The sequence below is a fragment of the Vipera ursinii genome (genome assembly GCF_947247035.1).
Source record: "Vipera ursinii genome assembly, chromosome: 12".
In the NCBI taxonomy this organism is placed as follows: Eukaryota; Metazoa; Chordata; class Lepidosauria; order Squamata; family Viperidae; genus Vipera; species Vipera ursinii.
In genome coordinates this window covers 19,958,618-20,102,796 of record NC_139525.1, presented here as the reverse complement: position 1 = coordinate 20,102,796, position 144,179 = coordinate 19,958,618, and the positions used below count along the sequence as shown (strand labels likewise).

The following is a 144,179-nucleotide window of genomic DNA, read 5'->3' as shown; positions in this document are numbered from 1 at the left end:
GTTCTCAGTTCAAAGGTTCTCCCCCTGGTCAGCCTCCCAGCAGCCTCCCCTGGTCAGCCTCCCAGCAGTCTGAATACACATCCTCTCTTCTCCTCCTTGGAGAAATGGCAGAATCCAGGGGAAGGTATAAGATTTTAAAAACATACAGATAATTTTATGAATGGGATATAAATGGATTCTGACACAAGGTTGCCTAGCCCTGTCCTAGACTATCCACATCTCTACAGGTTCAAGGATTTTTTTTTGAAAAAAATCTGATTAATTACTGTGAGAAACAATTATCCTGGCAATTGGCAAGCTAAAACAGCAGTGGAAATTTCTCAGGGATGCTTCAAAAGTGCTTCTAGTATTGTGCAGTATAAGATTTGATACAGGGTGGAGATTTACTATATGCTGTATATAGTTTCATCTTATACAGTTTCACAAAGGTGAAAAGTCCTGACATCAGTAATTGGTTCAATTTACAGTAGTGTAAATTTACTCAGTGTGGAATTTTGATTGCCTTTCCTGGACAGCCTTCACTATAGAGAGTTGCATTTGACCATCTGACAATTGCTAGATACCATTTTTGTTTGTTTTGAAAGTTTTTATTTCTAAATTTCCAATACAACTACAACCAAACAAAGTTATAACTAGTAGCCAACACGGGTTTGTTAAAAACAAATCATGCCAAACCAATCTTATTTCATTCTTTGATAAAGCGAAATGCTGTGGACATAGTATACTTAGATTTCAGTAAGGCATTTGACATAGTAAATGACAAGCTGCTGTTTAGTAAGCTAGAAAAAGGTGGGATAGACAACATCGCCACCAGATGGATCTGTAGATGGCTGACAAACCATACTCAATGAGTAATCATCAATGGTACTACATCCACATGGAGAGAAGTAAGCAATGGGGTACCACAAGACTCCGTCTTAGGACCAGGACTCTTCAGTATCTTCATTAATGTCTTAGATGAGGGAACAGAAGAGGAACTCATCAAATTTGCAGATGACACTAAAGTGGCAGGAATAGCCAACACCCCAGAAGACAAACTCAGAATCCAAAAAGATCATGACAAACTTGAACAATGGGCCGTATCCAATAAAATGAATTTTAGTGTGGAGAAAAGCAAAGTTAAAAATCAAAGGTATAAGTACAGATTAGGTGAGCCCTGGCTCAAAAACAGTAACTGTGAGAGGGACATTGGAGTCCTAGTGGACAATCACTTGACTATGAGCCAGCAGTGTGCAGCAGCAGCCAAAAAAACTAATACAATCCTGGGCTGTATAAACAGAGGCATAGAGTCAAGATCACGTGAAGTACTGCTTTATAAAACCCTAGTAAGACCACACCTGGAATACTGCTTCCAGTTTTGGTCACCAAACTACAAAAAAGATCTTGAGACTTTGGAAAAAATTCAGAGAAGAGCTGCTAAGATGATCGAAGGCCTGGAGACTAAAACATATGAAGAACAGCTGCAGGCATTGGTTTGGCTAGTCTAAAGAAAAGAAGAAATAAGGGTGACATTAGCATTCCAGTATTTGAGGGGCTGTTACAAAGAAGAGGGGGTTAAATTATTCTCTAAAGCACCAGAAGGCAGGAGAAGAAACAATGGTTGGAAACTGGTCAAAGAGAGAAGCAACATGGAATTAAGGAGATACTTCCTAACAGTGAGCACAATTAACCAGTGGAACTTTCCTTCCAAAATCATGGGTGTTCCATCACTGGAGGTTTTTAGGAAGAGGCTGGACAGTGGCTGGTCCTCCAAGTCCTATTCTATTCTATTCTATTCTATTCTATTCTATTCTATTCTATTCTATTCTATTCTATTCTATTCTATTCTATTCTATTCTATTCTATTCTATTCTATTCATGTTTGACATGAGTAGCAGTAAAGGGGAAATTCTTTCAAATACACTTTGTGAATGTGCACAATAAAATGCATGTGCGGAGAAATAATCCACTGTGAAAACCAGAGCAACAGGCTTCATAGTCAGGAACAGACCCTAATCACAGCTGCATCTCTCTAACTTCACATCCATGGAATTCTGCGTTTGTCTTCTCCAAGAGATCACTTCAAATGGGGATTGGCCTCCAGTCTAGAAGAGCCAATGCTTGGTGACCTTAGTGGGAGGGAAATCTCCAGGGCACCACGGTGCCAGAGTGCAAAGATGGGTCCTGTGATCCAGCCCATTGGGCTTGACTTTGTTTTCGCTGGCTCAGTTGGGGTGAGTTCTGCTTCTCCTCTGCTTCATGGAACAGCCACCGGGGGGGGAGGGAGGAAGGGGACCTCCAAGTAAGAGCATATCCCAGCCCATTCAGAGGGAATAAATGTAGCCCCTGACTGATGAGCTTGGAATAGGATGCTACTTTGGGACTTCACAAACTTCCCCCCCCATCAATTTTATTAAGCCAAAAAGAAACTTTCTTGGAAGCAACCGACATACAGCTCTCCCCCTCCCTCCCTCCCTCTCTCTTGCAGAAGTGAGCACCACAGATCACTGATTTTTCATCCCAATTCAGGTTTGTTGCTTGAGGCTACAGTTTCTGAGCACAGAACCCCTTTCAGGAGCTGGCCTGGCACAACAGCCTAAACATGGCTAAATGGAGCTGTGTTTCACATGGTTAAGTCATTAGGATGATCCAGTGATTCTTTCCATGTATAATCTGAACTAAGCTATCATATTAAGCCACCATATGCTTGAATTTGTTGGGCACAGCAAGTTATGTAACTCAGAAATGGGGTTTGGTTGGTTTACTTTCCTTTCAGTGTGGAAAGTAAGGGCCTCCCTTCTTTTAACAGGGTCAGGATAATATTTGCAGGGCGTGTCATGTGCTTTGGCTACTGTTTCTTTTGCTTCTCCACTTCCAATTCTCTCCTGATGTCTGAGACCTCCGTGGGCACCTGGACAGTCAGGCCATCCATCCATTTCTTCACACACACCTGGCAACCAAGACGAGATCTGAAAAGCAGATGCAAACATCTAGATTTTGGCATCACTTTCTTAGCCAGGTTTACCCACTGCATGAGTAGGGCAGAAGGCAGGACCTCTGCCATTCCTTGTGAGCCCAGTCCTTAGATGCAGTCAAAATGCCACTTGAGGCTAAGGACACAGTGGGAGCTGAGAATGACAACCAAAATCGAAATCCAAAAGATTCTATAAAGGGATACGGTTAAGACGCTGGGCTCATTGGCTGGAAAGTCAGCAGTCCAGGTTCAAGACCCAAGCGCCACACAATGAAGTGAGTTCCCATCCTTGCCCCAGCTCTTGCCCACCTAGTAGTTTGAAAGCATGCAAATGTGAGTAGATAAATAGGCACCACCTTGGTGGGAAGATAAGAACGCTCTGGGACATCAGGCTGGCCACATGACTGTGGAAATGTCTTCGGACAATGCTGGCTCCATGGCCTTGAAATGGAGATGAGCTGCACCCCCTATAGTTGGCAATGACTGGGGGGGGATTTTAAAATCTGCAGGCACTCCATTTCCTTTACCTTTACCCTATAAAGGGATGCCCAAGGCAAATTGGTCCAGGAAACGAGCATTTCTCTTCTCTACATAATTATGCTGCCACTTATGCGAAGCTGGGCAGGATCTTCAATGACGCCTTCTCAAATGTTTTTCTGACTGTGGCAAACTGACTGACATCTACAGAACATGCTCCACAGAAAGGAGTCCTTGGAGTCAGGTAGATGAGCAGCTTGCATTCTTCTCTTAATTTAAAAATGACCAGAGTGCAGAGTGGGAAGCAGCTGAATGCCCCCCCCCATTCCCCCCCTGCACTCAGAGCAGGGAAGGGGCAGCCGGGATGCTTACGTGTCAGTCAGTCCGTAGGCCAAGTCCAGCATGTCCAGCTCATCATCACTGATCTCACCCAGTTGTTGAAATGCTGCTTTCTCAAAGATTAGATGGCAAGTGGAGCAGGCCAGGGTGCCTTCACACGCCCCTGCGGGAGAAAAGAGGCTGCCATTGGCAGAAGCCATGCAAGGCTCGCTTTGTGGCTGTACAGAGGTGCCTGCATGCTATAAACTCAGGAGATCAACCAAAAATTAAAGCATCAGCTTCCCACCCTCAATTTTACAAAGCACCAATGAAAGCAAATGGTGTTGTGTTGCAAAAACCAGTCACAAAATGGCCCCATCACCACAGCAGCTGATGAGAAGCGTCCTTTGACCGGAAGAAGAAGGAGCTAGTGATAGTGGCCAATATTTGTAGCTCAGGCATAGGATGACGGTGGAGGTTTGTTTTCTGAGCTTGTGGGTTGGTTTCTGAAGGTTTCATTACCAGGCTAGGTAACATCTACAGCGGAAGAAGGAGCTGCTCAGATATTTCAACCCCCAGAGCTGAAAGGTTTGTGACCCCCAGAGGCTTGGACTTTGTAGGACCCAGTTTGCTGCCATCTCCTGGTTAATCTTCTTTACTGCAATGTGATACTCTCTCGTTTGTGGAGTTCCTCAGGGGTCGGTCCTCTCTCCCCTCCTGTTCAACATCTATATGAAGCCGCTGAACAACTTTTTCTTTCCACCCCGAACCAACCCAGTGATGCCCTCAACGTGATGTCCCGTTGCCTGGAGGCGGTCTGGGTTTGGATGGGGAGAAACAGGCTTCGTCTCAACCCTGCCAAACTGAGTGGCTGTATGTACCGGCATCTCGGGTTAACCAGTTTGTTCCATCATTAAGGATGGGGGGTGAGGTGTTGATAGGGCTCACAACTTGGGTGTCCTCCTGGACTCACGGCTCAGCTTTGAAGATCATATAGGAGCCGTGACCAGGGGGGCTTTTGCCCAGGTTCGCCTGGTGTGCCTATCTGGACCGAGATGCCCTACGCACAGTCATCCATGTGCAGTAGTCCCGGTTAGACTACTGCAACGCTCTCTACATGGGTCTGCCCTTGAGGACCACTCGGAGGCTTCAACTGGTGCAGAATGCAGCCGTGCGAGTTGTGATGGGAGTTCCCCGATACTCCCATGTAACACCTCTTCTCCACGAGCTGCATTGGCTTCCGGTTGCCTTCCAAGTGAGATTCAAGGTGCTGGTGATGACCTATAAAGCCCTAAATGGCTTGGGTTCGGATTATCTGAGGGAACACCTGCTGCCGGCATCAACTTCCCATCGTCCTGTGCGCTCCCACAGGGAGGGCCTTCTTAGGGTACCACCGGTGAAGGATTGACGGCGGGTGACTCCCAGAGAGAGGGCCTTCTCTGTGGGCACGCCTGACCTCTGGAACCAACTTCCGATGGAACTTAGGACTGCCTCTGACCTCCGCTCATTCCACTGGGACCTGAAAACTTGGCTCTTTGAGCTCTTCGGGCCTAGAATGAGGGGTTTTAATTGGGTTTTAATGTTTTAATTTTTTTAAATTTTGGGCTCTAAATTCAATTAATTGTTTTAATTAACTGTTTTAAATCTTCTAATTTTTGTATGGTATGATTTTAACTGCCCTGTAAACCACCCTGAGTCCTACAGGAATAGGGCGGTATATAAATCAAAATAATAAATAAATAATAAATAAATACTCTCCCTCCCACTCCCTCCTTCTGTCCTTCCTACCTTCCTTTTTGCATTCTAGCAGGAAAAGAAAAAGATGCTCAGTACAACTTTAATTTTTTTTTTCATTTCTTTCACTGTAATTTCTTTGTTTAATTGTTGTGAGCTGCTCACAATTGTTGAGAATCAAGCAGTATACAAATTTAATCATTAATAATATCTGTAAGCAAAACCAAATGATGCAAACTTTCAAGAGAGCCAGTTTGGTCTGGTGGTTAAGACACCAGATTAGAAATGGAGACAGTGAGTTCTAGTTCCACCTTGGGCATGAAAGCCGTCTGGGTGACTCTGGGGCAATCTCTCTCTCTCAGCAGAACTTATCTCACAAAGTTTTTGTAGGGAAAATAGGAGAAGGAAGGAGTATTTGGGATGTTCACAACCTTGAATTATTAAGAAAAATAATAAAGGCAGAATACAAATAAATAAATATATCTAGGCTTAGGAAGAAAATGCAGAATGTTCAAACTGTGAGTGTTAACTGTATCCAGTGCTCTTAGTTCGCCTTGCTGGTGTGTCCCAGAAAAATGAGATGAGGTACAGATCTCAGGATGTGTTTTGTTGCCTAGACCATTCTGTAAAACAATCTTGCCAACTCCTAAAATAACAGATTATTGGTAACCAATAAAGTCTGAAGAGAGAAAGGCAGGATCTCACCACTAACCAAAGCCACTGATGTTAATATTTTGATTTATCACAACCTCCAGCAGACTCTCCCCTTCTTTGGCGTTGACTGAGTATTTCTCTCCATCCCGGTCAATAAAATGTAGCCTCACTTTGTCCATAGAGCTGCATGGAGAAAGAAGAAGCACAACATCTGTTCAGAGAGAGCTCAGATTGCTCCCAAGTGCCAAGTGACAATCAAAGAAGCTGCAGGTAAAAACTGCCATTCACATTGGTCAAAAGTCAAAAGCATTCCTAATCTTTTGTGTTGGCTGCTTGGAACCAAGCTAAAAATGTGGAGGTGGTCAGTTAGCTCTGGGCCCAGAGCCATTGAGGTGCCTTTACGCTCAGCATTGTGCAGCCACAAGGAAGGTCTCCACCACTGGAGGTTTTCAAGAAAAGACTCCTGCTTGAGCAGGGGGTTGGACTAGAAGACCTCCAAGGTCTCTTCCAACCTATTATTCTATGTTCTATGTCTCCAGCTTTCCTGATCACAAAACATGGAACAACATTCTAACTTGGGCCATCAAAAGCAATGGAGCACTTTTCCATGTCCCACACCCCTATTCTTAGAATTTTCATGGCAAGAACAGTTTGTGCCCTCTGAAGGGCAAAAAACAAAGACCCAGGACCCCAAAATTCATCTTTGAATTATACATTGGACTTTGGGCATGTCCACTAGGGAATTGGGCAGATCAGATTTCTAGTGAATTACATTACACAATGTCAACTATGATATACTATGAGAAATTCACGATGGTGACGCGGCCCACATGAGCAAAAGCTGCTTCTCTGTTTCTGCAAAAACATCTCTGTGAGGAATTCAGCGGGAGTCCCTCAGAACTTGGTATTTGTCCTCTGCTATTTCAGCTCTTCATCCATCTCTAAACTTCTGATGGCCTCTTGGATATTTCTGCTTGGAAATTTTAGTATCACCACGTATGACTCATCTCGTTTTGTCTCTCTCGGCTACAACATTTTCTGGTTTATCCTATTCATTGCTATCATTGCCGTTCAGCCTCCTGAAGAGCAAATGACCTTTACTTTTCCCTTTCCAATGCTCATTGCTCTCTGTGTCTTCAGCTCTTCTGTGACTTCTTGTGACCATTTCCACAATAGTTGCATATGAATTGAATCAGAGAACTTGTCAGGAGTGGATGTGGATGTTTTTACTTATGTTTGCTCCTAGAAAATATCTATAGGAGGATGAATCTTTGTTGATTAGCCCAATCAATTTCTGTTTTTCCCCTGGAGGAAATGGAATGGTGGGAAAAGTAATGTGTTTTTGAAAATGTACATAATGTCCAAAGGGGGTGAATTTTTCTTCATTTTCATGGCAAGAATGTTCTGTGTGTTCAGAAGAGCATCATGATCAGAAGCTGATTCTTGTCAACTTGCATTCTTGGAATGACTGTAACCACACAACATTGCATGGATGTTAGAACATTCCAAGAAGTGCTGGAAGAAGTTGCCTCTGGGGAACGCTCTGCATGGTTGTCAACATATATGATATTTTGCTTGTGAAAAAGGAGAAATTGGGCTGATCCATAATTGGCAGACCAACCGCACTCAGTGTGTAGCCCTCAATGGAACTACATCTACATGGAGAGAACCATGCAGTGGGTACCTCAAGGTTCTGTGCCTTCAACATTTTCATAAATGATCTAGATGAGGGAATAAAAGGTTAGTTCATCAAATCTGTGGATGATACCAAGCTGGGGGGAATTGGTAATACTTTGGAAGACTGATTTAAGATTCAGAAGGATCTTGACAGATTTGAAAATTGGGCCCCATCTAACAAAATACAATTCAGTGTGGATAAAAGTAAGGCCCTGTAAAAGTAAGGCAAGAAACACCAAATGCACAGGTACAGAACAGTTGGGACTTGGTTCAACAGTAGTAACTGTGAAAAGGCTCTAGGTGTCCTAGTGGAAATGATAGTGAGATCACACTTAGAATACTACATCCAATTCTGCTCACCATGATGCAGAAATGGTGTGCAGAGAAGAGCAACAAAGATAACAATGGGTCTGAAGGCAAAACCCTATGATGAACAGTTGTGGGAAGTAAGTAAGCCTAGCCTAACAAAGAGAAAGATTAGGGGGGCATGATAACTGTCTTCTAGTACTGGATGGGCTATCACAGAGAGTATATCAAAGAATATCATGTATCTGGTCTGCAAATAAAAGGGATTATATTTGCATAGGTCCATAATCTTCTGTATGACACCTTTCTTGTCATCACTCATCAGATTTAGATTTCCTTATCTAAGCTTCCTTAAATCCTGAGTTTTTTCTTGATGGATACTAGAACTTGTAAAACTTCCCATACCAAACCAAGCCTCTGACCACACCCCAGTACCTGTCTGGTTTATATCTTGAGACATTCTAACATTCTCTCCATCATCCAAGTCATCATCATTGCCTTGACATTTCTTCCAACAGCTTTTCTCCAACTTGACTTTCCGTAGGCCTCCATTAGTTTATTTCAACTAAACTTCTATCTGTGGCTCCCTCTCATAAGGCAAAGAAGGACATTTTGTGAACCATCTCATTCCCCTCTAAAGCTTTCTCCTAAGCCTCTGAAAACCCTGGGTTCTCCTGCAGTTTCCCATTAAGTCTCTTGCCTCTGTCTTGATTTTTCCTGTTCGCTCAATAGTCTCCTCATTGGGAGGAGAGAAGCTAAGTGCATTCATTGCATAGATTTTGACCACTGGACATTCTCAAGACTTGGGTTTGCTATATTGTCTGGAAGAATGTCCATATCAAGAAATCATTCTCCCTTTGTGGTTTTTCCATTTCTTTATGTCAAAGACCATGGATCACTTTCCCCACAGCCCCAAAAGGCAAGCAGTGTTCAGTGGCTACTCCTTCTTTACTGCTGGCTGGTTTTGGGTACAAAAACAATTTCACTGAAACTCATTATTAAAGGAACTCAGAAAGTTGTTATCATCTATTCCATTCTTACATATAGTATGCTATAATATTAAATAGGAACACATTAAAGGATATTTCCTCTTGATGACGGGCCCAATTGTTGGGACCCACAGAGATGGTCAGGTATGGATTGGGGTCTCCAGTTTATTGTTAGGAAGAGACCCCTGATCTGTTTTTTAGCAAAAAAATTTTAAGGGGTTAAGGGGGAGGGCCAGGTCCAGGATTGATCGCGCAGGGGGGGAGCAGGGGTCGGTTGCCTCCGGAGCTCTGGAGCGGGTTGTGGGACTACCTATTCCCATGACATTAGGGAATGGCAGCAGGTGTAAGAACAGAGGGCCATATCAATATCCGGGAGGGCATCCCCGCTATTTACAAGCGGTGAGGCGCTCCGACCCTCTGCTTTCGCCCCGAGGTCCCGGGAGCGAGGATGTGCAGCCACCTGAGCTCCGGCTAGTGTACTTGAACGCCAGGTCCGTTGTTAATAAGGCTCCTCTTGTCCGGGAACTGGTTGAGGGTGAGCATGCGGACCTGGCTTGCATCACGGAGACTTGGCTGGGCCCAGAGGGTGGTATTCCTCTGGTTGATCTTTGCCCACCAGGTTTCCGGGTGCTACACCAGCCTCGGGCTCAGGGTAGGGGTGGGGGAGTGGTGGTAGATATGAGGGAGACCTTGTATCCGCGGGAGGCCACCGTTCCTCAGATAGTCGGGTGTGAGTCTCTCTTCCTGAGATGTGGTTTTGGGGCGCAGTTGGGCTTGCTGCTGGTGTACCTTTCGCCTAGTCATGCAGCAGCAGCCCTGCCTGAGCTTCTCGACATCCTCTCAGGGTTGGTGACCGAGTTCCCCAAACTCATAGTTTTGGGTGACTTCAATCTACCATCCCTGGGAGGTTCATCTGAGTTAGCTCGGGAGTTCATGGCTTCCATGACGGCCATGGACCTGACGCAAGTAATTCATGGACCGACTCATGAGGGAGGCCACACTCTTGACTTGGTTTTCTTATCTGGACGGTGGTTAGATGATCTTGGTGGGGGCTCCCCAATTGTTATGCCCCTGTCATGGACCGATCATCATCTCCTGCGGCTGGTCTTCCGTTTTGCCACTCCCCGCCGTGGGTGTGTGGAGCCAATTAGATGGTACCGCCCCAGGTGCTTAATTGACCCTGATAGGTTCCAGGCAGCGCTGGGACCCCCACCTGCCTCCGTTGCTCACAACTCGGCGAATGCCTTAGTGGAAGCCTGGGAAAGGGCAGCCACGGAGGCACTTGACCGAGTTGTACCCTTGCGGCCCCTGACTCGGCACAGATCCCAGCGAGCTCCATGGTTCTCCATGGAGCTCCGGGAGATGAAGCGTCGGAGACGGGGCCTAGAGAGCTGTTGGAGGTCCAGCCGATCCGAATCCGACCGATTGCGACTAAGAACCTATATGAGGTCTTATCTCGCAGCGATAAGGGCGGCGAGGTCTAACCACTTTGCTACCCTTATCACGTCCGCAGATAACCGCCCGGCTGCCCTGTTTAGGGTGACCCGCTCCCTCCTTAATCAGGAGGTGAGGGAGGAACCCTTGCAGGGTCGTGCCGAGGAGTTTAGTCAACATCTGTTGGACAAAATCGCTTGGATTCGGACCGGTCTGGACTCCGACTGGGCAGAGTCTGACGATCAGGACACGGGCGGTCTTGTCGATATTATCTGGGAGGAGTTTGATTCTGTGACTCCAGAGGAAGTGGACAGGATTATGGGGAGGTTGAGCTCCACCACATGTTTATTGGACCCGTGCCCTTCCTGGCTGGTTTATGCGGCTCGGGAGGGGACACGAGGCTGGTTCCAGGCGGTCATATCTGCCTCTTTGAGTGAGGGCAGTTTCCCTGCCATCTTGGAGGAGGCGGTGGTGAGACCTCTCCTCAAGAAGCCTGCCTTGGACCCAGCTGTGTTAAATAACTTTTGTCTGGTCTCCAACCTTCGCTTTCTTGCGAAGGTTGTTGAGAGTGTGGTGGCGCATCAGCTCCCTCTGGTCCTGGATGAAGCGGATTATCTAGACCCGTACCAATCGGGTTTCAGGCCCGGGCACAGCACGGAGATGGCATTGGTCGCTCTGGTGAATGATCTCTGGAGGGCCCGGAACAGGGGACATTCCTCTGTCCTAGTCCTATTAGACCTCTCAGCGGCGTTCGATACCATCGACCATGGTATCTTGCTGCGGCGTCTCAGGGGATTGGGAGTGGGAGGCACAGTCTTTCAGTGGTTCTCCTCCTATCTCCTGGGACGTTCGCAGTCGGTGTTGGCAGGGGGGCAGAGGTCGACCTCGAGGCCTCTCGCTTGTGGAGTCCCTCAGGGGTCGGTCCTCTCGCCTCTCCTGTTCAACATCTATATGAAACCGCTGGGTGAGATCATTCGTGGTTTCGGGGTGGGGTATCATCAGTATGCTGATGATACCCAACTTTTTCTTTCGACCCCAAACCACCCCAGTGATGCCCTCGATGTGATGTCCCGTTGCCTGGAAGCAGTTCGGGTCTGGATGGGGAGGAACAGATTTCAACTCAACCCCGACAAGACTGAGTGGCTGTGCGTACCGGCATCCCGGGATATTCAGAATATCCCATTTCTTTCTATGGGGGGTGAGCTATTACCCACCGTAGATAGGGCTCGCAACTTGGGAGTCCTCCTAGATTCACGGCTTACTTTGGAAGATCACATAGTGGCCGTGACTAGGGGGGCCTTCGCCCAGGTTCGCCTGGTGCGCCAGTTGCGGCCCTATCTAGACCGGGATGCCCTGCATACGGTCACTCATGCGCTCGTGACCTCTCGTTTGAACTACTGCAACGCTCTCTACATGGGGCTGCCCTTGAAGACCACTCGGAGGCTCCAACTGGTACAGAATGCAGCCGCGAGAGTTGTGTTGGGAGTCTCCCGATACTCCCATGTTACACCTCTGCTCCGCGAGCTGCATTGGCTCCCAGTTGTCTTCCGGGTGAGGTTCAAGGTGCTGGTATACCTTGGGGAGCACCTGCGGCCGGCATCAACTTCCCTCCGCCCAATACACTCCCACAGAGAGGGTCTCCTCAGGGTGCCACCGGTCAAAGAATGCCGACTGGTGGCCCCCAGGGGGAGGGCGTTCTCTGTGGGCACGCCGGATTTATGGAACCGTCTTCCGGTTGAGCTCCGGATGGCGCCCGACCTTCGCTCCTTCCGGTGCGATCTAAAGACGTATCTTTTTGAACAAGCTGGCCTGGCCTGATGGGAGGGGGTTGGGTTTTTATTACTTTTAAATGCGTTTTAATCTATCTAAGAGTTCTGGGCATTTGTTTAATCTTTTTTAATTTTTGTATTCTGTCTTTTTAACATGTATTGCCCTGTTCACCGCCCTGAGTCCTTCGGGAGAAGGGCGGTATACAAATAAAATTAATAATAATAATAATATTGTGATGGAATGATTTTAGACTCTTCTAGCCCCTGAAAAACATGGCTTTTTTGCCATAACTCTGTTGATGGGCCACGGTCGTCCCTCCCTTTGTCTGGGGTCCTGTTCTTTTGTGCTTAGGTCATCCCACTCCCAGGCCAGAGCATCTGGGCTCTTTCACGGGGGACTTCCTTTACACAGCCCCTTCCAACTGCATAGCAGAGCTTTCTGTATCTTGCACTTTCAGCCCAAGCGCTCAAGGGACAGAGAGGAAGCCCCAGTCTAAGCCAGGCCTGTTGTGGGAGATGCTCTGATTGCGATTATCAAAGGGATAATTGTTTCCTCTGCACCCATTTGCTCCTCTGTATCTCATCCAAACATGTCAGGCTATAAGTCTGTCCTTCCTCATGGAGCCACTGGCAAGATGGAGAATGTTTGGGAAGGCCGCTGCAAGCAACAGCTTCACATTTCTCATTTTGATGGCATTGCAGATGCTTCCAAGGTTTTTCTCAGTAGTCAAAAACAAATTTCCAAGACACACTTCTTCAAGGACTCTCATAACGAATTGCAAAAAATTAGGGATGGCAGCAAAGAAATAGAGTTTTCTATTTTTCTTTGTTGCCATTTAGTGGTCATTCAGATCTGTGCAGCCCAAATCTGCTTGTCCTGAACTTCCAAAATTCCCTGTCTTACCCCAGAGAGTCTCTGAAGAAGCAGATCCCAATGGAATTGGAGTGTACTGCCTTCTAGTCTTGATTTATCATTTCTGGCAGGAACAAAAAGTCTTCATTTAGGAGGGAGCAATGTTGACCTAAGCAAGAGCTGAAATTGCCACACCATCTCTGCTTATGAAGAAGATCTTTGTGACTCAAATAATGATCATTAGAATGCAGAAAGCCCTTAGGGATAGGTCTGTAGAAAACACTCAGATGCATGGAGAAAATATTATACAAAAGCTTCTCTTGAGCCCAAAAATGCATATTCATTACATGCAGAAAGTGGCAACAGGGTTGAGCAAAGCCCTATTAATATGCTCCAGCTTGGAAGTCGGCATCCTGAGCTCAGAGGGCTACAAGCTGCAATCAAATCTATTCTGGGAAGCCTACAGGCATCTCCATCAGGCCTGCTTGGTCAGTTCTTTCCCATCATCTTTTTGCAGAGGATTTAATGCACAGATGCCATTCTCCAGGATTGTAACAAACTCTTTTGATGCCCAGGACTGGCATTTTTTAAAAAAGGTAAAGGAGTCCTTGCAGATTTTATTCTGCTAGTCATTACCGATTCTAGGGGATGCTGCTCATGTCCATTTCAAAGCCATAGAGCCAGCGCTGTCCAAAGACATTTCCACTGTCATGTGGCTAGCGTGATGTCCTGGAGTGTATGTTCCCACTGAAGTGGTACCTATTTATCTACTTGCATTTGCATGCTTTCTAGCTGCTAGGGTGAGAACAGGGAGCTCACCCCGTCATGTGGCACTTGGGTTGCCAACTTTCCTGCTGACAAGCCCAGTGTCTTAACCACTCAGCCACCATGCTACCCTATTAACATAGAAGATTTTTTTAAAAAAATCCTTGCAAGCATTGTAGAGTTTTCCCACTGATCATCCTGTGGAATGCCTGCAACTCCTAGAACACCAAGCCGTTCTGGGAGACAGAATTCTGGCCATCATAGTCTGAAAGCAGCTAGTCCAGAGGAGCTTGCTGGGGCAATCAAACTGCACGTGGAGTACAGACTTCTGTGTTCTTTTAAATTGTCATATGCTGACACCACATTCATTTTTCTTTAGTGCAGTTTGGCCTGTCAAAAATTATTCCAGCAGTTTCCCACCATTCAAATTTCCCTCAGTGCAACTGAATATTTGCCCAGTTCAATGTCCGGTTTGGCCATTTGGCCTGAGCTGCATCAGAGATACTTGGCTGCTGAGCAGGAACTCAGGAAGACAGCAAAGAAATGGCAACAACCATTTACCATCTGCAAATAATTTAGCTCTGAGAGATTAAAAAAAAAGACACCAATATTGACATCAGGGCAAAATGGCTCAGAGCCAAAGAAAGGCGAGCTGAGCTTCCACAGGAAACAGGGCTGGGGCGGGGAGCCTGAACTAGAAGCATCTTTGCTGGGATTGTGTTGCAGGGGCATCAGATGGAAAAGACAATCTCTTACCTTTTCCAAACTTTAACCTGCTATCCCACCTACCTGTTCTTTATTGTCAGAGGATTCTGTACAGGTGGGATGCTTAACCAGACACCTAAGACCAAAAGTGACCCCTCCCCAGGGTGTTCCCACCTCAAACTGGGAGAGAAGGATAAAAGCCTGAAATACATGGACAGTAATAAAGTTGCCTGTGTCTAATTACATTGATTTACACACCACAAACATATACATTTCCTAAGCCATGACTTCTTCTCCACGGTATATTTGAAATAATCCAAAGGGGCTGAGTAACACTACATACTAAGCCAAATACCTAATTATGACTTTCTGAAATTAAAAATCAGGGCATTATGCAGTTTGTTTGGTTTTGGGTTTAATGTGAAATGTGAAAAATTGTAGCTTCTGATTAAAACAATCCATGGCTTATTGCAATGGTGGTTCAGACTCAACGGTACTGCATATCAGCAGTCACAGGTAGGAAGATCAAGCTGGGCCCCACTTGGGAAGGCAAAGTGTTGCCTTGGGAAAATGGAGTGGAAGCTGTGGGTTAAAAGACCTTGATGTCAGCAGCAGTTCTGGTGGCACCTTGGAAGGCTTCCCTTCAAGGTTTGTTTTCAAGATAAGTTGCACAACCTTGGGGTGACTTCTGCCTTGACTTCTTCAGTTCCTCAGAAGCTACAGCCTTGGGAAGGACCGTCCCATGCTGTGAAAGGAGGCTCCTTCCTGGGCTGCTTACTCAAGTCCTCAAATGCTGTGTTACTTTGCTGCCCTTTCAGTCATAATGCAAGTCTGCAAGGTTTGTGAACTGACAAGCCAACAAAGTTTTAATCCCCCATCAGGGCTTGTGTGCCCTGAAGAAGTCCCAGGAGGGGCTTTTCTGGCCTCTGGATAAGCCAAGAGAGACACATTTATCAGTTGCCCGGTGCAGCTTTCTGCCCCTGGAGTTCTATCCTAGCTTCCTTCAGAAGGTCAAGGTGATGTGCGTAGCCCTCCCTCCCTCCTCCTCCTCCTCTTCCGCGGAGCAACCCTCACTCTGAGAGGGAGGAACTGGCTGAAAGCCATCCTGGGAAATTTTGGGGCCCAGGCCTCTCTTAAAGCGGGCCCTCCCTATTCCTAGCCCTATACTTTCAGGACTCCCCACCCTGGTTGTCCAAAATGTTCTGCCAGCAGTGAAGAAAGGACTTTGAACAGGCCATTGTTCTGAGGCTGATGGAGCTGGAAAGGTAAGCCTTGTACAAGGAGATGCAAAAGAAGGAAGAAAGTTCTGGGACACAAGAATGAGAGGCAAAGTTTGCATTTTAGATGGGGAGGAAATGCAGGTGTTGAGCCAAGCTAGCCAAGGGAATCTTATCTTCTACTGTAGGTTTGAAGGAATTAATCCTTACTTAGATTCAAATAGTAACAGCAATAGCACTAAGACTTATATACCGCTTCAGTGCTTTACAGCCCTAAGCGGTTTACAGAGCCAGCATTTTGCCCCCAACAATTTGGGTCCTCTTTTTACTGACCTCGGCTGAGTCAACCATGAGCCAGTCAAGATCGAACTCCTGGCTGTGAGCAGAGTCAGCCTGCAATCCTGCACATTCCAACTGCTGGGCCACCAGGGCTCCTGGTCAAATGCAATGCTCCTCTTCAACAGTTCCTTTAGGGGATAGCATCATGTTCACAAGAAGTGATAGTACTGCTTTATATTATGCTAGTGAGGCCTCATTTGGAATATTGCTTCCAGTTCTAGTCACAATACAAAAAAAGATGTTGAGACTTGAAAAAAGAATGCAAAGAGCAATAAAGATGATAAGGAATCTGGAGGCTAAATCGTATGAGGCACAGTTGAGGAAGCTGGGAATGGAGACTAGATTAGGGGGAACATGCAAAGAAGAGGGGACTAAGTTATTCTCCAAAGCACCTGAAGGCAGAACGAGAAACAATGGATGGAAACTAATCAAGGAGAGAACAAACCTAGAAATAAGGAGAAATTTCCTAACAGTGAGAATAATTAACCAGTGGAATGGCTTGCCTCCAGAAGTTATGGAGCTTCCACTCTCCATTTTGCAGAGCCTCAGAATCCCCCCCCAAAAAAAAGAGTAAGATGATCCTTACCCCTGGTCTGTGCTCTTCGGTTTCGTGCTGTCACTGAAGCATTTCCCCAACTCCAAGATGCCCATTGCCAGCCTGGGACTTCTCCCCCTCACAGCTGTGTGTCCAGAGGTACCAAGGCAGAGGAGCTTGGCGATGCACTGAGCCAGCATGTTGTGTTGTATTGCTGCTGAGCTTCAAGGTTTGCAGAGCAGACACCCCCGCAGCAGAAGAAATATAAGGCTGAGGCCAAGGGGGCTGAGCTGCCACAACCTCCGGGTGAGGAGGGTGGGAGGGAGCCCCATATGCCCAGCCCACCGGGGGGGGTTGCTGGGAAGGCGGAGGTAAGCCAACCTCAACCCCTGGGGCAGAATGGCTTTGGGTTATGAGCAACACCATCAGAGCAACAGGCCTATTTCCACCAAGAAATGTCATATAGAAAAAGGGAATGTGCTTTGTTTAATAGAACGGTTTATGATCCTTCCTTCCTTCCTCCCTCCCTCCCTCAGCTGGTCAGATGAGCATATGCAGAGCACATGCAGAAGGCATTCAATTACCAAGGACAATCCATACTAAAAATATGCAAGAAAGAATTTGCCTGTGGATGCTGAGAAAATGAAGAAAATATAACCGTATGGAAGACAATACTGGAAGGCTGTTGTTAGGGGCACTAGAAAACAAAGCAGCCATTTAAACTTGCCCAGTATGGCATTCTGGCTGATGTTTTAGGACTTGCCAGGAGTTACAGACTAGTGTTTCGTCATGTAACTCTGTCCCTAGATGCAAGGGTTTGAGATGGGAAGCATGGAAGGCTTCCTACTACAGGAGCTTCTGCATTCCCAAGCAGGCAAGCAGCAAATGCAGGACGGGCATCAAACATCTGGTGGGCTACTTGGACCACCTGGGTGGCTTGCCTGCACAAGGAGGGGAAGATTTGAGCAGGGAGGTGCATTGCCTCCCCAGCTGTGTTTGTCCAGCAATTCAGTATTTCTCTTTGTCTCCTGCAGTCCTTTCAAAGCATTTCTTGGAATGGTGGCTGTGACAGAAGGAGAAGAGCACTTTCCTAAGTTCTCAAGAACTCCTTGAACTCAGACAGAAAAGCAGTTTTCCTCAAGGCCACATCAATGCCATTTCTCCTATCCTTGAGTTGCCAGAAAAATATGTTAGCATAAATATGCTACTTCCACAGCCGAGCTTTCCCGGGCCTCAGCAACAAGGCCAAGGGGCGGTTCAGGAATGAGGGGTGGGTGAGCGTTGGGTAGGCAGTGCTGCCCTCAGGCCAGCTTCCTTAATTTCGTGATTCCCTCCCACACGGCACCCCCCACCCCATGCCTGGAGGGTCAATCACCACCTTGCTCCCTCAAGTGGGGTGGGCAGGATTGGCCTAAAGCAATTAACTCAGCAAAAAGGTCAATCCAAGCAGAGCACAATTACACATGCCAGAGTGCCCTGTGTCCATCCCATGCCCCTCCAAGTGCCCCTTTTACACCCCACTGCTGTCAGCTGCACATCACTTTCCAGAGGTCAGAAGTCCCCAACTGAACCTCTTGTGTCAATGACTGTAGGATGAAGCAAGGGGGAACTTTGTCATCTTGCATTTCAGCTTTAGGTAGAAGACAGATTCTTCTTCATCTTCATCTTTCTCCTCCTCCCATCAATCAATAAATCAATGAAAATGAAATTTAGTTGTTTATTACTTAGCAATGATTTATTACCTATTTATCTCTTTATTGCCTCTTGGGAGAATGAATGTCCTGTGTCAATTCTTTTTTTTAAAGCCCTCTGGTTGACAAGTCTACTCCATGCAAGTCAGCTTTTGTCCTGTCTTAGAGCCAGAGACAACGTCCAGGGATAAAACATGGGGTGGGAGGTGGAGTGACAACAGCAATTGAAATGGCCAGTGGAAGCCGAGGAGGTCCACCCTCTGACCAGGTCAGGGAACATATGCAGTTTTACAGCTGCACATGAGACCAAGTTTCCAAATTGAAGGCAACTGAAGACAGAATACAGAATAACAGAGTTGGAAGGGACCTTGGAGGTCTTCTAGTCCAACTCCCTGCTCAAGCAGGAAACTTTATACCATTCCAGACAAATGATTGTTCAATCCCTTCTTTAAAATCTCCAGCAATAGAGCACCCACAACTTCTGAAGGCAAGCTGTTCCACTGGTTAACCATTCCCACTGACAGGAAATTCCTCCTTAGTTCTAAGTTGGATCTCTCTTTAATGAGCTTCCACCAGTTGCTCCTTGTCTTATCCTCAGGTGCTTTGGAGAATAGGTCGACCTCCTTTTCTCTATGATAGCCACCTATTGTACACTTCTGCATTTGGGTTTTTTTGCCTAAGTGTAAAACCTTACTGTTCTTACCACTGAATTGCATTTTGTTGGCTTGGACCTGGTATTCACGTCTGTCAAGATCCTTCTGGAAGTTGAGCCTATCACTTAAAGTGTTAGCTATTCCTCCCAGCTTGGTGTCATCTGCAAATTTGATGAGTTCCCCTTCTATTCCCTCATCTAGATCATTCAGGATTCTGCAGGCAAGAATCCCTCAGAAGAAATGGAGTAGCCTTCATAGTCAATAAAAGAGTAGGAAAAGCAATACTGGGATACAATCCCCAAAATGACAGAATGATCTCAGTTCGAATCCAAGGCAAACCATTCAATATCACAGTAGTCCAAGTCTATGCCCCAACCACCGGTGCTGAAGAGGATGAAACTGAATGGTTCTATGAAGCTCTACAGCACCTTATAGAACTAACACCAAAAAATGACGTCCTTATCATCATGGGGGATTGGAATGCTAAAGTAGGAAGCCAAAAGATAACTGGAATAACAGGCAAGTTTGGCCTTGGACTACAAAATGAAGCACGGCACAGGCTGATAGAATTTTGTCAAGAGAATATGATGGCTGTTAAGGATTGTTGTGCAGAGGTCTCCTTGTGCTACCAAAGAGTTGCACAGACAAGGAAGGGTACTGAAAGCAGTAAAAGTCACACAGTAACCACAAGAGTACACTGAGTTGTAAAAGCAAAAGGTATTTTACTTTTGAGGTGGTGTAAGAACAAAAATGCACGGTCAAAAATAAACAGTCCAGGTCATACACAATAGCAACAGTCCAAGGAGTAATCCAAAATACAAAGTCTTCTTACCGGTCCAGAGGTCAATACACAGTTGTACAGGTTTAACACAGTAGTAAACCAATAGTACAGCAAAACAGTAATAGTAGAGAGAACAGTGAATTCAGAGAGATAGAAGCTATGTTCCTAGCTTCCTCTTATGGCCATGAGAACACTTACACACCCATTGGCCAATTAACATCTTAAAGTCACAACATCATGGTTAATATATTTTCAACCCAACATTGTAGGCTATCACCATATGCCTAACACTCTCTCCTTTGGGTAGAATAATATATAACCTCTTACAATCTTATGCACATTCTTTCACAATTAGCATTGTGTTTCACAGCACTTTGTACCTTCGTAAAATGGTCTGCGATGTTTACATCAGATGAACAATACTCTAGCTGTATTAATTTATCCTTAACACATTGTCTTACATTTAGATAACGAAGATCTGTACGTTTGGATCTTGTTCTGACTGCAGCATTGTTTGCCATCTTTATCGTAGCTTGATTGTCCTCATATACAATAAATGGATCCTTTACAGTTAAACCCATATCCAACAATAATTGTTTGTACACTAGCAGTTCTGTACATAACACTGATAGACATGAGAATTCAGTCTCCATTGTAGACAGCCTTATGTGCTTTTGCCTGATGGACTTCCATCCAATCAAAGAATCACCCAACATTATAGCCAACCCTGAAGTAGATTTATGAGTGCTTGTATCAGAGGCAAAACTCGCATCTGCATATGCAGTGAGGATTAACTCACAATTTGGTTCTAGATATAACGAGTAGTGAATAGTCTGCTTCAAATACCTCAATACTCGTTTAGCCGCTTGCCAGTGTCTAACAGTTGGTTCATTGTTGTACCTAGCCAATTGGTTTACACAGTAGGAATTGTCAGGTCTAGTCCAATTACTAAGATACATAAGGCTTCCTATCAAAGATAGGATAAGACATAGTCTTATCAAATACAGGACTCTCAACATTAGTGTCGTTAAAATCCATAGCCATCAGAGTTTTTGCTGGTTTATTGTATCTCTTTAATAACTGAGATATTTTACTGGCTTGTGAAACCTTAAAACCTCTATTTGTTTTCAAAATATCTAACCCCAAATAGTGGCTTATTTCCCCAAGGTTCCTAATAGTACATTTGTTTTGCAATCTTGAAATAATGTTTTGTGCTTCTAACTCAGTTTTCGTTATGATTGCAATATCATCTGTGAAAAATAGAAGAAAAGATAACACTCCATTGTGTTCTCTCCTAAACAAACATGGATCAGCATTACTGGCTATAAAACCTATTACACTCAACTCATTGACTATACATTTATTCCACTCATAACCAGATTGTTTTAATTCATAGAGGCTTTTCTTTAATTTCCAACAATCATGGTCTCTATTATTAGTCAATCCTGGTGGTATTCTTAAATAAATAGTATGTTGCAATGGAGCATGTAAATATGCAGTTTCCAAATCTACATGGTTAACCATATATTGGTTTTTATCCGCCCACACTAAAGCTGCTCTTAAAGTAGTTGCCCTCAGACTGGGTGAAAACACCTCATCATAATCCTCAGTAGTTTGGGCAAAACCTTGCGCAACCAAACGTTCCTTATGGGTTACAGTCCCATCTACACCCTTCTTTATCTTGTAAATCCATTTGCAACCTATTGCATGCTCACCAGGTGGCAGTTTTGCTTTTTCGTAGACCTTTAGATCCTGCAAAGACTTTAACTCCCTGTTCATTGCAGCTTTCCATGATTCCTGTTCATTTTCAGGATACATCTTGATCTCATCATAGTTAGAAGGCTCTAACTCAACTTGGCATATTATACTTGCTTCATAGCGATCAGGTGGACGTCTGATGCATGTTGAACGCCTAGGTAGTACAGGGCTTTGTACTGGTATTTCCTCTGTTTCCTCTTTTATCTCCCCTATCGCATCTTCATCTTTTGCAGATGCAGAAGATGTCTTATCATCTCTAGGTATTTTATCATGGGAGTCCTCAAACACTAGAGGATCAGTGTTAACAGTTTCTTGCTCTAACCCACAGGTCTGCAACCCGAGGCTCCAGAGCCGCATGCGGCTCTTTCAGCCGTCTCCTGTGGCTCCCAGTCCTCTGCCATGTGCAGTCCAAAAAAAAAAGTGGGACTAAAAAAGTTCAACCAATCAATTCAAATATGCAGGATAGGTGCATATCTCGCCTTGGCTCCACTCTTCAGTCAAACCCTGTTCTGCACATGCACGCAATCTACGCGCATGTGCACTCATTTTTTGCGGCTCCCAGTTTTTCCTTTCGTGAGGAAACCGGTTCCGAGTGGCTCTTTCACTGTTTCAGGTTGCTGACCTCTGCTCTAACCTATCCCAACCAACGTGCTCAAGGAATTTGGCACTTGCACTATTATATACATTGGTTGTGCCTTGTTCCCAGAAACGATAGGATCTATGATTAGCTTCATAACCTACAAAATATAATTGCCTAGCCCTATGTTGGCCTTTACTCCTGAGTTGTGCAGGAATGTGGACCCATGCTGGGGTGCCAAATGTGTGCAGATAATCAAGGTTTGGTTTTCTACCATGCCATAGCGTATATGGTATTTTACCAGTAGAAGTATTAACCACTATATTCAGAATATGGTTTGCACATTTTGCTGTCTCCCCCCACAGTCTATCTGTTAAGCCAGAATCTTTCAACATAGTTCTCATCATGGCTTGTAACATTTGCCCACATCTCTCATCAAATGCATTATGTTGAGGCCTATAAGGGGCTGAACGTTTATGCTCAATGCCAGCTGATTCTAGCATATCAACAAAGTATTTGTTTGTAAATTCAGTGCCATTATCAGTTATTATGCACTGAACTTTTCTCTTTGTTTTCCTCTCAACAAACTTAAGCCAGTTTGAAAATTGTTGGCAAGTGTCTGCCTTTGACTTAAGCAGATAACAAAAACCATATCGAGAGTAGTGGTCAAGGATACTCAAAATATAACATGAGCCAGGAGGTTTCATGGGTCCAATTAGATCTGCAAACACAACTTCCAGTTGTTTTGAAGCCATTTAACCTGTTTGCAGGAGTTGCTTTGCTCTTTTCCTGCTTACAAGCATTGCAATTCAAATACTTACTACATGGCTTCAGTTTAATTCCTTGTACTAACTCAACTGTTTTGCGTAGTGATTTAAAGTTCACATGCCCTAACCGTCTATGCAGTAAATGTATACACTCAACATGTGGCTTCTTGTTCTCACATATATAGTTAGCATTAACTGTACTAACCGGGTTACCAGTGAGAACAAATAAACCATTTTTAGAGTAGCAGTTACACAAGTTCCATTCCACTCAATAGTGCATTGCTCCCCTCTGAATGTTACCACAAACCCAACTTTAACCAATTCCCTTACAGATAACAGGTTGAATCTTAGTTTAGGTATATATAACATAAGTAACTGTTCATCAATGCATGGACAATAGGAATTACCTTCACCAGAGGCCTTCATCTTCCAAACATTGGCCAGTGAAACATGTTGACTGCTGTTATTCATATTAATAAACCTCTCTTTCACTTTAGTAATGCATTGTGAAGCCCCACTATCAACAACCCACAATTCATTATTTCTGGATGTTGGTTCACCAGAAACAGCCAAACCAACTCCCTTCTTAGCCTTCCCACTGCTATTCACATTCTGTTTTCTTCCCTTCCTACAGAATTTGGCTATATGCCCTCTAGCCCCACAAGAATAACATTTCTTGACGTTGTAAGCAGTGGTGAATTGCTGCTCCTCTAGTGGCTGTGACTCTCTCAGCTGGTCTCTGTCACGCCTTCTTCTGGACTCTTCCAGCAGTCTCCCAGTAATGTTAGTCAAAGTCAGTTCCTCTCTGGTCAGGACTTCCAAAGAAGAAACATACTCGTCATAACTTTCATCCAAAGATGACAGAATAATGTAGACCTGATGCAACTCTGAAAAAATCAGCTCCTTTTCATGAAGCTCTTGAAAAGTTGCCTTCATGTAGTTTAAATGGGTCAGCATATCTCCATTCTTCTGCAGACGAGCCCTAAACAGCTTGCGTGTAAGGTGTATATGTGCACCCACACTGTCACGAACATAAAGCCTTCACAAAATGCCCCAACACCTAGCAGCAGACTCCTCACCACGAATGTGGACAAGCTGCTGGTCACTCAGTGTTAGTCAAATAATGCAAAGTGCTTTTTCATTGTTACATTTAAAGTCGTCTATCTTCTTTGCATCCTCTTCGTCATCTGGATCCCAGGCAGTAGTATCAGGTGGGTTATTTATTTATTTATTTATTTTATTGGATTTGTATACCGCCCTATTCCCGTAAGACTCAGGGCGGTTTACAGGGCAGTTAAAACCATGAATACAAAAAATTAAAAACAATTAAAACAATTAAATTAAAATCAAGCCCCAAGAGTAAATCTAAAACCCAGTTAAATTAACAACCCCACAGTCTGGACCAAACAGATTGAAGAGCCAAATTTTCAGGTCCCGGCGAAATGAGCGAAGGTCGGGGGCAGTCCTAAGTTCCGTGGGTAGTTGGTTCCATAGGGCAGGTGCACCCACAGAGAACGCCCTTCCCCTGGGAATAACCCGCCGGCATTCATTAACTGGCGGTACCCTGAGAAGGTACCCTGTGGGGGCGCACAGGACGATGGGAAGATGATGCTGGGAGCAGGTGTTCCCTTAGATAGTCCGGACCCAAGCCATTTAGGACTTTATAGGTCATTACCAGCACCTTGAATCTCACCCAGAGGGCAACCAGAAGCCAATGTAGCTCACGGAGAAGAGGTATTACACGGGAGTATCGGGAAGCTCCCATCAAAACTCGCACGGCTGAATTCTGCACCAGTTGAAGCCTTCGGGTGGTCCTCAAGGCTGCCCATGTAGAGGGCATTGCAGTAGTCTAACCGGGAGGTCACGAGCGCATGAGTGACTGTACGTACAGCATCTCAGTCCAGATAGGGATGCAACTGGCGCACCAGGCGCATCTGGGCAAAAGCCCCCCTGGTCATGGCTCCTATATGATCTTCCAAACTGAGCCGTGAATCCAGGAGGACTCCCAAGTTGCGAGCCCTATCAACGGAGGGTAATACCTCATCCCGTATTGTTAATGATGGAGAAGGCTGGTCAGCCCGAGATGCCGGCATAAACAGCCACTCAGTCTTGTCAGGATTGAGACGAAGCCTGTTTCTCCCCATCCAAACCTGGACCGCCTCCAGGCAATGGGACATCACGGTGAGGGCATCACTGGGTTGGGTCGGGGTGGAAAGAAAAAGTTGGGTATCATCAGCGTACTGGTGATACCCCACCCCGAAACCACGAATGAGCTCACCCAGCGGCTTCATGTAGATGTTGAACAGGAGGGGAGAGAGGACCAACCCCTGAGGGACTCCACAAACGAGAGATCTCGGGGTGGGCCTCTGTCCTCCCGTCAACACCGACTGTGAGCGGCCCAGGAGGTAGGAGGAGAACCACTGTAAAACGGTGCCTCCCACTCCCAGCCCCCTGAGACACTGCAGTAAGATACCATGGTCGATGGTATCAAAAGCTGCTGAAAGGTCTAATAGGACTAGAACAGAGGAACAATCCCTGTCCCGAGCCGGCCAGAGATCATTCACCAGTGCAACCAATGCTGTCTCTGTGCTATGCCCAGGTCTGAAACCCGATTGGTACGGGTCGAGATAATCAGTTTCCTCCAGGAACAGAGGAAGCTGATGCACTACCACACTCTCAACAACCTTCGCCAAAAAGCGAAGGTTGGAGACAGGATGATAGTTATTCAAAATCGCCGAGTCCAGGGTGGGCTTCTTGAGGAGGGGCCTCACCACTGCGTCTTTCAAGGCAGAAGGGAAAACACCCTTGCTCAAAGAAGCAGTTATTACTGCCTGGAACCAGCCTCGTGTCTTCTCCCGGGCTGCATAAACCAGCCAGGAGGGGCACAGGTCCAATAAACATGTGGTAGAGCTCAGCCTCCTCATGATCCTGTCCACCTCTACAGTCCATAGTCCTTCGTTGCGCAAAAGCAAGCAGCATTTTGTGGACCAGGAAACATAGTTTGTCCCATCCAACCGGGTTATCCAGGAGATGCCTGACAACTGTTCTTGTGCCATTTTACACCAGATAGCTAACACAAACTCAGCTAGGATACTGTGTGTACTAACTCTCAGTACAGGCCTGGGCCTATAACCAGTGTTAAGGATTGTTGTGCAGAGGTCTCCTTGCGCTACCAAAGAGTTGCACAGACAAGGAAGGGTACTGAGAGCAGTAAGCGTCACACACAAGAGTACACTGATTGTAAAAGCAAAAAGTATTTTACTTTTGAGGTGGTGTAAGAACAAAAATGCACGGTCAAAAATAAACAGTCCAGGTCATACACAATAGCAACAGTCCAAGGAGTAATCCAAAATACAAAGTCTTCTTACCAGTCCGGAGGTCAATACACAGTTGTACACAGTAGTAAACCAATAGTACAGCAAAACAGTAATAGTAGAGAGAGCAGTGAATTCAGAGAGATAGAAGCTACGTTCCTTCCTCTTATGGCCATGAGAACCCATTTGCCAATTAACATCTTAAAGTCACAACATCATGGTTAATATATTTTCAACCCAACATTGTAGGCTATCACCATATGCCTAACAATGGCCATAGCAAACACTCTTTTCCAACCATCCAAGAGACGGCTCTTTCTCTCCTCATCTCCCTGTTCAGTGTTCAGCAAAATATACTGCACAAAAAAATAAAGGAAACACTTAAACAACACAATGTACTGTATTTAATAGTAGGATGTCTTATCTTGTGTTCCCTTTATTTTATTTTTTTTGAGCAGTATATATTGGACCTTTTCCAATTAAAAAAATCATAAACCCAGAATTAGGACTACCCAAAAATCTTAGGCAGATACACCCAATTTTTCACTGCAGTTTACTAAAAAGAGAACAACGGTCACCCCTACAAATAAAAACATCACCACCACCACCTCCCATCATGGTGGAAGGAGAACAACACTTTGAGGTGAAGGAAATCCTAGATTCCAGGAAACACCATGGAGCAATTCAATATGTAGCAGCTTGGAAACACCTTCCCTCCTCAGAAAAGTTGCTTAAGAGGTTTCATACAGAATATCCTAACAAACCGGGCTAACATTTATATTTTATTTCCTCTACAGATGGACCTATCTTTCTTTTAAAGAGAGCAGATTGTCAGAATCCATTTATATTCCATTCCTAAATCCCTATATGTGCAACCCTAAATCACACCCCTCACTGGATTCTGCCATTCTCAAGGAGGAGAAGAGAAGATGTTAATTGGCCATCCCTATCCATTACATAAGGGACATGGTGGCTCAGTGGGTTAGGACGCTGAGCTTGTCGATCAGAAGGTCGGCAGTTTGGCGGATCGAATCCCGAGTGCTGCGTAACAGAGTGAGCGCCTGTTACTCGTCCCGGCTTCTGCCAACCTAGCAGTTCGAAAGCACGTAAAAATGCAAGTAGAAAAATAGGGACCACTACGGTGGGAAGGTAACAGCGTTCCGTGCACCTTTGGCATCTAGTCATGCCGGCCACATGACCACGGAGACGTCCTCGGACAAGCGCTGGCTCTTTGGCTTTGAAACGGAGATGAGCACCGGCCCCTAGAGTCAGAAACGACTAGCACGCATGTGCGGGGGAACCTTTACCTTTACCTATCCATTACATGCAAGGTTGTTTATTCAGCCTGCCTGGAGGTCATCGTCAAAGACCAGGGGAAGAACGTTTGAACTGAGAAGAACAAAGAAAGTGGGGGAACAGATTCTGGTTTGTATCTCTGATTGGAATCTGAAGGGGAAAAAGTAAATGTCATAAAGGGATGGAAGATACCTTTTCCCATGGAAGGTTTTGACACCTGAACCTTAATTGATCCGGGACTGACCAAATGGACTGAGGGGAGGTGTTTTTACTCGGGGACACTTTAAAAGTATCAATCTGCAATACAGTTTCCAGATCCTGTCTAGATTATCCACTGACAATCATGTTTTAGTAAAAGTTCCTGCTTGGACAATCCTGTCTCCAAGAGTTCTTCTTTCCTAAGAAATGGATTGGGGTGAGTCCTGACAGAGCCTCCTGTTGCAGGTGAAGAAGGAAAGTGCAAAAGTTGGCTTGAAACTTAACATTAAGAAAACCAAGATCATGTCATCCGGCCCTCTCAATTCCTGGCAAATAGATGGGGGATAGAGAGCCTTGGTGGAGCAGTGGGCTAATGCCTCCTTAAGTAACACCAGCTGCCTGCAATTAGTGCAGGTTCGCATCCCACCAGGCTCAAGGTTGACTCAGCCTTCCATCCTTCCGAGGTAGGTAAAATGAGGACCCAGATTGTTGGGGGCAATAAGCTGACTTTGTAATAATGTCGCTTGGGGTGTGTGTGAAAGCCCTAATAAGCAGGCATATACATAGAATGAAGGCTACTGCTAAGCTTGTAAGCCGCCCTGAGTCTTCGGAGAAGGGCGGGATATAAATGGAATTAAAATAAAAAAAATGGAGGTAGTGACAGATTTTATTTTCCTGGGCTCCAAGATCACCACAGATGGGGACTACAGCCAAGAAATTAAAAGACGCTTGCTCCTGGGGAGGAAAGCCACAGCAAATCTACACAGCACATTAAAAAGTAGAGACATCACCCTGCCAACAAAAGGGCGTATAGTCAAAGCTATGGTCTTCTCAGTTGCAATGTATGGATGTGAAAGTTGGACCATAAGAAAGGCTGAGTGCCAAAGAATTGTGGTGTTGTGGCCCTGACCCCCGAGCCTGTCCTACCTGAGGAAGAGGACTCTGATGATGATGGGGAGGAACTGGCAAGGCCTCCCTCTCCGGGACCCTCCCCTCTGGCAAGGCCTCCGTCTCTATCTGAAGGCCGACAGGAGCAGCCTGTGATTAGCCAGGCTGGGAGTGAGCCAGAGCAGCTGCGGCAGATGGAGAATAGCGGAGATGAATCATGGCTAGATCCCCGAGAACGGCACAGAACCAAGCGTTTACAGCAGCGTAGGAAGAGGCTACATCTTGTAAGTTTTGGAAGGGCTGCACCAAAAAAGGAGCTAGAGCCCTGATTGGTTTGCATTGTATTTGAAATGCATTTGGGGCCCTGATTGGATCTCCATCACTTTTCAGCAGAATTTCAACTGTTCAGAGCTGCTGGGAAGTGCTACATCTTGTAAGTTTTGGAAGGGCTGCACCAAAAAAGGAGCTAGAGCCCTGATTGGTTTGCATTGTATTTGAAATGCATTTGGGGCCCTGATTGGATCTCCATCACTTTTCAGCAGAATTTCAACTGTTCAGAGCTGCTGGGAAGTGCTACATCTTGTAAGTTTTGGAAGGGCTGCACCAAAAAAGGAGCTAGAGCCCTGATTGGTTTGCATTGTATTTGAAATGCATTTGGGGCCCTGATTGTATCTCCATCGCTTTTCAGCAGAATTTCAACTGTTCAGAGCTGCTGGGAAGTGCTACATCCTGTACGTTTTGGAAGGGCTGCACCAAAAAAGTAGCATATAACTAAAGTAGCATATAACTATATAACTAAAAATAAAAAACAGCAGCGGTACATTCAGGGCAAGTGCATCTGAGATTCATTGTATCTCAGCATGTCTGGCTTAGTTCAGTGCAACACTTGTTTTGCAGCTGTCTTTCGCAGTACCCTTTTCAAACTTGGAAACTGTCCTATCTGTAAACAAATCACTAGTCTACAAGGACAGATTATTTGTCTAGGGTCTGTAATCTGTGCTCTTCAGGCAGAAATTAGGTGTCCAGTTCATCCCTTCTACCCTATTGAGCCTCCGTGCTATCAGCCCCCTCTACCACAAAGATCCTGCAGGAGAAGGGCAGTGTGGACAACCGTGGGATCTGGCAGGGTGAGATCTGTGAACCATAAACCCAAAGCTTTCGCTGTGTCCCTGCACAACAGATACAGTGCCCTTTCTGACCTTAATAGGGACATTATTATTATTATACCTGTGTTATTATCACAGGTAAAGGTATCTGTGATAATAACTCAAATAAGCAGGGGATTGTGGTCCAAGATGAAAAACTTGTTTTTGACAGGGAGAAGTGTGAATCTGGTATTACACACCAATCATGCAAGAACAGAAAGGCATCCAAAAAGAGAAGCCACCTTCTGGTTGGTGATTCAATTATAAGGGATGTAAATTTAGGAAAGGACACAGAGGTTTCAAAAGAGGTCAGGTGTCTTCCAGGTGCTACTGCCAGTAGGGACAAGAAGCGTATTTCTAAAATCATCAAGAATGCCAGCAAGGACTGTGATGTGCAGGCTATTGTACATCTTGGCACTAACAATCTGTCCCAAAAAGATGTACTCTCTGTGCAGAATGATTTCCAGAGCTTGGGGCAGGAACTTAGCAGAATAGGCTGTAGGCTTACTTTTTCAAAGGTTTTACCAGTGTATAAGGAGCAAAATGGAAAAGGCCAGCGTATAGCAGAATTTAATATGTGGCTAAAGGTGTGGTGTAAAGGAGAAGGCTTTGGTTATATTAGTCATGATGTCTGTAGCTGGTCCAATGAAAAAATGTATAAAAGAGATGGTGTGCATCCATCCAAGAAAGGGACTGAGTTACTTGGCAATAAAATCACAGCTTTTCTGGAGGAACATTTAAACTAAACAATGGGGACAGTGAGTTAATTGATACAGAACATCACTGTCCCCAGCAATCTAAGAAAATAGGGGAAGCCAGGCACCACACAAGTTATGCAGCAAGTAAACACAGGGTCAGTCATAAAGGACTCAAATGTCTATACACCAATGCACAGAGTATGAACAGTAAGCAGGGTGAACTAGAAATTCAGGTAAATGAGGGTGGATATGATATTGTTGCCATTACGGAAACATGGTGGGACGAAACCTACAAATGGAACACACAGCTAGAGGGATTTAAACTATTTAAAAGAAACAGACTAAACAAAAGAGGAGGTGGAGTTGCTCTGTATATAAGAAATAACTTTATCTCTACAGAAATAGAGCACAACAATGACGAAAACTGTAAACTTGAATGCATTTGGGTCAATATAAAAGGGGGGGGGGAAATGACATTGCCATAGGTGTATACTGTAGTATGCTATACTTGGCCGCCCAACCAAGCAGAGGAAATAGATGAACTTTTTGCTAGTCAGCTAACTAAGGTATGTAAGAAGCACATCACAACAGTAATGGGGGACTTTAATTACCCTGATATCAACTGGGAGACAAACTCTGCACCAAGTGGAAGATCAAACAGATTCCTGACAAACCTAGCAGACAACTTTGTCTCCCAAAAAGTAGAGAAGGGAACTAGGGGATTACCCATATTGGATTTAATTCTCACAAACAGAGATGAAATGATAGAAAATGTCGAAGCCACAGGAACTTTGGGGGGAAGTGATCATGCAATATTGGAATTCAACATTCTGGAGGCACAAGCAATAGAACACAGCCAAACTAGAGTCTTGGACTTTAAAAGAGCTAATTTCAATAAACTTAGAGAGACCATGGGAAGAATTCTAAAGAGAAAAAGAGAAAAACAACTCAAGAAGCTTGGGAAATTTTGAAATGTGAGATAATAAAGGCCCAGTCTAGTACAATACCAACAAAGAAGAAAATAACAGCTCTCAAAAGAAACCAGCATGGCTGCATAAAGACAGGGGCCCGGGACAGGGGCCATTCCTCTGTCCTAGTCTTATTAGACCTTTCGGCGGCTTTCGATACCATCGACCATGGTATCTTGCTGCGGCGCCTCAGGGGACTGGGAGTGGGAGGCACGGTTCTGCGGTGGTTCTCCTCCTTTCTCCAGGGTCACTCGCAGTCGGTGCTGGCAGGGGGACAGAGGTCGACCCTGAGGCCTCTCGTTTGCGGAGTCCCTCAGGGGTCGGTCCTCTCGCCTCTCCTGTTCAACATCTACATGAAACCGCTGGGTGAGATCAGTAACAGCTATAGCCAGGAAAATCAGTAGATATGAAGCTCAAATTGCAAATTATAGGCAGAACCTCCAATTTCAATCCAATCAGAAACATTTCTACCAATCCATCAATGGAGAAACTGCAATGAATCAGTCAGTACCTGACGAGGAAGAAACAGTGCAGTTCTGGAAGCAGATATGGGATAACCCAAAGAAACACAACAAGGATGCAGCTTGGTTAAAAGAGGTGGATGCAATTAAAACAGAAGTTGAAATGAAAGAACTAGTAATAATAACAAAAATGGTAGAAAAAAGAGCAAGGAAGATCAAAAATTGGTCAGCACCAGGTGAAGATGAACTGCATGGGTTTTGGTTGAAACATCTAACTGTTTCAACAGTTAGCAGTTCAACAATATACTACAAGGAGGAGAAATTGAAAAGTGGCTAACAACTGGGAAAACCTACCTAATAATGAAAAATCCTACCTAATAATGAAAAATCCAGCAAAAGGGGCAACACCAGGCAACTACAGGCCAATTACCTCCTTACCAACAACTTTCAAATTGCTAACTGGTGTGGTAGTTGATGCAGTACAACAGCATCTAGTTGAAAACAATCTCTTTCCACCCGAGCAGAAAGGAAACCACCCCAATAGCAGAGGAACAAAAGATCAACTCCTAATAGACAAAATGATCTTGGAAAACTGCAAGAAAAGGAAGACCAACCTGAAGGTGGCATGGATTGACTACAAAAAGGCATTTGACTCTCTGCCACATGACTGGATAATCAAGTGCCTAGAAATAACAGGAGTCAGTAGAAACATCAGAAAAATTGTGCAAAGATCGATGGCACAATGGAAGACACAGTTGCAGGTCAATGGTGAAAGACTGGGAGAGGTTAACATCAAGAGAGCAATATTTCAAGGAGATTCATTATCACCACTACTATTTGTTATTGCACTGTTTCCTCTGTCAACAATACTGAACTCAGGACATGGCTATCAAACATCAAAAACATCTGCCAGACTATCCCACCTCCTTTACATGGATGATCTGAAGCTGTATGGAAAAACATCATCTGAAATAGAATCGCTGCTGAACACTGTCTGTATATATAGCCAAGATATTGGAGTTTGGCTTGGACAAATATGCCACACTTTCTCTCAAAAGAGGAAAAATAGTGAAAACTGAAGGAATCAAGATGTCCCACAAAAATAACATTAAGAGTCTGGATGAGGAAGATTGCTACAAATACTTGAGTATCCTTCAAGCTGACAACATCAAGCACACTGAAGTCAAGAAAAAGATTAGAGGTGAATACATCAAGAGAGTGAAGAAGATCTTGATTTGATTTGATTTGATTTTTGATTTGGTTTTATTAAATTTATATGCCACCCTTCTCCCTGAGGACTCAGGGCAGCTCACAACAATAAAAATTAAAAAAAACATAGAGTAAAAAAATTAAAAGAGAATTAAACAATAAATGCAAAATTACGAGACAATTTAACCCAGTAAAAAGTCTAATTAAAAAACGTAGTCAGTCCAGACCCGCTTGTTGGAACAACCAGGTCTTCAGGTCACGGCGGAAAGACCGAAGGTCAGGGGCCATCCGCAGCTGTGGGGGCAGTTCATTCCAGAGGGTCACGCCCACAGAGAAGGCTCTCCTCCTGGGGGTCGCCAGCCATCATTGCTTAGCTGATGGCACCCTGAGGAGGCTGACTCTGTGGGAGCGAACCGGGCGATGGGAGGTTGACAATGGCAGCAGGTGGTCTCACAAGTACCCTGGGCCTAAGCCATGTAGGGCTTTAAAGGTTATTACCAGCACCTTGAATCGCACCTGGAGGGTAACCGGAAGCCAATGCAGCTTGCGCAGGAGTGGTGTAACATGGGAGTACTCAGATACTTCCATAAGCATCCGCGCGGCCGCATTTTGCACCAGTTGAAGCCTCTGGGTGCTCTTCAAGGGCAGCCCCATGTAAAGAGCATTGCAGTAATCCAGGCGAGAAGTGACGAGGGTGTGGGTAAACATGCATAGTCTCAGTCCAAAAAGGGGCGCAACTGGCGCACTAGGCAAACCTGTGCGAAGGCCCCCCTGGTCACGGCTGTTAGATGATCTTCCAAATTAAGCCATGAATCCAGGAGGACACCCAAGTTGCGAGCCCTTTCTGAAGGGGGCAATACCTCCCCCCCATCAAAAGAGATGGAACTTGTTGGACAATACGAGATGCCGGTATCCACAGCCACTCGGTCTTGGAGGTGTTGGATGAGCTGGCCCGCGTGGACATTCCCTCAGACCTGAATGGGCTGATCCATCTTTGTCTGCGGATCGATGCCCGGCTGCAGCAGCGAAAGAGTCGCTGTGCCACCCCACAGACCCCTGCCGCTCCTGTTGTGCGTGAGCCCCCAGTCCAGAGGGAGGAGCCAATGGAGCTGGGTGCCGCCAGGTCCCGTCTCTCGGTGACGGAAATGGACAGACGACGATCGGGGGGGTTGTGTTTTTACTGTGGGGACCCTGGACATTTGGCTGCTTCTTGCCCGAGGAAGCGTCAGCGGGCATCAGTGACCAAGCCTGCCCCGAGAAAGTCTTCTACTTTGCTGTTGGGAAACGGCCCGAGCCCGATCTAGACGGTGTGATAGATCGGGCGACCCACAACGACCACGCCGAGCGACGCCGTTCTGACGGTGCCTGTGAACCTCCACGGCATTTGATTTTGGAGGCACGTCTGATCCTTCCTGGCAAGCCAGAGGGGATTCCGGTCCATGCCTTAATTGACTCTGGGGCTACCACTAACTTTATGGACTCGGCCTTCGTGGCCAAATGGGCTGTTCCCCAGTGTCCGGTGGATCCGCCCATGCTTGTGGAGACCATCGATGGTCGAGTGCTCCTGTCCGGGCCTATTACGGCCGCCACGCAACCCGTGTGTATGGCCATCAGTTCTCATGTGGAGGCCATCCAGTTCTACATCACTTCGGAACTGCACTTCCCCGTGGTCTTGGGATTGGCGTGGCTCCGGGCGCATGATCCACAGATCTATTGGTCTCAGAACTTGGTCACCTTCCCAAGTTTGCAGTGCGTGGATCACACCCGCCATATCTGTGCCGGCCAGGTGGAGGGTTCCCCAGGGGTTTCCTTGCCTCCCGAACTGTCCGACTTTGCTGATGTGTTCAGCGAGTCAGAGGCGGACCAATTACCCCCGCACAGGCCCTATGACTGTTCCATTGATCTAGTCCCTGATGCGCCTCTCCCAGTGGGGCGTTTGTACTCCATGTCGGAGCCCGAGTTGGCTGCATTGCGGGACTTCCTGACCAAGAATTTGGCTCGTGGTTTCATCCGGCCCTCGTCCTCGCCAGTGTCTGCGCCCGTGCTCTTCGTCAAAAAGAAGTCGGGCGAGTTACGGCTTTGCTGTGACTACCGGAAACTCAACGCCATCACGGTGCGTAACCGCTACCCGTTGCCCCTCATCCCCGAGCTCTTGGACCAACTCCGGGAGGCTAAGATCTTCACGAAACTGGACCTGCGTGGAGCTTACAACCTCGTCAGGGTTCGGCCGGGTGATGAGTGGAAGACGGCGTTTGGTACTCGCTATGGACATTTCGAGTACACGGTGATGCCGTTTGGCCTGACCAACGCCCCCGCTGTGTTTCAGCATTTTATGAACGACATCTTTCGAGATCTGTTGGACCAGTTTGTCGTGATTTACCTGGACGACATCCTGATTTACTCCCCGTCGCGTGAAGCGCATCATCAGCATCTCCGTCAGGTCCTGCAGCGCCTCCGGAAACATCGGCTGTTTGCCAAGTTAGAGAAGTGCCAGTTCTACCAGGTGACCATCGATTTCTTGGGTCACCACATTTCTCCTGAGGGCATCGCCATGGAACCGAGTAAAGTTGAGTCGTTGCAGAGTTGGCAACCCCCGCGTCGCGTGAAGGATGTTCAGCGACTTCTTGGATTTGCCAACTACTATCGAACATTCATCCCTGGCTTTGCTGCCTTGACAGCCCCCCTTACCCGGCTCCTGCAGAAGAAGACTCGGTTCCAGTGGAACGCCCCCGAACAACAGGCGTTCCAAGCTTTGAAGGACGCCTTCATGAAGGAGCCCATCTTGAAGCATCCTGACCCGCAACGGCCGTTTGTCGTGGAGGCGGACGCCTCCGACATTGCCATTGGGGCCGTGTTACTCCAGGCAGCGACGCCCAACGGTACCCTTTTCCCTTGCGCGTATCACTCCCGGAAATTGAACCCCTCGGAGCGCAACTATACCATCTGGGAGAAGGAGCTGCTGGCCATCAAGGCGGCGTTCGAGGCTTGGAGGCATCATCTGGAGGGGGCGCGGCATCAAATCAAGGTCCGGACGGACCACAAGAATCTGGAAAGCCTGCAGACCGCTCGGAATTTGAACCAACGCCAGATCTGGTGGTCCCTCTTCTTTGCGAGGTTTGACTTCCGGGTGCGGTACATACCAAGCGGGCACAACCAGAGAGCGGATGCTCTGTCCAGGAAGCCCGAGTACACCCGAGCGGAAGACAAGCTTCCGCCCAGGACCGTGATCCCCGTCGAGTCTTTTGCTGCGGTGCGGGAGCCGGTGGATATACGGGCTCGGATCCGGGAGGCGCAGCAGCAGGAGGCGTGGGTGGCTCAGCGGAAGGAAGAGGTGGGGCCAGATTCGCCTTGGTCGGTCACGGATGGACTCCTGTATTATCGTGACCGGCTCTATGTTCCGGGAGGGCCACTCAGGGGACTCGTCCTCAGCCAGTGTCATGATAACCCGGCTGCGGGGCATTTTGGCCTGTTCAAGACTCTGAACCTGGTCTCCCGTACCTTCTGGTGGCCCCGAGTCCGACACGATGTCCAGTCTTATGTCACCTCCTGCGTCCCATGCAGGCAGGCCAAGTCAGCGACAGGGGCCCCGCCTGGTTTACTGCAGCCATTGCCAACGCCCAAGAGACCCTGGGGGGCTGTGTCCATGGACTTTCTGACGGATCTACCCCCATCCTCCGGCTTCACGACAGTGTTTGTGGTGGTGGACATGTTGACCAAGATGGCGCACTTCATCCCCTGTCGCGGCTTACCGTCAGCTCGCGCCACTAGTCGCATGTTCATCCAACAGGTGTTCCGGCTGCACGGCCTTCCCGATAGGGTCGTCTCCGATAGGGGGGCCCAGTTTACAGCCCGCTTCTGGCAGGAGTTGGACATTAAGGTTTGCCTCTCATCCGCGCATCATCCTCAGACCGACGGGGGTACCGAGAAGGTCATCGGCATCTTAGAGCAGTATCTGCGCTGCTACGTTAACCTGCAGCAGGACAATTGGGTGGACTATTTGGCCATAGCCGAGTTTGCCTTTAACAACTCGCAGCACACCTCCACGCAGATGACACCGTTCTTGGCCAACGTGGGTTATCACCCCAGGTTTTTCCCCCTTTCTCCCGTGGACTCACCGGAGCCGGCAGCGAACGAATTCATGGCGGAATTACAGGCGATCCATCGGTTGGTGCGACGGCAGCTGGAGAAGGCCAAGGCCGACTACAAGAGGTTCGCTGATCGGTCGAGAAGGGATACGCCTCCATTATCGGTGGGGGATCGGGTCTGGCTGTCCACCAGGAACCTACCATCCACTCGGCCGGCGAGGAAGCTGGACCACCATTACCTTGGACCGTTCCCAGTCGAGGCCGTCATCAACCCGGTCGCCTATCGTTTAACTCTGCCACGTTCCCTGCGCGTGCACCCCGTCTTCCATTGGTCCTTGTTGGTCCCCGAACAACCGGCTTGTCCACTTCGCCAAGCGGAACCTCCCCCATCAGGACCTCGTGATGGCGACAGCACCCCCGAGTACGAGGTCGCCAGCATCAGGGATTCCCGCTGGCTGAAAGGTCGCTTCCAGTACCTGATCGAGTGGAAAGGGTACGGGCCGGAGGACTTCACATGGGAAGACGCGACCGCCGTTCATGCCCCTGCGTTGGTGACTGCTTTTCACGAACAGTTCCCATCCCGACCGCATCCGGATCGGCAGACCCGGGGGAAGGGCCCTGCGGTGCGGGATAGTGTTGTGACTCAGGGCCAGCCTGTGGGTCCGACAGCCGGCTCCGATGTATCGGATGACTCAGATGAGGGGGAGGAGGGAGACGAACCGGCTGATGATGGTTTGGAGGCTTTGCAGAGCCCTCAGCCGGGGACCTCTTCTCAGCTGCGTGAGCCCGATAGTGCGGAGGATGATGACCCACAGCTGGCCCTGTTCAAGGACGCCCGACGCAGGAGGCAGTCGAGCAGGAACAAACAAAGAAAGGCTGTGGGACTCCTCGGGAGGAGGCACAGGGAGACCACGCCCTGAGCTCTCAATAAAAGGAGTGTTTGGGGAGGGGCTGGTTGCTGAAAGCAACTCTTCCGCTTGAGGAGTCAAGCTCTAGTGTTTTTGTTAATTGAGTAATAAATCTTGGCAGATGCCTTTTAGCCTTGGACGCTCTCCAGTCTCTTCTTTCTGAATAGGGGTTTGCCTTACTACAAGGCCAGAAGAGGGCTGGTTCAGAACAAGAACCACCGTAAAACACTGCCTCCCACTCCCAACCCCTCGAGCCGTTGCAGCAGGATACCATGGTCGATGGTATCAAAATCCGCTGAGAGGTCAAGTAGGACCAGGACAGAGGAACAGCCCCTGTCCCGGGCCCGCCAGAGATCATCCACCAATGCCGCTTCCGTGCTGTAGCCGGCTCTGAAACTGGACTGGTATGGGTCCAGATAGTTCGCTTCATCCAGGAATTGTGGGAGCTGATGCACCACAGCACTCTCAACAACCTTTGCTACAAAGCGAAGGTTGGAGACAGGACGGTAGTTATTCAACGAGGCTGGGTCCAGGGCAGGCTTCTTGAGGAGGGGCCTCACCACCGCCTCTTTTAAGGAGGAGGTGAAGACACCCTCCATCAAAGAAGCATTGACAACTGCCTGGAGCCAGCCCCTTGTCACCTCCCAGGTGGCCGAAACCAACCAGGAGGGACATAGGTCCAGTAAACAAGTTGTAGTGCTCAGTCTACGCATGAACCTGTTCACATCATCCAGAGTCACAGGGTCAAACTCACCCCAAATGGTATGATCAAGACCTGCCCTCTTAAAATCCAAACTCAATGGAGGAAATACCGTGAAGGCAATGAACACCTGGGCAATGAGATACACAGCTGGAATAGTGGACTGGACTCAAGCAGAACTACATGGCTAGTACATTAAAAGAAATAGCTGGGAAAGCAGATAATAACAAGACCTGGCAATGGCTAAGAGCAGAAAAGTTGAAGAAAGAGACCGAGGGACTAATTCTGGCTGCACAAGACCAAGCCTTAAGGACAAATGCATACAAAGTCGAAATTGAGAAGACAGCAACAGACACTAAGTGCCGCCTATATAAAGAAGCTGAAGAAACAGTGGACCACCTGGTAAGCTGCTGCAAGAAGATCACACAGACTGACTACAAGCAGTGGCATGGCAAAGTAGCAACAATGGTGCATTGGAAGATCTGCAAGAAATATCATTTGCCTGTAAGCAAGAACTGGTGGGATCATAAAATAGAGAAAGTCATAGAAAATGATAAAGTTAAACTGCTCTGGGACTTCAGAATTCAAACAGACAAGCACCTGCAACATAACACCCTGGATTTAACAACTGTCGATAAGAAAGACAAAAAAGTCTGGAGAGTGGACGTGGCAGTGCCTGGAGACAGCAGAATAGATGAGAAAGAACTGGAGAAGATAACAAAACACAAAGACCTACAAATAGAAATAGAAAGACTGTGGCAAAGGCAAGCAAGAGTAGTACCAATAGTAATAGGCGCCTTGGGTGCAATCCCAAAACAACTGGAGCACCACTTGAACACCCTTGGCATTGACAAATTCTCCATTAGTCAATTGCAAAAGGCAGCCTTACTAGTAACTGCTTCCATCCTGCGACGATATCTGTAATACCATCAAACATCCATATCTTCCTATCCCAGGTCCTTGGTAAGGACTTGATAGGTAGACAAAAATGCCAATTCCAGTCTGAACATCTGGCTGACTGTGCGATTGTTGTTATTATTATTATTATTATTATTATTATTATTATTATTATTATTATTATTATTATTATTATTATTATTATTATTATTATCTGAGTCTGAGGCACCTTTTTAGACATAAAACCCAATTGGAGGAGTTTGTGCCAATCATTAGGAGACTGAATTCTAGTCCCATGTTTCAGATGCAGAAACCAGTGGTATTCACACAATCTGCTTAGGCATGAACTAGGGTTAACAAACCATGATGGCAGAGCACACACACAGAGCTAAAGGCTTCCTGAGGTTATGAAGCAGCCAGCAGTGGCCAAAAACATCCTTAGGAAAAGACAGAAAAATGTCCTCACCAGTTGAATTGACGGAATTCCATCTGTCAGTCTGCAACGACCTTCTTGTGAGATACAAAGGTTAAGAGGGAATGCATTCTTTGTATAAAGAAAACTTAGCTACCTTGCCTGGGCTTGTCAGTGGAATTTATGGCTCGGACTTCCAACTTCACAAACTTACTCCTCCTTCAAGGATGGGAGAAGATGTTGCATGTTCTTTTGGACCAACCAAGCTCTTTGAGGTAATCTCCATTTCTTCACTTGGAAGAGAGAGTGGCAGGAGAGGTGAATTAAAAAAGAACAGGGGCTGGTGTGCACTGCCCCGTGCATATGTGTAATTGAGCCCCCCAGAAGATGCTGAATACATCATTTTAACAGGTGAACTTAAACACTGGAGATTCCTGGAAATGTGGCCATATTGCTTTCTACTTTGAATAATTGTTCTGTGTTCCATTTGATTTTTTATTACTGCCAGACATGATGCCAGACATGTCTGAGGAGCACTGAGACCCCCTTGTCTTGTCAAAAAGACAAGAAGTCAAAATGGATTGCCTTCTTGGCAAGATAGAAAAACGTGAGATTGACAGCATCATCACCAGATGGATTTGTAACTGACTGACCAACCACACTCAACATGTAGTCCTTAATGAAATTACATCTTACATGCAGGGAAGCATACAGTGAGGTACCCCAAGATTTTGCCTTTGTACTCAACATCTTCATAAATGATTTAGATGAGGGGATAGAGGGGGAACCCATCAAATTTGCAGACATCAAACTGGGGGGGAATAGCCAACACTTTAGAAAGAATAAGAGAATTGGAAGGGACTTTGGAGATCTTCTAGTCCAACCACCTGCTCAAGTAGGAAACCCTACAACATTCCAGACAAATGGTTGTCCAATCTCTTCTTAAAAACCTCCAGTGTTGAAGCACCCACAACTTCTGGAGGCAAGTCATTTCATTGATTAATTGTTCTGTCAGGAAATTTCTCTTTAGTTCCAGATTGGTTCTCTCCTTGATTATTTTCAATCCATCACTTCTTGTTCTGCCCTTAGGTACTTTGGAGAATAGGTTCTTTGTGGCAGCCCCTTAGATATCGGAACACTGCTATCATGTCACCCTTAGTCCTTCCTTTCATTAAACTAGACTTACCCAATTCCTGCAACTGTTTCCCCCTTGAGGATTCTCATCGATGGAATCCTTCCCAAGCTCTCTCTAAGTTTTTTGAAATCAGCTCTCCTAAACTCCAAGACTCTAGTTTGACTTTGTTCTATTTCTCTGCTTTCATAATGTTGAATTCCAATATGGTATGGTCATTTCCCACCCACCCCCACCTCAAGGTTCCTGTAACTTTAATGACTTATATCATTTCATCTCTGTTAGTGAAAATTAAGTCCAGTATAGCTGACCCTCTAGTTTCTTTCTATACCTTTTGGGATACAACCCAGGTGGCCAGAAAGGCCCGACAGAGACTCCACTTCCTCAGGGTCTTGCGGAAGAACAGGGTAGAACAACGGCTAATGACCTTCTTTTACCGGTATACTATAGAGAGCGTCCTCTCGCACTGTATAGTGGTTTGGTATGCTGGTGTCACAGCCACGGATAGGAAGATATTACAGAGGGTGGTGAGCACAGCACAAAACATCGCGGGCTGTCCCCTGACACCACTGGATGACATCTCCAGGGCTCACCTATTCTTAGGGACAACTCACACCCTGGTCGGTACCTCTTTACCAGGAGATACAGGAGTATAGCCAGTCATACCAACAGGCTGAAGAACAGCTTCTATCCATGGGCTGTCAGGCTCTTGAACAGGAAATAACTTTATGTGAGCCTTGGTGGAGCAGTGGGCTAATGCCTCCTTAAGTAACACCAGCTGCCTGCAATTAGTGCAGGTTCGCATCCCACCAGGCTCAAGGTTGACTCAGCCTTCCATCCTTCCGAGGTAGGTAAAATGAGGACCCAGATTGTTGGGGGCAATAAGCTGACTTTGTAATAATGCCGCTTGGGGGTGGGTGTGAAAGCCCTAATAAGCAGGCATATACATAAAATGAAGGCTACTGCTAAGTTTGTAAGCCACCCTGAGTCTTCGGAGAAGGGCGGGATATAAATGGAATTAAAAATAAAAAAAATGTATGATTGACTTGCAAGGCCGGTGTGTTGTGCAATTAGCTCACATGGTGTAACAAGAAGGTGGGTTTGTTGTCACTGTGAGTTGTGCGGGGGGGCACGAAGGGAGGCTCAGCCAATCTCATTATATACATGGTTGTACTTTGACAATAAAGGTTCATTCATACAAAGTTGTCTGCTAAGTTTGTCAAGAATCTGTTTGATCTTCCACTAGGTGCAGTTTGTTTCCCAGTTGATGTCAGGGTACTTAAAGTCTATTACTATTGTGGTGTGCTTCCTACATACCTTGGTTAAGTGATTAGTAAATAGTTCATCTATTTCCTCTGTTTGGTTGGGTGACCTGTAGTATAACCTATGACAATGTCCTTCTTTTTTTATATTGACCCAAATGCATTCAAGATGGTACTTGCCATTGTTTTGCTGTAGAAGATAGGCTCAAGATCCAAAAGGATCTTGACAGATTTGAACGATGGTCCCTATCCAACAAAATGCAGTTCACCATTGAGAGAAGTAAGGTCTTTCATTTGGGTAAGAAAAACCAAATAGGAAAAGTGGTACCTGGCTCAACAACAGCAACTGTGAATGAAATCTAGGAATCCTAGTGGATAACCACTTAAGTATAAGCAACAGCTGCCAAAAAAGCCAATGCAATCCTAGGCTGCATTAACAGAGATATAAAATCAAGATCACGTGAAGTAGTAGTACTATATACTGTTTTAGTAAGACCACACTTGGAACACTGCAACCAGTTTTGGTCACCATGATATAAAAAAGATGTTGAGACTCTAGAAAAAGTGCAAAGAAAAACAATAAAGATAATTAGGGGACTGGAGGCTAAAATGTACAATGAGCACTTGCAGGAACTGAGTATGTCTAGTCTAACCAAAGAAAGACTGGGTGTGACATGATAGCAGTCTTCTGATATTTAAGGGGCTGTCATGGAGAAGAGGGAGTCAATCTATTCTCCAAAGTACCTGAAGGCAGGACAAGAAGGAAGTGGAAACTAATCAAGGAGAGAGGCAACCTAGAACTAAGGAGAAATTTTCTGACAGTGGGAACAATTAATCAGTAGAACAGCTTCCCTCCAGAAGTTGTGGGTGCTCCAACACTGGAGGTTTTTAAGACACTGGATAGCTGTTTGTCCGGAATGGTATAGGGTCTCCTGCTTGGGCAAGGGGTTGAACTAGAAGACTTGCAAGGTCCCTTTCAATCCTATTATTGTTTATTCTATGTTTTGCAAAGTCACCCATTAATTTCCTGGCCAGGATTTGAAGGATTTGTTTCCCCAGCTGCCCTGAGCATTGATGAACTTCTGCCATGTTCTATCCTGTATTCATGTTGTCCATAAAACTGGTCAATCACATCAACCTGTAGAAATTGGTGGGACAGGAACCACTAAGCTGCTTATCTCACTGGAGAGCCTTGAGCAGAGAGATATGAGAGACAAATGTGGTGTGGAGCCTGTGCCAAGGACATTGGCAGGCCAGCTGGTGACCTCTCTCCATTCTGGAATGTGGGGACAGTGTAGCCAGTCAGGGATAACCATCAAGAGTGGCATGTTGGGATGTGTTCTTCAAGAGCTGAAGAAAATAATGGAGCATTGTTATGGAGGAGGGGGAATATGTCACATCCTGGACATGATCTGTTTCAACTTTTCCCCTCAGGATGCTGCCATAGGACATTGCAGGACAAGACAACTGGACAGTTTTTTCCTTTGTGCCATCACTCTGCTGAACATCTAATTCTCACAGTGCTGTCTAATGTTTATGCGTATTTATCCATGTAATATTATTTACTCTTATTCTTTACTGCCCCCCTCATTGGTATTACTATGATGATGATCATCATTCTGTTGCTTTGCACAGACTGAGAGCTTCTGCACCAGAGACAAATCCCGTGTCTGTCTAATTACACTCGGCCTAATAAAGTATTCAGTTCAATTCAATATCCAACAGAGCTGAATATTAATGTTATCAAAGACAAGGTGGTTGTTGTGTTTGACATTGGGACAACAGCAGCATGTGTGGGCCCTGGTCAAGTGTTTACTGCACCCCATCAAAGCAGCATTTCCTCTCCGTGTGGGCAGGGGGAGTAAGGAGACCCAGCAACGCAGATGGTGAGAGAGGGACAGAAGCCCCAGCTGCCATCTTGAGTCCAAAGAGATCTCTGCAGGGGCACAAAAACATTTCAGGATGTCACCAACAGGATGCAGGGGGGAGGGGGGGGAGATTTCAGCATTTTGCTCCAGCCTAGGCCTTTCCTATCTGAAATCTGGTAAAGAATTGAATCTAAAAAGGAAGCAAAAGATAAAATATCAGATTTAAGGGACCCATCCAGGCAGTTTTCCTGTCCCCCGTTTCTTCCAGCTTTTCAGTCTAGTGAGCAGAGGTAGAATACTTGCTGGCCCCCTATCCATGCCTGATTCATCAGACTACATCTTGTTCAGCTTCCCTGACCACAAAGTGCAGAAATGTTGATGGTTTTGGAATGAGCTTACACGGGAAAATGTATGTGATAAAGAGCAGGGTTTGTCAAAAGATTCTTGGGCACTTTTAACTGCATCATAAATTATGAGAACTGCTACGGCAGGTATTGGACTAGAAAATGTTGGGTACATTTTACATAGATTTTGTCAATATTCCCACTTAACTGGGACCCTGCCTGTAATGTAAGTCTGGCATCTGCCTTATAGAAGGTGAACCAGGAAAAGGAGATAAGTTGGTGTGTTTTGCTTAGGATAAAGAGCACTTAGTCTTCCAAATCTCCTTCAGTAGTATACAGCGCAATCCTTATCCAAGTCCAACACTTTTTGCCAGTTCTTCACCTACATGGGCTGGCTTGCTTGGAAATCTTGAATTCACTTTTCTGTTGATCTTCTACACGGGGGGTAACGCTTTTGTTTTTAAAGAAAAAGCATTGAAACACAAAAAAAACCCCACATGACTATCTTACGGAGCATGAAAGCATAGAAAAAGAAACAGACTGGTAGCATAAATGTGGAATTTTGCCTGAAGAATGTGTGCTCCATATGAGGGGAAGAGTCTGCAAAATGCATCGAGATAGTTCAATTTGATTTGTAAGACCTGTATAAAAAAATACCCACATCAAATTTTAGAGCGCCCTCTAGTGGCACCATTTCAAGAATTTCCTGTTCTTGAAAAACTGGCATGCTGGGCCTATGATCCTCTTTTCTCAACATTAAATGTACGAATTGTCCTTATTTTCCCTTACAGAATTTTTGCTAGCCTTTTTTCTACTTTCTAAAATAATAAATCTCTGTGTCTTTTCTCTGAATCTGAAGCATAACCTTATTTAATGCAGCCAGATTTTGTCTTTTTTGGAAACTTTTAGATGAGCCCTAAAGTTGCATCTGCCTTTTTTGCAGCCCATCATGTTCTTGGTTCATTCTGTCCACAGGCAACTATTACATGATTTTTCCCTCCAAGTGCAATTACTAAATCTGGTATGTCACATCCTACTGCAATGCATTTGGTTTCTATTTCATTTTGCATCTATTTTTCAAGCCATGGTTACTTGTAGCTCTGTTCTCCAGCCTATATAGACCATTCTAATTGTTTCTTTGCTTCTTCTCTCCTAGCTATTCCTCATTCAATTCATTTGCAGATTGGTTAAGCATCCTGCCACCTCTTCATCTGAATCATTACAAATATTGAAGAATAAAGGGCTCAAGGCTGATCCTGGTGCATCCACTTGAGACCCAAGTCCAGTTTAATGACAAACTCTGATGGACCCACTTGGAACTCTAAGTCCCCTGGTGGGAGGGCAAGCAATGCACAGCCCCACCCAAGGCCCTCTCCTTTAATTTCCAGGCCTGCAATTTTTACTGGCCATTTTGGAAGGCGAGGAAATACACTATAGAAAAAGAGAGGTGTGAGCTCAGAAACGGAAAAGAAACAAAATCGCTTCCAACTGGGAAAGAAAGTCCTCATGCAGGATAGAGGCCCACCACCATGCCTCTGGCACCTCTCCAAAGTTTTTGTGGCCCCTTCAACTACAACTTGCCTGGTTCTAATCAATGAAAACTATAGAGCCCGTTTGGTCTAGCGCTTAAGGTGCTGGCCTAGAAAGCAGGAGCTGTGAATTCTGCTCCCGCCTGAAAGTCAGTTAAGTGACTTTGGGCCAATCACCAGGAATCGGTGAGTTCTAGTCCCGCCTCAGGCATGAAAGCTGGCTGGATGACTTTGGGCCAATCACTCTCTCTCACCCCAACCCACCTCACAGGTTTGTGGTTGTGAGAAAAGTAGAAGGAACAAATATTAGGTATGTTCACTATCTAAGATGGGATAAAACCCAAATGGTCATATAATGCACAATTCACTTTCCTGAGGTTTACTATCTGGGATGCAACTCTGGCCAAGCTCAGGTGAAGGTGTGGTTATACCCCCAAGTCCATGGGAGCTCCAAGCCCCCACTTGAGGCTGGATATTGGGGTCACTCTTACCAGTCCCACCCAAATGGTAGGCATTCACTGCACAGCTGCCCCCTGCCCCCGCCCTGCCTGGGGAACAGGAGGAGCTGGGGCAATTTGCTTGTCTCCTGCTGATCTGCAAGGGAGCTGCTGGGAGCAGCTGGAGAACCGGGTGCCTTCCGTGTCCTGCCACATAATAGGGAGTGTTGGGGGGATGGGATCACGTGGCTGAGTGGAATCGTGTTAAGTTCAGATTCTGTCTGCGAAGTTCCCTCTGGCGTTTGGGCAACCCAAGGCTGCCCCGCCAGCAGATGCTGCTCAACACTTTCCTGGAGCAGATGCAGCAAAAGCTGCTGGAGAAGGTGCGTGCCAGGCACCTGCCCCCCCCTTTCTGGAAAAACCCCTCCAGTGTCACATCCAGTGGCTGCATGATGCCCTCTCTGGCAAGGGGCTGTTTGGGAAGACCCGGCTAAGAAAAGAAGAGGCCAGAGGAAGCCAGCAGCAGCTGCCTTGGTCGAAACTTTATTGGCACTGATGCAAAGAGAGAGGGGGGATCGAGTCAAACACCTCGGACAGCAGCAAGTGCCTCTGCTCCCCGCCACAGGCCGCCTTGCAGGCCCTCCCCTGAGAAGGCTGGTGCGTCGACATTACAAGTAAAAAGGAGAGTCAAAAAAGAAGACATAATTTACAGCAAAAATTCCATAACACAAATATAAAGCCAGACAAAAAAAAGATGATTAATGAGGCAAACTCCCTCCCCCAGAAGGATAGCACATATCCAAGTGTAGCAGTAAACAAATGGGGGAGCAGAGAGGGAGAAAAAAACCTCCATGTTTTCTAACCCAATAATTAAAAAAATTTCTAAAAATCTCATTGTAATACTGAATGCATCTTACATTAATTTCCGCAAAATATCACCTCTTTACAACACAGTATACATTTTCTATGAAGAAGGGAGAACAAAGTTATTTCCCCTCAACACTTCTGAGATTAATATTTTCTAATCATGCATAGCTAGAAAAGAGCATGAAATCAATACCATTGTCACTGGAGCACATAATACTGGTTAAGATCAGGGAAGAGCTGAACCAACTACCGAGGAGGCGAACTCATGGCCCCCAGCGGGCCACTGCCTACCCTGGAAGCACCCGGCATTGGCAGCCCCACCACATCTGGGTCCTGGGAGAAACCATCTGGGAGGCATTTTTGCAGGGCCAAAAAAAGGAAATCCAAGCAGGCCTCTGGCAAGCTTAGGCCGAGTTTACAGGAGGGCCCAGAGGAAGAGTCAGCACCACACGTTTTAATGGTGACTCAGAGAAACTCTTCGGAAATCATCCCAATGAGTAATTTTTAGGAAATGGTTCAGTTGGTGTATTTCAGGGGGAGTTAGGGGAGAAGATGATGATTGTCCACATCCTCTCATCCATCCCTTCCCAAAGGCACGTAGAATCGGAAGAAGGAAGGGGAGGAAGAGGAAGCGAGAAGGGCAATCTGCAGGGTCTTTCTCTGGAAAAGTTGGGCTGCTTACACTGTGATGCCTCTGGCTGCAAGCGGAGGTCTCCCAGCACAGCCTCGAGGCCCCGGACCTGAGGTGATGCTCTGGAACAGTTGTGCAGCAACTCCTTCTCACCAACCTTAGTGGAGTTGAGTTTGGCCAACCTTACACCCAGTACAATTTGCTTTTAGAGCTGTGGTGCTGTTTCAGAGTAATACTTTTGGGATAAATGCAAGCTGGGATTGTTGTGTGTGCATTCGTGTGTGTGTGTGTGTGTGTGTGGAAGGCAGAAAAAGGCCAAATGTGTAGCAAAAGACTTGAAGAGTGCTAAGCAAAGGGGGCTGGGGGGGGGCTTTCCTGCAGGGGAAGCCATTTATAATGAAGTTTGAGAAAGGAGACGGAATACCATGGACTCATCTCTGACCCTTCCACATCCACGGGAAGAATCCTAAGACAGGCACCCTGAGGTAACTCAAAAAGGAGGGACCTTTCAAAGGTTACTGGAAAACCGCCAAACAACCCAACCACTGAGATAGACCTGTAAGTCCAACCACCCATTTTTGTCTAGAGTCAAAGACCTGGAGGCCCTCTGAGTGATGGGATTTGGAAATGAGGAGAGGACACCCTTCCAAAGGAGCAGAACGGGCACCCTGTCAAAGCAAAACCTAACCTTTTTAACGGTAGAGTAGCCGGCAACATGGAGATTAACACACAAAATACATCTTTGTGGAAAGTATTTTTGGTTTTGCATTACAGGAACTAAGAAGACTTTCGTAAAATGTTACACAACTAGAGAGTGTCATTAAGGCACCATCATGCATGTCCGTGGGAGGCATGACCTAAAAGGCTGAGTGGTGCAGTTTTGCAGCCATGTCTCGCCATTTGAGATTTCCAGCTGACTCACAACCTCTCTGAAATGTTTTGACAAGGTTGGCAAAACTGTTCCATGGTCAACTGTTGTCTTTTGGGAAGACAACAGTTCTGTAGCAAGTCTACTCAAAAGATGGGAAGAAGGGAAGGAGCATCCAATTTTGTCCAACAGTCTCAGTAAGGAGCACTTGGAGAAACTTAAGGGATTGGCTTGGTCTGCTCAGCGTTTTGCTCTTTGGCGCCAAGAAGGGAGAAGGCAAGTTGGCCATTGCCCTTCGGTGCTTCCTTCCCTTCTCCACAATCTCCTCTTCCCAAGCAGAGCATCTACCTTGACAAGCGAAAACCGCCAGAGGGACTTCAGTTAGGTCAGAACAAAGCCGTGCCCCTCCAGACCCCAGCAAGTGAGGTTAGGAGAGGGAAGTGGTCCGTGGTTAGATATCGGCTCCACCGGCAGCTCAGTGGTGCCGGCAGCAGCTGCACTAATATATTTCTTATAAGCAATAAAAAGCATTATGATACTTAAGCTCATCACCCCTACTAAACAGAGGCAGGCCATTGGAAAACTCAATAAGGCACAACTGACTTTTGCTTTTTCTTCCTGTTTGGTCCTATTTTGAACATCAGCCCAGGAGGCTGATCTATTCACTCTCCTGTAGTGGATGGTTCCGGCATCGCACATTTGCATGGGGGAGGGGAGGATGGGAAGGGGGGGAGGTACAGCAGAGGCTGGAATGACTACATGGACTCAAATTCATCAATCCGCTGCTTGGTGTTGCCCTGACGGATCTGGCGGAGTGTCTTGTACTTGTCACGGCCCTGCCGCATGTTCTCGGCATGAATCATGTCGTTCGCTGTCTTCTTGGTTTCATCCCGCGCATTGGCCAACTCAGAGGTGAGAGCCTGCAGGGCAAGAAGGGAGAAGGAGGAAACATCAGCCACCCAAGGCACCTGTGGCATCCGAGATCTTTCTTTCTGGCCAGTCTTACTGCCTAGACTGGGTGGGGCAATTCTGGCTGCTTCTTATGCTGTCCCAAGGCCATGTTGGTGAAATTCAGCAGCCAATAGAATGACAATAGCCATAGGTTTATATACATTCCACAGTGCTCTACAGCACTCTGAGCAGTTTACAGTTTACAGAGTCAACCTATGACCCCCAACAATCTGGGTCCTCATTCTACCAACCTTGATCAAGGCCTACTCTGAAAGTAAGCCCTAGCTTGAATTTTGGGGGTGGGCCTAATTATAAGCCCTACCCCAAAAGTAAGCCCTACTTAAGAGTCTGTGCAGCCAGCCGGCTGCCCATTCCATTTGGTTGCTACCATAGACACGAGGTGAGGAGGGGGGGAGCTGCCAGTACCACTGCAATGAGGCAAAGCTGGTGAGGGAGGGGGGATCTGTGGTACCCTGCCACAGCTTCCTATGCCACCCCACTGCTTCTATGGCCAGTTTCGGCCATTTGCGGCACAATGCGCCCATCAATGCTGCTGCCATGAGGCTTGGCAGATCCCCCCCTGCTTTCCAGCTCCCACACATTTCTCTGTGGCCGCAGAGCTGGAGAGCTTGCCCCACCACTGCCCAGATGCCCTCGCTTCCCCCAAGCATTTCTTTGCTTACCTGATTTCCAGCTCCATTTCCTCTGCCACTGTGTGCAGTCTCACAAACAAAAGAAGTTTGTGAGACTATGAAAAAAGGTCAATCAATCAATTCCAATTTCTCACAAAAAAAAAAGATCTCATGAAGTTGGAAATGATGATTGAACTTTTTTTTGGCCCACAAACTTCTTTTGTTTGTGGGACTGCAGATGGCAGAGAAGGAATGCGACAGGGCTGGAAATTAGGTAAGCAAAGAAATGCTTGGGGGAATTGAGGGCATCTGGGAGGTGGTGGGGCAAGCTCTCCAGCTCCGCAGCCGTAGAAAAATGCGACAGAGCTGGAAAGCAGGTACCAAGGCAAACACCCTAAGGGCACCAGGCACTGAAATGGGCCCATTGCCCTGCAGCAGCTTCCCAGGCACCCCAGAAGGAAGGCCAACATCTACTGGCACTTACTGTAAACATGGCAGCATTCCGGCTCTGGTGGGGAAGGGACAGCCAGCATGGGCACTGACGGCAGGATGCCTGCTCCCTTCCCGACCTCTAGCGCTCCACCTGCTGCTTTGGCCCTCGGCTGCCACCTCCTCAGTCATCTCTCAGACGGGCCAGGCCAGGCCAGTAAGGTGGCCACACAGCATCCTTGAGTCAAAAGCCCCCCACTCCATCTGGAGGAGCATCGGACTGGCCGCCGCCTCAGCACCCTTCCCACCGCCACCCAGCATAGTCACCCCGGGGCTGCAGAGGGTGGGCTGGCACAGGAAGGGCATGCAGGCCCCCTCTCCCGAACTGCCATACAGTACCTTTACCATACCATAGTTGGTCCACAATCACACTCCAAAGTTGGCCCATCGCCGCCGCGCTGTGTCTCCACCCCATGCACAGGCCCCGCCCTGCCCCTGTGTGCTCACTGCCTGCTGGTAATGTAAGACCTACCCCGAAAATAAGCCCTAGTACTCATTTCAGAGCCCCAAAGAAAATAAGACTTATTTTCAGGAAAACACGGTAGTCCATCAGCTTCACTGGGCAGAGTGAGGCCCATCTCACCTTCAAGTGCTTGTGAACCCGCACATTCTTCTCTGCCTCGGTGGTGCGCTGCTCCTCACTGCGGTCCTTGATCGAGGCGTGTGCCTGCAGCTCCGCACTGGCCTCTGCGGCATTCTCATCCTGCTCATCATCCTGCTCGTTCTCCGACTGCATGGGCTCCGGCACGTGCGGAGTGCTGGTAACGGACTTCAGCTCCTCTTTGGTCCTCTGCAAGTCCTCCTGAACCAACTGGGCCTGAAAGAGGGAGTGCAGCAGAAAGCAGCCTGAGGAACCTGCTTATGTCGAGGGAGCAGAAACTGGATCTGTGATGAGATCTAGCCTTTGGACTGAAGCAGCAGGAGAGAAACACCTCCGTGATGACAGAAACGTGACTTTTGTAGGAACTAAGACAAAAAGCAGCCCAAGGAGGAGTCTGGATGCAAAGCGTGTGGTTTTAAGGGCAGCAAAAATGTATCGGCTTCACATGTCCAGATATATTTTGGGCTTGCACAGCAATAATGGAAAACTCTTTTGCGTGGCAAGAAAACTTCAGAACAAGTTAAGACACACAAATAGAACTCTGTGCATAAATTCGCTTTGTTTACAAAACAAAGAAAGTCAATGGGAAAACAAAATGGGGCCTCCATGAAGATATCTGGAATTCTGTCATCAGTCAAAATGTCAAGGAATCCCAACTCCCCATTTAATACCCTTTCTAAGCTCCCCATGGAAAAGGCCTGAGGTCAAATGTTTTTCATTATTTACATTCTCATTCACCAAGAGCCAAATTTGTCTGCCTGATTTCAAGTTATTAGAAATTCTAAAAAATGGCTATGCGTAGAAATTACTAAGAATTTTTAAATCAAATTAAATTGGAACACAATATTCCTGGCAATTAGAAATAAAACAACACTGATATGTTGTTTGTCATCATCATCGTCCAGAAGGCAAAATGGATGATTGGGAGGGGCCACGGGGGTCCTAGCTTCTGCCTCGCCCAGAGCAGGAATCCAAATTCCAGCATCCCAGAATGACTTGAAGATGCCTGGTGAATGAGCACCCACTGCCTCTCCAGTCAGTCTTCTGCTGGGAGTCTTTCATCCATTTTATTTATTTATTTATTTATTTATTTGTTTTTATAAACCGCCCTTCTCCCGAGGGACTCGGGGCGGTGTACAGAATAAGGTAGGCATACAGAATGAACAATAGTGAAAAAAACAATAGTAAAATACAAACTGGGACCCCAATTAGAGCTATCAGGCCAGGCCGGACTGCTGGAACAGGTAAGTTTTTAAGTCGCGCCGGAAGGTGCGGAGGTCGGGGGCCATCCGGATTTCGGTTGGTAAGCTGTTCCAGAGGGCTGGCGCACCCACTGAGAATGCCCTCCCCCTGGGGGCCACCAGCCGACATTCCTTGAGCGGTGGCACCCTGAGGAGGCCCTCTCTGTGGGAGCGCACAGGACGGTGGGGTGCTGACATTGGCAGAAGGTGCTCCCGTAGGTAGTCCGGACCCATGCCATGTAGGGCTTTGTATGTCATTGTTAGCACCTTGAACTTCACACGGAAGGCAACTGGAAGCCAGTGCAGCGCACGGAGGAGAGGTGTGATATGGGAGTATCGGGAGGCTCCCAAGAGTGTCCGTGCCGCTGCACTTTGCACCAGTTGAAGCTTCCGAGTGGATCTCAAGGGCAGCCCCATGTAGAGAGCGTTACAGTAGTCTAGGCGAGAGGTCACAAGGGCATAGGTGACTGTACGTAAGGCATCCAGGTCCAGATAAGGCCGTAATTGGCGAACTAGTCGGACCCGGGAGAAGGCCCCCTTGGTCACAGCTCCTATGTGATCTTCCAGGGAGAGCTGCGAGTCTAGGAGGACACCCAGGTTGCGGGCCCTATCAACAGGGGGTAGTAACTTGTCCCCGATGTTAAGGGATGGGATGTTCTGAGTATCCTGGCTTGCCGGTACGTACAGCCATTCAGTCTTGTCCGGGTTCAGTTGAAGCCTGTTCCTCCCCATCCATTCCCGGACCGCTTTCAGGAAGCGGGACATCACGTCGAGGGCATCACTGATGTTGTTTGGAGTTGAGATGAAAAGCTGGGTGTCATCAGCATACTGATGGTACCCTACTCCAAAGCTGCGAATGATCTCGCCCAGCGGTTTCATGTAGATGTTGAACAGGAGAGGCGAGAGGACCGACCCCTGAGGGACTCCGCAAGCGAGAGGCCTCGGGGTCGACCTCTGTCCCCCTGCCAGCACCGACTGCGAGCGACCCTGGAGAAAGGAGGAGAACCAACGCAGAACCGTGCCTCCCACTCCCAGTCCCCTGAGGCGTCGCAGCAAGATACCATGGTCGATGGTATCGAAAGCCGCCGAGAGGTCTAATAAGACTAGGACAGAGGAATGGCCCCTGTCCCGGGCTCTCCAGAGATCATTTATCAGAGCGACCAATGCCGTCTCCGTGCTGTAGCCCGGCCTGAAGCCCGATTGGTACGGGTCTAGATAAACCGCTTCATCCAGGATCTGAGGGAGTTGGTGCGCCACCACTCTCTCAACAACCTTCACAAGGAAGCGAAGATTGGAGACTGGATGAAAGTTATTCAATGAGGATGGGTCCAAGGTGGGCTTCTTGAGGAGAGGTCTCACCACCGCCTCCTTCAAGGCGGTGGGGAAGTGACCCTCACTCAGAGAAGCGGAGATGACCGCCAGGAACCAGCCTCGTGTCCCCTCTCGAGCTGCATATGCCAGCCAGGAAGGGCACGGGTCCAGTAAGCATGTGGAGGAGCTCAACCTCCTCATAATCCTGTCCACTTCCTTAGGAGTCACAGGATCAAATTCCTCCCAGATGACGTTGACAAGACTGTCCATGCCTTGTTCTTCCAGCTCAGCCCAGTTGGAGTCCAGGCCGGTTCGGATCCGAGCAATTTTATCCAGCAGATATTGACCGAATTCCTCGGCTCGACCCTGCAAGGGTTCCTCCCTCACCTCTTGGTTCAGTAGGGAGCGAGGGAGTAGGGAGTAGGGAGCGAGTCACCCTGAACAAGGCAGCCGGGCGATTATCTGCGGACGCGATGAGGATTTTGCCACCCTTATCGCAGCGAGATAAGACCTGGTGAGGATTCTTAATCGCAATCGGTCGGATTCGGATCGACTGGATCTCCAATGGCTCTCTAGGCCCCGTCTCCGACGCTTCATCTCCCGGAGCTCCGCGGTGAACCATGGGGCTCGCTGGGATCTGCGCCGGGTCAGAGGCCGCAAGGGTACAACTCGGTCCAGAGCCTCCGTGGCTGCCTTTTCCCAGGCTTCCACTAAGGCATCCGCCGAGCTGTGAGCAGGGAGTGCATGTGCGTCCCCAAGCGCTGCCTGGAACCTATTAGGGTCCATTAGGCGCCTAGGGCGGTACCATCTGGTTGGCACCGCGCACCCACGGCGGGGGGTGGCAAAGGGGAAGTCTAGCCGCAGGAGGTGATGATCGGTCCATGACAGGGGCGTAACAGTCGTGGCACCCCCACCGATATCATCGCACCACCGTCCAGACAAGAACACCAAGTCTGGGGTGTGGCCTCTCTCATGAGTCGGTCCAGAAATTATTTGCGACAGGTCCATGGCCGCCATGGAAGCCATGAACTCCCGAGCCAGATCGGACGATCCTCCCAGGGACGGTAGGTTAAAGTCGCCCAAGACCATGAGTCTTGGGAATTCAACCACCAACCCTGAGAGGACATCGAGTAGCTCGGGCAGGGCTGCCGCTGCACGATTAGGTGGTAGGTATGCCAGCAGCAGGCCCAACTGCGCCCCCGGGCCGTATCTCAGTAGGAGAGACTTACACCCGACCATCTGAGGGACGGTGGTCTCTCGCGGGCTAAGGGATTCCCTGATGATAACTGCCACTCCCCCGCCCCTCCCACGGGTCCGAGGCTGGTGCAGCACCTGGAAACCTGGCGGGCAGAGGTCAACCAGAGGGACACCACCCTCTTGGCCCAGCCAGGTTTCCGTGATGCAAGCCAGGTCCGCGTGCTCGCTCTCCACTAGGTCACGAACAAGGTGTGCCTTGTTAGCTACGGACCTGGCATTCAGGTAGACCAGCCTTAGCATAGGAGGCTGCACACCTTCGCTCCCCGGTCCTCCGGGGAAGTACAGAGGGTCGGAGCGTCTCACCGCTTGTACAGAGCGGAGATGACACTCCCAGTGACGATACGGCCCTCTGTTTGTGCAACTTCTGCCGTTCCCCACCATCCTGGGAATAGGATGTTCGTCAGTACGCCATTGGTTATTGTCGGCGACTGGTCCTCGTTTCTCACCATCGCGAATGGTCGTAGGCCTGGCCTGCGTTATGGTACCCGGAAGGCCTGCCTTCCCCGAGCAGCCATACTCTTTTCCCGCCCCCCTCCCTAACCCGACAAAAAACTTAACAAGAAACTTAACCAGGGGCCTCTTGTTGGTCTTGTGATGGAGGCCCCTGACCCTGCCTGGCCATCTCTCAGAGGCCCAATGGTCAGGCCCGTCATCGAGGTTTGATGTATTGAAGGCAGGACGAACCCAGGAGAGGGGGGAACTCCTGAGGGCGAGTAGATCTATGCTAGAATATTGAAGACGCATAGGGAGCATTGGGGAGCATTGGGAAGGCGGTCCCCTGGGTGGAGCATTAGAAGGAGGGTCTAGTCGGGTAGGTGGGTATCTGGACCGTCACCCAGCCACTGCCACTTGGTTGGGTGAACCCCAGAAGCAGGCCACTCCCCATCCTCTCACGATGGGTTGTGATTCTGCTTCTGGGGGTGGTCCAGGACCCACTCTGGGTGAAGCATACCCCATAGAGCTCTCACCTCTATGGGGCTGCAGGTGTAGGACAGGCCACTCTGCCACCGTGGCTTGCACCCAGGCCCATCATGTCCTGTGGGGCGAGGGAGGGCAGGGGGTTCGGAGCTGGTGGAGGCCAGATGTTGATGGCCTCGGTGGTCTAGTCGCCGTCATCTCCAACGGTCAGCTGCATCCTGGCGTCTTTAGGGGTGTTGATCGGCACGGAGATACCGTCGGCACCTAGGGTGCGGGCCGGGGACGCCACGCCGCATCTAGTGGTGCTGCCGTCGAGGGGTTTTCGGTGAGTTGGTTGACCGGGGCCTGGAGAAGTTTAGCGCCGCTGTCAAAGGCCCCTCGGTGGTGGTCGATCGGGTCCGCATAGCCGGTCTGCGGCATCTCCTTGATCCCAGGAAGATGCCGCCGTTGTTCAGGAGCAGGCCAGGAGGTCGAAGCAGGGCAACGACTTCGGTCCTGCTCAGGGCGGTTGCTGCGGCTGTCTCTTCCGCCGCCTAGCTGATCCATTTGATCCGCGGGGTCTTTCCTGATCATCCCAGGTGCCGCTGTTGCCCAGGGAGGCATAATAGGGAGCCGAGGGTGGAAGCACCGGCCCCACTCCGGATGGCTGCAGCAGTTGCAGCGGCTCAGGGGCGGGTTAGAGGCGCCCCATCGCCACTGCCCCCGCCGGTGTTCGGGCCCGTGGGGAGATGACAGGCTAGGGCCCCGCCGGGTTCTCGCCGTCGCCGTTGCCGACGATGCCGCTGCCTCCGCTACCCAGCCGCCGCCGCTGTCATCCTCGCCGCTGGCGCCTCCGCCGCACAGCTGATCCGCGGAGACGCCGCTGCCGCCCGGGAGCCGATCAGGGGGCCGGGGCAGAGCAGAGCCTCCGGCCCCTCCTGGATGTGTGCCAAGGGCCAGGGGGCGGGCCTGGGGAAGCCCTGCCGCCACTGCCATCATGGCTGCCGGCTCCCCGAATAGGCGACCGAACTGGAGCTGGGGAGTCGTCGCCATCGCCGCTGTAGTCGCCGCTGTAGTCCTCGCCGCCGGCGCCTCCGCCACACAGCTGATCTGCGGAGACGCCGCTGCCGCCCGGGAGCCGATCAGGAGCCGATCAGGGGGCTGGGGCAGAGCAGAGCCTCCGGCCCCTCCTGGATGCCTGCCAAGGGCCAGGGGGCGGGCCTGGGGAAGCCCTGCCGCCACTGCCATCGTGGCTGCCGGCTCCCCAAATAGGCGACCGAACTGGAGCTGGGGAGTCGTCGCCATCGCCACTGTAGGCGCCTCCGCCGCACAGCTGATCCGCGGAGACGCCGCCCCTGCACGGCAGCATGAACAGCGGTAGAGGCAGGGCAGAGGCGCTGGCCCCCGTTTATAACGGTTGCCAACGGCCCAGGTGGCGAGGCGGAGATGTCCCGGCACCCCTGAAGCTGTTTCGGGAGGCAGCGGGCGGCACCATTGCCCAGCTCATCTGCCCGAATTTCTGGCCCCACCCCAGGGGTCCGCTGACATCCCTGGGGGGCTCCTGGGGGGACGCCTTACCGTTGGGGGCTACGGAGCTCTCCCCAGCGCGTCCGCCATCTTTGGAGCCGGGGGGGAAAAAAAAATGACAGGATTTTTTCAGGCTATTTTTCAGTGTCCAAAATAGGCAAGCCAAAATGTTTGTACAAACTGTATACAGCCACTTTTATTTTGCTTTGAGAGGCAATTTCTGACTACTCTATGTGTGTAAGCGAGTTAAGTTCCCTGAGACCCACAGGCCTCCATGGGCCTTTGAAACTTGCAGAGAGCCCTTGTGCTCCTCGCCCCAGAAGGACAAGTGAATCTCCTGCAAAATGAGCCAAAGCAGCACGCACGGAGAAGAAAGAGCAAAGTTTGGAGAACAAGGAGTCATGTCTGTATGTATTTATATGCACAAACTGCCAGCAACAGTGTAGATTGGCTGGACCCCCACCCCTGGGCTTTCCCACTTCTCTGGAACAAAAACGGGCATTCTTTGAAAATTATTCCAGTTCCCCAGCACCCTCTCTTCACCAATCCCAGCAGGCTTCTGGGCGGGCAAAGTGGGCAGAGGGGAGGAGAGCAATGGGGACTCACTTTCTGCTGCCACAGGATCGCCTCGCTCTCTTTCTTCTGTTGCGCAATTTCCAGCTGAGAGATCCGGGTGGTGAGCTCCAACATCTCGGTGGTCTGCAAGGGGAACACAGCGTCCCCAGTCAAAAGCCTGTAAGCTGAGAAAGATGGCAGGAGGAGCCCGGCAGCCTCAGGCCCAAGGCCACCTACTCCAGCCTCTGAGGTCACCAGCTGTGTCTGGAAGGACCCCAAGTCCTTTGGGGTGGCTTCTCGACCATCAGTGTCCAGGCCATGATTCCAGGACTTGTCAGAGCCCTCCATATTTGCAGGCATGGAGAGCCTAACTTTCCATGAATCTGTCCACTCCCATTTTAATATCATCCAGATTAGCTGCTAAATCACAGCTGCTGGCAGTGAGCTGTGAAGCAAAAGATGATTTTCTTCATTTTCTTTCCCTGCTCTTACTTCCAAAGCTCCTTCTGTGTTTTCTCAGCTGCAGAGATCTAGCCCCTGAATAGACCTGCCTTATAAGTGTACAAGAGGGCCAAAGTGGAGAGGAAGGGCAGGAATGGGAGAGACAGAGGGAAGGGGATCTTAGCATAGCACTGTCCAAAAACGTGGGGGTGGGAACTGGTTGGATTTGGGGAGTTCCCTTCCTCATGTTTCTGGAGGGGTCAGGCTGAAAAAGACTGTTGTTGCTTTAGCACTTCTTACAGAACAAGGCTTCTGAAGAATCCCTAAGAAAAGTGATCCTGGAAAGGTTCACAATCTGCACTATTCTCTGAGGCTGGAATTCTGCTTTGCCTGTGAAGAGAGGAAACACACTTCATTTCTTAATGGTGTTAATAGTGTGGCTTCACTCCCAAGGAAAGAGCACATCTGTCTGCAAGGCAGCCTGGACAAGAGTCTCACCCCCAGAGCCTCGAGAGGAAGGGGCCTGACAATCATTGAACAAAGTAGACTACTACCGCCTTCTTGGTAAGGTAGAAAAATGTGGGATAGACAGCATTGCCACCAGATGGATTTGTAACTGACCTGCCAACCACAGTCAACGTGTAGTCCTCAATGGAGCTACACTGACAGGGAGGGGAGTACGTAGTGGGGTACCCCAAGGTTCCATCTTAGGCCCAGGACTCTTCAATATCTTCATAAATGATTTAGATGAGGGCACAGAAGAGAAATTCATCACATTTGCAGATGATACCAAGCTAGGTGGCATAGCCAACACTTTAGAAGTTAGGCTGAAGATCCAGAAGCCCCTATCTAACAAAATGAAGATCCAGAAGCCCCTATCTAACAAAATGAAATTCAATGGTGAGAAAAGTAAGGTTTTACACTTAGGCAAGAAAAAACAAATGCACATATAGAATAGGTGGTACCTGGCTCAACAGCAGTAAGTGTGAGAGGGATCTGGGACTTCTGATGGACAATCACTTAAGTAGGAGCCTGCAGTGTGGTACAGCTGCCAAAAAAGCCAATGCAGTCCTGAGCTGCATTAACAAAAGGATAGCATCAAGATAACATGTATTATTATTGTTTTATACCACACTGGTGAGACCACTCTTGGAATACTGAATCCAGGTTTGGCCTCCACAATACAAAAAAGAAATTGAGACTCTAGAAACAATCCAGAAAAGAACAACAAAGATGATTATGGGATAGGAGGATAAATTATATGATGAATGCTTTTGGGAATTGGGAAGGATTAAGACATGAAAGCAGTCTTCCAATATTTGAGACTCTGTCACAGAGAAGAGAGATCAACTTATTCTCCAAAGCATCTGAGGGCAGGACAAGAAGAGTGGAAGATCATTAAGAGATCAAACTTAGAATTAAGGAGAAATTTCCTGTCAGTGGGAACAATTAATCAGTAGAACGGCTTGCCTCCAGAAGTTGGGGGTGCTCCATCGCTGGAGGTTTTCAAAAAGAGATGAGACAACCATTTATTCAGAATCATATAGTCTCCTGCCTGAGCAGAAGGATTGTCTAGGAAACCTCCAAGGTCCCTTCCAACTCTGTGATTCTGTTATTGTTTTTCTGTTAATCAGCCGCAGCCTTTGGCAGGAGATGAAGTCCAACTCGGGAAGCCTGAGCTGATCCAATGGGAAAAGGGGGCCTTTTGCACTTTTTGTGACTCGCAGCAGGGAGCTGCTTTTGGGGTGGGGGTGTTTTTGCATGCCCCACACCAGAAGTGCAACTTCTCTTGGGCATCTTTGGAAGGCATGTCGGGGACTTCCCTTTGAAAGTTGGTTGGGGACTTGGATGAAACCAAAATTAAATTCAGTGAAAAAATTAATGGCAATATAATTAATGTATGATGAAATGGACAGGAGGAATCCTTTTCCCTCTGCCTGATGCTAAGAGTTCTACTACAATGGCAACTTTTTGAGAGATGTTGGGAATGCTTTCCAGACTTCCAAGGACATTGCCGTCCTCCTCCCTGTCCTGCGAAGTACAGCAGCACCTCCCTTCGGCCACTTTGGCTGCAGAGTTGACCTTCCCATTGTCCACCAACAAATGCAGGTCCCTCTACCAGTGAGGCTTCTCTGGCCTTTGGGCAGCTCGGAAGCACTGCCAGGTGCCTGGGGCTGCCCAAGACAGCGGCTGAGCTTTCCCCAGGCAATCAACCTACCAGCTGTTCCTGGGTCTTCTTCTGATCATTGGAGGCTCTCAACAAAGCTTCCTTGGCTTCCTCGGCGTCCTGCCGCTCCCTGGCCAGCTTCTCAGCCTCCTCTTGAGCTCGCTTCCTTTCCTGCTCCAGCTCCAGCGCCCTGCGTGTTTGCTCCTCCAGCTCTGGAGAAAGAGGCTGAGAGCGTCAGCCCTTCTTCTCCCCGCTGCCTGAGAAGACAGCCCTCCTCTCCTGGGGCCCGTCCTGAGGCAAGCCCTCCTTCCCACCTTGCTGAGCTTTCTTAGTTTGCTCCTCAATTTGTCGAAGCTTGTCCATCAGCTCTTCTTTCTCACGTTCAATCTTTTCCTTTTCCTTCTCGGCCAGCTCCCTTTTCTTCTTCTCGTTCTCCAGCAAAGCCCTGAGTGGAAAGGAAACATACAGCAATTTCACTGCCTCTTTAATGTAAAAAATGGGCTGCGAAGCCTTAGCGAAGTCTTTAGAGCTTTCAGTGTACAATTTCTACTTAGTTGCAGGTACAGAATCAAAGTTGAAAATGGTCTTAGAGCTCATCTAGTCCAACCTCTTGCTCAGTACAGGATCCCCTAGCATACTTCTGACGGATAACCTCACGTCCACCAATTTCTGTCTGAAGACCTCTAGTGAGTTCTAAACAAACTGCAAAGGAAGACAGGGCAAACTTGTTTCATCCAAATCTTTTAATTCAACTGCCTAATCTGCATATCTCAAATTAATTTAATTTAATTTAATTTAATTTAATTTAATTTAATAATTTGATTTCTATACCGCCCTTCTCCCAAAGGACTCAGGGCAGTGAACAGGGCAATACACAATAAAAATAGAATACAAAAATTAAAAAACCATTAAACATTATGCCCTTAAAATTAATACATATTACAATTAAAACTATTTATAAAAACCCAACCCCATCCCGTCAGACCAGGCCAGCTTGTTTGAAAAAGAAAATTTTGAGATCGCGCCGGAAGGAGCGAAGGTCGGGGGCCGTCCGGAGCTCAACCGGTAAGCGGTTCCAGAGGTCTGGCGCGCCCACAGAGAACGCTCTCCCCCTGGGGGTCACCAATCGGCATTCTTTGATCGACGGCACCCTGAGGAGGCCCTCTCTGTGGGAGCACACTGGACGGAGGGAAGTTGACGCCGGCCACAGGTGTTGCCGTAGGTAATCCGGACCCATGCCATGAAGGGCTTTGTAAGTCATCACTAACACCTTGAACCTCACCCGGAGAGCAACCGGTAGCTAATGCAGCTCGCGGAGCAAAGGTGTAACATGGGAGTATCGGGAAACTCCCAAGACAACTCGCGCGGCTGCAGCTGCATTCTGCACCAGCTGGAGTCTCCGGGTGGACCTCAAGGGCAGCCCCATGTAGAGAGCATTACAGTAGTCTAGACGAGAGGTCACGAGCGCATGAGTGACTGTGCGCAAGGCATCCCGGTCTAGATAGGGCCGCAACTGGCGCACCAGGCGAACCTGGGCAAAGGCCCCCCTAGTCACAGCTCCAATATGCTCTTCCAAAGAGAGCTGTGAATCTAGAAGGACCCCCAAGTTGCGGGCCCTATCTACGGGAGGTAATAGCTCACCCCCCATGGCCAATGATGGAATAATCGGAATTTCCCGGGATGCCGGCACGAACAGCCACTCAGTCTTGTCAGGATTGAGTCGAAGCCTGGAAATATGGCCTGGAAAACTGATCTCTCCTTGGGATTGTACACTTTCAATTCAAAATCTACCATGTTTCCCTGGGTTGCCTCAACAGGTTTTCCACATTTTTAAAAGCTGAAGGAACCTGCTTAGAAGTCCAGGAGAACCCTTCCAGGCCATGGAGCGGCATCAGGGATTCTCCTGCTTTTGCTGAGTCCCTTTAAACAGTGGTCCCCAACCTCCAGGCCGCAGCCCATTACCGGTCTGTGGCCTGTTGGGAATCGGGCCACCAAAGCAGCGGGTGAATGTGCCAAGCTTCATTTGCACATGCACAGGATTTAGGTTGCAAGTGTGAAACCATTCCCCGCCACTGCCAAAACCACTGAAGCTGCCGCCGCCGCAAGTCCACAGAACCAAAACGGTTAGGGACCCCTGCCTTTAAGCTTCATTGGGAGCTCCCAAGAGTCCCTCAGTCTTCTGTGGGATCCTGCCACTACCAGGGTATCCTGTTGGAAGGAAGGAGCAAAGAGCAACTTTACTGTTTGACATCCCTAAGATGCCAAAATGTGCTTTTATGCAGAATTATTCTGGTATACAATAGAGTGCAGGCTGCCTTTACGCCAAGATTTTGTTCAAACACACCTCCAAGAGCCTTTGACTCTCCCCCCCTTATGAAATAAGAGTTCTTGAAATGCCCCTCCCCTATAAAAAACATCCTCCTCCACATCTGTCTTCCTTGTTATCATCCTTTGAACTCTGCATTCAAAGACTTAGCTACTGCTCCCCTTGCAGTATCTGCAAGACAAGGGCTAATTCCTCCACCCATGCCACAATTTGTCTATGTGTCACTTGGGAGTTTGGCTCTTCTGATCACATCTCAGTTGCAGGATTTTTCCATGAGAAGACTTGGCACCCCAACCCACCTGCTGTGAGAATCCCTGGCCATAGAGGCCCAGCCAGACCAGAGGGTAGCTTAAGGGCCCCTGTGCTCAGTCAACTCACCTCTCCATCTGCTTCTGATGCTTCTCCTCTCGGGCCTGGGCCTTCATCTGCTGCACCTCGATTGTGTCTGGCTTACGCCTGCGCATGTAGAGCTCATGGTTTCCCATGCACAGAGCCAGAATACGCTTGTTAATCCTTAGACGGGGGGCATAGAAGACAAAATCCTTTGCAAAGGAGAAGGGACAGGGTTAGCCTTGAATACAGCTTTCCTCGGCCCTCTTTTTTCTCCAGAAGTAACAATACAATTTGATTACACTGGCTGTAATTTTTAGGAAATTAAGTATATCTCCAAACAAGTATTTATTTTTGTAAGCATCTATATACTATTAAAATTCTTGTATCTGTTTCACCATAAGTCAACAATTTTTACAGCAAGGTAACAGGCATATACATAGAATGAAGGCTATTGCTAAGCACATTGATTTGTGCTTAGATTGTAAGCCGCCCTGAGTCTTCGGAGAAGGGCGGGATATAAATGGGAATAAAAAAAACAAAAAAACCCTCAAATGGGTAAACTTACAGAATGTATCCAAAATCCGAGACCCATGACTCCCATGGGGTTTGAAATTTACCATGGTCAGCTGCAGTGACATGATCATCATTTCCAACACTCCCTCCCAGTTTCCCACAAGCAAAGCCACTAGAGAAGCCAGTTGCAAGGCAGGTAAGTGGCTGCTGCCAGATTGGGGAGGGAGTGAATGGATATATGAGAGGCAAGCAATGGTCAAGGATGATACACAAGGATGCAGCACAGATCGGACAGGGTACGTGTGGGGTGGTGGTGGTTAGCTCGACACAAGAGCAAAAGGACTGGGGGATGTGCATGGGTGGGGGAGACTTATCTGAGCAACCTGCAACCTCCCTGCTTGCTTCCCCATTGACTTTCTCCCTGACAGCTTCCAACAAGAAAAGTCAATGGAGAAGCCGGCAGGAAATAGGAAATGGCTACTGCTCCCTCAGCTTTTTGCTCATCCACTGGGTCATTGTGTTCATCTGTTTAGGTAAGTAAATATCTTTGAAATGATGAACCAACTGAAACAATGACCCAGTGGGTGATAGGCTGTCAGTATACAGTAAGATCTTGATTTAATGGACCTCTGTTTAGAATTGAAAATGGAACCTGGATCTGGATTTAAGTCCATGTGATTATATGGGTTCCAGATAACCTTTGTGCATGTGTAAAATTGTGGGTTGTCTTTTTAATTACATCACTGACATCATCATATGATAATATTTTGTATCATATGTGTACATTCATGTAATTTCCACAATCCCACACACGTGCACATGATGTAAATGTACACAAATGACTCCTCAATTTATTAATCCTTCCAGAGGATCACCTTCCCCAAATGCCTGCAAAAATGTTTTCCTGGGCTGCATCCCTTCTAATAACCCACAAGACAGCTGGGCGAGCCCAAGGTGCATGCAAGTCTTGGGGCGTGGGACAGCTGGTTTTGGGTAGGTTGTGCCAATCCTGAAACAGGCACGTTTTGGTCAGCAACACACAAGGCCTGGAGGAAGGAGGGGGCGTTGTGAAGAGCAGGCGGGAGGGGGAAATGCCAGCAGTGGCCAAGGGAGCAACACACCAGTCTCACAGAATCACCCTGGAACCCCCAGGGAAGTGCTTCATGCACAAGAACAGCAGCAACCTGGAAGTGCTCAGGAGAATTTTTGGAACAAAACAAATATTGCATTCCATGCACATCCTTGTCCAGAAGCTTACTAAATCTGCTAGAAATGTAAATCTGCAAGAAACGGAGAAGTCTGTCTGTGCTCCTGTTGGAAGGATGCTACACTTTTGAACTTCTGGATGTCGCATAGAAAGCTAAAAAAATGTCCGATACAGCAATTTGTGATCAAACTCTGAGCACATCGGTAACTGAACTGAATTTAGTCAGCAAAGGACGGTCTCAAGGCAAACAGAATGTTACCCTAACCCTAACCCTGCTCTACAGAGCAGCACAGGAGCAAGCTTTTCCTGACAAAAATTAAAATTAGTTAAATGACATTATTGATCACCCAACTAAAGGGGGGGAGGCATATAAAACCAAGAAAAACGTCAAACAGCTAAATACATTGAATCACAGAGTCAAACCAGACTAAAATAATCCAGTAGATGGAAAAACAACAGCATTGTTTTTTGGGCCTTTGAGCAAATTATAAACATCAGCTCCAGGCCAGGACCCAAAGCCTTCCAGGACCACAGGTGCCCTCTTTATCTTGAGGTGGGGAGGTCTGGTCCAGAAAGCGAGGGCCGCAGCAGAGAAAGCTTGCTTCCTCAGTCCCAAAAAAGGACAATGTTGAGTGGAGGAGACCTGGCGCACACCCCCACACACACTGCTGGGACATCCCGAGTAGGCACCAAGAACAGAGGAAGAGAGATTTTCACCCATCCAGGACTTGGATGTGGAGGGTCTTTCAGCATGAGTCACTAGTTGCATCTGCACTGTATTTGCATAACACCAGAGACTGCTGGGAAGAGCTGCTCACTGTGAGGAGAAAGTCCAGTGGATCAAGGTAGCAACCCAGCCCCCTCAACTACAAAGCTCCTGTAGGAGAAGGGCAATGAGGACAGCTGTGGGAACGGGCAGGGTGAGCGCCTCAAGCAAAGTGCCCAGGCCTGCACAGCCCGATGACCTTTTCTCAGCTGCAGCTCAGCAGAGTCCAAAAGCTGCCCCTCCAAGCAGCAGGGAAGGGGCCAGGACAAAATTAGGTATCTTTCTAACTTTTAGCTATTTAACTGAAATTAAATATATTTAACACAAGTTGTTTCTATCCTCATTTCTGCAATCCTAGGGGAGCCCAGCCATTGAGTCAGCAGAATAGAGGCTGGGCGCTCAGGGTGATCTGTGGGGCACAGCCATTAATGAGGACTAAATAAACCCTGGCTTAGGATAATGTGTAAACATTATATGCCCTGCTGTGCCTCTGCCACCCAAAATCAAAAATGAAAAGGAACAAAATCACCAGTGATGGTTTTTGACCAGGCCATGTTAGCAGTTAACATCTCTCCTCCTATAACCAAAGATGGAACCTCTTGGACTAAACGAGATGCCGGTACGTAAAGCCACTCAGTCTTGGCCGGGTTGAGCCGGAGCCTGTTCTTTCCCATCCAAATCTGTACCGCTTCCAGGCAATGGGACATCACATCGAGGGCATCACTGGGTTGGTTCGGGGTGGAGATGAAAAGCTGGGTATCATCAGCATATTGATGATACCTCACCCCGAAGCCACGGATGATCTCTCCCAGCGGCTTCATATAGATGTTGAACAGGAGGGGAGAGAGGACCGACCCCTGGGGCACTCCACAACTAAGGGGCCTAGGGCTTGACCTCTGCCCCCCTGCCAACACCGTCTGCGAACGGCCCGAGAGGTAGGAGGAGAACCATCGCAGAACGGTGCCTCCCACTCCCAACCCCTCAAGACGACGCAGCAAGATACCGTGGTCGATGGTATCGAAAGCCGCTGAAAGATCTAATAGGACCAGGACAGAGGAATAACCCCTATCTCGGGCCCGCCAGAGATCATTCACCAGCGCGACCAATGCCGTCTCCGTGCTATACCCGGGCCTGAAACCCGATTGGTACGGATCCAGATACTCAGTTTCCTCCAGAACCAAAGGGAGCTGCCGTGCCACCACGCTCTCAACGACCTTCGCAAGAAAGCGAAGGTTGGAGACAGGACGGAAGTTATTTAAAATAGCTGGGTCCAATGCAGGTTTCTTAAGGAGGGGCCTTACCACTGCCTCTTTCAAGGCGGCAGGGAAGTACCCTTCACTTAGTGAGGCATTGATAACTGCTAGGATCCAGCCTCGTGTAACCTCCCGAGACGCATAGACCAGCCAGGAGGGACACGGGTCCAACAAACACGTGGCGGCACTTAATTTCCCCATGATCCTGTCCACAGGATCAAACTCTTCCCAAATGTTCTCGGCCAAACTCATCGTTTTCCTCTCGTCAGATACTGCCCAGTCAGAGTCCAGACCAGCCCGAATCTGAGCAATTTTGTCCACCAGATATTTACTAAATTCCTCAGCCCATCCTCGTAAGGGGTCCTCTCCCGTCCTTTGGTTTAAAAGGGAGCGGACCACCCTAAACAGGGTGGCCAGGCGGTTATCTGCGGACGCAATGAAGGTGGTGAAGTAAGCGCGCTTTGCCACCTCCATTGCCACAAGATAAGATCTAGAAAAGGATTTTAACTGTGTTGGTCAGACTCGGACCGACTGGTTCTCCAAATGCTCTCTAGGCCCCTTCTCCGGCATTTCATCTCCCGCAAGTCCTTGGAGAACCAAGGAGTGAGCCGGGACCTGCGCCGGGTCAGAGGCCGCAAAGGCACAACGCGGTCGAGAGCCTCCGAGGCAGCCTGTTGCCAGGCATTAACTAAGGACTCGACCGAGCTGTGGGAGGTAGGAATCAATCCAAGCGCCATCTGGAACCTATCTGGGTCCATCAGGCGCCTGGGGCGGAACCATCTGGTCGGTTCTGCCTCCTGACAACGGGGGCGGGGGGTGACGTGACGGAGGCCCAACCGCAGGAGATAATCGTCTGTCCATGAAAGGGGTTGAGATGTTGGAGTAACCCTCCCCAGACCATTAAGCCACTGCCCAGAGATAAAAATAAGATCAGGTGTGTTTCCCCCCTCGTGCGTCGGGTCCTGAATAATTTGGGTCAGGTCCATGGCCATCATGGAAGCCATGAACTCTCGGGCCACCTCCGATGTACCGCCCAGAGAAGGCAGATTAAAATCTCCCAGAACCATAAGTCTGGGAAATTCAACCGCCAATCCCGAGAGGGCGTCAAGTAGCCTGGGCAGAGCCGTTGCTACGCAGCTGGGAAAGAGGTACGCAAGCAACAGGGCCAACTGACCACCAGGACCCCACCTTAAGAGGAGGGACTCACATCCGTCATTTTGTATTTCTTAACTGCCCATCTCCTTAGATCACTGAGATATAAACATCAAATTTAGAAGATTTTATCATTAGCTTGATGCAGTGGCTGCCCATGTTTGTTTAAGAAGGGATCTGTAGGATAATCCTGCACACAGCTCGGCCTTGCCCAGGTGCAGCTGGAGCCACCAAAGGCTGGTTCGCTCTTCTCCTTCGTCAAGTCCTCATTCTAAATTCTATTTACATGACTTCCTGCCCTGCCAGACCCATCTCTTTATACATCATTATAGTCTCTTTTATTGCCTGCAAAAACCTGCCAACAGTTAATTTTCATTATCTTTACTGTCAATTGGTTTTGTGTTTTATTGTTTTATTCCTTTGGCCAGCCTGAATGATTTGCTGATGCAGCCCTGCTGTTCTTGGTGCTTATTTCTGGTTGGTGACCGCAATAAAGAAACTCAAATTCAGCGACAAAATCTGCTGCAAGGATCTGAATTTTCCATTTCCATTTTTATTATATTAATCTCTGAATAAATTAATATACTAAAACAGTTAAGTTGTAAAGGGTAACTTACTGGGGCTTTCTTGTCAATGGGCTTGATGACAAACTTCTTATCATTGAAGGAAATGTTTCTGATTTCACTCCAGGGGAACCCAATTTTGGGTGTTAACCTGTGAAAGATGATTTGTAATTTCAAAAATTAAACCTCAGTGAACAGTTGCAACACTCCAAATACTTGGTTTTGGTCACACCCACTATACATTTCCCACCAATGAAAGTCTTTGGGTTTAGCAAACGCTAAGTGGAAATTCCAAATTCACCAAACTATGTAACTGAACAGATCTATGAAATGAATGACCTATCAAAACTCTGGAGTGCCATCCTAGGCAGCCCAAGCCCCGAGTCATGTCAACCAGCCTCGTTTGTGGGACGGCCTCATGTTGTGCGCACAGGCAGTCCTCAACCTACAAGCACAATTAGGGGCTGAGTTTCTGTTGCTATGCAAGGTGATTGTTAAGTGAACTGCGTCCAATTTTGCCACAGTTGTTAAGAGTTATTAAATGAACCATGAGGTTGTTAAGTGAACCCAGCTTCCCCATTGACCTTCCTTACTGGAAGCCAGTGGAGAAGGTCCCAAGTGGTGATCACATGACCCCAGGATGCTGTTGCAACAGTTGTAAACCCATGCTGGTGGTCAAGAACCACAAGTCTGACCTTTTTCCCATGGGGAGGCTGCAAGGGCTGGAAGTGGGTGGAGTGGTCATAAGTCCCTTTTGTCAGTATCTTCAAATAATTGGTAAATGAATGGTTGCAAATCAAGGATTACTTGTATTGTCTCTTATCCTCCCTATAGATGCCTACAAAAGGGCAGATATGATGAGAAAGGGGGAAATGCCCAAAATTTAAAATGCCACCTTATACGCTCCCTCCCCTCTGTTTTGGCACAAGTTGTGCAGCACCCCCCACCCCACAAAGGCCAGGGAAGGCATCCTCATGTGTCATTTACTTAAACTGTGCTTTCTACATTAGGTTAGGTGTCATCTAACAAGACAAGGATCATCCGCACAAATCTGTGCTAGAAGAGTGTGATTAAAATTTGTGATTAAAATTTATGTATATCAAGTCTTTTGATATATGAAATTAAGATTGTCCAGAACAAATCTTGCAGCCTGAAGGTATTATGAAGATACAAACCATACAGAGACAATTCAAGCAATTAGTTTAGCTTCATATAACATGAAGCAAAAAAACCCGCCCTTATTTAATCTGAAGAAATTTTTCACTTCTGTTTCAAGGACTACAAGTATGAGAGCAAAATGAATCACAAAATCCCTCTGAGCCTAAGTAATTTAATTTCTGGGAAATAATTATGTTGGGATTAGATAGCAAGTTACATCTGTTTTTATTGTTTTAATGTTTTTTAAATTGTACTTTAAATTATTTTATAATTTTAGAATTAGAAGATACCCAGAGCCACTTCGTTAGGTTGGGCGGCTGAATGAATGAATGAATGATTCCGAGTTTCTGGTGACGTCGCTGCAAGATGGACTCGGGGAAATGATCTTCCTCTCCCTGGGTCTGATTTCTACCAGCTGGTGGGTCCAATCGGACTGAAAATCGCCCCGTAGAGGCGACTGCCCAAGGGTGAATCTTTGAAGATCGCGGGTCGGCAGTGGGCCCGCTGCATCCAAAGCAGCCCTTGGAACCGGCAGGAAGAAAGGCATCTATGCGGTCCACCATTACCAGCTGTTCGTCAGAGACGAAGAATTCTAAAGCGAAAGCAAACAGCTGAGCTGGGTGAGAATACCTTTTTCTTTCTTTCTACAAGTGGATACCAGTTTGGCGAACAGCATTTCAACAGCTTTTGAGAGCAAAGCCCTTAGTTTTAGGGAGGGGGTGGAGTTTTCTTTCTTACCCTCCCCCCTCCTGAATTACAAGCGGTGGTTTAAGCTCCTGGCAAACTAAAAACTAAACTAGAAACTTACCATATCGTAAAGCTATCTGAGGCACAGAAGGATAACTTGGGAAGCTTCTGGCTATATAGAATTTTTTGCGTCTACTTTTTGTGTGAAAGCCATCAAAACTTTTAATTTTTAAATCTTTAAATTACTTTTTTTAAAATAAGGTGGGAATGGACATCTAATGCCATCTAGTGGTAAAATTGAGAATTATATCCAGCTTCCCCTGATTGGAGCTAACTCAGATTAAAATTTGGCTGTATGCCCAGACACTACTTATCTGAAGGTCCTTGAAAATTTTGCCTGAGAAAGAAAAATCTTCTTTGGTTTGCCTGGTTTACAAGATAGACTATAATTATATATAAAACCGTATTTGGAGCCATCCGACTCTCCTGGATCATAAATACAGCCTGGTTTGGAACTGTTATAAACTGTCACTGAAGAAGTGAATACCAAGAAACTCCCTAGAACAGAACTTTGTGGATTATAATTTTGACATTTTTCTTTTTTCTATATTTTTTTCTTTTTTTACTTTTGGGGCATTTTCTTTCCTTGTTCCTTGCCCTGCTGCTTTTATTATTTTTTTCTTTTTCTTCCTCCTTTTTTTACCTTTTACTGTTTTTATAGTTTGCCTCTCCTAACTATTAGCAGCCTATTTGATTATAAAATTTTGCCATTGGGGGACTACAACATATGAATTAAAGATAAAGATAAGCGTCCCAAACCTATCTAAAGTTGGGAAAAAAGAATCTTCTGCTCCTGCCTCGGCCACTGCAAGTCCAGTATATCAGAGATCAACTGCTACAATGCTCCAGCAAGAAAAGATGGACACCTTTCAGAAAGATACGCAAGCAATTCAAGAGGCTAATGCTGCTCAGACGGCAGTAACAACGAAAAACCATGAAGAGTTGAAAAGTGACCTTGACAAAATGAATAAAAAAATTAACAATATGAATTCCCAAATTGAAAATGTTAAACAGATGATCACAGACAACCAGCAAAGAATCCAAAAAATAGAAGATAAGTCAACTGAGGTTGATCAGAAACTAGAAGTTTTAAAAGATGAAAATCAAAAATTGATGCAAATAAACGGGGAATTAAAAGATTTGCTAGCGGTCATAGAAATGGAATGGACCTTATACTTTTTAAGATTCCAAAATATAATAGAAGATAAGGAAGAGGATCTTCTAGGTTTGATAACTGAGTTACTGGCAGACGCATTTAGGAAATGGAAAATCGCAAATGGAAGGAGAATTAGATCAGATCTATCGAATCAACTCAAATTATGACAGAAGAAATAAAGTGCCTAGAGAAGTGCATTCAGATGGCTGATTCCAGAAGGGATCTTAATTTACTGGGACACAAAAAGATATAGATTGGACACACCACTTAAAGCACTGGAGTTTTTCAACAATCACAGAGCTTTTCTGGAAAGAGGCGACCCTGAACCAAAGAAACAAGAAGAAATGGCAGTTAGATTTAGATTAGATTTATTGAATTTATATGCCGCCCTTCTCCCTAAGGACTCAGGGCGGCTCACAACAAAAAATTTAAGAAACATGGAATACAAAATTTTTAAAAAATTAAACAATAAATGTAATAGATACATGACAATTTAACTCAATAAAAGCCAAATTTAAAAAACATAGTCCAGACCCGCTTGTTGGAATAACCAAGTCTTCAGGTCATGGCGGAAAGACCGAAGGTCAGGGGCCGTCAGCAGCTCTCGAGGCAGTTCATTCCAGAGGGTCGGCACGCCCACAGAGAAGGCTCTCCCCCTGGGGGTTGCCAGACGGCATTGCCTGGCCGATGGCACCCTGAGGAGGCTGACTCTGTGGGAGCGAACCGGGCGATGGGAGGTTGATAATGGCAGCAGGTGGTCTCGCAAGTACCCTGGGCCTAAGCCATGTAGGGCTTTAAAGGTTATTACCAGCACCTTGAATCGCACCCGGAGGGTAACCGGAAGCCAATGCAGCTTGCGCAGGAGTGATGTAACATAGGAGTATCGAGATACTCCCATAAGCACCCGCGCGGCCGCATTTTGCACCAGCTGAAGCCTCCGGGTGCACTTCAAGGGCAGCCCCATGTAAAGAGCATTGCAGTAATCCAGGCAAGAAGTGACAAGGGCATGGATAACTGTGCATACGGCATCTCGGTCCAGAAAGGGGCACAACTGGTGCACTAGGCGAACCTGTGCGAAGGCCCCCCTGGTCACAGCGATTAGATGATCTTCCAAATTAAGCCGTGAATCCGGGAGGACACCCAAGTTGCAGGACCTTTCTGAGGGGGGCAGTGCCTCCCCCCCATCAAGAGATGGAACTTGTTGAACCATACGAGATGACGGTATCCATAGCCACTTGGTCTTGGAGGAGTTAAGCCTGAGCCTGTTCCTTCCCATCCAGACCCGCACCACCTCCGGGCACCGGGACATCACGTCAAGGGCATCACTGGGTTGGCTCGGGGTGGAGATGAACAACTGGGTATCATCCGCATATTGGTGATACCTCACCCCAAAGCCACAGATGATCTCACCCAGCGGCTTCATATAGATGTTAAACAGGAGGGGGGAGAGAACTGACCCCTGAGGCACCCCACAAGAGAGGGGCCTCGGGGTAGATCTCTGTCCCCCTGCCGATACAAATTGCGAACGGCCCGAGAGGTAGGAGGGGAACCACCATAAAACAGTGCCTCCCACTCCCAACCCTGCGAGCCGTCGCAGCAAGATACCATGGTCGATGGTATCAAAAGCCGCTGAGAGGTCAAGTAGGACCAGGACAGAGGAACATAGAGAGGAGGAAGAAATTAAAAATACACATTCAGAAGAAGGAGCAAGACCAAGAGACCAGAGACAGATAAGATCGACTAGAAGACTGAGACCTAGATTTAACTGAAACAGATGGAGGAGTGTGGGATTTTATCAATAAATATAAATGGACTAAATTCTCCTTCAAAAAGGAGAAAAAATTTCACACAACTACAAAAATTAAAAATGGATATAATTTGCCTTCAACCGAAAATTGGTAAACTCTACTTCGCACTAGCATCCCAAAAGAAAAGAGGAGTAGCTTTTTACATTAAAGAAAAGATGAACCCCAAACAAATTTATGTGGACGAAGAGGGGAGAATGTTAATGGTGGAAATTATGATGGATCAAAAACAGATACTGATGGTAGCAATATACGCACCTAATGATAAGAACAATTTTATCAAAAACTATGTATGAAAATACTAGATCTAAACTATCAAAATTTTTGTATAATGGGAGATTTTAATGCAATAATAAATGGAACTCTGGACTATAAAAGCGCCAAACAAGGGAGAAAAGGAGGAAATATATTACCTAAAGCATTTTCAAGAATGATAGAAGAATTCTGTATCCAAGATATATGGAGAGAGAAAAACCCAGAGAAATTGCAATACACATTTTATTCAAACAGACATAAATCATGGTCTAGAATTGATATGATATGGACATCGGAATTGAAAACGATGATGCAAGAAGTGGAGATAGAAACTAATATTTCGGCAGACCCTAACCCAATAAAAATGACTTGGAAAGGAATCAAGAAAAAACCAAGATGGTCCCTGAATAAATCTATATTGAAAGAAAAAGAATTTCTACAATTAGTGACAAAGGAAATGGAATTTTTAAAAAAATAAATAAGAAACATCGCTTCAAAATGTATGGGACACGGCTAAGGCATATTTCAGAGTGTTGGCTATAACTTACATTGCTAAAAAGAATAAAGAAAAGAAACAACTACAGTTAAAGCTGAGGGAAGAACTCAGAAGGCTAGAATCAGAACTACAAACAGTTCCACAAAAGGAAATACTCAAGAAACAAATGGAGATAATAAAGCATAAATTAAACCTGGCCGAGATGGAAATAATGGCTCAACAGATTAAACGGACTAAACAGAACTTCTTTGAAAATGCTAATAAGCCAGGGAGATGGTTAGTATATAGATTGAAAAAAGTAAAAGAAGAAAAAATGATAAATAAGCTACAAGATTCAAAAGGAGAACTACAGTTCCAAAATGATACAATGAAAAAAATCATTAAAGATTACTATGAGATACTCTATAAGGCAGAGGAAATCCCCAAAGAAAAAATTCAGTACTTAAAAAAAGCAGACCTACCAAAAATTCCAGAGAACATTCAAAATATATTAAATGGAAAAATATCAATGATGGAGATCATAGAAGCCATAAAAAGGCGAAAAAAGGATAAGACTCCGGGCCCAGATGCACTGCCTGCAGAATTTTATACGTCACTACAAGATATATTAAGTCTGACCTTGAAAAAACTGTGTAATGAAATTCTTTTGGAGGGTAAAATAACAAAAATGTGGACTGAAGCTAATATTACTTTAATACCTAAAGAAGATACTGATTTGACACAAATAAAAAACTATAGACCAATATCATTATTAAATGCAGATTATAAAATTTTTGCCTCAATAATGGCAGAAAGAATTAAGAAATTTCTGACTGAATTTATACATACAGATCAAAATGGCTTTTTGCCTAAAAGACAGATAAAAAATAACTTAAGAATGATCCTTGATGTGTTAGAGTATTATGAAATTCATCCAGGGAAACAGATGACGTTAATATTCCTTGGCGCACAAAAAGCATTTGATAATCTAAACTGGCAATTTATGTTTCAGCAGCTTATAGAAATGGACTTTGGGGAAAAAATTATAAATGCAATCCCAAAAATTTACGATAAACAGACTGCTAGAATAATTGTAAATGGAAATTATACAGAAAATTTTAATATTCAATTTCAAGCATTTGCAGATGATTTGGTTTTTATACTGAAAGAGCCACTTGAAACAAGCACTAAATTGCTGGAGAAAATAGAAAAATTTGGAGAAGTGGCAGGCCTGATACAGAGAAAAGACTAAAGTGTTGACAAAGAACAGAAAAACAGAAAATCAAAACTTACAAAAAAAGAAATCTTCAAATACTTAAAAAAGTTAAATATTTGGGAATCTATTAACAGCAAGATGTGTAAAAGTAAAAGAAGATAACTGTATAAGATTGCTAAAACAAATAAAATTGGACCTGGAAAAGTGGAAAAACCTTCAACTATCAATGTTGGGGAGAATAGCTACAGTGAAAATGAATATTTTACCAAAAGTACTCTTCTTATTTCAAATGATTCCTGTTAAGACTGGGAAAAGCCTTTTTTGATGAACTGAACACAGTATTGAAATTTATCTGGCAAGGGGAAAAAGTGTGAATTAAAGTGAAAATGCTACAAGAAGCTAAAGATAGTGAAGGATTTGGACTCCTGGACTGGAGGTTATACTACCAAGCAACTATTCTAACATGGCTTAAAGAATGGATAATGCTTAGAGATAAAAGACTATTGTACCTAGAGAGGCATGACTTACAGATTGGTTGGCATGCCTTTCTGTGGTACGGGAAGAATAAAATACATAGATATTTTCAAAATTATTTTATAAGGAATGCACTTCTTTTAGAATGGGAAAAAATAAAAGAAAAAATTTATATTAAGATACTTGAATGGCTTTCAACAAGGGAAGCTTTTGCTTACCTAAACTTAATTAACTATGATAAAGTTGTGACTTATAAAGATATTTTGGATAATGAAGGAAAACTGAAAGACAGACAAGATTTACAACAACAAGGTATTGATTTAGCATGGTGGCCATATTTGTAAATTCAAATGAGATATGAAAAAGATGTGAAAACAACAGGATTTTATAAACAACAGACAGAATTTGATCAAATATTGTTAAAAACAGATAAAAAGTTGGTCAAGAAACTTTATAGATTTCTGCTAAATTTAAAGATGGAAGAAGAACAAGTAAAAGAAACAATGATAACATGGGCAAAGAACTTTGGATATACTATAGAATTAGAAGAATGGCAAAAACTATGGGACAGAAATATTAAATTAACTAAAGCAGTGCTATATAAAGAAAACTTGTATAAAATGTTTTACAGATGGCATATGACACCAGTGAGATTAGCAAAAATGTTTAAAAATACTTCAAATAATTGTTGGAAATGTAAACAAAGGCCAGGTAGTTATTATCATATCTGGTGGACATGCCCTAAAGCAAAACGGTTTTGGGTTAAGATATATTTATGGTTGGAGAAGATGACTAAAAAACGATAGATTTTAAACCAGAATTGTTTCTGTTAGGAATAATAGGAGCCAACTATGAGAAGGAGAGCGGATATCTAATATTACATGTATTAACAGCAGCAAGAATTGTATTTGCCCAATATTGGAAAAATGAAAATTTACCAACTGAAGAAGTATTAATCAAGAAAATTTTAGAATGTGCAGAAATGGATAGACTGACTTTAGAAATTAAAGAGAAAGAAAATTCAGTTTATTTTAAAACATGGGATAATTTTTATCAATGGTAGAAAACGAATTAGAGAGAAAGGAATGTGATATGTAATTTTGAATACATATTTGTAAGAAGAATGCCATGGATTGATTAATTAATACTGTTTATGATAATTAACCATATTTATTATTGCTATCTATTACTATATCTATTACTGTTATTTAAACATATGTACCCAGACAATATCCTGTTTGCTAAATATTGAAAATGTTACTCAGGGAAACCCTAGCCCCAACCCCAACCTAAACCCTAATCCTAACCCTGACCCCATTCTATCCCTAACCTTATAAAAACTAATAAAACTTTTTTTAAAAAAGAATGAATGATTCCAGTAAAAAACTGTTAGTAGATTCATAGAATTGTGTGAGAACTAGAAACAGCTAATGAGAAACCAATGCCAGCACAAAGAGTCACTCTGGCTAAGACAGGGCTAGACAGAGTCAATAGAACAACCTATTATCAGTAACCTCATAAAATAAAAAGAAAGAGAATTGCTTGCAGACAGTATTCTGAAGAATGTGGCAGTATCTAGTTCAGTGATGGCGAACCTTTTAGAGACCGAGTGCCCAAACTGCAACCCAAAACCCACTTATTTATCGTCGGGTGCTGGGTGGACTTGGCCCATTGGGTGGGCGTGGCCGTGGTGGTAATGGCAGACTCATGGGACTAAAAAGTTCAATCAATCAATTCCAACATTGCAAGATCTTTTTTTTTCCTGTGAGAAGTGGAAATTGATTGATTGATTAAACCTTTTTTTTGCATACGGCGGCAGAGGCCTAAAACAAAAAGGATTTATAAAACCCAGCTGAAGGCCTAGGACTGGGGCGACAGCACGCGTGCCCACAGTGAGGGCTGTGTGTGCCACCTGTGGCATGCATGCCATATGTTCACCACCACGGATCTAGTTGATCAAAGGAGAAGGTGGTTGTCAACTTCTGTGACTTGGTCAGATCCAGATGTGTCCTGCTCTTACAAACCCTTCCGTCTCTCAATCACTCTCTGTCACAGACAGACAGACACATACCATACACTCTATCAGAAGATTAAGGAGAATAGTTTTGTTACCGGTCAGTCTGTTCATAAATGTTGAGTCCAAGAGCATCTACTCCCAACCAGAGTTCTGAGCCTTTCTTGTTCTTAATACTGAAGTAGTTCACACCATACATCTCCAGATCTTGTGCAATTTTCAGGTATTCTAAGATGGCATCTTCTCTGAAAGGACCAAGAAAGCAAAATAAATGTTAACTTTAAAAGCTACGCTTTGGTGGAGCATTCTCAAAAGCATCCTCTTTTTTGCAATGGTTGGCACTGCATCCAAGAGAAGGCACTGCCCATTTGATTGCAGCATTGTGACTTTTAGTGCATAGAGTTGTCTGCTTTAGACTAGAGGAACAACTGACTAGGTCAGCCATGACAGGTAGACACAGACACTTTATCAATCTTCCCATCTGTCTTAAGAGTAGATGGGTGTCCGCAGGCTGTGGTAAAAGAAAGTCAAGATGAGGTTTGCAACTGTATGGTCAAAGCTCCAATTCTTTTTATATGCATCATTAGACTTTATTATACCTTGCAGATGCCCCTGCAAGTAGAATACCTTACAAGGGGATTTCTAAAAGTCATAAATAATACTCTCTTTTGAGCCATAAAAGGATCTTCTGTTCTTCCCAGCTGTACCTGAGCATCCCCCGATGTTCCTCATGCCACACCTGGATTCTTTCTTCCCACTGATCCTTGTTAAGCTTATGCTGTTCCAAAACTCTAAAGAGCAAAGAGATGGAAGACATATTAGGATGTATGGACAGCTCTGCAAAAACAAATTATTCAGCCACATGAAGTTCAAACACGGCCATTTCTTAAAACAGTCTCCAAGTTTCCACTTAGTGGAAGAGAAGGGACGTGAAGGTCGGCTGCAAATAACACTGTAATGGTTTATGGACCCTCTCCATGGTTTGAATCTCTCTATGGTGTGCTTTTAAAAATTTCTTCTCTCAGGCCTTTGCTTCCCAATGGTTTCTCCTTCTCACATTGTTTTCCACTTTTTCAGAATGTCTCTTTCCCGACTCTTAAAGCAACACTAGTTTGAGATCTAAACGTCATTTTACTAAGGACAAGAAATAAATGAAAAACACACACACCAAAGGTACTTGGCCTGAATTTACACAGTGCTCAGCACAACTCTGTGTCTTAACACCACATGGGAATTCACTCAATTGTGATTTATTTAGCAAACCACAGTGGAGTGCAATACGTGGCCCACTGACTCCAAACAGAGAGGGTGAGGCTTATCCATCCTGGAATAACATCGAGAGTGTGCAACCGAAAAGTGGGATATACTAAAAATACATGGCTGTGAATTTGCAGGGGGACCAGCAGCTCTGCCAGATTTCGCTCTACCTTTGAGGGAGCAGTTTGTCAGTCGTCAGATAGCCGGGCTTATGAACCTCCTTGCTAAAGTCCCCGTATTTGGACTGGACCGCGTAAGAGGCCAGGAGAACCGCCGTCTCTGGGGGACAGTAGATGTCATCATTCAAGATGGCCTCCTTCACTTGGAGGAAGAACAGGCGCTGTGTAATGTCTTGTATCAGCTCCTCTGCAACATCCTCCGGGTAGAATTTGGCCCGGAATTTGAAAAGCAACGGGCTCTCTTTGCGCACATCCTGAGCAGTAACCTGCAGTACATTGTGGCAAAATCAGGATAAGAAAACACATCCAGAATCATCTCAACTGGGAACGCTTGGGACAAGCATTAAGCTGGAACGTCTGTGGAAGTTCTCTGTCCTCCAGGTCACAGATGCCCCAAAAATGATTTTCCGAAAGGCAACTGGAATTTATTTGTTTTCCTTGAAGACATTTCACTTCTCAGCCAGGAAGCCTCTTCAGCTCTGACTGAATGGTGGATCATGGAAGGGTTTATATTCCTTGCAGTCATCTGGAATATAAGGAATATAAATCCTTCCATTCTCCAACATTCAGTCAGAATTGAAGAAGCTTCTTGGGTGAGAAGCAAAACGTCTTCAAGGGGAAACAAAAATGAAATCCAGTTGCCTTTTGAAAAAGCACCTTTGGGACAACTAAGCCAGAAAGCCCTCTAACTCCATTACACATGAGCCACAGCCATGGGGCCCAGATTGGAGTGCCTGCCATAAATCCAAGGACAGTTTTTTAATCTATCCCACTGGATTGACTAACCTAGTATTTCTAGCCCAGCCTTGCCCAACATAGTAGCCTTCCAACTTGCAGAATTTGGGAACAGCCACTTCCGAGAATGTTGGGTGCTAAATGTCCCACATCTAGGAGGTGCTCAGATAGACAAAGCAGGAGACTGTCAATGCCACTTGCAACCAAGCAGCCTGCCAGGAGGAAGGAAAGCTAGGAAGGTGCTCCAGATTCAGATGCCTCAGAGAATACAGGAGCATTATATGGGACTCTCATTCAAAGATCAGAGCCCTGAAGAACAAAAACTAAAGGGTAAGCCTGTTTCATCCCTGCCCAAGAAAGCAAACTCTCTTTTTTATGCAGAAGCAGAAAACAAAATGATAGACAGACACCTTCATACCTTTTTATTTAATTTCAGCCATGTGGAGAAGCCCTTGGTGTCCTGATACTGGAGTCCAAAGAACCAAACTTCTCGCAGGCCGATTGTTTTCACAACCTGTTCATGAAAACCAGACATAAACACGTGAGCAAGAGGAAGGGACTTATGGCTCACCCCACCCCAGAAGGAGAAGGATCACCAAACCCTTCAAACATTCATCATGGCACAGCTCCAAGAGGGCCAAATGGCATTCAGGGATACATACCAGCAGCAATGGGGGACTCCCTTCCTTCCAGGTTTTTTGCACAAAACAAGCTCTGTCCTAAATGCCCTCTAAACAAACTGGGATTCAGCAGGGGCAAGCTGGGGGAACAGCCACACTGTATGAAGACAGCTGTCCTCTTTCCCCAGACAGGGAGGGGCCAAGAAAGAGGTCATGACAGCTCCTCCCAGAATCCCCCAGGCAGGCATTGGCCAGGGAGGCCTCGTGGGAGCAGCAGCTGCGCTGACACGCCATGCTCAGAGAAGCTCTGAACAATGCTCTTTTCCAGTCCTCTGCAGTTCCCCGGTGCTGCAGGATTTTTGAAAGATCTGGTATAATGGTTCGAGATGACATCTGCAAGCTCCTTTCGAACACTGGGATGTAATCAGTCAGGTCCCAGTGATTTATATTCATCAAGACCAGACAGGTGTTCTCTTATCATTTTCTTATTTTAACTTTTATTTCTAGTCTGTCTTTTACATTTTGGTAGGTTGACCTATAGTTTCTTTTTGAGTGAAGACCAATGCAAAGAATGAGTTAAGCAGCTCTGCTTTTGCTCTACTGCCTGTTACTTCCTTGACATCTTCGCTTTTTAGTAGACTGTTTCCTTGGCTTTTTTCTTGTTATAAAGTTGAAAGAAACTTTTTTATTATCTTTGACTTTGGTTGCAAGGTTTTGTTCATTCTGAGCCTTTGCTTTCCTAACTTCATCTTGCACATTCGGGCTGTCTGCTGATATTCTGCCTTAATTATGTGTCCTTCTTTCCAAACTCTGAGTTTGTTAAAATCAGCTCTTTTAAAATCTGGTATGATTATGTTCTATTGCTTGTGTTTGCATTATATTGAATTCCACTAAGTCATGGTCACTCTCACCCAAGGTTCCTGCAGTTTCAACTACCTCTATCACTTTTTCTCTGTTCATGAGAATTGGGTCCAGTATGGCTGTCCCTCTAGTTCCCTCCTCTACTTTGGACAACAAAGTTGTCAGCTAGGCTGGTCAGGAATCTATTTGATTTCTCACTTGGTGCAGAATTAGTCTTCCAGTTGATATCAGGGTAATTAAAGTCTCCCATTACTATTGTAGTGTGTTTCCTATATGTTTGTTAATTGGTTAGCACACATAGTTCCACATAGTTCCCTCGCACTTACGACGACAAGAAGCTCTCATTCAGGAGTATAGTAAGATCCTGCTAAACTCCTCTCTACCCATTCATGCCTATACCTCTGATCTCTTAAGATGTCGATTAAAGTCAAGAAATCGACCACTCCTCACAGCGCTTAAGCTGCTGGCAGAACATCAGAGCACTATACAAAAGCGGATGGAAGCATGGAGTAGCTATACCTCCCAAGATATTTCTGAGCATATTAATCCTAATAGTATACCTCCAGGATTTAATCTACCCTGACACATATGGGTGACATACAATAGAATTAGAACGACTCATCGGGTGTGTGCCAATTCTCTGTATAAATGGGGAAAGACACCTTCAGCACGTGATTGCGGGGCTCCCCAACAGACTATCCAACATATAGTGAGGGAATGCACTAATAAGAAGATACCCAGGAGATTTTAAGGACTTCCTCTGCGTAACAACGGCAGCTACTGACTGGATCTCCAAACTCGACATTAAACTGAAATGTTATTTCTGTTTTCCCCTTAGGTTTTATAATTGCTTTTTTTTTAAAAAAAGAGTTGTTTTGACTGTTCTAACTTGTAGATATGAAGTACTTTTGGTTCTGTGTGTGACCAGCCATACGCTAAATTAATAAAATAATTGGTTAGCAAAAAGTACATCTATTTTTTTCTGCTTGGTTGGGTGGCCTGTACTACTATAGTAATGTCATTCTTTTCTTATTTTATATTGACCCATATGCATTGTAGGAGGTTTTTGTCTCTGGTTTCATGCATTTCTGTAGAAATACAGTAGTCTTTTACATATAATGCAACTCTACCTCCTCTTTTATGGGGTCTGTTTTTTTAACAGTTTGTATCCTTCTATTGATGTTGACCCAGGCATTTTCTGAAAACATTCGCCCCAGTTTTTGTGAGGTGCAGCCCATCCCTTGCCAAAAGCCTATCATAGAGGTAGTGCAGACCATGGTCCAGGAATCCCAAGTTCTCTCTGTGACACCAAACCTTAGCCAGTGATTCACTTCTAGAATCCTTTGTTCTTTTACTGGATGTTGACCTTTGGTTGGAAGTACAGATGAAAAAACTACTTGTGCGCCTAACTCCTTAACTTTCTTGCCTAGCTGCTCATAATCACTCATATTGTTTTCAGGTTCATTTTTGTGTCATTGATCCCTATGTGCAATAGTAGAAAAGGGTAGTAATCTGTGGGTTTTACTATTTTGGTTATGTTCTCAGCCACATCTTTGATTTTTGTTCCAGGGTGGCAACATACCTCTCTGGATTGACTGTCTAGTCTACAGACGGCTGGTTCTGCTCCCTTGATAACTGAAAGCAAAGGCCTTGGATCCTGAAGGAAGATTTGTTCTTACATTCTGCTGTGCAAATTACCTGGTTGCTGTCTAATGTGCAGCCAAGTCCTCAACTTTTAGATTACAGGTGAATTCATTCCCATGTTAAAGGCAACACAAAGTGCTGACCAAAATAAGAATGGATTATACTTTTCCCACTAGTATCAAAGGAAAAACAGTGATTAACAGTCATTCTTCTGGTTTGGCCACATTCTTGACCACCTTTTAATATTAGAGCTCTTGGAACAACAGACCGTGCCTCTTGGAAAAATGGAGGTATCCAGGAAGGGGAAAAAAGAAGAGATGGTACCAATGACATTTCTGAGGGCACATGAAACATATTGTCCTCTGAGGGAAGTCAGCTCCCCAGAGAAGGAACTATTAAAAGGGTAGAAAAATATATTTCCTAAAAATATAGGTGTACGAACAGAGGGCCGTATCGACATCCGAGAGGGCCCCTCCGCTGCTTACAAGCGGTGAGGCGCTCCGACCCTCTGCTTCTGTCCCGAGGTCCCGGGAGCGACGATGTGCAGCCACCTGAGCTCCGGTTGGTGTACTTGAACGCCAGGTCCGTTGTTAATAAGGCTCCTCTTATCCGGGATCTGGTCGAGGGTGAGCATGCAGACCTGGCTTGCATCACGGAGACTTGGTTGGGCCCAGAGGGTGACATTCCTCTGGTTGATCTTTGCCCTCCAGGTTTCCGGGTGCTACACCGGCCTCGGGCTCAGGGTAGGGGCGGGGGAGTGGCGGTAGTCATGAGGGAGACCTTGTGTCCGCGGGAGGCCACCGTTCCCCAGATAGTCGGGTGTGAGTCTCTCTTTCTGAGATGTGGTCCTGGGGCGCAGTTGGGCTTGCTGCTGGTGTACCTTTCGCCTAGTCATGCAGCAGCAGCCCTGCCTGAGCTTCTCGACATCCTCTCGGGGCTGGTGATTGAGTTCCCCAAACTTATAGTTTTGGGTGACTTCAATCTACCATCCCTGGGAGGATCATCTGAGTTAGCTCGGGAGTTCATGGCTTCCATGACGGCTATGGACCTGACGCAAGTAATTTATGGACCGACTCATGTGGGAGGCCACACCCTTGACTTGGTTTTCTTATCTGGACGGTGGTTAGATGATCTTGGTGGGGGCTCCCCAATTGTTATGCCCCTGTCATGGACCGATCATCATCTCCTGCGGCTGGTCTTCCGTTTTGCCACTCCCCGCCGGGGGTGTGTGGAGCCAATTAGATGGTACCGCCCCAGGCGCTTAATGGACCCTGATAGGGCAGCGCTGGGGTCCCCACCTGCCTCCGTTGCTCACAACTCGGCGGATGCCTTAGTGGAAGCCTGGGAAAGGGCAGCCACTGAGGCACTTGACCGAGTTGTACCCTTGCGGCCCCTGACCCGGTGAAGATCCCAGCGAGCTCCATGGTTTTCCGTGGAGCTTCGGGAGATGAGACGGGGCCTAGAGAGCTGTTGGAGATCCAGCCGATCTGAATCCGACCGATTGCGACTAAGAACCTATATTAGGTCTTATCTCGCAGCGATAAGGGCGGCGAGGTCTAATCACTTCGCTACCCTTATCGCGTCTGCAGATAACCACCCGGCTGCCCTGTTTAGGGTGACCCGCTCCCTCCTTAATCAGGAGGTGATGGAGGAACCCTTGCAGGGTCGTGCCGAGGAGTTTAGTCAACATCTGTCGGACAAAATCGCTCGGATTCGGACCGGTCTGGACTCTGACTGGGCAGAGTCAGACGATCAGGACGCGGGCGGTCTTGTCGATATTATCTGGGAGGAGTTTGATTCTGTGACTCCGGAGGAAGTGGACAGGATTATGGGGAGATTGAGCTCCACCACATGTTTATTGGACCCGTGCCCCTCCAGGCTGGTTTATGCGGCTCGGAAGGGGACACGAGGCTGGTTCCAGGCGGTTATATCTGCCTCTTTGAGTGAGGGTAGTTTCCCCGCCGTCTTGAAGGAGGCGGTGGTGAGACCCCTCCTCAAGAAGCCTGCCTTGGACCCAGCTGTGTTAAATAACTTTCGTCCGGTCTCCAACCTTCGCTTCCTTGTGAAGGTTGTTGAGAGTGTGGTGGCGCATCAGCTCCCTCTGGTCCTGGATGAAGCGGATTATCTAGACCCGTACCAATCGGGTTTCAGGCCCGGGTACAGCACGGAGACGGCATTGGTCGCTCTGGTGAATGATCTCTGGAGGGCCCGGGACAGGGGACATTCCTCTGTCCTAGTCCTATTAGACCTCTCAGCGGCGTTCGATACCATCGACCAGGGTATCCTGCTGCGGTGTCTCAGGGGATTGGGAGTGGGAGGCACAGTTTTTCAGTGGTTCTCCTCCTATCTCAGGGGTCGGTCCTCTCGCCTCTCCTGTTCAACATCTACATGAAACCGCTGGGTGAGATCATTCGTGGTTTTGGAGTTGGGTATCATCAGTATGCTGATGATACCCAACTTTTTATTTCGACCCCAAACCACCCCAGTGATGCCCTCGACATGATGTCCCATTGCCTGGAAGCGGTTCGGGTCTGGATGGGGAGGAACAGACTTCAACTCAACCCCGACAAGACTGAGTGGCTGTGCATACCGGCATACCGGGATATTCAGAATATTCCATCTCTTTCTATGGGGGGTGAGCTATTACCCCCCGTAGATAGGGCTCGCGACTTGGGAGTCCTCCTAGATTCACGGCTTACTTTGGAAGATCACATAGTGGCCGTGACTAGGGGGGCCTTCGCCCAGGTTCGCCTGGTGCGCCAGTTGCGGCCCTATCTAGACCGGGATGCCCTGCGTATGGTCACTCATGCGCTCGTGACCTCTCGTTTAGACTACTGCAACGCTCTCTACATGGGGCTGCCCTTGAAGACCACTCGGAGGCTCCAACTGGTACAGAATGCAGCTGTGAGAGTTGTGTTGGGAGTTTCCCGATACTCCCATGTTACACCTCTGCTCCGTGAGCTGCATTGGCTCCCAGTTGTCTTCCGAGTGAGATTCAAGGTACTGGTAATGGTGTTCAAGGCCCTACATGGCATGGGTCCGGAGTACCTCAGGGGTCACCTGCTGCCAGCATCAACTTCCCTCCACCCTGTGCGTTCCCACAGAGAGGGCCTCCTCAGGGTGCCACCGGTCAGAGAATGTCGTCTGGTGGCCCCCAGGGGGAGGTCCTTCTCTGTGGGCGCCCCGGATTTATGGAATCGGTTGCCGGTCGAGCTCCGGATGGCGCCCGACCTTCGCTCCTTCCGACGCGATCTGAAGACGCACTTATTCGAACAAGCCGGCCTGGCCTGATGGGGGGATGGGTTTGGGATTTTATTGTTGTTTTTTAATATATGTATTTACTGTTTTAGTTTTGGCATTGTATTTAATTCTTTTTTAACTTTTGTATTTTTGTATTTTTATATACTTGCCCTGTTCACCGCCCTGAGTCCTTCGGGAGAAGGGCAGTATATAAATAAAATTATTATTATTATTATTATTATTATTATTATTATTATTATTATTATTATTATTATTATTATTATTATTATTATTATTATTAAAAAGAAATTTTAAGAACCAGGAAAGCATGCCCAGTTTTCTTAATAGTCTCAGGTCTCCTTCTCCCCAAGCAGAAATCCAGTTCTATAGACATGCAAATGTGAGCCATCAAGAAGGTTGGAGCCAGGACCTTAGGAAGACAAAGGCCTAACATCTATATACTCCAGCCCCAGGGAAGCAGGGGCTGGGACATACCCACAACCAGCAAGATTTCTAGAAGGGCCCACCTAGACTCAGGACAGAATACGTGACACAGGAAGTAGCCTCAAACAGGAACCGGAAATAACTTCAAACAATAGAGTCCAGGGGGTATAAAAACCCACTACCCACATGTGGTCAGTCCTTTCTTCTGTTGGATCCATACTTCTGTCTAGCTATAATAAATAATAAATAAACCTTTTATTGTCAAAGTACAACATGTGTACATTGAGATTAGCTGAGCCTCCCCCCGTGCTCTCTCCCCCCAACACACAGTGACAACAAACCCTCCATCCCACCACACTATGTGAACCAACTACACCACACACCGGCCTCCCAAGTCAATTCTGCATAAGATTATGTCCCATTTAAAAGCCTAACAGCCCACGGATAAAAGCTATTTTTCAGCCTGTTGGTACGGCTGGCTATATTCCTATATCTCCTACCAGATGGTAGGAGAGTAAAGAGATACCGTCCAGGGTGTGAGTCATCCCTGAGAATCTTCCTCACTCTTCCAAGGCAACGAGCCCTGGAGATGTCATCCAGTGGTGTCAGGGAACAGCCCACAATGTCTTGTGCTGTGCTCACTACCCTCTGTAATACTTTCCTATCCGCGGCTGTCAGACCAGCATACCAAACCACAATACCATACGAGAGGACGCTCTCTATAGTAGACCGGTAAAAGAGGGTCATTAGCTGTTGTTCTACCCTGTTCTTCCGCAAGACCCTAAGAAAGTGAAGCCTCTGTTGGGCCTTTCTAGCCACCTGAGTTGTGTTAACTTTCCAGGTCAGATCTTCACAGAGGTAGACTCCCAGAAATTTAAAGGAGGAAACTCTCTCTACACAGTTCTGTAATAAACTAATTTGTAATAAATATCCTCTGTAATAAACTACAACCTTCTTCCCAAAGCAGTTGCCATGTTTATTCCCCACTTGGATGAACCATGATGAAGACTTTTCTTCCTACACCCTTTATTTGAATTGACTGGACTGGCAACTATAAAGCTTCATACATACATATGCATATCACCAAAATATAAAGAAGCAGCCTTCGCCTCTGGCGTGTTCATTCCACTGGCAACCCCTAGTGAGTTAATATCTTTAAAGAAAAAATAGCCTTCTGCTCCAACCATCATGCATTAGCATATTAAAAGCAACTACAAGATCCAATTCAACATTTGAAATACATTGTCAATATCAAGTTGCAAAACAACTTGAGTGATAGAGGTGAGATTATTATTGCAAGAAAATGGAAAGGAGACTGCATTTTGACTGCTAAAAAGATGCACCCCTATCTTTAAAAGACTCCTTTCAATGGTTAGCCTTGCAGAACATTATTAAAACTTAGCTTAATATTATTAACGGCAGAGTTAAAAGCTGGATGAGAAGAGTCAGCCAAGCTGTTTTTCTTTCTCAACAGGGCAGGCTGGGCAAGCTGGAACTTTCAGTTGGGCAAAAAAAATAAAGTATGGAACAATTACTTTGATTTCCCATTGTGGCCAGGCTGAATGGGTTATTTCCTTTGCAAATCAACTTCCTCCTCTTGCAATTGTCCAGAGACAGTTGTTGAATTCCAGAGCTACATTAGAGAAAGAGCAGATTAGATGCTTTATCTACAGCCTGGTAAAAGGATCCCGGGCCCTTCCTCTGAAGATGCCACCCTCCGCAGGCCTGAGGCCCTGCGCTCTTCACCCTTGAACCAAGCAGCCCTCAGCGAGGCTCTGAAGGCAACCTGGCACTTCACAAGAGGGGGAACAGCCAAGTTATTCCTAATCCAGATCTCTCCCTTCTGGGAAATGCTCCACACCAGTCTTTCTCAATGTGGCCTACTTTAAGAGGTCTGGACTTCAAGTATGGTGGCTGGGGAATTTGGGGAGCTGACCACCCATCTTCAAATTGTCAAGGTTGAGAAATACTGCTCCATGCAGTATAGCATCATCTGGGCCAACCCAGAAAGGCATCCCAGGTTAGGCACCAGATCCAAAGAGCTCCTTGGGATCCAGGGTTCCAAGCAGGTACCCACCAGGTGTCCAGCATCATAGACTCCAATATGACTCCCTTGGATAACATGTAGGTGGCTCTTCTCCACTGAAGCCAAACAGGATCTCTTAAGCCACAGCAGAGCTTGCAGCAAGGGCTCTTTGTTTTCAGGCTAAGGCTGATGCATGAGCCAAATGAGGGGTGTCTAAAAAATTAAGTATGTTTTTGGAGTCAGCCAAGCTTTCCTTGATAGCTCTGGGTATTCTTTTTCTTCTATTACATGTATTGGGGGGGCACATTTTGAGCAACTTCTTTTGCAGTCTTTGACCCCAGAGAGAAGGAGGCTTGAAGCTGGCAGTGACCATGCCCAGCTGTGAAAGCCTTTCTGAAGCCAGCTCTCATTCCCACATTACAGTTTTTCTTTTACTTACCCATTGCATTTATACCTGCTTTTCTGCTAATACACCACAGCTAATAATATGCAAAATAAAATATAAATATATCTATAATATATACTATTAAGTATATTCATTTATTATATATAAGCAAAGAGGCAATCAAACATGCAAGCCTGAATAATATCCCACTAAAAGAGAGGCAATTAAGTGCCCCAAGGAAACCCTTTGGGGGCTTGCTAAGAGGGCTCTTGGCTACTTTGCTGGCTCCTATTCAGGGCATGCCTGCCCACCTTCAGGCTCAGGGAATCAAAGAATCGCAGGGCTGAAAGGGATCTTGGAGATAGTCTAGTCCAACCCCTTGCTCAAGGCAGGAGACTTGAAAATGGATTCTTTGAAAGACCCCAAATAGCAGGTCACATAGATTCTTTGGGATCACAAGACTCTCAGCACATCAGACAGTTTGCTTACTAATGGAGAATATTTGTAGATCAGGGTTGAAATGAGGGGTTCTTGGTGCTCTCTGAGCTTCCTTGTTTTCTTGCAGAGGTTTCACCACCCAAATAGGTAACCTTATCAGTGCTACCATAGTAAGGAGTGCTGTTTGCTGTCCGTTTATATTTGATGATAACTTTATTGTCACTTTGAATGTACACCAATTGGCATACATCAAAATGAAATTTCGTTGCATACAGCTCTCAAAGGGTCACCACCTCCAATATACAGTATACTCCTTGTTCGTGGCCTGCTCAAATTTCACATTGTCCATTTTAGTCTCTAGGGAGTGAACGATGGCTATCAGGACAGATGGAAATGGGGCTCCATGTGGATTAGCCCTCAAATTCGCTTGTATTCTGACAACCTCGCCTTCTTTCCTTTTTCTGATGCTGACTCTTCCACCTTTTCCTTAAAGAGGCCTTGCTTCTTTTCGCCCCTGGAGCACGCTGCCGCTGCCACCAACTCCTCCAAAAGCCTCTCTCTCTTCCTCTGGGCCTGCCGGCAGCCTCATCCAGTTCCTTCGCTCCATGTAAGCCGCCCTGAGTCTTCGGAGAAGGGCGGGGTATAAATGGAATTCAAATAAAATAAATAAATAAATAAGCTCCAGGTCCTCTCCTCCTCTGCCTCCTCTGGAAACAGCCCTGATTTGCAATACAATCCATCACTGGGCCAGCAGTCAGATCTTGCTGCTGGTAGAACAAATTCAAACAGCGCCAATGACTTTTAACGGTCTCACCAACAGTTCCAAAACAACTAGAAACTCGCCAGGCCAGCAAAGATTGTTGTTCATATGTCATATGTTATAGCCTAGTGCAGGGGTCGGCAACCTCGGCTCTTTTATGACTCGTGGACTTCAACTCCCAGAATTCCTGAGCCAGCTATGCTGGCTCAGGAATTCTGGGAGTTGGAGTCCACGAGTCATAAAAGAGCCGAGGTTGCCGACCCCTGGCCTAGTGTATTGCCTGTCTGGTGGGTGGGGGCAGTCTTAGGGATTCTGTTCTGTCCCAGCCTACGCGAGTTCTGCTCACCCACTTACTCACAAGGAAAACCCCTTTGCACTGAACAAGGCAGGACTTTGTAAGAAAATAAACCCCTGTTATTTTGACACAGCTTTTATGGAACAAACAACCATCCTTTAGCTGTAGAAAGGAACAAGATCAGCCTCGGTTCTCTGCTGAATTCTGAATCCTGAGGCAAGAAATCCAACGACAGAAGCATGAAGCCACAGCATGAGCAGTTGCCTTCAGTAACCAGCCCCTCCCACCTCTCTCCTCTTTATAGTCCAGCCAGGGCGTGGCTTCTTTGTGACTCTTACTTCGCCTATGAAGCTGCCCCACTGCCCTCCATTGTCTCTTTTTTCTTCTCGGATTGCTGGGCCTTTGAGTTTACTTAGTTTTGAAGGGTAAAGCCCTTATGTGCTACACTGATTCATGCGGTTTTGGACCAAAAGACCCATTAGGACTTATTTTCAGGGGACGTCTTATTTTGCAGTCACCCGCCCACTCCATCCCACTGTCTGGTTGCTAGGAACCACCACGGGGCAGAAGAGCGCGCATCACACCAGTGCTGCCGCCTCGAGTTGAGGCAAGGCAGGTGGGGGATGGAGCTGCCCACGTGCCCTGCACCCGCTTACCTCAGACCCCCTGCAGCCAGGCCACTCCATGCCTGGCGACCTCCCCTGCCCATTCAATGATCGGGGCTTCCCGCCCGCCTCTTCCCTTTCACTCCCCTCCCGAGCTGGACTGCCATGCTACAGAGGATGGGAGGGGGAGGCTTGGTCCCCTTACCCAGTCCCCCTAGCTGTTTTGGAGCCACGGGGGAGTGACAGTGAAAGGCCTCCACTGTGCAACAGCCGCATCCACCGCTGGAGGGGCTTTCTTTGGTCCCCTTCGCGGCTGTGTCCACACAGCCATAGGAGAGTTATACCAGGTGTGGCAGCTGGAGTCACTGCAGCACAGTCTTTGGAGCACCCCCGCTGCCAGCCCTGGTATAACTGTCCTGTGGTTGTGTGGGCAGAGCCACAAAGGGAACCAAACAAAGCCCCTCCACCAAGAGGGGGTCCTGAGGTAAGCAAGTGCTGGGTGCATAGGGCAACTCCACACACGCATCCTGCCACCTGCCTTGCCTCCCCTCGTGCAGTGCGCAGGCTCTTAACTAGGGCTTATTTTGGGGGTAGGGCTTATATTAGGCGCACACTAAAAATCCTTCTAGGCCTTATTTTCTGGGTGGGTCTTATTTTCAGGGAAACACGGTAACAACATCTATAGACTATGCAAAAGAGACAATCAACCAGCTCAAAAGAGAGAAAGATTGCAGCACCTCCCCACCAGTCATGAGCACTCAGATCAACACAGATTAGCTCCAAGGTCACCTTCAGACCAGCAATCAAGTAAGCAGCACCCCAATCAAGAAACTGCCACAGAGCCTTCCGTAAACAGCCCAACCATCCCTAAGACCGCCCCCACCCACCCACCCAGACAGGCCAGGCACCAGGATATAAACCTACAGCAAACAGCCCTCCTCCCTAGCACTGATGAGGTTACCTAGATAGGGTCATGAGACGTCTGCAAGAAAACCAGCAAACTCAGAGAGCACCAAGGATCCCCCATTACTGATTCCCTCTAGAGAGACATGGCTGAACACACCCACGAAGGTTCTGACTCAGCTGGTTTTAAATCCAGGACATTTTCTTCCAATATATTAAAACATACTTCTGCAATTAGGGAAGCAGAGTACTTACTATGTTATGGCTTTATACTATTAAAAACATATAATCCTTGGGGTAAGACCACTTGTTCAGCGACCATTCAGTTATGACGGTGCTGTACCAGGCCGACTTATGACAGGTCCTCAAAGTTCTGGCCATCGCACCATCCCCGCTGTCATGTCAGGCCGGGCGCTTGACAACCAGGTCACCCCAAGGGCAGCTGCAGTGTCTCACAGTCCCAACCTCCGTTTGCAACCTCCTTGTCGGCTTCCCACAAGCAGTCAGGGAGGAAGCCGGCAGGGAAGGTCCGAAGTGGCTCCCTTAAGTCGCTCTGGCCACCTTTTCCCCAAGGAGCCCCTGGGAGGCCTGGAGGGGGGGGGTGTCTCGCATTCCATATCTCCCACTCAGTCTCTGCCATACACCACACAGGTAGTCCTCACTTTATGACCACAAATGAGCCCAACATTTCTGTTGCTAGGTGAGACAGCTGTTGTGAATTTTGCTCTATTTTATGACTTCTTGCCACAGGTGTTAAGGGAATCACTGCAGCAACAAGGTTGTTAGGTGAAGCTGGCTTCCCCATTGGCTTTGCTTGTCAGAAAGTCGCAAACGGGGATCACATGATCCCGGGACACTGCAACCGTCATAAATAGGAGCCAGTTGCCAAGTGTCCAAATTTTGATCATGTGACTGTGGGGCTGGTACAGCAGCCATAAGTGTCAAAAACAGTCATAAGTTCTTTTTTCAGTGCCATTGTGACTTTGGTCACTAAATGAACTACTGTAAGTCGAGGGTTATCTGTAAGGTCTGCTTGGCAGGAACATTGCTTCGCCTGATGGGAGGTTCTTGCTTAATGACTTGTGCAGTCCTCACTTAATGACGGCAACAGGGCCTGCTGGGATTGCCATTGCTAAGCCATGCGGTTGCATGATGTTGTGCTTTATGACCAATGGCTTAGCAACAAAAATTCTGGTCCCAACCGCCCTTGTAACCTGAGGACTAGGTTGAAGATGGTTGCAGCTGCAACAAATATGAATGAACCTTTATTGTCAAAGTACAACCATGTATACATTGAGATTGGCTGAGCCTCCCTTCGTGCCCCCATCCCCAACTCACAGTGACAACAAACCCTCCATCTTATTACACCATGTGAGCTAATTGCACAACACACCGGCCTCACAAGTCAATCATACTTAAAGTTTATAAAATTATTTCCCGTTCAAGAGCCTAACAGCTCATGGATAAAAGCTGTTCTTCAGCCTGTTGGTACGGCTCGCTATACTCCTGTATCTCCTACCCGATGGCAATGTCATCCAGTGGTGTCAGAGGACAGCCCACGATGTTTTGTGCTGTGCTCACCACCCTCTGTAGTACTTCCCTATCTGCGGCTGTCAGACCAGCATACCAAACCACAATACCATACGAGAGGACACTCTCTATAGTAGACCGGTAAAAGAGGGTCATTAGCCGTTGTTCTACCCTGTTCTTCCGAAAGACCCTGAGGAAGTGGAGTCTGTTGGGCCTTTCTGGACACCTGGGTTGTATTAATTTTCCAGGTGAGATCTTCACAGAGCTAGACTCCCAGGAATTTAAAGGAGGAAACTCTCTCCACACAGCCCCCCCAATGTAAAGTGGGGCAGGTTCCTCTTTTTTCCTCCGGAAGTCTAGCACCAAATACAGGAAGGACTGTCAAATTAGGTGAGGCATGAAAAGTAAGATGCATCCATTTTCATGGTATGGAACCATGAGGAAAGTCATTTTTATCAGCTGAGAGATACAGCTACAAAAGTAAGGATTCCCCACACACACTCCCCAAGGTCTTTCAAGTGATCACGAAGTGGCACCATAAAAATGTTATTTTTGCTACAAAAGACATGGCTGCCCCTCTGGAACTTTATCCAATGGAACAGAAGTATAATTTGATTAATTCACTGCATTTACAAAGATTATGGAATTGGAAGGAATCTAAGCTCCTTAACCCAGTTTCTTCAGTCCCGCTTCCCCACCGCCTTCCTTGCAGAATTAAGCTATCAAGTCTCAGCTCACTCCAAATCTACTTTTGTGGCTCCATCAGGGTAAGGACTCAGGAGAAGGTCATCTTGCAGGTAAGTTTAATGATGCAGTATATACAAGATGCAGGTAGATGTGGTACACAAGTAGTCCTCGACTTATGCAAGTATGGCCACAAGTCACGATGGCTGTTAAGGGGATCACCAGGTGACTGTATCTGGTTTTATGAACACTTTTTTTTTGCAGTGCTTTTTATGAGAGTCTAGCAGTCGTAATGTGAGTGCAGCAGTCATTAAATGAACTAGTGAACCAGTTCACCGAGATGCAAATCTGGCTTCTGGCAAAAACATCACATATCTGGCTTGGTTACCAAGTGCCCAAAATGTAGTGATATGACCGCTAGAGCGGGGAGAGGGGGGGCACACATCAGAACTTCAAATTCAGGTTATAAGTACCTGTCATAACTTCAAATGCTCATGGTCAATCGTAAATCGAGGACTACCTGTGTAGACAGAGATACAACACCGACACAAACTATTACACTAACTTGGGTTCTTGCAGTGACACCCATTACAAGCCACCAAGCGAATGACACAAGTGCGTGACATCTCTGCACCAACTGACCTCCAGCTGCCTGTGTGCTCCTCCCCCTCCCCAGCTGCCTCTGCAGCCAAGAAAAAGCAGAGCCTGGACCGGAAGCCAAGGCAGCAGAAGCTCCTCCAACTACGCAGGCCTTGGAGCCCAGAAGGCAAAAGCGAACTGCTCAGACGAATGCAGAGGGCCCCCAGGGAGAGTGCTGAGCAGCCACGGCTGCCTTTAAAAAGGACACAGAGTCCTTGTTAGCTAGTGGAGTTCTGTTCAAAAGTCCCAATTCATCCCTTTTAGCAAGTACTTCCTAAAGATACCTGGATCCTACTGCATATTTGATTGATAATTTAACAAGCCCATCAATTATTCTAAAGAAGGGGTGTCAAAGTGGCGGCCCACATGCTGGATGCATGACGCAGAGGCCACGCCCACCCCAGCTCCACAAAGGCAAAAAATGTCACGATACATCACATGGCGCTATTTGAGTTTGACACCCATGTTCTATAAAGAATTAGGAAAGTTTGACACAAGTTCACATTCATGTTTATACTTCTGATTCTCCATGCATGCCACACATAGGTAAGATTCGGTCCAGTATGTTGTGAAAACCCCAGCTTTCCCTTAATCTACATTGTGAACTCTCCGTTATCTTATATCAGAGCTCCCCAACCTTTCCAAGTTTGCGGCCTGGAGGGAAAGGGAGGAGGAGGGAAATGTACACAAGCATACGCAAATGGGCGAGTACGCAGTGGCAGCGCTAGCACCCGTGAGCATGTACATGTGGGCCACACACACCTGCTGCAGTGCTGGGGCTGGTGCCTGCATGCATGAGCTAGTGGGCCATTAGTGTCCATGCATATGTGCAAACAGGTGGCTAGTGCCCACATGCATGCGCAAATGGGGCCGCTAGCAACAGGCCACAGCCTGGTACTGGGCCATGGCCCACAGATTGGAGACCCTGCCTTAGATCGTTCATTCATTCATTCATTCAATCAATCAATTTCTATAACTGCCCAATCAATGATTCTGGGTGGCTTATAGTTCAAAAAAAATATTACAGTCAAAATATTAACATTTTAAAGCAATAGAAACATCCAAATACACATAGCAGCCCAGAGACTTGGCAATACAGCCAGAAAATGGAGCTCTCAATGGATTCAGGGGCTCCGGCTCAGCAATAGAGCCAGGTATATATTTGTTTGGGTAAAACATACTAATGGAACACTGCTGTTGTGTTTTATTAACATGGGTTTAGCATGTCACAAAATCACAGTATCCTAGACTTGGAACTGATCTTAGAAACCGAGCTCAGGGCCCATTCCATGCTCGATCTCTGATCAATGAGCATCAAGCCTCTGTTTGAAGACTTCTAGCAAGGAATGCGGTGGCTCAGTGGGTTAGGACGCTGAGCTTGTCGATCAGAAGGTCGGCAGTTTGGCGGGTCAAATCCCGAGTGCCGCATAACAGAGTGAGTGCCTGTTACTCGTCCCAGCTTCTGCCAACCTAGCAGTTCGAAAGCACGTACAAATGCAAGTAGAAAAATAGGGACCACTACGATGGGAAGGTAACAGCGTTCCGTGCGCCTTTGGCGTCTAGTCATGCTGGCCACATGGAGACGTCCTCGGACAAGCGCTGGCTCTTCAGCTTTGAAATGGAGATGAGCACCGGCCCCTAGAGTTGGAAACGACTAGCACACATGTGCGGGGGAACCTTTACCTTTTACCTTTTTTAGCAAGGAGAACTCAGCAATTAATAGGGCAGCCGGTCCGCTGGCTGACAGGTCTTTAATCAGGATGCTCCTCCTGTCGTCTAAACCTCCTTTCCCTAATTGTAGCCCATTGGCCCTCCCCTCAGAGGCCACAGAGAATGAGTTCCTGCCTTTTTCTACAGGACGAGGCTTCCAAAGTTTGAAGACAGCTAGCATCTCTCCTCTCAGTCTTCTCTCCTGTAGGCTAAACGTACTCAGAACCTTTAACCAAAGAATTTGATTTCTGGAGCCTCCATCATTTTGGCAGTCTTTCCCTGCCATTTCTGCTCACTGGTTCCAGTTCTGCCCACTGGGGTGATAGAGAATGAATATGCTTCCTCTTCTGCACAAGGAACCTTCAGATAGTTAAAGAATGCTTTTGCATCTCTCCTTGGTCATTCTTCTCTTGTCCTCCTGTCTGTTCCTCATAGGACTTTATTTCCAGATTCACCTGAGAAACCTTCCTCTGGAGTCATTCAATTTGTTGTTATTCTTTGTGAACTGTGGTGCCAGAACGCGACACAGGACCCTGACCAGGGCAGATTTGAGGAGGACAATCCAAGGTGTTTGAAATGATGCAGTTGAATCCTGGCCAGCCATCTTACCTGATCAAAGAGCTGCTTCCCTGTTGTATTGGGCTGAATGGCAAATTCCAGCTCAGCATCCATGGTGGTCACTCGCACGCTAATCTGGAAATAGAAGGAAAAATCAATTAAAAATCCTGCACACCACACACAATCTCAGCTAAAAGACAATCCTTTAGCTAAAAATGGGAGCACCTCTATCAAAAACCTATTGGAAATGTAGTTCAGGGTGACAACTAGATATTTGGTATCCAGACATACCACTGTTTATTTTCTCCAGGAAGCAGGCTGAGAGCTTCAGACAACTGGGCACAGAAAATGTTTCCAAGATGTTTTTCACATCTATCAAAGGGCAGGACTTCATCTGTGTAAGCCTTCCATATTGATCAGGTGTGGGCTTTGGTTGAAAAATAGGGGGAAATTATGGCATAATGGTTACTAGGAAGTCTCTGTCACATTCTCCCCCCCCCCCCCAGGTTACAATAAAGGTTTTGATGCCTTAAAGGGAAGAGAATTCAAAAGAGTGGAACAGCCTAAAGGATAAAGGATGAGGCAGTCATCAACAGTGAAAAATAAGAGCACAGTGATCCAGCAGAGAGCACACCCTCTTAAGCCCTTCCAGGCATGATTGCAACTTCCATACTTCCCAATGGATAAGCCAAACAATGGAAAGATTATGGGAGGGACTTGAAGTCTAACACATGGGGGTGGGTGGGGTAGACCATTAATTTAAGCAAAGGACCATTCACTGGGTTGCACCTCAGCTTTTAATGGGCAAATGCAGACTTCTTTGGAGTTTTAAAACCTTATCCATCTCTTTTCTTTTCAACTTCTCTCCAAGAACAATCAAGCCACAGATTATTTCCAATGCAATTTTCACGGGACAGTTTGCCCACCCACCTAAAAGCTTTTTTTTGTTTTTGTACAGAATTCAAATTGTGCAATGAAAAATAAGGGGGGCGGAGCCAACTGTCAGAGCGGGCGGCTGTGTGAACGGAGCTCTCTCCTCGCACAACCTCTCACCCAGTGTTCGCGGGGGCTTTTCGGAGCTTCAGGAGGTCCTGTAGGGACATCCGAAGTTGCAGGCAGCCCGGAGAACCTTCATGAGCGGCAGTTCGTGTTGAAGATCCGGAGAAAGTCTGATGCGAGCGAACCGGGGAGAAGGAGGCCAGTAATGGCCGACATGAAGATCTGACAGAGGGACGGAGCTAGCACGTAAGCAGCGGGACAACGGTAGAGCGGAGCTGACGGAGAGTGTATCCGAATATTAAATAGGAAGCGCTTGTGAAAGAGGTACTGGTTCGAAGTGGGAGCCTCACGGAGAGGGAATAAGCGCCGATAGAAGTCTTGAGGGAGGCGTTTGGCAAAAACAGCAAGGGAAAGAAAGCCGAAGACTATATGACTGTATTCTAGCTGGAGAAAAGCTACAACAGGTCAAAGTCTGAGCTTTGGAGCCTTAGAGACTGAACTCTGGATTGTCGGGCGTGGAAAGCGATCAGCTTGGTCTAGTCTGGTCTATCCTGGTAAATTTTGAATTTGTGAACTTTTGAAACTTTTGAAATTCTACTCTACTTGTCACGGGCGGCCATTTGATATAGCAATTTAGTAACTGGAGGTTTGTTTAGTGGGACACCTACTGGTCTTTGACAGCAGAGGAAGACGGAAAAGGTGCCAATTTCTGCGCCGGAAACGGGGGGGGGGGGAAAGAAGAAGAACGTGACTTTGATTATATTCATACTATAGAATTCTATTATATAAATTGCTTAGTTGGTAATAAGTATCTGGTGGTAACTGTTTTATATATCTTTTGTCATAGAGTTAAAAGGTTTATATAAGACTCAGGGTATTATACATTGATAAAACGCTGTTATAATTGGGGAAACATGACAAGTATCTCGGGAGCAACTAAGCCTAGCGCTGGCAAAAAGGCAGCAGCACAGGGACAGGGGATGGCCTCAAGTCCCTCCAATCAGAAATCTATAGAGGATATGCTGCAAAGGGAAAGATCTAACTCGAATTCCTTTAAAGATTTACATGCCCTTTTGCAAAACCTACACGAGGCAATGGCCAAAAACCACGAGGAGATGAAGAGAGAAATAGGCCAAATAAGAAACGACACTGGTGAATTAAAGGGGAAAATCCAAGCGATAGATGATAAATTTGAAGGGATTCAACAGCAATTAGTCAAAAATGAACAAAGACTTCAAGATATGGAAGCTAGAATGGAAAAAGAGGAAAAGAGAGTAGATGATTTAAATGAAACACTCCTTCAGGCTAATAAGGAATTAGAAACAACAGTCATTTTTCTGGAAGCAGAAAAGGCTGCTCATTATCTACGCTTCCAGAACGTTCAAGAAAAAAGAGGGGAAGATCTGTTGGTCATGATGGCAGAACTGATGGCAAAGGCACTCGGTGTAGGGAAGGAGGAAATGCTGGCGGAAATTGATGAAACATACAGGGTCCAAACTAATTATGCGAGAAGGCACAACCTCCCAAAAGAAGTACATGTAAGGTTAGTTAAAAAATCAATTCGGGATGAGCTTCTGCATAGATCTAGAGAGGAACCATTAGAATTTCGGGGCCAACCAATCACCATCCTTAAACAGATACCTAAAAGGATGAGGGATCTGAGACGCGGCTATCAATTCTTAACATCCAAACTAATAAGAGAAAATGTAAACTTTAGATGGCTAACTCCAGAGGGTATTCTTGTTACGTGGCAGGATAGAAGGCATAGACTGGACACGATAGAGAAGGCAGAAGATTTTTACAAACGCCACTTCCATAGCCAAGAGGAAGTAGATTTAGAAGATCAAGATGGAAGGGAGGTAAGAGAAAGAGATACAATACGTGTGGCAATGGATGGGAAGATCTTAGCTACAGAGGATAGAAGGAACAAATCCGGTGAGTTAACAGAGAAACATGGAACTAGAGACAAGGAAGAGAGAGAGCCCCGAATCACGAGATCCACAAAAACCAGAAATAAGTAAGATGAAGGGAGGTGAGTGTAGTATTATGTCTGTGAATATTAATGGATTGAATTCGCCAGTGAAAAGGCGGAAATTTTTTAATAGGCTTATTCACCAACAATTGGATATCGTGGCAATACAAGAAGTCCATATAAAGGAACAACAAAAATATTTGTTAGTACAACCAAGAATAGGGAACCTATTCGTTTCCTTAGACCGACACAAGAAAAAGAGAGGAGTGGCACTATATGTAAACCCAAAATTGACTGCAAAACAAATTTATAACGATAAAGAGGGTAGAATACTGATAGTCGAGGTTATAATAAATCACAGGAAGGTCATGATGGTAGAGATATATGCCCCAAACCATAACCAAGAACAATTTTTCAAAACACTTCACAATAAGATATGTAGCATTGATTATGAGGAGATTTGTTTAATAGGAGATTTTAATGCTATCCTAGATATAAATTTGGATTATATGGGAAAGACGCTTAGGAAAAAGAAGAGAAGAACTCTACCGAGATCTTTTCTTAACTTGGCTGAGGAACTAAATATCCAAGATGTCTGGAGGGAAAGAAATCGTAAGGCTAGACAATATACATATTACTCCAACCGACATAACTCATGGTCTAGAATAGACATGGTATGGATGACGAAAGAAATTAGTTCAGAAATAGACGAGGTACATATAGCGACAGGTACTTGGGCAGATCACAATCCTATTAAACTTATCTGGAAAGGTTCCAAAAAAATACCCAGATGGACGCTTCAAAGAGCAATTTTAAAAGAAGATGAACTCAAATCTAAGATGGAGAGAGAACTAAGTTTTTTCTTTAAGGAAAATAAAGCTATAGACACCTCAGTACAAAACAATTGGGATACAGCTAAGGCAATGATGAGAGGGGTAGCGAGGGCATATATGGTATATAAAAATAAGGGGAAAAGACAACAACGGGAAAGATTAGAAGAGGAATATAAGAGCTTAGAAGTTATACTCCAACAAGATCCACAAAAAGAGAATATCAAGCAATCTATGGATCTGATTAAACACAAATTTAACATTCTAGACAAAGAGAAATTGGCACAACAATTGAGAAACACGAAACAAAATTTTTTTGAAAATGCAAATAAACCGGGCCGGTGGCTCGCATACAAATTGGGAAAACAAAAGGGGAAAAACTGGATTCACGAACTACGAGATGAGGAAGGGAGAATATTCCACCAGGAGGAAAAAAAAAAAATTATAGCCCAGGAATTTTATGAACGTTTATATAAAGAAGATAGCCAGGCAAGTGTGGAGAAAATGGAGGAATATTTTCAAAGAGCCAAACTACCTAAGGTCACAGAAGATACCAGAAATATGTTAAACGAGGAAATTCGACTATCTGAGGTGATAAAAGCTATTAATGCACAAAAGAATAATAAAGCATCGGGACCCGACGGTCTTCCATCAGAGATTTATAAAGAATTACAAAATATCCTAGCTCAACCCCTAGTGGAGGTATTTAACGCAGTATTAGAAGGCGCAAGGACGCCTAAATCTTGGCTAGAGGCAAACATAACCCTTATTCCGAAAGATAACACAGACCATACATTAATCCAAAATTACAGACCCATATCACTTCTTAACTCGGACTACAAGATATTTACATCAATTATAGCGGAACGATTGAAACGATTTCTGAATGATTTCATACACGCAGATCAAAATGGTTTTCTCGCTAAGAGACACACTAAGCACAACATTAGAATAATATTAGATACATTGGAGTACTATGAATTACATAGCGAACAACAGATGGCATTACTTTTCTTAGACGCCCAAAAGGCATTTGACAATGTTAAATGGTCTTTTTTGTGCCAACAGCTTAGCTTTATGAATATGGGAGAAAAGTTTATAAATATAATTAGGGCAATTTATGACAATCAGGAAGCAAAAATAATTATTAATGGGGAAGCATCTAGCAAGTTTCAAATTCAAAAGGGAACACGGCAAGGCTGCCCCTTATCACCGTTGCTGTTTATATTGACTCTTGAAGTATTAACGAGAACTATAAGAAACGACCCAAAGATAAAAGGATTAACCATTAAAAAGGAAACCTTTAAATTGCAAGCTTTCGCGGACGATCTAGTTTTTATTATGGAGGATCCATGTCAGACGGGACCAAAGCTATTGGAAGAATTATCTAAATATGGTGAGGTTGCCGGACTGCGAATAAATAGAAATAAGACCAAGATGATTGTTAAAAATATGACCAATAAACAAAAAGGTAATCTGGCCGAAATCATGGATATAGAAATAGTCAAGAAAATAAAATATTTAGGGATTAACATTACGGCTAGATGCACTTCACTCAAAAAGGATAATTATGATAGTGTAGTGAATCAAATAAAAGGTGACCTGGAAAGATGGGGAAACCTAAAACTCTCATTATTGGGAAGAATCGCTGTCATTAAGATGAATATTCTGCCTAAAATCCTGTTTCTGTTTCAGAATATCCCAATTCAACTCGACTCTAAATTTTTTCGAAATTTGGATAAATTATCACTAAATTTTATTTGGCAGGGGAAAAAACCAAGAATTAAATTGAAATATTTACAAGACACGAAGGAAAATGGGGGTTTTGGATTGCCAGACTGGGAATTATATTACCACGCCGCGGCCCTGAGCTGGATTAGAGAATGGGTAATCTTGAGAAATAGAAGACTATTAACTTTAGAGGGTCACGATTTGCAATATGGCTGGCATGCTTTCCTATGGACGGAGAAACAAGGTCTTTTCTCGCATTTTCAAAGACACCGGATCAGGCAAGCGCTATTCAATACTTGGAAAAAAATTAGATCTCACAATTACACCAAAATACCGGTCTGGCTATCCACCCTTGAAGCGATAGTTTACCCAAATCTGTTTGATTTGGGTAACATAATCTCATACAAGGATATTCTGAATGAGGAGGGGGAATTGAAACTTAGGAATGAACTAGAATTACAAGGTATAAAACTCGATTGGTGGGCCTACTTACAAATCCAATCGAGATTTAGGAAGGATAAAAATGAATGGGGGATATATACCTCTGAAACAGCATTGGACAAAATATTATTGGGACCGGACTCTAAACAAATAAGGAATTTCTATAAATTACTTTTGGGATATAAGCTGTTTGAAGAGCAAGTGAAAGACCCCATGTTGATCTGGGCTAACAATTTAGGACATAACATCGACCTAGATACTTGGCAAACAATTTGGGATAGGAATAAAAGGATAACACTGGCCTCATCGTATAAAGAAAATTTATTTAAAATGTTTTACCGATGGCATCTTCCCCCAGCCCGCTTAGCAAAAATGTACACAACAGCATCTCCCAAATGTTGGAAGTGTTCTGAAGAGATAGGCACATACTTCCACACGTGGTGGTCTTGCAGTAAAACACAAAAATTTTGGAGAATGATTTGGATTTGGCTGAAAGAAATATTGAAACAAGATCTGGAGTTTAGTCCAGAACTTTTCTTGTTGGGAATCACGAAAGAGAAATATCCTAAAGATGTGCTATACTTAACGATCCATATTATCACAGCAGCTAGAATATCATTTGCGCAAAAATGGAAAAAGAATGAGATCCCAGGACAAAAAGAGGTTATTAGGAAAATTTGGGATTGCGCTGAAATGGACAAATTAACTTTGGAATTAAAGAATAAAGATCAATCAGACTATTATAGAATTTGGAACAAATTGTATCTTTGGATGGATAAAAAGAAAGGTCTCTATTAGGTTTTACAGACTAGCTCACTGTTTTAAATATTGTGGTATTTCACCGATTTGTAATCTAAGTGTATTTAAGTGTATTTTTGATGTACATATATACATGTATATATATATATTTAAACATTGTAGACAAAAAGGTTTGTCAGCTCGCTGGTACTGTGTCCAATGTTTTTAAATAATAAATTTAATAAAAAATTAAAAAAAAAAACAGTGAAAAATAAGAGCACAGTGATCCAGCAGAGAGCACACCCTCTTAAGCCCTTCCAGGCATGATTGCAACTTCCATACTTCCCAATGGATAAGCCAAACAATGGAAAGATTATGGGAGGGACTTGAAGTCTAACACATGGGGGTGGGTGGGGTAGACCATTAATTTAAGCAAAGGACCATTCACTGGGTTGCACCTCAGCTTTTAATGGGCAAATGCAGACTTCTTTGGAGTTTTAAAACCTTATCCATCTCTTTTCTTTTCAACTTCTCTCCAAGAACAATCAAGCCACAGATTATTTCCAATGCAATTTTCACGGGACAGTTTGCCCACCCACCTAAAAGCTTTTTTTTGTTTTTGTACAGAATTCAAATTGTGCAATGAAATATTTACAGCAATAAAGACCCTGCAGAGTTTAATTCCAAAGCTCCACCAGAATTAACAAATTGTGTATTTTGGAATCAAAAGTTTGTAGAAGGTCCTCCTCAGAAACACCATTTTCCTTATTATTATAATAACCCTAAATAGACATTTATCCCCACCACCCTATGCTTCTTGTCCAGTGAAAAGGAACAGCAGAAAGGGCAATTGCCCCCCCCCCAAGAAGCCAGGCCCCCCTGCAGTGAAGTCTAGCCATTTTTGAGCCTCCTCACCCGCAGCTGTTTGGAATGCAATACCCCAACACATCTGTTGGGTGCCAGGCCCAGAAAGACCTTCTAACCACTAAGCCGTCTCCTATTTCGGGCTTCTCTGGCAATGCTATTTCAAAATACACACCCAAGACACGTTCTCTTCCGGCAGGATCCAACCTTTTGGGGGCCAATCAGAACACTGAGAATGTGTCAGCATTCCCTCTCTTGAACTTTTTCTTCCTAAATATTATTTGTCAGATTTGGATCTTTCCTATCAAAAGCTCAAGCTTTCCCTCTTTGTTTTTCCCCATAACCACCACCCAGAGAGGCCAATGTGCCCAGAGTGTGTGCCTGGCTTGCAGCTTCTTAGGGACCATCTACAGCTGGGGATAGATCTGAACCCAAGTCGCCCCTCCCCCAGAACAAATCTGGAACAGCTGCTCCAGCTGCCCTTCTTTCTGGGCACAGGAGCAGGTCTCCAAACCCAACAGGGGTCAGTTTCTCCAAAGGTCTCTGGGGCCCTCGGAGCCTCGGGCATTTCTGGAAAAAGGCAGGGCTGAAGGCTGTGTTTCCCCTACATGACGCCAACCCGTCCCTTGCTGTTCAAACACTGTAGCTAATGCACATCAGCGCAAGCCAGAAACTGGTAAGCCGTGGCAGAGCAAAAATTCATGCTACATGCTAAGCTAGATGTTCAGCTCTCTTAGTTAAAATCAAACTGGCTTAGGGTTTCACATGATGCATGAACCCTAAAGGGGCTTTAGGCAAAAAAACAAACCATGACATTTTGGATCTGCCTTACAGATAGATAGATGCTCTACAAACTGCAGTTGAACAAAACTGAATGGAACCAGAACAACAACAAAATAAACTGAATCAAATTAAGAGTAAATCAAGAGTAAGTTAGAATAACCCTCTGCTCAAGCAGGAGATTTTATACCATTTTAGACAAATGGTTGCCCAACCCCTTCTTAAAAGCTTCCAGTGTTGGGGCACTTCTGAAGGAATGTTGATTGTTGGTTGATTATTCTCATTGTCAGGAAATTCCTCCTAGGTTGCTTCTCTCCTTGATCAGCTTCCATCCATTGTTTCTTTCCTGCCTTGGGGTGCTTTGGAGAATAGGAACCTCCTCTTTTTGTGGCAGCCCTCAAATATTGGAACACTGCTATCATGTCACCTTTAGTCCTTCTTTTCACTAGACTATATATACCCAATTCCTGCAACCAGAAGAAGGGAGTGAGATAGGAAGTTGGCAAAAAGGCTTTTTATTCTCTCTCCAGAGAATAAATTTCCTACCTCACTCTCCCTCCTTTTGGCTTGTCTCTCTGGAAAAGAGAAACTAAAATCTTCTTCCCCCAGTCAATCTCCTCTTCCCCTTTAAAAATCCCGCCCCAAGAGTCCCGCCCCGCCCCGCCGCCAGCCACCGTGGAGGCCTCTGGAGCTCCTGACTTCTCTGCTGAATCCACAGAGCTCTGGCAAAGCCTCCCAGCCAGCGCCGATTCCCCCCCACCCCAATTCCCTTCTCTGGTACACTTCCTTCCTTCTCTCCTTATCATCTCTTTCCTTCCTCCACGCTCAGGAAGGGGTAATGGGAGGAGGAGAGATCGCCAGCGCTGCCATGTTGCTGCCGGTCTTGCTCTCCCGCGTGGGGTGTGTGTGTCTGTGCCAGTGAAAGCCTCATGGCTGCAAGGCTGGAGGTGCTGGTGGTGGTGGGTTAGCGCTGATCTACAACTTGGTTGCGTCCATCAAAGCCAGAATGCACTCAGCCTTAAATCCATGGGGCAGCCCCACCTTTGTCCCCTGGGTGCACGCACAAGTAGAGTCCAGCATCCCTGCTGGCTGTCTTGCCCTGCAGGCTGACTTCACCCAGGATGCTGGCACTGGCCATCTCCTGTGCGCACACCCGGGGGGGAGGGGGGCAGGACAGAGGCAGCAGCGAGGCAGCTCCTTGCTGGTTCCAGTGGATCTTAGGCTGAGGGCATTCTGGCTTTGATGGACATAACCAGGTTGTAGATCACCACCACCACCACCCACCAGCACCTCCAGCCTCGCAGCCACGAGGCATCCCTTTCAACAGGACTGCCCCCACCAACACACATGGTATAGGAATGGCCGGCAGCAGCAAATTAGTGCTGGCAATCTCTCCCATCACCCCTTCCTGAGCATGGGGGAAGGAAAGAGATGAGAAGGCAAAGGAAGGAACAGAGGTAGGAAGGAAGGGTGGGTGGGAAGGACCATGTCTTGGCTCTCGCCCCAGTCCTGTTCTCCTCCACCGAAGACCCTCAGATCTGACCCAGTCCTGCCCAGGCACTCCTGAAGCGAGTGATGTCAAGCTGGCCACGCCCACCCAGTAGGCCACACCCATCTTTCCCCCCCCCCCAGGGCAACCACAATACTGATGTGGCCCTCACTTAAATTGAGTTTGACACCCCTGGCCTATAGAGAATCCAGGTACAGTTCTCACACTTCTACCTACCATGTTGCATGACCCTGGTTTATGGCTCCAAGTTCTCTGACCCTCAGCCAAACACGTATACAATATACTATGGCTAATTATTATTGGCTCATTGCTGTCTAAGAGGCCCTACTAGCTTTTCCATGAAGCAGACACAACCTTTTCCCCCTGTCTCCCTCCAACAAATCATGAAATCCAACAGAGAGACCGATTCTCTTTCTCTCAAAGGAAACCTGGATACCTTCTAGATTCCCCAGCACTAGCCAGGTGGGTTGTTGAATTCTGGGCACCTCAGTCCACATTCCTGGAGTGCACCCAGACTGGGGCAGGATAACAACAGCTGAAGGAAAACCAAAACACCCATTCCCAGTTCTTGCAGATAAGTGAGGGCTTTTGCATTGCAAACATTTTTTGAACAATGTACTGAATACTTCCTGGCAAGGGAAGCGCACCTATGGGGCAACTCCCTCACATCAGCCTCATGGGGCAAAAAAGCTTTTGCTTAGGTGGGAGAGGGCAGTAGAGTGCCAACGGTTCCTTTTCCTCACTGCACACCCATCCCAAGAGCTCCTTAAGTGGGATCTATTTGGAGTGAGCAAATCACATTGGTGCCTGGTATCACTATCTCTTAAGCCTATTTGTAACAGGGCCTTCACAAGATTTTCCATTCCCTCTTTCAAGCCCACCTTTTGCCATAGCTGCACAACTTTCAAATCACAAATGACAGAAACAAAAACATTATCATAATGTTACTGTCAATTTTTGAGACGAACCTCTATCGTTCTCTGTTGCCACTTGGGATGGGAAGAGGGGGGTAGGAAAGTGGAGGTATCACTAGACATGACACAGAGCGATTTTGTGGGAACCAAGGTCATCTCCACAAGTACGAGAAACCGGAGAGGAGGAGTGTCAAAGAGCCCGCCATTTACCCTCATTGGGTAGCGTAATCTCTGACATTGGAGGGGACAGGGAAGTATTATGTTTAGTTATATTGAATCTGTGACAGAATTTTAGAGTTGGTTTCACTTTTGATTGTGCCAATATTACATATCCTATAAACATGTTTCTTGAGGAATCCTCGAGTCTTGGAGTTCTGATTTGTTTGAGTTCATTAATCAGAACCTTAACAGTTACTTCAAATTATGCCTTACCCCCATTCTCCCTATCTGCAGGTAATGCCATATAGCTTTGATCCAAATTTGTCCTCTTTCTCCTCAGAACCCAAATCACATCATGTGGAGCCTTCATAGTTGCTACTGGATGCCGATAGGCGTCATCATAGATTTGGATGAACCTTCAGGATCCAAGCCACAAGCCACACCCAAGGAAGCACTTCCATATCAAACAATCAATCAATCAATCAGAATAGAGCTAGAAGGGACCCTGGAGGTCTTCTAGTCCAGGGCTTTTCAACCAGTGGTACGGGTACCACCTGTGGTACCTTGGCACCTGGCAGGTGGTACGCGACCAACCTAGAAAAGTGGTAGCGGGGGAGGGGAATGAGCTGAACCAGTGGCAGCACCGCACAAGCCTGAGCAAGAGACAGTTGGAGCTGCAGGGCTGTGAGGGCTCAGTGGAAGCGCCAGGATCAGTGCCAGGCTCTAGCTGGAGCTCAGTGCTAATCCTGGCACTTCTGAGCCCAGAAGAAGCACCGATCAGCTGGAATGTTGCAGCATCTCCAGGGTCTTGTGATTTACATGCAGATGCTTGGCAACTGATTCATATTTATGATGGTCACAGTGTCCCATGGTCATGTGAAGTGACCAAAACCTGATGCAACCACCCAGCAGATGGGGGAATAAAAACCAAACACACACCCCCGCTGCCAATCCTCAACAGAAATGCTCACAACCATGAAAACCTCGGACAGGAGGAAAAGCGCCACCGGGCGGGCAGGCTGTGGCTTGGGGGGCACTTTTTTCAGTGCATTGTAACTTTGAACAGTCACTAAGTGAACTGTTGTAAGTCGAGGACTACCTGCACTTCATCACTTTTTTCCTTTTTTTTGGTCATCAAGTTTTTGACCCCTTGCTAGGCAACAGGTGGCACTCGGATGTTGCCATATCCTAAAAGTGGTACAATGGGTGAAAAGGTTGAAAAGCCCTGTTCTAGTCAAAACCCTGCTCAAGCAGGAGACCCTATGCCATTTCAGACAGGTGGCTGTCCAGTCTCTTCTTAAAAACCTCCAGTGATGAAGCACCCACAACTTCTGAAGGCAAGCTGTTCCACTGTTTAATTGTACTCATTGTTAGGAAGTTTCTCTTTAACTGCAGGTTGCTTCTCTCCTTGATTAGTTTCCATCGTTTCTTGTCTTGCCCTCTGGTGCTTTGGGAAAAAAGTTGACCCCGTCTTCTTTGTGGCAGTACCTCAAATATTGGAAGGCTGCTGTCATATCACCCCTATTCCTTCTTTTCTCTAGACTGGCTGTACCCAATTCTTGCAACCGTTCTTCATGTGTTTTAGTCTCCAGGCCTTTAATCATCCTAGTTGCTCTTCTTTGCACTTTTTCCAAAGTCTCAACATCTTCTTTGTAATGTGGTGACCAAAACTGGATGCAGTATTCCAGGTGTGGCCTTACTAAGGATTTTTAAAGCAGTACTAATACTTTACCACAGCAAGCCAGAACCCCAAAAAGCAGGGTCTGGATGCCTTTAAACACCACATATTGAAAGAAAAAGAGTGTTCTGTTCCTGAGTTCCTTAGAAACATTTTGCTGGCTATTTGGGAGGCAGAATTCTGGCTGGACCGAGTTTAATCTCCTCTTGGCCCAGATTCCATCAAGTAAGACAACAGAGAGAAAGCCACTGCAGAGGCCACTTGAGCATGTGCCTATCCAAGCTCTTTGGAACAGCAACAAACTATGAAAGTATTTCTGGGAAAAGAGACTTCACAATTGCAGCACCGTGGAGGGAGCAGGAACATCTCACCCCAAGATGTGTCTCAAGGGATGTGGCTGCCTTCCCATATTTATTTAAATTTATTGACAGTCAGTTTGCAGTGGACTCTTGCAACCGATCCCCTTCTCCATCTCTAGTCTTGTCATTTTGCCTGAAGGAGAAAAATCCCAGCTCTGGCAACAGGCAAATGCTTGCAATTGCTGAAGGGATTATTTTTAATTAAAGCAAACCTTCACTGAAAGAGGCCTTTTCATATCCTTAAGCTAATCAGAAGCAGAAGGCACTCCCAGTTTATGGCCCTGATGGGGGAGGCGAGGGAGGGGGAATAAGCATGTTTCACTTCCACCTGGAATGAATCTTGAGATTTCCAGACAGACAACCAGGTTTTCTTCCAACAGCTGCCAAGAAAGGAATGGGCAGCCAGGACAGGGTGGGAACTGCATATCTCCTTGCAAGTAACTGAGTATTTAAAACCTTCTGCCTCCTTCTTTCTCCATGTAGTCAATGACTGTTTGTTTGCATAGCCACGTAATAACAGAATAACAGAGTTGGAAGGGACCTTGGAGATCTTCTAGTCCAACACCCTGCTCAGGCAGGAAACCTTATATTATTTCAGACAAATGGTTGTCCAGTCTCTTCTTAAAAACTTCCAGTATTGGAGCATCCACAACTTATAGAAATAAGCCATTCCACTGATTAATTGTTCTGTCAGGAAGTTTCTCCTTAGTTCTAGGTTGCTTTTCTCCTTAATTAGTTCACATCTGTTGCTTCTTGTCCTGCTCTCAGGTGCTTTGGGGAATAGCTTGACTCCCTCTTCTTTGTGGCAACACCTGAGATATTGGAACACAGCTATCATGTCACACCCTAGTCCTTCTCTTTGTTAGACTAGTTATACTGAATTCCAGCAACCGTTCTGTATATGTTTTAGCCTCCAACCCCCTAATCATTTTTATTGTTCTTCTCTGAACTCTTTCTAGAGTCTCAATATCTTTTTTTACATCGTGGCGACCAAAACTGGATGCAGTATTCCAAGTGTGGTCTTAGCAAGATGTTATAAAGTGGTATTAACACTTCACATGATCTTGATTCTATCCCTCTGTTAATGCAGCCTAGCACTGTGTTGGCTTTTCTGGCAGCTGCAGCACACTGCTGGCTCCTATTTAAGTGATTTTCCACTAGGACTCCAAGATCCCTCTCACAATTACTACTATTGAGCCAGGTACCTATACCAGGGGTGTCAAACTGCCAGACCATGGGCCAGATGTGTCATCCGGAAGCCACGCCCACCCCACTGCCGGCAATGGCAAAACCGTCCCGATATGTTGTGTGACGTCACGAGTTTGATATATCTGACCTATACTATACCTGTGCATTTGGTTTTTCTTGCCTAAATGTAGAACCTTACTTTTACATCATTGAATTTCATTTTGTTAGATAGCACCCAATGATCAAGTCTGTCAAGAACCTTCTGTAACTTAAGCCTATCTTCTGGAGTGTTGGTTATTCCTGCCAGCTTGGTATCATCTGCAAATTTGATGAGTTCCCTATCAATCCCCTCATCCAAATCATTGATGAAGATGTTGAAGAGTACTGGGCCTAAAAGTCTATGGAGATTCTCAATCATCCAGATCATGGTTGTCCAAAGGTGCTTTTTCAAGAGGCAACTGGACTTTCATGTTTTTCTTTGAAGACGTTTCACTTTTCATCCATGAAGCTTCTTCAGCTCTTCTTGGATGAGAAGCAAAACGTGTTCAAAGAAAAACAAAGTCCAGTTGCCTCTTGAAAAAGCAACTTTAGGACTGGGCCTAAAACAGAGCCTTGGGGTACCTTGGGGCTTTTATAATCTCACTTTTCAAAGTTTCCCAAGTTTATTGGGTTGTTTTCCCCTTGAGGATTCTCTTTCATGGAATCCTTCCAATCAGCAGGACTTTGCTGCTTGAGAGAATTGGACTGAAAAGATAAATCAGAGGTAGGTTCTACAGCAGGCATGTCAAACTGCCGGCCCACAACCCAGATACATCATATTGAAACCGTGCCCGCCCCACTGCCGGCAATGGGAAAAAGTCATGTGATGTCGCCAACGTCACGGGTTTGACATGCCAGCTCTACAGCCATCCTTGATACGATGGACAGAAAATTAGGACAACAATTATATCTGTCAAATCTTGGCTGAATTCCAGCCACACACTAATTAGATTAGCAAAACACCACTGCCATGTTCATGAAAGAATGCACAGAACAAGGGAATGTGTCCTCAGTACAGTGAAGCATAAAGGCACTCATAGGTATTTTAATCTTGCTTAAAATGACTATGTCAATGCTGCTAACATTGGATGTTCTTGCTTTGACAATATATGAAGATACAGCCATTTTCTCTTTAACCCGTGTGTTACATTTAGAGTTAGAATTAGATAATGCTGGGGGGAGGAAGAATGTGTATGGGGATTAGTTAAGACATAATAACATAGCAGTAGAGCATTTTTCAAGGCTGTTTGAAATAAGAGATGATAAGAGATGGCTGGTTAGGGAACTAGAAGAAACGTCTGCCTTTCAAACTAATTGGAGAATGTGATTTATGACTGTAAATGAGAGGAGGAAACTGTGCTTTGATCCTATGTGCTTAGGGGAGGGGAATTCAGATTTCGGCTTCAACCATGTACATGTCGATGCTATGCAACTTGAATAAAGATTCTTTAAGGTAAACAATGCCTTGAAGTTCTTTGAAGAGCTTCATCTGTCAGAACCATGACATTAAGCCGAAATCTACAACCTTTCCAAACTAGCTAGGTGTCCTGAACCCCAGTCACTGTCCCTAGACTTCAACGGTAAGCTGACGAAGATTCAGGGAAGATTTCATCATGGAGAGTGACAAGTTGCTTAAAGCCAACACCTGGGCAGCAGCTGCTACCCCCCGGGGGGGGGGGAGTGACAGTGACTGAGCCGGGGGAGAAGATGCTTTTCCAAGCCTCCCAGCTGGGGAGAGCCCCCTGGACGTTTGCCACTGAGGACCCGGGTGAGTGGAAATGCCTGTCTGCAGCTCGTACCCAGTCAATGGAAAGAGTAGAAGGGCTAGAGCAGAGAAGCAGAAATGAACTCCTGCTAAGAGAAGCCTCCAGCCCCTCCTTTGGAGATGAGACAGCGTTCCAGGCCTTGAAATCCCCTGCCAGGGCTTCCAGCCCCACAGAGAGAGAGAACCCCAGTCTGAGGCCCCTGCAGCAGTGGGGAGTTTGGCAGCCCCCACAGGTGGACGGTCAGCAACCTCTGAGCTTGCCACAGCTAATAGAGGCATTGCAACAGCTTGGGGTGGTGCAGAAGCCAGGAGATCAGCAGCCGGAGGGAGGGCAACCGCAGCAAGGAGGCTAGTCGCCCCCCCCCCGAATGCACAGCAACCATTGAGAGGCCTACAGCAGCAGAGGGCACCACAACTCCCTGCTGACCAGCAGCAGGGAAGACAACAACAGCCCCTGAACGTGCAACCCCTGGGCACGCAGCGGCCAGCAGCAACTGGGGGTGCAACAGCCATAGTGGGGAGCCCAGCAGCCATTGAATCAGCAGCCAAGGTGGGGCCAGCAGCAACTGGGGGTATAACAGCCACAGTGGGGGCCCCAGCAGCCAGTGATTGCTCTACCTTTCAGAGCAACCTTCGATGGGGACCCAGAGGTGGTGATTTTTTTCCTCAACCAAGTGCACTCTCATTTGAACCGCTGGGCCTATCTCTACTCGGACCCAGCCGCGATGGTCGATGTGATTGCGTCCAGTCTAGAAAGAGAGGCATCTGAATGGCTGAATAATTTATATAATGAGCAATCCCCTGAATTGGAAGATCCCCACCTCTTCCTCCTAGGACTGAGAGAAAGGTTTGAAGACCCATGCTTTGCCCTCAAAGCAGAAGAACAAATCCATAAGATAAAAGAAGCCAGCAGGCTTGCCCTGGAGTATGTACAAGAGTTTCGCAAGATAGCTGGTCACATAGAGAGGTGGCCTGAGCAGTCCCCCCTATTCCATCACTTCAGAGAAGGGCTAGACGATCACCTCTCAAGCCTGCATCTATCGAGCAGTATCTGATCAGCTGCAAGAATGGAATCAGACAGTGGTATAACTAGAAGTTCAGCTTGCACGCTATAAGAAACCTCCCTCACCTGAAGTCAAGCCGAGGCCAGAGCAACCCAAACAGCAACCACCACCCCGAGAATCTCCAACTGCTGCAGTTGCTGAAGGACCCAGGCCACCTGCAGGCCCACCAATCAAGTGCTTCCAAGGCAGACAGCAGGGACATCGAGCAGCAAGTTGCCCAGTCCCTTACGCTCAACAGCAGAATAGATCAGAACCAGGACCAGCAGTAAGAAAGAAACCTGCCTAGCAGTCAACGAGAGAGAAATCCAACCGGATCACACAGGAACCTGTTGCCCAAGTCACATCCTCCAAACAGGAGGATGCCAGGACTCAGTCTGGATCCACCCCACTCTACCCTCTTTCGACAGCGATGATGAAGGAGAGAACGACCCAATGGTGAGCCAACACGTCCCACCTTTTGCAATACTTGCCAAACTCATAATCCCTAAGTCAGGAGCACAGGTAGATTTAAAGCTGCTAGTTGATTCTGAATGCTCCCGATGTGTCATTAGCTTGCCATTTGCCATGAAACTGGGCATACGAGCAAAACTGCTCTCCAAACCTGTGAGGTTTGAGCAAGCCAATGGCTCCAATGGGAGGGACTTTAGTCACGCAATTAACCAAACCTGTGAGGTTCGAGCAAGCCAATGGCTCCGATGGGAGGGACTTTAGTCATGCAATTAATGGAGTCCCTACGCCTAGAAATAGGTGAGCACTGGGAGTTTATTTGCTTCCTGGTGGCTCCAAAAATGACTGAGGCTGTGATCCTAGGATTAGCCTGGTTGGACAAATGGAAGCCATTTATCCGGTGGCAGAAAGGAATGAGAACTGTGAGACTACCTATAGGGCCCAAGCCTCCCATTGATTCAACAGACATTACAGGAAACTTTAGCCCACCCAATGAGCAAGCACACATGGCTGCCTCACCACCACCAGGCAAGCCGCTCATCCCCAGTGAGTACTGGGACATAGCAGAGGCATCTAACGAGAAAGAATGCGACACCCTGCCTCACCAACCCAGTGATTGCTCCATCAAACTGTTGCCAGGAGCCGACTGAGAATATATGCTATGTCCCCCTCTTAAATGGAGGAAATGCAGCGATACGTGAATAAAAACCTAGCAAGGGGATTCACTGAATGAGCTAAGTCTTCTGTGGGAGCCCCTGTGTTGTTTAAAGAAAAAAAAGATGGGTCTCTTCGTCTCTGCATGGATTACAAAGGTCTGAACGTGGTGATTGTAGAAAATAAATATCCCCTCCCCCTCCTGAAAGACTTACTAACCCACCTGGCTAAGGGGAATGTCTTCACTAAATTAGATCTGAGAGAAGCATATTGGGTGAGAATAAAGGAGGGAGACGAGTGGAAAACTGCCTTCAACTGCCCCATGGGGAGCTATCAATTCAAAGTCATGCCATTTGGACTAAAGGGGGGGCCCAGCCGTATTCATGCAGTTGATTAATGAGGTCCTACATGATCATTTATACAAAGGGGTTCTGGTGTACCTTGATGACATCCTGATATACAGCACGAATATGATTGTTCATATAAAGCTGGTGAGAGAAGTGTTAAAGAAACTATTGAATGCCAAGCTTTATCCCAAATTGTCAAAATGTGAATTTCACCAGACCCGATTAGATTATCTTGGCTACAGAATTTCCAACGAGGGCATTGAAATGTACCCAGCCAAATTGAAAGCTATAATTGAATGGCAGCTCCCAAAGACTCACAAACAGCTCCAGAGCTTCCTAGGTTTTGCCAACTTCTACCATCAATTCATCCCCTCCTTTGCTGAGATTGCTCTACCCCTTACAGAACTACTCAAAACAGGTAAAGGAGGAGGGAAACCATGACCAGACCAACCACTAGCATGGACTATGAGCTGTCAAACAGCTTTTGAGAATTTAAAAAGACTATTTGCTGCTGAACCAGTCCTAAAGCACCCCTGCCCAGGGGAGCCCTTTGTAATTCAAGCCGACGCCAGCAACGTGCCAGTCGGAGCTGTATTACTGCAAAAGAACAAAATGGGAATCCTGCAACCCTCTGCCTAAACCTCTAAAAAATTTACCAAAAGCGAGAGGAGATGGGCAATCTGGGAGAAGGAGGCCTTTGCAATTAGGTGGGGGCTATTAACCTGGCAACACTATCTAGAAGGGAGCAAGGTGCCTTTTGAAGGATCACAAAAATCTAGAGGCAGTGAAAACTCCCCGCAAATTGTCCCCAAAGCAAGTGTGGTGGGCACAGTACTTTAACCATTTCAACTTCACTCGGAAGGAAAAAACTTCCTAGCTAATGTGCTTTTGAAATTGCCCCAGTAGAAAAGCAAACACGAAGAGGTTAACGAGGCAAATATCTCCAGTCCACAAACTGCTGCTCAACTCACGCCTCACAGGGGCCCTAATCTTGATGACCCTGGGGCCAAGAAAATAAAACAAGATCTCCTTACCGATCAATGGTTCAAAGACAATCAAGCCTCCCTAACATGCAGGGATGGTTTGGCTTACAAGGGGGGAAATTGTATTTGCCTGAAGCCCTCCATCTTAATGCTCTCAAACACAGCCATGACGTAAAACAGGTGGGACACTTTGGATATTTAAAAATACTACATCTCATCCGCCAGCAATTTTGGTGGCCAGGGCTAAAACAAGATGTGGAAAACTATGTCAGGAGTTTCATGTACCACCATGAAAAGAATCCCAAAGAAAATCCCTGGTTTACTGCAGCCGATGGCAGACCCTTTTCAACCATGGGAAGAAATAGCTATGGACTTTATAGTAGACCTACCTGAAAGTAGAGGAAATACTGTCATCTGGACTGTGATAGACCTGTTTTTGAAGCAGGCTCATTTCATCACCTGCAAAGGACTCCCATCGGCCCAATGTCTGACTAAATTGTTCCTGAAACATATCTACTGGCTGCATGGTGCTCCTAAATGAACAATTTTGGACAGGGCGGTGCAGCTCACCGCAAAGTTTTGGAGGAGCTTTCTTAAATTAATTAGATCATCTTAAGGCTTATCATCTGCTTTCCATCCAGCTACCAATGGAGGCGCAGAATCCGCTAACAAGATGGTGAAGCAATATCTCAGATGTTATGTTTCATATCAACAAACAAACTGGACCGACCTCCTCCCTTTCGCAGAGGTGGCTTACAATAATTCTGTTCACAGCAGCACCGGCTACATGCCTTTCAGGGTAGCCACAGGAAAAGAATTCAGCCCAATCCCTGAATACCCTCAGGTGACCTCCGCTTCCCAGACACTTGATCAATGGGTGAGGGGGTGGGAAGAAGTTTGGAGAAACACGAAAACTGCTTTAAAAAAGACTTCCAAGACCTATAAAAAGCATGCTGATAAAAAGAGGGCTCCCCAAAGAACATTCTAAGTTGGGGAAAAGGTTTATCTGTCGACTAAATATTTACACCTCAAATTACCCAGTAAAAAATTGGAACCGAAATTCCTGGGGCCTTTCCCCATCGTGAGAATCATCAACCCGGTCAGAGTAGAATTGAAACTCCCTAGACTTTTAGGGAGAATTCACCTGGTCTTCCATTGTAGCTTACTGAAACCTTTTCAGGGCTCCACTTTAAGACCTTCCCCTAAAAAGGCACACAGGCCCCTTGCAGTGGCGGGACAGACTCATTATGAAGTGAAATGTATTCTTGACTCTAGAATTTTTAAAATGAAATCGCAGAAAGGATACTTGTTGTCTGAAGCCACTTGGGTGAAATCTAGTGATGTGAAAGCTGACAGACTCATCAAAAGGTTTTATAAGAAACACCCTAACAAACCAAGAGATAGCCCCTAACATATGCTTTTGTTTACGCTACAGGGTCTATCCTTTTTGTAAGGGAGGCCAGATGTCAATGCTGCTAACATCGGATGTTCTTGCTTTGATAATGCCTGTATCTTCATATAAGATGCAGCCATTTTCTTTAACCTGTGTGTTACTTTTAGAGTTAGAATTAGATGATGCTGGGGGAGGAAGAATGTATGGGGATTAGTTAGACATAATAACATAGCAGTAGAGCATTTTTCAAGGCTGTTTGAAATAAGAGATGATAAGAGATGGCGGGTTAGGAAACTGGAAGAAAGGTCTGCCTTTCAAACTAATTGGAGAATGTGATTTATGACTGTAAATGAGAGGAGGAAACTGTGCTTTGATCCTATGTGCTTCGGGGAGGGGAATTCAGATTTCAGCTTCGACTATGTACATGCTGATGCCATGCAACTTGAATAAAGATTCTTTAAGGTAAACAATGCTTTGAAGTTCTTTGAAGAGTTTCATCTGTCGGAACCATGACAGACTAAACCTGGCACCTCAATTTTCTTTAATGCCAGAACCAAAAACATCCAGCTTCAATCAATATACCAGCTTCTCTGCAATTACAACATAGGATACACAGTAATAGGGTTGGAAGGGACCTTAGAGGTCTTCTAGTCCAACCCCCTGCTCAAGCAGGAGACCTTATACATTTCAGAGAAGTGGCTGTCCAGGCTCTTCTTAAAAGCCTCCAGTGATGAAGCATCCACAATTCCTAGTGGCAAGTTAACTGTTCCCTGTGTCTGGAAAATTGTCCTTAATTCTAGGTTGATTCTCTGATAATCTTCCACCGATTACTTCTTATCTTGCCCTCAGGTACTCTGGAGAATAAGTCAACCCCCTCTTCTCTGTGAGAGCCCCTCAAGTACTGGAAGACTGCTATCAGGTTTCCCCGATTCCTTCTCTTCATTAGAACAGACATACGTACGGTGTGTCCTTCAATTGTTTATCAAATGGTTTAGCTTAACATCTTTGTTGCTCTTCTCTGCACTCTTTCTAGAGCCTCAGCATCTTTTTTTGTATCTTGCTGACCAGAAATGGATGCAATATTTCAAACATGATCTTATTGACTCTATACATCCACTTCACGTGATCTTGATACTATCCCTCTATTAATGCAGCCTAGGATTGCATTGGCTTTTTTGGTAGCTGTAGCATACTGCTGGCTCATTTAAGTAATTGTCCACTAGGACTCCAAGATCCCTCTCACAGTTACCACCTGTTGAGCCAGGTACCACCTATACCATTCCTGTGCATTTGGTTTTCCTTGCCTAAGTGTAAAACCTTACTTTTCTCACTACTGAATTGCATTTTATTGTGTTCAGGTCTGTCAAGATCCTTCTGGTTCTTGAGTATCATCTGAAGCAGGGGTGTCAAACTGCCGGCCCACGGGCCAGACACATCACAAAGAAACCGCACCTACCCCATCGCTGTCAATGGGGAAAAAGTTCTGAGACATTGCATGACGTCACGTGACGTCACAAGGTTGACATGTATGATCTAAAGTGTTAGCTATTCCTCCCAGCTTGGTGTTGTCTGCAAATTTGATGAGCTCCTCTTCTATCCCCTCATCTAAATTGTTTAAGAAGGAGATATTTCCTGATAGCAAGAATAATTAACCAATAGAATGGCTTGCCTCCAGAAGCTGTGGATGATCCTTCACTGGAGGTTTTAAGAAGAGATTGGACATCCACAGAAACACAAGTTAAGATAGGCAAGAAAATGGTAAGTGAGCACCTGTCCACCGTAGATGAGTTCAAATCACCAGGACCAGATAGACTACATGCCAAGGTTCTGAAGGAACTGGCAGATGTGATTTCAGAACCACTATCTTTCAAAGATCCTGGAACACTAGGGAACTCCCAGAGGACTGGAAAAGAGTTGCTGTAGTTCCCATCTTCAAAAAAGGGGAAAAAATGGATCCAGGAAACTACAGACCTATCAGCCTGACCTCAATACCTGGGAAGATTCTGGAAAAGATAATCAAGCAACGAACAAAGTCATTACAAAAGCCAACATGGGTTTGTCAAAAAAAAAAGATCATGCCAGACAAATCTTATTGCATTCTTTGACCAAGTGACAAAATTTGTGGACCAGAGGAATGCTGTGGATATAATTTACTTGGACTTCAGTAAGGCATTTGATAAAGTAGATCACAACCTACTACTTGATAAGATAGAAAAATGTGGGTTAGACATCATCACCACCAGATGGATTCATTAGCTGGCTGACCAGCCGTACTCAGCAAGTGGTACTCAATGGAACTGTATCTAATGGAGGGAAGTGTGTAGCAGGGTGCCCCAGGACTCTGTTCTGGGCCCAGTGCTCTTCAACATCTTCATCAATGATTTGGATGAGGGGATAGATGGGGAACTCATCAAATTTGCAGACAACACCAAGCTGGCAGGAATAGCCAACACTCCAGAAGATAGGCTTAAGGACAGACTTAAACATTGGGCGCTATCTAACAAAATGAAATTCAATGGTAAAACAAGTAAGGTTCTACATTTAGGCAAGAAAAACCAAATGCACAGGTATAGTATAGGTGGTACTTTGCTCAATAGTAGCAACTGTGATAGGGATCTTGGAGTCTTAGTGGACAATCATTTAAATATGAGCCAGCTGTGTGCTGCAACTGCCAAATAACCCAACACAGTGCTAGGCTGCATTAGCAGACGGATACAATCAAGATCACGTGAAGTGTTAATACCACTTTACAATACCTTGGTAAGGCCACACTTGAAATACTGCATCCAGTTTTGGTCACCACAATGCAAAAAAGATTTTGAGACTCTAGAAAGAGTACAGAGAAGAGCAGCAAAGATGATTAGGGGACTGGAGGCTAAAACATATAAGGAACAGTTGCTGGAATTGTGTATGTCTAGAATAATGAAGAGAAGGGTGAGGGGTGACATGATAGCAGTGTTCCAATATCTCAGGGGTTGCCACAAAGAAGAGGGAGTCAAGCTATTCTTCAAAGCACCTGAAAGCAGGACCAGAAGCAATGGATGGAAACTAATCGAGAGAAGCAACCTAGAACTTCCTGACAGTTAGAGCAATTAACCAGTGGAACAACCTGCCTCCAGAAGCTGTGAATGCTCCAACACTGGAAGTTTTTAAGAAGAGACTGGACAGCCATTTATCTGAAATGGTATAGGGTTTCCTGCCTAAGCAGGGTAGTGGACTAGATGGCCTCCAAGGTCCCTTCCAACTTTATTATTATTATTATTAACCACTTGTCTGAAATGATATAGGGGTCTCCTGTTTGAGCAGGGTTTGTACTAGATGATCTCCAAGGCACCTTCCAACTCTGTTCTTCTGTGTGTTTTTCTAGAGCGGCAACTCTGACATGCTTTGAGTTAACTTTTCTTCCCAGTGCCTCATGCAGGAGGTCTCTCAACTGTGCCAGCTGGCAAAGGAGGGGCTACTACCACCAAGGTCAATTTCAAAGCCCATAGCTGCAGAGACTCCCTTTAAGGACATAAGTACCTGGAGAAGGTAGGACCAAATATTTGGGGTTTCTGAAAGCAACAGTTGCCTTAAGCTTTGCAGAACTTCAAGGCACCCAAAATTCAGGCATTAAGAGCTGCCAAATCCCTCCCAGCCCCAATCATTTTTGGGGAGCCATCTGGGCTCAGGCCTTGCAAGAGTTGAGAACAGAAACGTCCATGTAAGCCTGCTGCACCTCTGCCCCACCTCCTAGGTGAAATAAACTTTCTGCCTTTAGCTCAAATATGTGGGGGGGGGCTGTCCTGTCACCTATGTTGTGGAATCCCTTGGGTTACAAAACATTGGTTGTTTCACCCTCTGCACTTTTCTGACAATGATAAAGTTTCCTTTGGCAATGCGATGAACCTGGTGCTCCTCATCCTCCTCACTGTTGACTTTATTAGCTATGCCTGCTAACTTGCAAAACATTGATTGCTTCTATTGTTCTTGACAGTTCTTCTCTGGACACAAAGCAAATTGTATGTAACAGATGGAGTACCCACAAGGTACAAGGGCCTGCTCCTCAGGAGTTAAGATTTGTCCCAAGCAATTAAAATTCAGGCACAAAAGCCATCAGAAAGGATTGCCCAGGTGTGAATAGTCCTGGCCCAGTCAAAGGGCAACTGAAATATTTATTTATTTGTTTGTTTTTACATACCGCCCTTCTCCCGAATATGGACGGTAGCATTCCCAAAATCTTAGCATATTTGTTCCCAACAGCCTCTTCAACCGGAAATCTGGTAGAGCCGAACAGTCAAGAGACAGGGCAGGTTGGTTTGCTGAACAGGAAGCCACAAGCATCCTGTTCAAAGATGCCTTCCCCCAAAGCCGCAGACGGAAACACTCAGTAAATGTTGCTTATTTTTAGCACCATTCCTGAAGAAAAGGCTCTGCCTCCTCAGTTGGCCTTCGTCTTGCAGGCTAGAGGAGGACCTCCCACTCTCCATCCTGGGGAAGAAGATCTGGGCCAGAGCGTAAAGAATCCTAAGTCCCCACTTCAGTTAAGCCCCTGCAGTGAGAAACTTCCAAGCGAGCCTTAAGAAGGCAGATTCAACATGTCCGCAAGCAGGAGAAAAATCCTGCAAGGTGTGGGGGAATTTACTTCAGGTTCCACAACACCATCGTTCGTAGCTCTTATTTTGCTTTGCAAAGCCAGAACCCACTTTTTTTAAAAAAATATGAGTTTTATAAGAATAAAAGGGGGAAAAGAACATTAAAGAAGTGACTTCCATTCTTTATTGAAATTACAAGTTTATTCTTTCTCCTCCCTCTTTGAAGTTATATTAAGGTCTCCTTGTCTCCATATTCAACCCTTTTCCATAAACAGATCCAAAAATCTCAAACCTATTTTTTCAATTTTCAGCAAACAGTCCATAAATTTTCCAGACTTTTATTATTACTTAATTTTATTTATTTATTAATTCCATTTATATCCCGCCCTTCTCCGAAGACTCAGGGCGACTTACAAGCTTAGCAGTAGCCTTCATTCTATGTATATGCCTGCTTATTAGGGCTTTCACACACACCCCCAAGCGGCATTATTACAAAGTCAGCTTATTGCCCCCAACAATCTGGGTCCTCATTTTACCTACCTCGGAAGGATGGAAGGCTGAGTCAACCTTGAGCCTGGTGGGACGCGAACCTGCACTAATTGCAGGCAGCTGGTGTTACTTAAGGAGGCATTAGCCCACTCCTCCACCAAGGCTCTTATAAAAGTACTTGTTTTGTCCCTGGTCAGTTTTATCATTCCTGCAAATCCTGCCCTCTCATGGTCCATTCATCCCTTGTATTTCAATACTTTTTCTCCTGCGTATGGTAATATTTTAATAATTTAATTCAATATTTGCATTTGTATACCGCCCTTTCCCTGAGGACTCAGGGCGGTTACAGGGAATTAAAATCGAAACATACAAAAGTTAAAACCAATTAAAAAAGCATTAAATTCACCCTGTAGATTAAAACCCCAGTTAAAATTTTCTCCTCAGCCTGGGCCCGAGAGCTCAAAGAGCCAGGTCTTCAGGCCCCGGCGGAATGATCGGAGGTCGGGAGCAGTCCTCAGCTCTACCGGCAGCTGGTTCCAGAGGGCAGGCGCTCCCACCGAGAAGGCCCTATCCCTGGGTGTCACCCGCCGGCAATCTCTCACCGGCGGAACCCTGAGCAGACCCTCCCTGTGGGAGCGCACTGGGCGAAGGGCGTTTGATGCCGGCAGCAGGTGTTCCCTCAAATAACCTTACTGTAGTACCTTATACAAAACCAGTCCTTCCTGGGTCTTTTCTAAATGCCAAAAAACCCCAGTTCTGGTTTCATCTGATCTGAGCCCACTTTGGATGGCCCCCCTCACTAGAAGTGAGCACCTGGCAGGACTGGTCCTCTACATCGGTCAACCCCGAAGGGCTGAAAGTGACACTTCACCCTTCATGTCCCTCTGGAAGCTCTGCTATTTCTGCTCCTGCCTGGCTTGCAATAAAAGGCTTTCAGCTGCCACCCCTTCTCTCCCTTCTTTGCTTCGGGAGATAGTGCTGCTGCTCACAGATGTTTTGAGCCAGAGATTACAAGCCAGAGAGAAACACAGAACAGTTTGAGAAAGCCAACCATCACATTTTGCTAATGCATTTCCTCGAATCACAACAAACTGAGGATTGGCAATCATTGTTTATTGAATTCAACTGTAATTGGAGCCTGCACAGTATACTAGGCCTTAAGCCATGGCTTAAAAGCCACTGCAATATGGTGCCACTATTCTACAGTGGATGTACCACAATCAGCTGAATGAACCATAAACTATGATTGATAATCATTGAATAGATTCATGTAATATCCCAGGTTACAGCTAAACAAACCACATTATAACTTAATGTAATAATTAAGGTCTGTGAAATAACAGGCACCTCTGACTCCCCTCCCAAATGACATAATCGAACTGCCAGAAAATGAAAATTTGCAGAAATCAAACATGTTACACATAAGCTGTTGCAGGAACAACTGCATTAAATCCATTACAGGCAGAAAGATTATATTTCCAAACAAAGCCCATCTCTATATGATCTCCATTGCTTCAGTGCACCTTCAGGAGTTGGAAGTTACTTCCTTGGGATCCCTGTGCAGCAAATCCAGGTTGGACAAGATTCCTCTCTCTCTTTGTTTAAGAGCTCAGTGTGAGGTGGGGGGGGGGGCTTAACATCTCACAGGGAGCTTGCCTGGGCAGAGGAACTAGAACCTGAGTCTCTTCAGCACCTGAACCATCACTTACACCAGGGGTGTCAAACTGCCAGCTGGCGGGCTGAATGCATCATCCCAAAACCGCGCCCACCCCACTGCTGGCAATGGAGAAAAAGCTCCAATACACTGCGCGACGTCACATGATGTTGCGAGTTTGACATGTCTGACTTACACTAAAGAGGTGACCAGAGGCCAGGATTTCACCATTGCTTAAGCCCTTCCTAAACTTGGCCTCACCTCCAGTGAAAGTCTGCGTCGGTAGGCATATCTGGGGTGCAAGACTTCCTCTTCCCCAAAATAACACTAGGGTGAGTCCGGTTTTCAAAATGTCCATGACTCCTCTGTGAAGCCTACAGTAGGCAGGCAGAGTCAGAACTGGTTGTGTTAAAAGGAGCTGGATAAGAGGCTTCCCCGAGATGACCATTTCTGGCCAAAGATATTTCTGGAGCAGACCTCATTGTCTGGGCAGGCCCAGTGACCCAACCATCACTTTTGTGAGCAATCGGCTCATTTCTTGGCAGTTACTCAGCCAACATGATGAGCCATTGCAGGATCAGATGTGCCCCACCCAGTTCCTGGTCTTTGCTGGGTGGAATTTTTAAGACTGTCCCAAGAGTCTTTACATGATTGTGCCTGTCTTGAAAACTTCCTTTTTTGATCAAACTACTTTACAACTGTTATTGTCAGATTAGAAAACATGGAAAGAAGGAAAGGAGGCCTGTGGTAAGAGATATTAGTCTGCCCTTGGATATCAAAATAGTTCTTGAATGGTGAAAAATCTTCGGCAGCACAAGTGTTTTTCACAAACCATGTTTGCAAGCATGTGGGGTTCAAAATACATGCAAAATAAAAAATATACAAGCTACATTTTGGTTTAGTGTGTTGCACAAACCAAACTATTGTTTGACTCCATCTTTCTGCCGTAATTGTGTTTCAGGTAGCACATACTGCATTCTTCTGCATGTTTTCAGAGCTGACCAGTCTCTACGGGATGCTCACATTTTCCACAACCTTAAAACTGTTAAATGATTGATTGGCAAGGATCACCTCCCCACCAGATCCCCTCAGCCAGAACATTTGCAGTTTCCTCTTAGCCCAATTCCTGGAATGAGCCGCGCAATCACAGCTCTCTCTGAGCAGCTGCCAGGTGCAAGGCCAGCATCCCAGAGGATTACCTGAGCTACAAAAATCCAGATGAGCACCAGATGGCACAAATAATCATCATTACCCCTATTTTGTTACTACCATCTAGTGACCAATGGGTTTCTGCTGTGTATGAATCCCTCCTCCCCCATGTCTTAGTGCCTCCTATTTTTTCTTGTCACTGACTCAGCCTTCCACCCTCCCGAGGTCAGTAAAATGAGGACCCAGAGTGTTGGGGGCAAAAGGCTGACTCTGTGAACCGCTTAGAGAGGGCTGCAAAGTACTGTGAAGCGGTATATAAGAATAAGTGCTATTGCTATCACAACTAATGTTCCAGAACAAGGGGAAGCACAAAACAGTGTAATAATTCCTTGAGCTCTTTCAGCTTGTTGTTGCAAAGCATTGATAAAGATGACAGTTCAAAAAATAATTTCTGAATAGGATCCAGAGCAGAAATCTGCCCCTCCCTTTGGCCCTGTATATAATTTAAAAATTGAAAATTCTCTTCAGAAATATATGCTTTCTTTAGAGCAGGAACACTTCTCTGCTTAGTTGCAAATACAGAACCCAATTCTGCATAACGCTTTGGTTGCAGATTGGCCTAACACTAGAAAAATGTGGGAAAACTAGAAAACAGAAATTATCATCATTTTTATCTTGGGCTGGCAGCTTTCAAACTTTCAGACCAGTGATGTAAAAGAAAATGCACTCTTACTGGAGCGTTGGAATAAGCTGACAGGTTGCAAAGCACAGAGCAACTAGATGGCTTTCTGCCTCCCTTTGCTGCCATCTAGTAGACATCTGACACTTTTGTAAATCGCATGTTATTCCCGACAGTCCTTTGCTAGCTTGGAGGTAGCCGCCCAAACCAGCAGGCTTTTTCTTTTGAATATGTTTTGGTCTGAGAACTAACTCCAGCCAGCTGGGGCTGTGCCTCGGAGGAAGTGAAGAAGAACCTGCACTTTGCCTCCTGGGGGTGGGGGTGGGAGACGCAAGGCAGTCTGTGTCTGAAAGCCACTATTGTCCTCCCTTTTCCATTCAGGACCTTCCCCAACATGACTAACTGGCCAGAAAGTCAGGCTGACCTGCACAGAAGCTGGGCTAGTTCCCCATTTCCTTTGCTTCCCTTGGCTGCAAAACTCTTGGGCTCCCCCAACCCCCTGCCCTGCACCATCTGCTCTCCAGAGATGGGTGAGGCTTCTCAAAGGCTCTGTGGCCCCAGAAGGAGCCAGAGATGGGAAACGCCACTCACAGGTGATGACTAGAGAAGCAAGGAAATCCAGCCAGGCTGCTGTCTGTCATCTGCTGTTGCAAATCTGAGACTACATGCAAAGTCATGTAGACGTGTGTCCAGCCTACAAGGGTCTTGGGGCTCTCCAGGACCAGAATGGGACAACTTGCCACAGCCAACTCACTGCACAATGCAACAATTCAATTATTTAAAATAATTTTTAAAACTATTTTAATTTTTATTAATATTTCATTTTCTCCCTCTTTTGGCATCCTTTCTTTAATGATTGATTCTATTCCACTATTTCTTTGATATTAGTGTAACTCTTGTCCCAGGACAAGTTGTCCCGGGGCGAGTTGGCCAGGGTGAGTTGTCATAGAGCAGGGCTTTTCAACCAGTGGTACAGGTACCACCTGTGGTACATTGGCACCTGGCAGGTGGTACAGGACCATCCTTGAAAAGTGGTAGCGGGGGAGGGGAATCAGCTGAACCAGTGGCAGCACCGCACAAGCCTGAGCAAGAGACGGCTGGAACTGCAGGGCTGTCAGGGCTCAGCGGAAGCGCCATGATCAGTGCCAGGATCCAGCTGGAGCTCAGCGCTGGTCCTGCCACTTCTGAGCCCAGTAAAAGTGCTAATCAGCTGGAATGTTGCAGCATCTCCAGGGTCTTGTGATTTACATTCAGACGCTTGGCAACTGATTCATATTTATGACGGTCAGTGTCCCAGGGTCATGTGAAGTGACCAAAACCTGCTGCAACCACCCAGCAGGGGGGGGGATAAAAACCACCACACCACACCACCCCCACTGCCAATCCTCAACAGAAATGCTCACAGCAATGAAAACCTTGGACAGGAGGAAGAGCGCCGCCGGGCGGGCAGGCAGGTGTCTTGCTCAGCTGTGGCTTGGGGGGAACTTTTCTCAGTGCCATTGTAACTTCAAACAGTCACTAAGCAAACTGTTGTAAGTCGAGGACTACCTGTACTTCATTTTTTTCTTTTTTTTTTGGGTCAAGTTTTTGACACATTGCTAGGCGACTGGTGGTACTCGGAAGTTGCCATATCCTAAAAGTGGCACAATGGGTGAAAAGGTTGAAAAGCGCTGCTCTAGAGCCCCCCAGGACATAGAAATCCTGGCAGGAAGAGGAAGACTCGATCTCCTGCTGATTAGGAGAACATGGCTGGCAATTTAAGGAGCCAGAGCTGAAACAGTCTGGTGAAGCTGTGCAGCTCCTGGGTCAAGCACAGCATCCAAAAGCCAAAACCTGAACTTAAGGAGCAAATAACTTCACTGATCTCAGGGGACTTTTTAGGAGTGAGCAAATTTGGCAATCACTAAAGCAGAATTAGGTGTCTTTTCTCTTCCAGGTACTGAGAAGTAGTTTTTGTGCACAACCATTATCTGGATTCAGATTGTATCAAACTATTATTAAACAATTTGCATGCCGAACATGCAAACTGCAGTTTTAAAGCAACAATGTTAGCCCTACAATAAAACACTTCCTGTAGAAAGCCTCAATGCCAATGACATGAACACGAGGGCCAGCCACCAAGAGGCTCCTTTCCTCAGCTTTGCCTAACAGTAAAACTTATCCTTGAAGCGGGGAGGGGGGGGGAGAAAAACCTTGTGGTATTATCATTGCTGCACATTTTTACCCCTCCTTCAGAGTTTAGCCCTTCCTAGAGGTGAACAGCTGAACAGTCATCCTTAAAAGCAACCTGGAGGAAAACAAACTCAACCATCATTATGACGGCAAACCACATGAATTGTTTTGATGTCTCCTCATCTTCAGAATCACGGGCTTGATATCAATAGGAGGCAGAAACTGAAGGAGACTCACCATCTTTCTATAGCAGACATGTCAAACACAAGGCCTGGGGGCCGGATGCGGCCCGCAAAGTGTTTTCATGTGGCCCGCGAAGCCATCCTGGAAACAGTGAGGGAATGGCCCCCACTGCTTTGGCCCTGGCCCAGAGACCCTCCTTCTGCCAGAGACCCTCAGATCTGTCCCACTCCTGCCCAGGCCCCCATAGAAACCCTTGATGCAAACAATGTAGAGCTGGCCACGCCCACCCAGTAGGCCACACCCACCATGGCCACGCCCACCCAGTAGGCCACGCCCACCCTGGCCATACCCACCCGGCCCCCTGAGGACAACCGCAATGCTGATGCGGCCCTCCATGAAATTGAGTTTGACACCCCTGTTCTATAGCCTCTCCAGAAAAGGCTGCAGGGAGGCGGGGAGTCCCATAATGCCACCACAAACCCTGGGAAGCCCAAAGGGCAGATGCCTGTTCTGAAGAGAAGACCCGAAGTCCATCTGTCCGTTCCCCCACCACCACCCCGCTTCTGGAGAGGCAGATCAGCCCCTGGCCACTTTTCCAAAAGGAGACCAGGTGCGGCAAAGCACAGCACAGGGCTCCCCTTGATCCACAGTGCCCCCCCACAGCAGGATTCAGCCATCCAGCTGAAGCAAATTGAAAAGAGCTGCCCCCCCCCCTTGCAGAAGGGCAAGTATGCCCAGGTTCAAGGCTTCCAAGAGGCCTGCTTACCAGGAGGCCTCTTGGGAACCCCGCAAGAGCCATTAGAGGCTTTCAGCAGGACGAAGGCACTGGAAAAGAGAGCTGCTCGCTTGCTAAGCCCTAGTGAAGAGAGAGGGTGGGGGCTTCAGAAATGGGAGGGGAGGCACTTCCTGTTATTAAAACCATCTGCTAAGCTCATACCAATTTTTGTTCTGTCAACTTTCTGCCTTAACCTGGTTGGTTGGTTGGTTTTAGTCTTCTGGTCTTTTCAACGCTGCATTTTTGGTTTCTGCTCTTTTTCATCGCATTGGTCTATTTTTATGCAGAAAGCTCCTTATTCCAAGGCTGTCTGTAAAGGAAAAGGAGGACCCTATCAACACGCCTTGGTTTGGCCAATGCTGTGAAGAGTCTGAGGTGGCAGCCCTGGACCTGAAGGTCCTTGGGGGGGGCACCCTTCTCCTGACCAGGTGCGGGCAGGAGGGGCCGCTGCGTTTCTAGCCTCTACCGAAACACAAGGAAGGGCAAGCCCAGCGCCCAGCTCCGGAAAGCCTCCTTCCTCCTCTCACTGCCGCCCCTGCCCACAAGGGCTTCCCGCCCTCGAGCAGGGCGGCCTCCGGGAGAAGCCCTGCAGTGCGGGAGGGGGGCGCTGGAGTTTGGTGGCCCCGCTGTACCCCCATACTAGAGGCCCCTAGACTGTTTGCCACCCAGCGCCTATTAACGGGGGCCAATCCCGCCTCTGCTCCAGGCACCGCAGGCGAGACGCGCCCAGGGCCGTCCCGGGGAGCAGCGCCCGCCGGCCAGCCCAGCCGGGAGAAGACGCCTGCGAGCTCGCCTCCCCAACGCGCGGCCGCTTCCTTGCGCGGAGACGGGCAGGGCGGGCAGTTGCGCGGGGCCCAGCCGAGCCGGCCAAATAAGGCGCTCTCCGAGCCGGCCCGGCCGGGGAGGGCGCGAAACGACGTCAGCCGGAGAAGGAAGCTCTGAGTCACCCTTCCCGCCCAAAGTGCTGCCCCCGCCGCCAGGCGCAGATGCGCGGCTCGCTTCCTTTGGGCAGCCGCCGCTGCGCTTCCTGGCCCCGGACGGGGAGGGCGCAAAGCGGGAAAGGCTGGGCTCCGGGGCCTGCCTGGGCCGGGGAGGGGTTGCAGAACTTGGCAGGAGTGTGTGTGTGTGGGGGGGCGCTCAGACATTCCTTTGCAGAACTTTATCCTGGCAGATTCAAGCTCGCCGAGTTCTTTGAGCGAAAAAGGTTCAAAATTCCGGCTGGTCAAAAAATGCTAAATCCGACGTTGTGATTATTCCAAGTTGGAATAAACGCAGTTGTTACCGGCTTCATGGACCCAGATTCTAAAGCATGATCCTTCCCACAATTTGAATTAAATGCCAATATGCAAATTTTAAACCTCAACCAACCTCAGATGCAAGAGAGCTGAGAACACAGGGACTCATGGCATGGGAAAAACAGTTAATTAAACCTAACCCTAATCCACCATCCACACGGGCATTGGTGAGCAATTGGAAACTCCAATATTAATAGAGGGTTGCTCACAAAAAATATCTACCAAATACATACAGATACGAAGGGACCAACCTCTTTTTTAAAAAAAAATAATGAGTTCATGTCCAAATAACTTAATTATATGGAACAAAATAGAGAAAATAGTTTCAGTTTTAACTGAATCCGCCAAGCTAACCATCCTCCTAGGAAAAGGCACAAGGTATTCCCAGGGCAGGAAGCACACTCTCTACTGGCCGCCATAACCACTTGATTGAAGCCCCACCGTTTTTTATGAGTCACAGCTGCCATCTTGACGCTTTTGACTCCACCCTGCAAAAGAGCCCTTGTGGCATACAGGTTGTCCTCTACTTACAACGGTTCATTTAATGACTGTTCAAAGTTGCAATGGCACTGAAGTGACATATGACCGTTTTTCACACTTATGACTGTTGCAGCATCCCTGTGGTCACGTGATCAAATTGGCAACTTACTCATATGATGGTCGCAGTGTCCCGGGGTTATATGATCCTCTTTTGCAACTTCCTTACAAGCAAAGTTGATTGGAAAGAAGCCAGATTCACCACCTTGTTCCTAACTTACCAACTGCAGTGTTTTACTTAATAAATGTGGCAAGAAAGGTGGTAAAATGGGACAAAACTCACTTAACTACTGTCTCACTTAGCAAAAGAAATTTTGGGCTCAATTATAGTTGTAAGTCAAGAACTACCTGTATTAGCCTGGTCTGTGCAAGGAATTATGAGGGCAGCCTTGTGAATTTACAACGCTGCAGTATATTGTGAGCAAGGCTTCACTGAAAAAAATTGAACTTCAACTTTTTAAAAAAGGAAGCATTTGAAAGCTGCTCAGATATCACAGTTAAGATAGTTTTGCTACTCTCAGCAATTTGGAAATAGGAGCTGGTGGGTCCACCCAGTTCAGCTGGGAGTTTCCAAACATGTTGCCAGCCTCCTCCCCCCCCCTGCCAGTTCAAGCTATTAAATGCTTAGGATTTTACTGCTTTTCAACATCACTCTCCAACTTCCTAATCAGTCCTATCTGGTGCCAGGTAGAAAAATTTCCTGCCTCTTCTAGACCAGCTCTTGTTCCAGCAGAAAAAGCATTTGCTATTGAAATTCCTTTCAAAGCAAGTGAGAAGAAACCCCCATTGGGTGGATGGGTGGTGGGTGTTACACCTATTTAGTGAGCAGGTGACCCAGCAGCAACACCTTGCCCATTGTGATAGGGAGATGGCTGTGGTCTCCTGGGCTTCTCTCACTTCCATCCATCTCAAGAACAAATCTCAGGGGAGTGACATCTCCATCTCCATCTCTCTCTCTCTCTCTCACACACACACACACACACAGAGAGAGGGGGGGTGGGGTGGGGGGGCCCTTTCTCAGAGCTAAGGCAGCGCCCAGGCCTTCAAGAGTTTGGGGAATTTTCATTTCTGGAAAAACTTGGAGGAAGATCCACTTAGTTTTTCGCCTCTGGTAGTTACTACACCAGTGACTGAAACCAGCTTCACTGGCAAATAAATAAATAAGGCTCCATTAAAGGCACACTTCACAATGCGCCACCATCCCTACAACCTTCAGCACCACTTGGGGAGAAATGCCTTTGCACAAGGACACAGAACCCGCGAGACAACCTAGTGCAACTGTGGCGAACATCCTTCGCTTCATTTGGCTTGGCTGCATTGTCACAACCCCTTCAATTCCCTGCAGCAGCTTTTCCAGCCCGCCCCATCTCTCTGGGCCCAAGGACCAAGGCAGCCCACCAGCAGCACCTGGCAAGAGAGGAGAGGCCTCTAATCCAGTATTTATTAACAGGCTGTAAACAAACAGGGTTGCGCCAAGATATTTAGGAGGTGTTTGATCTGCCATTTTTAATAGATTGGATAATACTTTATACTGTGTTCTGCTTAAATTGTTTTGTCCTTCAAAGAGCAAGCATTTCTGTGAAGAATATTTTGAATATTTTCCTGGGGGGGGGGTTGTGACCTGTTCCCTAAAAATCACCATCCCAATTTGCAGAATTTGGGATGGAAAGGCTCAAAAAAACCCATAGTCTTAAAATAGGCAATTGTATTTAATTAGCCAAATCAAAATCTTTCAAATACCCCACAAAAAGGAAAAAAAATCCTGCCCTCACGCTTGGGCAGTGCACGCTCCCCGCCCCCGCCTGACCTTGAAGAGGGCAGTCTTGGCCTTGCTCTGAGTGCTGGTGGCCCTCGCTAGTCATGAATGTGAGGGGGAGGCATACAAATTGAAGTAATAAACAATCAAAGCTTCTAAAAACAGTAACAATCGCTCTTAACTGTTAGTTTTCATCCAATTTTACTCAGAGGGCAACTTCAGGGAACTGGTGAATATTTAAGTTCTGGATTTTATCGAAAGTTTGTTTCTAGCCGTTTGATTCAACGGGACAAATCAATGACCCAAGGGGGCTGCACCCGGAGTGGATCTCTCGCAAGTGCTGTACCTGGGTCAGAATCCAGTCACCACAGCCGGGAGGCTTCTCAGCTCATCCTTGGGCTCCAGGCCAATTCATGAGGAACAAGGGAGAACCGGCCCATCTCTTCAGTTTAGCCAATGAAAGGTTAGGAACCTGCAGACATGTCAAACTCGCGACGTCACGCACGGTTTGGCCATTGCCGGCAATGGGGTGGGCGTGGCTTCCACGGTTTGACACCCCTGCTAAAGGCTGAACTCCAAAGAATAGAAAAAGAAACTAAATCTGATTTAAACATACTGTAAGTAAATTAACTAATAACAAAATTAAAAGTCAGTTTGGTGTAATGATTAAAGCACAAGGCTAGAAACTAGGGGACTGTAAATTCTAGTCCCATATTTAACACAAAGCCAACTGGGTCATCGTGGTCCAGTCCCTTTATCTCAGCCCTAGAAAGCAGGCAATGGCAATCCACTTTTGAAAAATCTTGCCAAAAAAATCTGCAAGGACTTGTCTAGGCAGTCTCTGAGGTCAGACACAACTGAACGCAAGTAAACTTGATTACTTTCCATTTATTTAGCAATTTCCCCTTCTTATGGTGAAAACTGCAGGACTGCAGCAATTTCTGGAGGGATTCAAGGGGCTCCAAACCCATTTTGGAGAGGGGAGGCTGTGTTTTATGCAACTATGGGGAAAATCATCGAGAGGGAACAACAGTTCAGAGATCTTCACCAACATCTAACATATGCTAGACATCCCAAGAGAGCCATGTTAAGTAATAAAACACAAAAAGCTGAAATCCTTTTTAATAAAAACCAAGCAGCTCTTGGTGTTACAATAAAAGAGGAAATGTACTTGTTGTGCTGTGGGCAATATCCTGCAAGGGAAGGATATTGGTGAAGTGGTTACACTAGAACTCAGGAGGCCCAGCAAGCAAAGAGGTTCCAGCTCTCTTCATGAAAAATCTGAAACAGAGAAAGTTCTTCCTTGCTCGGGCAAATCGTTTGTAAAACAAATGAACAGGGCAAAGAGGAAGAAGATGGGAAAGGTTGTTTGTTAAGGTCCTCCAAAGTTGAATTTAATTATAGAAAATTCACCTATGAAAAACCTTAGTGAATGTACTTTTCTATCTTCTTCTTTTCCCAGTTTTTTTCTTGGTAATCATAGCAACACAACAGAATGCTTAGTAAATTGGTGGAGGAAGCATAAAAAAGAGCAGGTCTTTGGTAAAAATGTAATAAAATGGCATAAATAAAAGGAACATCTTGTTTCTGGCAGCAGCTACTAAACTGCTTCCAAGACATGAAATAGTAGAATATGAAAGGCAGCAGACAGAACAGTTCATATATTCCTTTTTGCCATAATTACTCAGTTTTTTTCCCTTAAAAGGGAAGATGTTGTTCCCAACCAACTTTATAACCACAACCCATTCAGCTCATTGACTGTACCATTTTAAAAGGTAAAGCACATCAATTCCTAAGTATTTCTAACACTGCACGGTATATAATGTTCTTCCAAAGTCTTAAATTGAAAGCAAGCCATCCTGAATATTTTTTTCACTTTTTTTGAACAGAAGCCTGACCCATCCAAGACCCCCTTTGTCCCTGGATTTTACTGCCAAATGAAATGGCCCAGGCAGCTTTCAAGAAACAGTCTAGCAGTGAATTGAGCCCAGAAAAGATGTGTTAACCAGCAGCAATCTTACAACATCTATGTGGGCATGATCTCACTGCGATTCCATTCACAGCTAGCAACTTTCTTGGGTACGTTTCATGCACAAATGTACTGTAGCAGCCCAACTACTATTCAACAAAGGCAAAACTATTGCCAAATTTTGTAAATGTGCTCCCCAGCTTTCGTCTGAAAACTGCCATGGGGCACTGCTAGGAAGCCCCCCATGGGTGCTGTTCAAGACTTCCAGAGGAGTTGCGGTTCTCATCACAGACTGAATACCAGCCCTGAGCCAAATTTCCTTACAGAAATATGAATTCCCAACTTGTCTGGCTTTAATTTCAGCTTGTTCACCCTCATCCCATATACTACTGAACTGAAGCAACATCTGAGGCCAATCTGCTCAGGGTTAATGACAAAAACCAATACAACTACTATGATTGAAATACTGATGAAAACTCACAGCAAAGCTTCAGCTGATTTCTTTGGCATTGCTAGCAAATAAGGGAACAAGATGGAGCCCCACAGGGCACCCCAGGCTAATGGCCATGCTGACAAACAAGGAAATCTACACCTTTCACTCATTGGCATATAATAAATAATCAACCGCTGCCAGAGTAACAGATCCACGCTCCAATCTTCCTGGCATAAGTCAGGAGACTCAGTCCCACATCCTAACCAAATGCAGGGCTGAAATAGATCAACTAACTCTAAATAAAACTAGGATACATTTCTCAAGAGGTCTTCACCAACTTGATCTTCCTGGCCAAGAATGAAATATTTGAGGCTGGTCAATAATTCCAGGAGTCATGCAATTCCAGCAGTCAAATCCTGATATTTATTTATTTATTTATTTTATTTTATTTCTATACCGCCCTTCTCCCGAAGGACTCAGGGTGGTGTACAGGGCAATACAATAAAAATACAATATACAAAAGTTAAAAAAAATACTGCAGCCCAAATCCAATAAATTAGTACAATAATATTTAAAATACCCCAAACCCATCAGACCAGGCCGGCTTGTTCAAATAAGTATGTTTTTAGGTCACGTCGGAAGGAGCAAAGGTCGGGAGCCATCCGGAGCTCAACCGGTAAACGGACTCATGAAGGACTCTTTATTTTACTGGGCCAATTTGGAGTTTTTAAGTAATGTTATCATAACTTGGCTCTTTTAAGCAATAAAGACAAAGCCTACAAATATAAGGTAAAGGTAAAGGTTCCCCCGCACATGTGTGCTAGTCGTTTCCAACTCTAGGGGCCGGTGGTCATCTCCGTTTCAAAGCCGAAGAGCCAGCGCTTGTCTCCGTGGTCATGTGGCCGGCATGACTAGACGCCAAAGGCTTCAACAGCCATCAACTGCTTATTTCTGTGCTTTGCATGCCAGAGAGGTCAGGAAATGAGGTCCCACATATAATTTGAAAAAAGTTGCACATTCCTGTGTAATCTCTGAGAAGATAAGGACCTGAGTCATCAACTCCTTCAGATTGCCAGAAGCCTCACTAATACCCTGAGGCTGATGGAGAGTTTGGATGGCTCTCAGATCTATAAACTCTTCCCATAGTGTAATTTTAATGTGACAAAAAGAGATTATTAAATGAAGAATCACATGAACAATTAATTCAAATTAATTTAAATTAAAACAAATTAATTCAAAAACATTCAGGTTTTCTCTTGGAACAGGACCCCCTTTGTGCCAGTCACTTCCTCTCTAAGCCCAGCCCACCTCACAGGGTTGTTGTGGAGAAAATAGGATGAAGAGGTATTAGGTATGTTTGCCACCTTGAGTTAATTATAAAAATAATAAAGGTGGGTTTAACAAAAATAAAAAGAATCTAAGACTTAATCTTGCATCCAAGATAGGCAGCTCTAGAAATTGAACAACATAAAAAATAAATAATACCCAAGTACAGAATTCTGCCTGTGAAAAGGGGAACGTCTTAGATCAGACATGTCAAACTCGCGACGTCATGTGACGTTGCACAATGTATCGGAAGAGTTTTGCCATTGCCAGCAATGGGGTGGGCGTGGCTTCCAGATGATGAGTCCGGCCCGCCGGCAGGCAGTTTGACACCCCTGTCTTAGATCATCAGGGTAATTCTGGCACACTTAAAACAAGAATGCTACTCAGGCTCACTGAAGACATGCTTTTGCCCTAAGAAGGCTAAGCAGGCATTCTTAGTTTATCATTTACGGTAATTGCAAACAGTGGGACAGTCTTTCTCAATCTTGGCAACTTTAAAGTGTGTAGAATTCAGCTCCCAGAATTCCTTAGTCAGCATGGCTGAATCGCTTCGACTCCCAGAATTTCCTAACCGGCCATTCAGCCATGTAAATTAAGTAACTAATCAATTCCAAGAATTCTGGCTTTAATTTTTTTATATAAAATTAGATCAGATAAAATAGTATTTATCCATTATCACTGGAAGCCAGAACAGCTGACCCAGACATTGTGTGAATTTGAGGTTTTCATCTGGTGCACAAGTCCTCTGGCCCAGAAGGCATGGCTGCAGATGACCTCTGCCTTAAGGACTCCAGCTAGGAATTTGGTTCAGAAGCCTCATGGATTTGTTCCCTAAATCCACCTTCAAGCTATGAACTCACAGCTGTAGATAGTTTCAAATGTACCCAATGTCTGAAAAGCTGAGTGTGGATTGCTTGTTGATGGCCCCAGGCCAGGGGGAGGGAGGAGGCGCAGAAGGTGGGCCTCTGAAGGGAACAGGAAGAGAGGGGAGGGGGGCTTGTTACAACATCCGCCTTCTCAAGAGAAGGTCTGCAAACCTCACAGTGGTGCTAGCCTGGCATGTCAAAAAAGCCCTCCTGCCTAGGAACAAAGAAGCCTTTTGGTTTCTTTCTTTCTAAAAATGGCAGGGCTTTTTTTAAAAAGCTGAAGAGATGAAAGCTGCAGCTCCATCTCATTTCAAAGGTTATACCACTCAAGTATCAAATACCCATCCCTTTAAAGGAGCTATTGTACAATCTAAGGAACAAGGAGTTAGAGAATCAAACTGATCTTTTGCCAGCAGTGGGAGGGGGGAATCCATTCACAATACCCTTAGTATTTTAAGGAAGCTGTGCATGGCATTTCCCCCACCCCCATCTACACCACTTTGAAAAACATTCTCCTCTGTTGTGAGCTAATCAAACTAGTCTCCTATTTTGTTTCTTGAACTTTTCAGCTAGAAAATAAGCCAAGATTGTCCTTTCTTCTCTTAAAGTCTTCCTGTTTTTCCTCAAAAGGCAGTCAAGTACAGACTTGACACTCAAGATTTAACAAACCTAACCTTTCTTAGCAAGTCAATCTCAGACAAGGCTCTTCAGCACCTCTGAACTAATTTACCAGCTCCAAAATAACATGTTCTCAGCAGAGGGAAGATCTGCAATGATTTCAGTTCAAAACTCTTTTTCCAAAGCTAATAGTCAGAAAGATACAGCTTATTACAGCTTACATCAGCTGTGTGTATTTCAGCACATCACAGGGAAAACACTGAAATTCAATTTTGAAAGGTACAAGAACACAAGATACGGAAGCTCTCCAAAGCCATTGGCCCTGATCCAACGTAAGGCAGCAAAACCAGGCCAAGCACAAGTGATTAGCAAACCTGGGAGATCCCATCAGTCCCCCAAGCCAAGGTGCCCCATGCCACAGGCACACACCCCCAGTCTCCAGAGGCACTGAGCCACATGCTGCTCCCCATGCCATGCACCCCCCCCAACTGTAGCTGTGAGCTCTGCCTTGCTCCTGCTTGGAATCAACAGGTTCTCCTGGAGGGCTAAATCTCTACATCATCTGACTTATTTTTAACTTAAAAGAATATTAGAAAACAACAAAAGTTAATAGGCCAACCTCCAAGGGTAGCAGCCCCTTTGGCATTCTTCAAAAATAAACATGGCTCCATTTGGGAGGGTGCCAACCAATCCCATGCAAGATGCATGTAAGGCAGGTGAGCAAGCTTCCCAGAAGGGATGGCACAGAGCATCCTCAAGCACTGCTGCCATCTGCTAAAGGACCAGTTGGTAAACAGCTGCACCCACAGCAGCCATTGAACCAGTGATTTTTCAAAAGTTCAAAGCTCTCCAGCCATAAGTTACCTTACCATGAAACTAGTGTTTGGGTCCCTAAACTGGAACCTCAGTCCCTCAGCAGCCTGCCCTGACCTCTAACTTTCCACAGGGGTCCAACTAGAATTGTTATCAACATCAGGAGTCCCTGGTGCTCACATCTTGCAATGATATGTCAGAATGACTTTGGGGAAGAAACACACAGAGATATTACCTAGGAGTGGCCAGACAAGAGGGCACAACCTGTGGCTGGGTAGTGGGTGGACAACAGGCTTAGAATGAACCCTCCCTAAGTTCTCAAGCTGCAGAATTGTACTTTCAGATTTGTAAGATTCTGTTAATGTAGCTTCACCATAAACTAGAATTAATCTTATCTGGTCGTGTTCCCTGTCTGGTTGATCTGATAATGCTGACACATCCAGACAAAAACTTCAAGGGAATTGCTTCTGCTTCAGATTTGGGAATTCTGTGATACTGGACTGCAGATCCTTTAGACCGGACCACAGCCTTGTCCAGACTCAGGGCCACATCTGGTCCTTAGGCTGTCCCTATCTGGCCCATGGGAGATCACTTGGAAATTAAAAATCAAATGTAAGTAACAGTACATTGCTTTTGTTTTGAAGGCAACTATTTTTCAATTTACGCATGTGCACACTTGATACTTACACACCTCCAGTTCTATTGGTTCAGCCCTCCACAACAGTCCGTTTTTCATGTGGCCCCTTGGGAAAATTAACTAACACACATCCCCCCCCCACCCGCCTTAGATCAACTATTGCTACTACTGAGAGTACAGTAGGTGCAGGTTTTACTTCTCTGCAAATGAGGACAGGACAAGGATTTCCAAAGACATTTGATACTATTAGAAATGAGCCGGCCTTGCAACTCTTCCACCAATCTTCTTGTGCATGAGGACAACAGGAAAACACTCAGGCCTGGCAGCAAGAAGGTCCACCTTTCCTCCTTGGGGTCTCCCAATCAGATCAAGGGGAGTTCAGACACTAATTGCTGGGAAAGGCCTCTGGCGGAAATCCCTAAGTGCTCAGACTATATGCCCAAAGGAATCATCCGGCCTTTCCCCAGCAAGGCAAGGGTGATGGGAGAAAGGAATGCCAGTACTGAAAGTCAAGAGATAAACCTAGGAAACAATAAATAAATGCACCCAAAGCCACTGGCCAGACACTAGGCAAGCAGGTCTTGCTGGCTGGGGAATTCTAGGAGCTGAAGTCCCTACAGCTTAAAGTTGCCAAGGTTGAGAAACTGGCAGGGACGGTGAGCGTCTTTATAAAAATCACGCAGCCTCGACCCCGACCACCACACGCACCGGGGCCCGCCTGGCCTGAGGAACGGCAGAAGTGGGGGGCGCCGCCAGCGCCCTAAAGGGACCAATTGCCTTTTAGTCAACGGGGGAGGGGGCGCAGGAGGGGGGTCGAGCCTGCCGGAGCGCCTCCTTTGCTGCCTTTTCCGCGTGGACACCTCTGGAGTTCACGTGGGCAAATGGCCACCGCGGGAAATTCGGCCCTAGCTAAAACGCTCGCCCGCAGCCGAGCCGCCGCCCCTCCGTCTGAAGAGCGGGAAAGCTCCGGCGGGGCTCTGCCCTCCTCCGCCTCTCGGCAGGCCCGGCATCCTCCCGCCGGCCGCACCGCAGCCGGCGATGCTCCGCGGGGCCTTCCTCCCGCGGCCGCCTGCCCGCCCCAGGATCGAGGGGGAGGCCGGCCGGGAGCGGGGTCCGGAGAGGCACGGTCGCCTCGCCCTTTCCACGGGGAGGGAGCCAGGCCCGCTTTCCCACAGGCGCAACACCGGCAACCCGCGGCCCGGCCCGGCCGCTGCCGATTCGTCACCCAAGCACGGCGGTTCCCGCCCAGCCACCGGCGCGCACCCCGCCCCGGCCACGCGGCCCCCGGGGACTTCCCCGAAGACGCCGAGGAGGAGGAAGGCGGGTCTGCGGGAAAGCTGCCGCGCCCCCCCCCCCCGGCCGCACCCACCGCGCCTCCCTTCTCGCCCGATGGCAGCCCGGATCCCCGACCCGAGGGCCACGGCCGGCCCTGAGATCAACGGGCGAGCCCCGCCCAGTGCCGCCTCGGCCCCGGCTGCCTCGCCCCGCGCGGCCGGGCCTCCCGCGGGAGTTTCCGCCGCGCCGAGCGTTCTCCGCCTGGCACAGCGGGCGAGGCTGCCAGTAGCGCCGCCAGGGACGGCCCCGCCTGGCTTCCAGGCCGAGGGGCGCCCCAGCTCCCAAGCGGGCGTGGGCGGAAGCGTCGAGCGCGTGTGCGGAGGGACCGCGGGACGCCCGCCAGGAGCGCTGGGCTCGGCCCCTTCCCGCGCACAAGGCCCCCGTTCACGGTCAGGGCGACGGCGGGAGGGGCGGCGCAGTGAAGGTCCGCGGCCGGTAGGAGGGGAGGCCTCCGTGGGCGCTCCCCACCCTCCCCAGACGCCCTTCCGCCCCCGCGCGCACCGGGGAAGGGTCGCGAGGCGCCGCCGAAGCAGAAGAGGCGCCTCCAGCCCGCGCCCTCCCCTCCCCGGCCCCGCGTACCGTTTTCGGCATCGTGCCGGCGGTCTGGGCGTCCGGGGCTGCAGGCGTCTCGGCTGGGAGCTTCGCTGGGCGGCAGGAGCGACTCGTCGGCAGGCTAAGAGCTTCGGCCAAGCGCGCCGCCTTTATTCGGGGCCGGCGCTCTGGAGCCCCCGCCCCGACGCGCCTGCCACTCTCCCGCCCTTCTCGGGCGGGCCTTGCCCTCCCCGCCTCGGGGCTTCCCCGGCCTGGCGCCCCCTCGGCGAAGGCCGCCCGGCGCACGCCCGGAGAGGGGTAGCGGGCGCTCCGGCAGCCCCGGCAGGGAGAGGCCCGGGAGCATCTCGTGCGCGGCCAACAGAAGATGGAGGCGCGCTGGTTTTGCTCTGCCGCTTTTCTCCCTGGTGGGCGGGCGGGCTGGCCCCGTCTTCCTGCTTTTTTGAAGCGAAGACCGGCCCTTGGTCGTGTGAAAGGCAACCCCAGTGTCAACCCCCGGGCAGTGCAGCAACCCTCCAACCCACGTCCTCACCCCAGCCCCAGATCAGCACAACCAACGAGGGGCCACTGAACTGGAGGCCTCTAAATCAGCTGTTGAAAGACGACCCTTTGAAAGAATTCTTTCAAAGAGCTTGCAGAAGGACCGGCCACATCGTGGTGGTGTGCAGAGCTCGCCAGAGAGACAGGCCACCCAAACACCAGTCAGAAGAACCAACTAGGAAAGGTACTGGGGTCTTGGGTCCAGTCAGTGTGGGGTTCTTCAAGAGCCGGAGAAGCGTTTGTCGCACCGGGGCTCATCGTCCCCTTAAGCCTAAACTTCAGCTCTCAGTAGAGCTACAAGGAATTCCATGCAAAATGGAATTGGACTCTGGCTCAGTGATCTCAATCATCTCACATGACACATTCAACCTTGTGTGCAGTGGGCTAAACGAAGACCCTCAGATATTATTTTAACAGTTTTTCAGAATGCTCAGGTTAAAGTTAAGGGTGAAGCCACCTTATTGGTGAAATTTAAAGGGTTTTTGGGGCACCTGGATGTCATAGTAGTAGAGAGCCAAAGAACAAGTCTTATAGGACTTGATTGGTTTGAGGCTTTGGGCATTCAAATAACAGGCATTAACCGGACACAGACAGCAGACCTCAAGGCTGTTTGTGAGGAATTCGCGGATGTTTTCGAGTCAAAACTGGGAACTTATACTGGGTTACCAATTTCCTTTAAATTAGATCCTAACGTTGTACCGATAAGGGTTAAGCCTCGCAGAGTTCCTTTCGCCTTAAAACACAAAATCGATTCTGAAATCGATAAATTAGTAGAGCAGAGTGTATTACAGCCTGTTGATGGGGGGGGAGTGGGAAACTCCTATTGTCACCCCACTAAAGCCCAACGGGGAGGTTCGCATTTGCGCAGACTACAAATGCACATTAAATAAAGCCTTAAATCAACATGCATA

General features: G+C 46.5%; 2 protein-coding genes across 3 annotated transcripts; both read right to left on the bottom strand.

The window, feature by feature from the left end:
- Positions 1-2,809: 2,809 nt before the first annotated feature.
- LOC310645785 (adrenodoxin-like) lies at positions 2,810-16,925 on the bottom strand (the record flags this gene model as incomplete). The annotated part of the gene is made up of 4 exons (XM_083371781.1): positions 2,810-2,948; positions 3,803-3,932; positions 6,195-6,319; positions 16,777-16,925. 4 exons carry the CDS (start codon positions 16,923-16,925, stop codon positions 2,828-2,830), a joined length of 525 nt encoding a protein of 174 aa, XP_083227907.1. The 3' UTR covers positions 2,810-2,827.
- Positions 16,926-47,225: 30,300 nt separating this feature from the next.
- MSN (moesin) lies at positions 47,226-142,856 on the bottom strand. 2 transcript variants are annotated; one of them, XM_083372329.1, is made up of 13 exons: positions 142,759-142,856; positions 98,116-98,199; positions 81,141-81,236; positions 79,979-80,253; positions 79,259-79,342; positions 78,650-78,796; positions 69,306-69,402; positions 63,843-64,006; positions 61,453-61,583; positions 61,190-61,350; positions 58,582-58,674; positions 51,725-51,958; positions 47,226-49,989 (listed from the first exon to the last, which is right to left on the bottom strand). In XM_083372329.1, the coding sequence occupies exons 1-13, from the start codon at positions 142,768-142,770 to the stop codon at positions 49,825-49,827; spliced, it is 1,743 nt and encodes a 580-aa protein (XP_083228455.1). In that variant the 5' UTR covers positions 142,771-142,856; the 3' UTR covers positions 47,226-49,824. The 2 variants fall into 2 exon arrangements, with proteins under 2 accessions (XP_083228455.1, XP_083228456.1); XM_083372330.1 differs by lacking the exon at positions 142,759-142,856 and adding an exon at positions 98,356-98,473.
- Positions 142,857-144,179: the final 1,323 nt, after the last annotated feature.

Bases quoted from the DNA above. Each gene is read 5' to 3' on its own strand.
- MSN (XM_083372329.1), bottom strand. The intron at 79,343-79,978 runs GTAGAGCGAAAT...TTTGCTCTTTAG, and splicing joins GACAAACTGCTCCCTCAAAG to AGTTTTGGAACAGCATAAGC. The intron at 78,797-79,258 runs GTACAGCTGGGA...TGGTCCTTTCAG, and splicing joins GAACATCGGGGGATGCTCAG to AGAAGATGCCATCTTAGAAT.